This window comes from Mesoplodon densirostris, chromosome 16, assembly GCF_025265405.1.
Source record: "Mesoplodon densirostris isolate mMesDen1 chromosome 16, mMesDen1 primary haplotype, whole genome shotgun sequence".
Taxonomy (NCBI): Eukaryota; Metazoa; Chordata; class Mammalia; order Artiodactyla; family Ziphiidae; genus Mesoplodon; species Mesoplodon densirostris.
In genome coordinates, this window is record NC_082676.1 from 50976786 (window position 1) to 51116582 (window position 139797).

The 139797-nt window shown below is 40.5% G+C and overlaps 4 protein-coding genes and 1 long non-coding RNA gene across 16 annotated transcripts; 4 read left to right on the forward strand and 1 right to left on the reverse strand.

Annotated features, from left to right (window-relative positions):
* Positions 1–1198: 1198 nt before the first annotated feature.
* On the reverse strand, positions 1199–71951 carry REXO5 (RNA exonuclease 5). Of its 7 annotated transcripts, none has more exons than XM_060077906.1 (20): positions 71697–71951; positions 42519–42663; positions 37674–37783; positions 36576–36702; positions 35195–35291; positions 31857–32000; positions 29443–29531; positions 28150–28265; positions 26777–26915; positions 26540–26634; positions 25497–25599; positions 22759–22862; positions 21663–21783; positions 10871–10975; positions 10236–10373; positions 6720–6812; positions 5871–6087; positions 5443–5627; positions 4423–4541; positions 1199–1513 (listed from the first exon to the last, which is right to left on the reverse strand). In XM_060077906.1, the coding sequence occupies exons 2-20, from the start codon at positions 42657–42659 to the stop codon at positions 1432–1434; spliced, it is 2325 nt and encodes a 774-aa protein (XP_059933889.1). In that variant the 5' UTR covers positions 42660–42663; positions 71697–71951; the 3' UTR covers positions 1199–1431. The 7 variants fall into 7 exon arrangements, with proteins under 7 accessions (XP_059933889.1, XP_059933887.1, XP_059933888.1 ...); XM_060077904.1 differs by lacking the exon at positions 71697–71951 and adding an exon at positions 43058–43120; XM_060077905.1 differs by lacking the exon at positions 71697–71951 and adding an exon at positions 43077–43115.
* ERI2 (ERI1 exoribonuclease family member 2) lies at positions 43048–56582 on the forward strand. Of its 5 annotated transcripts, XM_060077912.1 has the most exons (10): positions 43061–43223; positions 45496–45563; positions 45650–45733; positions 46272–46399; positions 47062–47218; positions 48602–48702; positions 49171–49252; positions 54539–54627; positions 54843–54948; positions 55660–56581. In XM_060077912.1, the coding sequence occupies exons 1-10, from the start codon at positions 43201–43203 to the stop codon at positions 56172–56174; spliced, it is 1353 nt and encodes a 450-aa protein (XP_059933895.1). In that variant the 5' UTR covers positions 43061–43200; the 3' UTR covers positions 56175–56581. The 5 variants fall into 5 exon arrangements, with proteins under 5 accessions (XP_059933892.1, XP_059933891.1, XP_059933895.1 ...); XM_060077908.1 differs by having other exon boundaries at positions 43051–43223; positions 54843–56582; XM_060077909.1 differs by lacking the exon at positions 45496–45563 and having other exon boundaries at positions 43048–43223; positions 45650–45765; positions 54843–56582.
* On the forward strand, positions 71620–79474 carry THUMPD1 (THUMP domain containing 1). Its single transcript, XM_060077915.1, has 4 exons — positions 71620–71944; positions 73504–73678; positions 74664–74912; positions 75366–79474. Exons 1-4 carry the CDS (start codon positions 71714–71716, stop codon positions 75785–75787), a joined length of 1077 nt encoding a protein of 358 aa, XP_059933898.1. The 5' UTR covers positions 71620–71713; the 3' UTR covers positions 75788–79474.
* Positions 79475–82585: 3111 nt separating this feature from the next.
* Positions 82586–92498, forward strand: LOC132476368 (uncharacterized). The gene is made up of 3 exons (XR_009530133.1): positions 82586–82760; positions 82930–83088; positions 91678–92498. It is a non-coding gene; the product is annotated as an uncharacterized LOC132476368 (long non-coding RNA).
* A 5476-nt stretch (positions 92499–97974) lies between these two features.
* Positions 97975–135963, forward strand: LOC132503700 (acyl-coenzyme A synthetase ACSM1, mitochondrial-like). 2 transcript variants are annotated; one of them, XM_060120395.1, is made up of 13 exons: positions 97975–98181; positions 111576–111786; positions 114072–114279; positions 116058–116198; positions 116984–117143; positions 119063–119142; positions 121393–121516; positions 123680–123760; positions 124304–124405; positions 131722–131849; positions 132935–133034; positions 134093–134212; positions 135704–135963. In XM_060120395.1, the coding sequence occupies exons 1-13, from the start codon at positions 97990–97992 to the stop codon at positions 135788–135790; spliced, it is 1734 nt and encodes a 577-aa protein (XP_059976378.1). In that variant the 5' UTR covers positions 97975–97989; the 3' UTR covers positions 135791–135963. The 2 variants fall into 2 exon arrangements, with proteins under 2 accessions (XP_059976378.1, XP_059976377.1); XM_060120394.1 differs by having other exon boundaries at positions 98121–98181; positions 132935–133004.
* The last annotated feature ends 3834 nt before the right edge of the window (positions 135964–139797 follow it).

Genomic DNA, 139797 nt, shown 5'->3' on the forward strand with positions numbered 1-139797 from the left:
ATGAAAGCAATATATGATGACTTAAAAAAAAACAAACGGCCTATATACAGAAGAGCATTTGGTAAAATCGAATCTGCCAATCCCACTAGCCAGAGACAAATACTGTTCATATTTTGGTATATAGCCTTCCAGGTTTTGTTCCAAGGCTGTGCATATCTTTGTATAGTTTTTTCTGCTCAAACTATACAGATTATCCTGTAACTCTCCATGCTTTATACAACCTATAATATACTATAAATGCACAATCTTATCTTCACAACAATCCTATAAGATGTATACCATTATTTTGTACCAAGCACAGAGATGTTAAATAATTTACAGTAATTCAAGCTCACCTAACTAAAAAGTAGGAAAGCTGGAATTCAGAGTCTAGCAGTTTGGATCCAGAGGTCTACTGCTGCTTCTTGTAGATCTCTTTCACTAGAGATTTTATTTACACACACATGTGCATGCACACACACATAATTTTTAAAAATAGCTACCTAGAATTCCATTGAATAACCCCATGACATCTCCTCCATACATGTTTTTGAGGATATTACTCTAGGAGTGGAATTGCAGGGTCCCAGTGTAGACAGAAATTTAACAAGATTTTTTGTAATGATACATACTACATGCCAGATTAATTCATCTCTTCTGGAGGGCAGCTAATATCTCTATCAGTTTTGGAACTGTGTGTGCCTGTGCCCATGTCCTTTCCAACACAGAATGTTGACAATTTGAGAGTTGATAAAAAAAAAAAAGCAAAGGCTTTTACTGAAATTAAAGCTTCTAAGGGGGAGCCCTGGTGTGATGGAGGCACCTGTTGGTAAAGGGTAACACTGCAGTCTCACTCCGAAAGGAAGGAAGCATTCCTGAAAATTGAATTGAAAGGGGGCTTCCTGGATTGGTTAAAAGCTAAAAGAGTCAGTCTTCAACTTTGCTCTGGTGGACCTGCCAGATTCGCAGTCAGCCTATCTTTTTCCTTCAATGTTATAAAAGCCATTAATAGAAAACACTTTGCCTTACAGAAATTTGCTTCACAGATGTTACCACTTTGACAAACTACGTAATACCTGGGTTTTCTCCACAGAGAAGTCACTCCTCCTGGTTTCCTTACCTATATACGGTATACCATTTAATAGGAGTGCTACATGAAATAAGCACCTGCTGTAATACCTGCGTATAAACCCACTGACACAAAGAAAGTACAAACTGGTTTCCTCCCCTCACCTTGTCTTAAGATGAGGAATGTCTGAATTTTAGGCATTTATTGAAAATTTGTACATGTCATATAAATGGACTAGACTCCTTAAGCTGGTACAATGTTTCCACAAACTGTCTACTATATAGAGGTCTGGCAGCCTCTGGAGTGCCTGCAGCCTGACCAAATTCTCTGCCATTGCTCATGAGGGATTAAGAAATGTGGCACATGGAAAATGGTGGGCAGACTCACAAACACTTGTTTGGGGTGTTGCCTTCCTCTTCATCTTTTATTCCCATCAGTCCTAGGCCAGAGAGTGATCCATGAGTGCTGCAACAGATGAGGAGTAACGATAGTTTTTGTCGACAGGGTTGAATGAATAGTTATAGACTAAGAGGAAAAAGGTGGGTTTTTTGATAGGCGTATGTTCCATGGGGCAGGGGGCAGGCAGGTAGACAGCTTATGGAAAGCTGCCTGCTGAAAATGGTCCAATGGAAAGAATATTGACTAGTCCCAGATGCCTAGAATCAAATCATAGCTCTGCCACTTAACAGATGTGAGGCACATCTCAACTAAGGGTCAATGATCTCGAACTAAGACAGTTTCTTCAACTATAAAGAAATATTAAATATTTAAATTACTATCTCACAGGGCTTTTGTGAGGACTACAGACAATAATAGCTAACATGTTAACATATATGGAGCACCTACTGCATGTCAAGCAGTTAGGACTCTGTATGTGTTCTCATTTAATCCTCCAAACAGCTAGTGTACCTTATATAGATACTGATATAGATACAATTGTTACATCCACTTTTCAAATAAAAAAACAGGCTTATAGGCATGATATAACTTGCTCAAGTCACACAACCATTAAATGACAAAACCAGGTAATAATGGCAGTCTGTCATCAGAATCCTTTTAAACTGCTATTAGAATTTTGTTTGCTTTACTTAAAACACTTTTGTAGCACCTATCACGTGCCAGGCACTGTTTGAAAAACTTTACAAGACGTTAACTTTTAATAATGTATGTTGTAAAACACCTAGCACAGTGCTTAGAATTTAGGAGTCATCCGGTACATATTAGTTCCCTGCCACCATGTAGTGAATATTCTTGGAATTGGGTTAGAGCGCTGAGGTGCTCTCCAAGGCAAAGGAGGCAGAAATGAGCAAAGACAAACACAGAATCTGTCTCCACCTGATGTCTGAACTTAAGCTAACAAGCCACAGGCCTTTTGGCTATGGAGGACTGGAGCTCTAAGTGCTGGAGAGTGGCTCTGGACCTAGAGACCATCAGAATTCAAATATTAATTGTGCACTTACTAGCTGGGTGACCTTAGGCAAGTTGCTTAATCTGAGCCTTTTTCTCATCTTGTTAAATGGATATTCAACAACCTTAACCAAAACCGCATACAAAAGCACTTAGCAGTACTTGACACATTAAGGGTTTAATGAATTATGGCAATTATTAATATTTTCAGTATTAATTTTAGCAGTCGCCAGAAATATAAGGATTAAGAGCTGAGTCAGGCTCCCAGCACGAGGAAACCTTCTACTCTCCTTGCTACTCCTTCTTCCTGAGCCACTTTTACCCTTTCCCAAGTGTTATCTGCTGGCATCATGGAGAGAGGTGCACAGATGAGGCCCAGAGAAATCAGTCACACAGCAAGCTTATAGTCTGGGGAAATGCATGCTCCTGCTGCTGGGTTTGATCATTATGGCTATGGAAATCAGAGTGCAACTTTTAAAACAAAGGAGTAACAGCAGGTTTTGTTACTACAGGATTTGCTATTTCCAGAGTTTTCTCCTGACTTGTCAAACATGCCTTAGGACCTCTGCCTCAGTCAGAACCTAAGCCTTTTTTGCTCCCTGACCCAATGCTCCCTCCTCTAAGCCCTCATCCCCTGAGAACATCCCAGCTACTTCTGGAAGAAGAAAGCTTTGGCGCTCTCTTGGCTTAGTTTACCTACACAATGGGGAACTACACGCTAAGTATTCCACTAGGTACACGAAAACCCGTATTTTACCCCTACCTCCATACACTGGCTCTGAGAAGTTTTATCCAGGCAAGTTTGCCCCTCAGGGTCCAAGCTCTTAAACAAAAAGCTTTCTTTTTTCTTTCTTTGGCAATTTTTGGTCACTTTTAAACCTCTTGCTGTTAAGTCTACCCATAAGCCTGTTTGAAGTATATCAGTCTAAGATTTTTTTTTTTTTTTTTTTTTTTTGCTGTAAAACCTAGTACTTTTTTCTGTTTCTCAGGGACTGTAATTCTCTCAAGCTGCCCAGCAGGTAGCCTGTTTCACTAGTGGCCCTAATACATGTTACAAGAATTTTATGACAGGAAGTTAACTTCTGATCCAGGCTTCAAGGCCTGAGGCATTCATGTTTTGCCACCTGGGACCTTGGGCCTGTGAAAGAATCCTAGAATGTCAGAATTTTAAGGGACTTTAGAAATAATACAATCCAGTGATTTTCAAACTGTGCTTTTGTCAGAAAAAGCACTCTTTCCCCCTCTCTCTCCTCCCCCAGCATACACATTCATTCATATACCTACTCATCCATTTCAGAATTGCTCATCTTTATGCCTTAGTAAAGATTTAACATCAATTTTTCTTTTAAAGAAAGGGTTTTATAGTTTCAAGCATTTGAAAATTACTGATTTACTCCAAATCCCTCATTTTACCAAAGGGAAATTGAGATCCACAGTGGGAAAGTGGCCTGGCCACTACTTGTCAGCAGAGATAGGTGATACAGCTGTGACTGGACCCAGAGTCCTGCTCCAGTATTCCTCAGGCTTAGAAACAGAAAAACAAGCCCTATCTCTTAAAAGTTAACAGAAATGGTAAAGGGGGCAAGGACAGGGAAGGCAGGAACACACTCCTGATATGTGGCAAAGGTAGGTTATAGTCACATCTAAGCCTGGGCCTTGCCCTAGAACTTCTTGACCATGTTTACTCAAGTGCCTCTTGTTCCAGAGAGGCTGCAGGACCTAAGACCTCTGCCTTTAAACCGGGATGAGCTGTCTCCCTGAGGGACCACTAAGTGTAGTTGTAAGAGCAAATATGAGTAACATGGGGAGACAGTACCTCTCTCTTAGAGCTGTGAGAGTTAAGAGATGATTCATTTCAGTTTTCGTTTATGTGCCTGGACGTCAACAAAAGGCTTTTCTCCAAGAAAAGCTTAAGTCCAGAGAGTCCAGAGGTCAGAATCATGAAGGGGCAACCCTTCAGTCCTTACCTCTCAGTTCCTGGCAGCAGGATGAGGCAGAGGGTGCCTGAGCACAGGCTGTGGTAGAGCTTTCGTATCTTCCTGCCCCAGTGCCAGACTGCTATCTTTGGGTGGTCCACCTTCAGCATCTAGAATCAAAGCCCGGTGTTGACACTCAGTCAGAGTACCCACCGCTGACCTTTGGAGGGACTGCAACATTCCTCCTCAGGCTCCCGGGAAAGGCTCTGTACAAATCCTCAGTCTGAAGCCAGAGTCTATACTGCAGGGTTCCTTGTCCACTCCAGCATCCCCAGACCTCCAAGTCAGTTTAGGGTCCTGAGTTAGGGAAACCAAATCACTAAGGAGAGCTCTAGTCTGGCCTCTGTGACCTGGACAAGGTCACTCACCAGCTCTGGTGTCTATTTCTCATCTGCTAAGTGTGGGACATTAGACTACGGCAGGGCTTCCCAAACTTAAACCATTCACCTTCTATCTTCACCCTTCTGTTGCATATTCCCTAATGGTTTTCTTTATCAATTTCTTCCTTAGCTTCGTCTAAGTAATACTATACATGAAATCACACATTCAATGTGGTGGTTGCATACTTTAATGAATGTTAGAAAAACAAGTTCATAACAATAAAAGTGAAAAAAAGAGGTCCATCTATGACCACCAAAAATCATATTGTGTATGTATGTACTCAGGAAACCCTAGATCACTAAAGACTTGTCCAGCTCTCCAACTTCCTGTATTAACCTCGCAAAGTCCCTTGGAGAGACACCTGGAAAACCTGATTTTAGCAAGTTTGGAGGGGGCAAAAGTATAAGAGATCTTGGAGAAAGAAAGGTGTGTCCAGGGCTGGAAGACACTGGAGAGTGAAGTAAGACTAGTGGCAGGGCAGGAAAAAAAAGATTGAAGGCTTAAGTGTTACTTGAGCAGGACTATCCTGTCTAATTTCCATAAACATCAGAAGGCCAACCACCAGAGCCAGCAAACCAAGGTAGCTAGCTACCTTTCCCCGCTAACCCCAGGATACATTTAATCACTCACCTGCAAGGCCTCCTGCTCCGAGGGGGAAGGTATGACACGAAGCCCTGGGGGCCTTGATTCAGGAGGTAAGCCCCTGAGCCATAAATGGAGGTGCCTGGGGGTTAGGGCATGCCTGCCTTTCAGCTTCCAGTTCTTGCCTGTGAGAATGCCAAGGGCCCTCTGGGCATTGCCAAAAGTTTTGAATCCTGAAAACAAGAATACCCCCTTCAGTTATTAAGGACCAAAACAAAAACAAAAACAAAAACAAAAAAACCTGATCACCATCCAAGCTGGAGCCCATCCAGAGCCAGGGGAGAAGGACAAAATCAGATGTTGACCTGGTCCAGCCCAGGAGGGATTACTTGTTGAACATTTCCTTTCTCTGACCTCATGTTACCACCATCTCTAATCTCTTTCCCCAAGGCTATATTCGATGGCAATAGACTTACTCAAGAAACAGAATTTTTTCTGCTTTCCATTTTTAAGATCTTTAGGCAAGATCACAGCTTCCAGGCCCAGGAAGAGGCTGGACTGTTGCAACAGGTGTTCCTTGAAGGTTTCACTCACTCCAGACAGGTATATAGTACCTCGGTTCTCAGAATCTTGTTCCAGCTCATTCACAAGGGTGTCACAATCAAGGGTGAGCTCTGTCACAGGCCTCTGTACCTAACCAAGGAAAGATGGCATTAATGGTAGAAAAGTCACCACTTCAAACCCCAGGCCTGTTACATACTAGCAAATAGCTTAATTCTGCAGCTTCCTTATCTATACAAGGAACCTAATGATAACTGCCCCAAAGGACTATGGTAGAAACTTAATAGATAAATTAATACAAAATGTAAATACTTTTGTGTAAATAATACTCTCTTCCCTTTCCTTCTCTCCCCCACCAACTGCAATCAGTTCTCTGCCTTCTACACCAATGAAATTGTTTAATTGCATAAGAAACATCAAAATACCACTTGATTCCCCTGAAAGCTAAAGGGCAACCACAAAAAAAACCACCCTGAACAAACCATTTGGGGCCTAAGTAGTGATAAAGAGTACATGGAAGATGTAGCCCAGGCTGATTTTGACAAAAATGAAAAGATATCATGTCTTAGGTCACCACTATAAGAATGCCGGCCTTGGCTGAAGGCTTTCCATAACAGAAAATCTTGTGTCTTAAGCCTCTCGAGGGTGCTTGCCTAAGCTGTTATGTCTTAGGGCGCTGTAAATACAGGCTTGAGTAAATACAAGTATTGAAAATACAGGATTGAGTGAAGTGTACTACTTTATGCTTTCTCTGGCAACCCTACCTTGATGCAGGTACCTTCTACCAGGCTGCCATCCAAAGACTCTATGGCCAGCTGGGCACCTTCCAGGACTTCGTATTGTATACAGAGATGTGGCTGCAGAAAAATCAAGATTTCCTTACTTTTGCTTTCCAGGCTCAAACTGCCAGAGACGGGGCTAGGAACGGGGCCCACCTAAATTACAGTGGCCAGAGCCACGAGAATGGATGTTCTTGATGTGTTGGGCTAGACAGTGATCACAGACCATCAATTTTAAGTGGAATCATCATGGTTCAGGGCTTGGTTTCTCAGAAAATAATCTTGTCACTTAAAATTGAAGGCTTCTCTCCCTAGGTGGTATGGGGAAAGCACTAACAAATTCTTTACTACCCAACTTGCTGTTCACACCATTTATTATTATTATTATTATTATTATTTTTTGCGGTATGCGGGCCTCTCACTGTTGTGGCCTCTCCCGTTGCGGAGCACAGGCTCCAGATACGCAAGCTCAGTGGCCATGGCTCACGGGCCCAGCCGCTCCACGGCATGTGGGATCTTCCTGGACTGGGGCACGAACCCATGTCCCCTGAATTGGCAGGCAGACTCTCAACCACTGCGCCACCAGAGAAGCCCCCATACCATTTATTATTAATCACTAAAGTTACCGCTGCAAGTCACAGGTAGAGATTCCCATTTGCCTTATTAGCTTAATTTTAGACAAGCAGCTTTCCTACAAGCTTGGGGAGGTTAAGTTCTTCCACTGGATTTGCATCTTCAAATTGACTGCTTTTGCACTTGATTAACACCAGAGTATCTAAATCTATGTGACGGTCTGAGCCACAGCATCATCATGGAGATTAAAGTGCTCCCATAGAAAAGCTTCATCTTACTGGATTTGGCAATGATTTCCTGAATATGACACCAAAGGCACAGGCAACAAAAAAAATATGAGAAGTTAAACTTTATCAAAGTTAAAAGGTGTATCAGAGAACAACCATCAACAATGTCAAAAGGCAGCAGAAAGAATGGGAGAAAATATTTGCAAATCACGTATCTACTGAAGGATTCAGATATAAAATATATAGAGAACTCCAAAAACTCAACACAAGAAAATCAACCCAATTAAAAAATAGGCAAAGGACTTGCATAGACATTTCTCCAAAGAAGATATACCAATGGCCAATAAGCATACAAAGAAATGCTCAACATCACTAATCATTAGGGAGCTGCAAGTCAAAACCATGAGATACTATTAATACTTCACATCCATTAGGATGGCTACTATCTAAACAACCCCCCCCCAAACCAAAAACAACAACAAAAAAGCCAAGTGTCAGGGGAATTCCTGGCGGTCCAGTGGTTAGGACCCCCTAGCTTCCAATGCAGGGGGCACAGGTTTGTTCCCTGGTCGGGGAACTAAGATCCCACATGGGGCGCAGCCAAAAACAAAAACAAACAAACAACAAAAAAGACAAAAACAAAAGAAACCCAAGTGTCAGCTGGAATATGGAGAAGTTGGAACCCTTGGCATTGCGGGTGGGAATGTAAAATGGTATAGCTGCTATAGAAAACAGTATGGCAGTTCCTCAAAAAATGAAATGAATTATCATTTAACCCAGAAATTCCACATCTGTGTATATCACCCAAAAGAACTGAAATCAGGGACTCAAACAAATACTTGTACATCCATGTTCATTTCATAGTAGCATTATTCAGGATGGCTAAAACGTGGAAACAATCCAAATGTTCATCGATGGACGAATACATAAACAAAATGTGGTATAATCATACAATGGAATATAATTAAGCCTTGAAAAGAAATGAAATTCTGATACATACTACATCATGGGTGAAACCTGAAGACATTATGCTAAGTGAAATAAGCCAGACACAAAAGGACAAATATTGTAGGATTCCAATTATATGATATACATAGAGTAGTCAAATTTATAAGACAGGAAATACAATAGTAGTTAATAGGCCTGGGAGAAACGGGACTGGGGAGTTACTGTTTAAAGGGTACAGAGTTTCAGTATGGGATGATGAAAAAGTTCTAGAGAGAATGTACTTAATAACACTGAACTATATGTAAAAATGGTTTAAAAGGCAAATTTTATGTATACTTTACAAAAAGAAAGGAAAAAAGAAAAAAAGACAAGACGACTTACAGGAAGGAGTTACAGTCCCTTGAATACCCTTTCCAGTCCCTCAGTCTATGTTCCCAGGGATGATCTTTTTATTTCTGTTTTTACGTGTAGGAAAGACAATAAAAGATTTGGGGAAAGCACATTTTAAACATCTAGGATTCTGCAGTTAGATCACTTTGGAGACTTTAATTTTTGCTTCACTTTAATAGTTACTAAACCTAATAGTTATTAGTTATATTATTAGCTATTACACATAATAGTTTAATGCACCAGATTAATAGTTGCCTATATCGAAATTCTAAAGGTATAAAAAAATTTACAGTGAAAAGTCTTCCCCTAACCCCTGTTCCCAGTCACCTCCTCTCTCCCTGGAGGCCTTCACTGTTACCAGTTATTGTATATCATTCTACAGATATTCTGTTATAAGTTTTTATTTTCAATTCTTTTCATGGCTTCCTGTCTCATAGTGTTTATAATGTTGTTATTGCTTCATATAGTAACTTTAGTCTTTATCTGACTTCCTGCTATGACCATGAAGATAGAGGCTTACTCATTACATCCTTTTAAAAAGTATGAATTTTTTAAACTATATACAAGTATTATTTCTTAAAAAGTAAATATAATTAAACTCTTTATAGGGTTTTTATGTAAGTAACAAACTAATAAACAAAACTTACTCCAAGAGATTGGAGAGCTAACAGCAACAACAACAAAAAGTCCTACTCCTCTAGTACCTTAACCCAGCTATGAGCCTACTTTGGATTTAAGCCCTACAGACTTCCTGGCACATGGAAGCTACTGCTGTTTTTGAAAGGGCATTTTTTTTTTTTTTTTGCGGTATGCGGGCCTCTCACTGTTGTGGCCTCCCCCGTTGCGGAGCACAGGCTCCGGACGCGCAGGCTCCGGACGCGCAGGCCCAGCGGCCATGGCTCACGGGCCCAGCCGCTCCGCGGCATATGGGATCCTCCCAGACCGGGGCACGAACCCGTATCCCCTGCATCGGCAGGCGGACTCTCAACCACTTGCGCCACCAGGGAGGCCCTGAAAGGGCATTTTATCATTTAAAGCTGAAGTCACAAGCATGAAGCCCATAAACTACATTAAACCACTAGACATATTTTTTGTCTGGCCTACATAATATTTAAGAAAATTGGAGCCAACAACATGAAAATTGGCAGATTTCTCGATTCTCAAAAAAAAAAAATCAGAAGATCTGGCAATATGGGGCACACATGCTTATGGGTCAACACTGTTCCCATGAGACAGAGCATGTCTCACATTCCAGTTGGTGACAATCAAGCTCAAATCACTAATACTTGAAGGACCCTAGAAGGCATCTGAATTTCCCACACCAGATTAGAAGGTCAAAATCTAAGTTTTCTTGTCTCATTACCTGGTGGGTTTCAAGAATAAGAGTCACTGACCGGACTGGACCAAAACTCTTAAACAGCCTCTTCAGAGCAATAAGGTTACAGTATTTGCTAAATGGCCCAGCATAGACAGTTGACATCTCCATCCACTTGATCTTCATCTATAAGAAAAACAACAGAATATAGTAAGGAGGTGGATGTGGAAAGAGAATTAAGTCAAATCTAAAGAAATCATGAGTCAAAACATGGGATAATTCCTTTCAAGGAATTTCTTAACACAAACACCTGCCAAATGTACAAGGATTTGTATACAGGGATTTCATTGCATCATTATTTGGAATAGCAAAAATTTATAAAGTGCAAATGCTGAAAATAGGTATATCATACAATGGAAAACTATGCAGCACAAGGGAAATAAGATTATATAGTGTTATGAACAGATGGGTAAGATATACTGTTAAAGGAAAAAATAAAGTTGCAAAACAGTATATATAGTCTGATTCCCATTTTTATAAAAATGAAAATGGTAATATATTGATACATACAGAAAAAATTTAGAGAAGTATACAGTAAACTTAATGAAGTATGTATTACTTTCCTTAATGGGGGGAGATTATAACAGGTCAAATAAATCATCTAGCAGAACCCATTCACTTACTGTTTTGCTCATCTCCTCACTGAGGTTGGGTGGAAAGGGTTCAAAAGAGAACTGCACGATGCTGAAGGTAAACAGGGGGATTTCCACTCTAGCCTGCTCAAGAACCTGCAGAAAACAGCACAGCCTGGATGAAGCAGGAACCTAATAGTCTACTATGGCTCATGGAGGTGAGCCACAGTAATATAAACAATGGTTGTCTTTTTACCCATATTGAAAAGCAATATGAGGCTGACTTCAAGGTCCAGAAGAAAATGGTGACACCACACAGCCTTGTAGAAAAACCATATAATCAGGAAAGAGAATAAACAGAATCACATATGACCCAGATCTTTAGCATTACTAAGAAGCAGGCTACTACAATCTTCAAATTACCTCTAAGTAAAGAAACAAGTTAAATTCTGCAAGCCTGTGAATAAAGAGAGGGAGAAGAGATGCAAGAGACTCTGGGGGGTAAAAAAAATCAAGGGGCGTGGAAGACTTGGATGAAACAAACAAAATCAGCCACAGAAAGAAAGTACGACAAAATGCCAAAATAATGAACACAGGTCACAACTTTGATAGTTCAAGCACTTAACTACGAGGAAGAGACTTGACAGCCTCAGAGAAGCAGTGCTTCTGGGGAAGAATCAGATATACAGAGAAAAGGCAATACCCTGCTGGAGACACTGCAGTGAAGGAAAAGAAGGAAATAAAGAAATCAGGAGGGAAATTAAGGATCCTGCGGGGGGAAAAAAAATAAAACAAATACCAGTCCCTCCCAAGAGCATTATAAACTTATTTTTCCCAGCACATCTTTCTCAAAAAAAACCCCAACACTTTAAAAAAAGAAAAAGAGAGCATGACATCAGCAAGATAGAGTACAAGGAAGCTTTAAGCCCTCAGTTTTCCATAGACACCGAGTTAACACTATATAGACCAGAATACCTTTGCAACAACTCTAGAGACCAGTCGAGAAGTTACAGCACCCAGAAACAACAACAACAACAACCAGAAGGGACTCCAGCAAAAGGGAAAGGAAAATATGTAGTTTTGTGTACCCATCTGTCCCTTCCCCTATCTGACCCAGCAGGGCTCGACACAGAGGAAATTTCCCACACTGGGGATCTTCCCTCTGGACAGAAACAAGAGTGGACCATGCAGCCAATGTCATGGCTAGGCTGGGCACTGCCTGAGAGACTAGTTTCTGTCTCACCTGACTCAGAGCACTGACAGGACTGGCAGCCTTGTTTGGAAGCCACTGAAAACATATGCCAATCACCATAGCACATTAGAGCTGCAGTTACAAAGGCAGATGTCAGGAGGAGCAACAGATTGCAAGCTCTGAGGAGAAACAGGGACAAGCTGCTCAGGGAATATGAGACAACTAAAAGCACCTGCACAAGCTCAGAGAAGACACATCCTCAAAGTATGTTTGAGAGGTCCTGAAACCTCAGGCTGAGCTGATTAGTGAAAGTCTACCCTTCCACCATGCCAGGCACTAACAATTGGAGAGGTAGTTGACAAAAAAAAAAAAAAAAAGAACTAAAAGGGAACAAAGATAGACAGACAACTAATGGAATCGGAAAATTATGCATGAACAAAATGAGTATTTCATTAAAGAGACAGCAACTATAAAAAAGAATCAGACACACACTGCGGCGGTGGAGGAAATGGCAGTGGGGTGGAGCGGCCGGCCGAGCACGGGCCAGCAGGGCCACGGGCTGCCAGTGTGCAGTGCCACCAATCCGCCTGCCTGCCCCCTCCTCTTGGAGTGGTGGTGGGGAGGTGAGAAACAGCTATTATATGTTGTAAAATGGATGTCTCCTAAAAATTTCCTGAGAAGATGGTGGAGTAGAAGGACATGCACTCATGCCTCTTGCAAGAGCACCGTAATCACAACTAACTGCTGAACAATCATTGATAGGAAGACACTGGAACTCACCAAAAAAGATAACTCACGTCCAGTCCAAAGACAAAGGAGAAGGCACAATGAGATGGTAGGAGTGGCCCAATCACAATAAAATCAAATCCGATAACCGCTGGGTGGGTGACTCACAAAATGAAGAACAATTATACCACAGAAGCCCACCCATGGGAGTGAAGGTTCTGAGCCCCACGTCATGCTTCCTAACCTGGGGGTCTGGAAACAGGAGGAGGAATTCCCACAGAATTAGACTTTGAAGGCTGGCGGGATTTGACTGCAGGACTCTGACAGGACTGGGAGAAACAGAGACTCCACTCTTGGAGGGCACACACAAAGTAGTGTGTTCATCAGGACCCTGGGAAAGGAGCAGTGACCCCATAGGAGACTGAACCAGACCTACATGCTAGTGTTCGAGGGTCTCCTGCAGAGGCGAGGGGGTGACTGTGGCTCACCCCAGGGACAAGGACGCTGGCAGCAGAAGTTCTGGGAAGTACTCGTTGGCATTAGCCCTCCCAAGAGTCGGCCATTAACCCCACCAAAGAGTCTGTAGGTTCCAGTGCTAGGTTGCCTCAGGCCAAACAACCCACAGGGAGGGAACTCAGCCCCACCCATCAGCAGACAAGCAGATTAAAGTTTTACTGAACTCTGCCCACCAGAGCAACACCCAGCTCTACCCACCACCAGTCCCTCCCATCAGGAAGCTTGCACAAGCCTCTTAGATAGCCTCATCCACCAGAGGGCAGACAGCAGAAGCAAGAACTACAATCCTGCAGCCTGTGGAATGTAAACCACACTCACAGAAACAAAATGAAAAGGCAGAAGACTTTTTACCAGATGAAGGAACAAGATAAAACCCCAGAAAAACAACTAAATGAAGTGGAGATAGGCAACCTTCCAGAAAAAGAATTCAGAATAATGATAGTAAAGATGATCCAGGACCTTGGAAAAAGAATGGAGGCAAAGATCGAGTAGATGCAAGACGTGTTTAACAAAGACCTAGAAGAATGAAAGAACAAACACCTAGAAGAATGAAAGAACAAACAAACAGAGATGAACAATACAACAATTGAAATGAAAAATACAGTAGGGCTTCCCTGGTGGCGCAGTGGTTGAGAATCTGCCTGCCAATGCAGGGGACACGGGTTTGAGCCCTGGTCTGGGAAGAACCCACATGCCGCGGAGCAAGTAGGCCCGTGAGCCACAACTACTGAACCTGTGTGTCTGGAGCCTGTGCTCTGCAACAAGAGAGGCCGCGACAGTGAGAGGCCCGCGCACCGCGATGAAGAGTGGCCCCCACTTGCCGCAACTAGAGAAAGCCCTCGCACAGAAATGAAGACCCAACACAGCCAAAAATAAATAAATAAACAAATAAGTAAATTTATATATATATAAAAAAATACACTAGAAGGAATCAACAGCAGAACAACTGAGGCAGAAGAACAGATAAGTGACCTGGAAGACAGAAAGGTGGAATTCACTGCCGCAGAACAGAATAAAGGAAAAAAGAATGAAAAGAAATGAAGACAGCCTAAGAGACCTCTGGGACAACACTGAACGCACCAACATTAGCATTCTAGGGGTCCCAGAAGGAAAAGAGAGAGGGAAAGGACCTGAAAAAATATTTGAAGAGATTATAGTTGAAAACTTCCCTAACATGGGGAAGGAAATAGCCAGCCAAGTCCAGGAAGCACAGAGAGTCCCAAGCAGGATAAACCCAAGGAGAAATATGCCGAGACACGTAGTAATCAAATTGACAAAAATTAAAGACAAAGAAAAATTATTAAAAGCAACAAGGGAAAACCGACAAATAACATACAAAGGAATCCCCATAAGGTTAACAGCTGATTCCTTAGCAGAAACTCTACAAGCCAGAAGAGGGTGGCACAATATATTTAAAGTGATGAAAGGGAAGAACCTACAACCAAGATTGCTCTACCCAGCAAGGATCTCATTCAGATTGACGGAGAAATCAAAAGCTTTACAGACAAGCAAAAGCTAAAAGAATTCAGCACCACCAAGCCAGCTCTACAACAAATGCTAAAGGAACTTCTCTAAGTGGGAAACACAGAAGACAAGGACATACAAAAACAAACCCAAAATAATTAAGAAAATGGTAACAGGAACATATCGATAATTACCTTACATGTGAATGGATTAAATGCTCCAACCAAAAGACACAGGCTCACTGAATGGATACAAAAACAAGACCCATATATATGCTGTCTAAAGAGACCCACGTCAGACCTAGGGACACATACAGACTGAAAGTGAATGGATGGAAAAAGATATTCCATGCAAATGGGAATCAAAAGAAAGCTGGAGTAGCAATATTCGTATCAGACAAAATAGACTTTAAAGAATGTTACAAGAGACAAGAAAAGACACTACATAATAATCAAGGGATCAATCCAAGAAGAAGATATAACAATTATAAAATATATGCACCCAACATAGGAGCAACTCAATACATAGGGCAAATGCTAACAGCTATAAAAGAGGAAATCAACAGTAACACAATTAACAGTGGGGGACTTTAACACCTCACTTACACCAATGGACAGATCATCCAGACAGAAGATTAATAAGGAAACACAAGCTTTAAATGACACAATAGACCAGAAAGATTTAATTGATATTTATGGGACATTCTATCCGAAAACAGGAGATTACACTTTCTTCTCAAGTGCACACGGAACATTCCTCAGGATAGATCACATTTTGGGTCACAAATCAAGCCTTAGTAAATTTAAGAAAATTGAAATCATATCAAGCATCTTTTCTGAGCACAACGCTATGAGATTAGAAATAAATTATAGGGAAAAAAACATAAAAAACACAAACATGTGGAGGCTAAACAATACGTTACTAAATAACCAAGAGATCACTGAAGAAATCAAAGAGGAAATCAAGAAATACCTAGAAACAAATGACAACAAAAACACGATGATCCAAAACCTATGGGATGCTGCAAAAGCAGTTCTAAGAGGGAAGTTTATAGCAATAGAAGCCTACCTCAAGAAACAAGAAAAATCTCAAATAAACAATCTAACCTTACACCTAAAGGAACTAGAGAAAGAAGAACAAACAAAACCCAAAGTTAGTAGAGGGAAAGAAATTGTAAAGATCAGAGCAGAAATAAATGAAAGAGAAACAAAGAAAACAGTAGCAACGATCAATAAAACTAAAAGCTGGTTCTTTGAGAAGAAAAACAAAATTGATAAACCTTTAGCCAGACTCATCAAGGAAAAGAGGGAGAGGACTCAAATCAATAACATTAGTAAGGAAAAAGGAGAAGTTACAACTGACACCCCAGACATACAAAGCATCGTAAGAGACAACTGCAAGCAACTCTATGCCAATAAAATGGACAACCTGGAAGACATGGACAAATTCTTAGAAACGTGTAACCTTCCAAGACTGAACCAGGAAGAAACAGAAAAAATGAACAGACCAATCACAAGTAATGAAAGTGAAACTGTGATTAAAAATCTTCCAACAAACAAAAGTCCAGGACCAGATGGCTTCACAGGTGAATTCTATCAAATATTTAGAGAAGACCTATCCTTCTCAAACGCTTCCAAAGAACTGCAGAGGAAGGAACACTCCCAAACTCATTCTACGAGGCCAACCATCACCCTGATACCAAAACCAGACAAAGATACTACAAAAAAAGAAAATTACAGACCAATATCCCTGATGAATATAGATGCAAAAATCCTCAACAAAATACTAACAAACCGAATGCAGCAACACATTAAAAGGATCATACACCATGATCAAGTGGGATTTATCCCAGGGATGCAAGGATTCTTCAATATATGCAACCCAATCAATGAGATACAACATATTAACATATTGAAGAATGAAAACCATATGATCATCTCAATAGATGCAGAAAAAGCTTTTGACAAAATTCAACACCATTTATGATAAAAACTCTTCAGAAAGTGGGCACAGAGGGAACCTACCTCAACATAATAAAGGTCACATACAACAAACCCACAGCAAACATCTTTCTCAATGGTGAAAAACTGAAAGCATTTCCTCTAAGATCAGAAACAAGACAAGGATGTCCACTCTCGCCACTATTATTCAACATAGTTTTGGAAGTCCTAGCCACGGCGATCAGAGGAGAAAAAGAAATAAAAGGAATACAAATTGGAAAAGAAGACGTCAAACTGTCACTGTTTCTAGATGACATGACACTCTACATAGATAATCCTAAAGATGCCACCAGAAAACTAGTAGAGCTAATCAATGAATTTAGTAAAGTTGCAGGATACAAAATTAATGCACAGAAATCTCCTGCATTCCTATACACTAACAATGAAAAATCAGAAGAGAAATTAAGGAAACAATCCCATTCACCACTGCAACAAAAAGAATAAAATATCTTGGAATAAACCTACCTAGGGAGACAAAAGACCTGTATGCAGAAAACTATAAGACACTGATGAAAGAAATTAAAGATGATACCAACAAATGGAGAGATATACCATGTTCTTGCACTGGAGAAATCAATATTGTGAAAATGACTACACTACCCAAAACAATCTAGAGATTCAATGCAATCCCTATCAAATTACCAATGGTATTTTTTATGGAACTAGAACAAAAAATCTTAAAATTTGTACGGAGACACAAAAGATCCCGAATAGCCAAAGCAGTCTTGAGGGAAAAAAATGGAGCTGGAGGAATCAGACTCTGTGATTCAGACTATACTACAAAGCTACAGACATCGAGACAATATGGTAGTGGCACAAAAACAGAAATACAGGTCAATGGAACAGGATAGAAAGCCCAGAGATAAACCCATGCACCTATGGTGAACTAACCTATGGCAAAGGAGGCAAGGATATACAACGGAGAAAAGACAGTCTCTTCAATAAGTGGTGCTGGGAAAACTGGACAGCTACATGTAAAAGAATGAAATTAGAAAACTCCCTAACACCATACACAAAAATAAACTCAATATGAATTAGAGACCTAAATGTAAGACCAGACACTATAAAATTCTTAGAGGAAAACACAGGTAGAACACTCTGACATAAATCACAGCAAGATCTTTTTTGATCCACCTCCTAGAGTAATGGAAATAAAAACATAAATAAACAAATGGGACCTAATGAGACTTAAAAGCTTTTGCACAGCAAAGGAAACTAGAAACAGGATGAAAAGACAACCCTCAGGATGGGAGAAAATATTTGCAAACAAATCAATGGACAAAGGACTAATCTCCAAAATATATAAATAGCACATGCAGCTCAATATTAAAAAAACAAATAACTCAATCAAAAAATGGGCAGAAGAACTAAGTAGACATTTCTCCAAAGAAGACATACAGATGGCCAAGAGGCACATGAAAAGCTGCTCAACATCACTGATTATTAGAGAAATGCAAATCAAAACTACAATGAGTTTACCACCTCACACCGGTTAGAATGGGCATCATCAGAAAATCTACAAACAAATGCTGGAGAGGGTGTGGAGAAAAGGGAACCCTCTTGCACTGTTGGTGGGAATGTGAACTGATACAGCCACTATGGAGAACAGTATGGAGGTTCCTTAAAGAACTAAGAATAGAATTACCATATGACCCAGCAATCCAACTACTGGGCATATACCCAGAGAAAACCATAGTTCAAAAAGACACATGCAACCCAGTGTTCATTGCAGCACTCTTTACAATAGCCAGGTCATGGAAGCAAACTAAATGCCCATCAACAGACAAATGGATAAAGAAGATGTGGTACATATATACAATGGAATATTACTCAGCCATAAGAAGAAACGAAATTGGGTCATTTGTAGAGAGGTGGATGGACCTAGAGACTGTCATACAGAGTGAAGTAAGTCTGAAAGAGAAAAACAAGTATCATATATTAACGAATATATGTGGAATCTAGAAAAATGGTACAGATGAAGCAGTTTGCAAGGCAGAAATAGAGGCACAGGTGTAGAGAACAAATGTATGGACACCAAGGGGGAAAAGCAGGTGGTGGGGATGTGGTGGTGGGATGAATTGGGGGAGCTGGGGATTGACATATATACAATAATATGTATAAAATAGGTAACTTATATAAGAACCTGCTGTATAAAAAAATAAATAAAATAAAATTCAAAAAAAAAAAAAAGAACCAAACAAATTCTGCAGCTGAAAAACACATTAAGTGAGTTGGAAGATTCACTAAAGGGGTTCAACATCAGACTTGCTCAGGCAAACTTGAAAACAGATCTTTGAAGTCATTAAGTTAAAGCAAAAAAAAAAAAAAAAGAATGAAGAAAAGGAAACAGAGTCTAAGAGCCTTTGGGACACCATCTTTAGGACCAATTTACAAATTATAGGAGTCCCAGAAGAAGAGAGAAAGGAGCAGAGAACTTATTTGAAGAAATAATGGCTGAAAACCCTCCATATCTGAGGAAAGAAATGAACATACAAATTCAATAAGCTGAGAGATCTCCAAGAAAGATAAATCCAAAGAGACCCACACAAAGACACATTACAATCAAATTGTTAAAAGTCAAAATTAGAGAATCTTGGAAGCAGGAAGAGAAAAGCAAATCATCACATACAAGGAAGCTTTCATAGGATTATCAGTGGATTTCTTAACAGAAACCTTGCAGGCCAGAAGAGAGTGGCATGTTATATTCAAAGTGATAAAATAAAAAAACCATCAACCAAAAAAAGAAGACAAAAACAAAAAATAACCATCAACCAAGAAAACTGTATCCAGCAAAACTATGCTTCAAAAATGCAGGGGAAAAAAAAAGTTGAGAAAGTTTATTATCACTAGGCCTGCTCTTATAAGAAATGCTAAAGGGAGTCCTTCAAGATGAAAGGATACTAGACAACAACATGAAAAAGTTTTCCAGTTAAGGTAATACATGGACACATATAATAACCTGTATTAATGTAACTTTGGTGCCTAAATTCACTTTTAATTCTTATTCAGAACTTAAATGACAAAAACATGAAAAAAATAACTATATGCCTATGTTAATGGGCATATAACATATAAAGATGCAATCAATGATATCAGTAACAAAGGAGGGGGTGGAGCTTATAGGAGTACAGTTTTTGTATGCAATTAAACTGCTATCAGTTTAAAATGGAATGTTATAATTTTAAGATGTTTTATGTAACTGCAATGAAAATATCTATAGAACATACACAAAAGGAAATGAGAAGGGTATCAAAGCATGTCTCTACCAAAAAAAAAAAAAAAAAAGCAAAACTCAAAGGAAGACAGTAGAAAGGAGAGGAGGGACAAAAAGCTGTAAGACATACAGAAAACAACAAAATGGAAATAGTCCTTCCAATCTAGTGATTATTTTAAATAGCAAAATGTCAGCAAACTGAATTCAACAGCACATTAAAAGTATTATACACCATGACCAAGTGAGATATATTCCTGGAATGCAAGGATGGTTCAATGTATGAAAACAATTCCATGTAATATACCACATTAACAGAATGAAAGACAAAACCACATGATCAATGAACTGATGCAGAAAAAGCATTTGACAAGATTCAAACTCTTTCAAGATAAAAACACTCAACAAACTAGAAATAGAAGGAAACTATCCCAACATAATAAAGGCCATATATGAAAAGCCCACAGTTAACATCACACTCAAAGGTGAAAAGACTGAAAACTTTCTCTAAGATCAGGAACAAGGATGCCTGCTCCTGCCACTCTATTCAACACAGTATTGAGAGTTCTAACCAGAGTAATTAGGTAAGAAAAGGAAACAAAAGTCGTCCAAATTGGGGCCTCCCTGGTGGCGCAGTGGTTGAGAGTCCGCCTGCCGATGCAGGGGATACGGGTTCGTGCCCCGATCTGGGAGGATCCCATATGCCGCGGAGTGGCTGGGCCCGTGAGCCATGGCCGCTGGGCCTGCGCATCCGGAGCCTGTGCTCCGCAACGGGAGAGGCCACAACAGTGAGAGGCCCGCATACCGCAAAAAGAAAAAAAAAAAAAAAAAAAAAGTCGTCCAAATTGGAAAAGCTCTCTCTGTTCACGTAGGACATGTAGAAAACCCTAACAATTCTACAAAAGCAATGTCAGGACTAAACAATGAGTTCAGCAAATTTGAAAGATTCAAAATCAACACACAAAAAATCAGTTGTGTTTCTACACACTAACAATGAACGATCAAAAAAGGAAATTACGAAAAAAATCTCATGTACAATAGCATCAAAAAACAATAAGATACTTAGGAATAAACCAAACCAAGGAGGTGAAACACTTCTATGCTAAAAACTACAAAACAGGGCTTCCCTGGTGGCGCAGTGGTTGAGAGTCTGCCTGCCGATGCAGGGGACACAGGTTCATGCCCCGGTCTGGGAAGATCCCACATGCCGCGGAGCGGCTGGGCCCGTGAGCCATGGCCGCTGAGCCTGCGCATCCGGAGCCTGTGCTCCGCAATGGAAGAGGCCACAACAGTGAGAGGCCCGCATACCACAAAAAAAAAAAAAAAAAAAAAAAAAAAAAAAAAATATATATATATATATATATATATATATATATATATATATATATATATATATATAATATATATAGGAAAACCAAAAAAGATATAGTCAGGCTAAAAACCAAGATAAACATCTCCATGAACCAGAAAAAAGAACAGAAATTCAAAGTGGTGTGCAAGGGCAAAGCCACAGGCCTGCTGGAATCTGGAAACAGACACTGGCAGCTGACAGTTCTGTTCCTATGGGGTAATTGAGACTAAAAGTGCTCCACACAAAATTTGAGATAGAAGCCAGACTGGCTAATGGTAGCCAAGGTTGCTGATGAAAAAAAGCTTGATACTTGCATGGGTTGCAAAGGGTTACATTACCCTCTACTCTGAATGCAACCTTCAAAGAGATCCTGGGTCACTCACCTCTTTATTTGAAAAGCACTTAATAGTTTGACAGTTTTTGGAAGAAGAAAGTTCAGTAGCATCTGCCTCCTGAGTCAAGAAAAGGAGCTTCTGGCCCATTGAGTCCAAGCATTCTAAAACACTGTAAAGAAGGAGAAGAGATCAAGGTAGAAACAACAGTTTTCTCTAACCCAAGAATTACTTCTCTATACTTGCACTGTCTAACCTGGTAGCCATTAGCAATGTGTGGTTATTTAAATTAAAATTAAATAAAATAAAAATTCAGTTCCTTAATTGCACTAGTCACATGTACTATAAGGTCCACATGTATGGACCTTATTAGACAGCAGAGATATAGAACATTTCCACCATTACAGAAATCATATTGAACATTGTTGCTCTACATTTAGGGAGAGGAAGGATAAACAAAAAATATACTCAAAACTCTTTATCAAAATTTAGGCTAGATTCTAAGCATCTGATACATTTACTATGGTATGAAGACAAACCTCTTCTGAGTCTGTTTTTTTTTTTTTTTTTGCGGTATGTGGGCCTCTCACTGTTGCGGCCTCTCCCGCTGCGGAGCACAGGCTCCAGAGGCGCAGGCTCAGCAGCCACGGCCCACGGGCCCAACCGCTCCACGGCATGTGGGATCTTCCCAGACCGGGGCACGAACCCGTGTCCCCTGCATCGGCAGGCGAACTCTCAACCGCTGTGCCACCAGGGAAGCCCTGAGTCTGTTTTTTGTTTGTCTTTTTCCCAATCTGGGCAATACATCAAGGCTATAGCCGACTCTTCTAATCAAAATACTCACTAGTTTATCATCTCCCCTAATGCCACTTAGTTCAATGTATTCCAATGTCTTACTTTTTTTGTAAAATGAGTTATTTTAAGACCAATCAATAGATTCAGAAAATTAGAAAAACAGATGGTATTTAGGGCAGTAGGTGGTATTTTTCCATCCATGGTTTTTCTAATGCAAGAATGTTACTCATATTATTGGTAACCATTTCTCAATAGACTCAAAAAAGGAAAAAAATATTCCAGGTTTTGTTGTTAAATAAGAAACCAGATACTCCATCTGTCTTTGCAACTATTTAGAACTGAAAAATATTACCTTGTGTTTAGCCGCTGAACTACTTCTGCTGTATCTCTCGGCTCTAGGCCTGCTGCTTCTAGTTCTTGGTGACTAGCTAGTGCCTCCAGATTTAGTTCTGCAATCTGAAGGAAAATAAAGTGGTAAAATCATTTAATATCTTGCAAAGTATTTGAGGTTAAAAAAAAAAAAAAAGAAACCAACCAAACAAAAAATCACCCAAACCCCCCAAAAATCCAAGAAAAACCCACTCAAGCGGTGTTCTCTGTTTCTGTAGACAGTGACTTTGCTGTTGCCACGGTCCCAGGCTGGGTTCAATAGTTACCAGATGGTTTCTGCCTGCTTAGCCAAGAATGGCAATCTGTTACCAGCTGCTGATGTTGTGACATGAATATGGGAAAGGGCCAAGTAGGGCTAAGTGAAAAGCAATGGCAATTTTGGCTCATCATTCATTCCAAAGTCACCTAAAACTTACTTCTCTGCAAACATGCAACTTTTGGAAATTAGAAAAGAATGGCTTTCATGGCAATATGAAAAAAAGACTTTATTGGATTAACACAAAATCATGAAAAGTATTCTAGTTTATTCTCTTTCCATAAAGTGGGAGCCCACTTGGGAGTTCTGATGTGTAGAGATACAGATATTTTTTTTTCTTAGAATCATTTTAGATTTGCAGAAAAACTACAAAGACAGTACAGAGTTCCCACATATATCCAACTACCATTTTCAACTATTATTACCATCTTAATTAGTATGGTGTATTTGACTCAATTAATGAACCACTATTGATATGTTATTTTTTTTCTTTTTAAAATTTTTTATTGGAATATGGTTGATTTACAATATTGTGTTAGTTTCTACTGTACAGCAAAGTGAATCAGTTATACATATACATATATCCACTCTTTTTTAGATTCTTTTCTGGTATCTTATTATTAACTAAAGTCCATCCTTAATTCAGATTTCCTGAGATTTTACTCAAGTGAGATGCAATTTTTCCTGGAAATCAAGTGGCAGCATAATAGAATGCAACTGTTCTCAAAGTGTGGCTTGAGAACTCCTAGGGGTTCCAGAGACCCTTTCAGGGGGAAGTTTACAAGGTCCTGTCTTCTCCAACTATATAACACAACAGATTGGATGTAAAAGCAGATATGAGAGAGTCACTAGTCTCCTTAATAGGAGCTTAATAGCTAGACATTAAAGAGATTTGCAAAATATGTAAAACAATGATGCTCTTCCCATTAATTTTTTTGAAAATGTTTTTTTCCATAAAAATACATTTTTTATGTTAACATGTAATGATTTTTAAAAATATTTTCAACAAATTAGTAAATATAATTTTTCTCATATGTGATTTCTAATATGGTAAATGTTGATAGATATGACCCACAAAAACAAAAGCTCTTTGAGGATAAATGGGTCCTGAGACCAAGTTTTTAGAACCTCAGTGCAGTCGTTTAGAGCAGGGGTTGGCATATTACAGTCATTGGATCAAGTCCAGCCCAATGTCAGTTTTTTGTAAATAAAGTTTTACTGGCACACAGCTGTGTCCTTTTACTGACATACTGTTATAGCTGCTTTTGCACTACCAACAGCAAGTTGAGTAGCTGTGATAGAGACAGTATGGTCTGTAGAGCCTAAAATATTTACTGTTTGGCCTTTACAGAAAAGGTTTGCTAATTCCTCATGTAGAGCAAAGACAGGCTTTAGAATCTGACAGACCCTGTTTTGAATCCTGGTTCTGCCTCTAACTGTAGGACCCTCAATAAGTTATTAACCTTTCAAAACCTCTGAACGATCATATATATAATAATATCAATAGTTAACTTATAGGGTTGCTATAAGGATAAGATAACGTATATAAAGCATTTTAGAATAGTACACTTCGTAAGATCTCAGTGAATGTTGGCCATTATTCACATGCCGCATAAGATATTTTACAATGTCTTTCTATCACCATGACACAAAATACTGTTCTGGCTTTTTATTATTCTATATGGACTACCATTTATTTCATAATGGGGTCATGCTAGAAAATATCACACAATGGGACAATCTAACAGGTTAGAATGTGTTATAACACAGTCTGTCAGAAACTACATCCTCTTCAATGCCTCCTTTATGTGCTGTTCTAGTCCAGGCCCACTGAACTGCTTTTGAAACAATGATATGCTACTCACACCCCAAGAGAGCAAAAATCTATCTAGATTTTTATAATTATCACAAATATTAGCATCAGCTACAATGAATTAAAAGTGGCATGCGGGATCTTTAGTACCCTAACCAGGGATCAAACCTGTGTGCCCTGCAGTGGAAGTACAGAGTCTTCACCACTGGACCACCAGGGAAGTCCCTCAGCTACAATGATTAACACCACATTATTTATTATTATTAACACCACATTATGGTGCTTAATATATTCATGGCACTGTGCTAAGAGCTTTATACTACATAATGTCTCATTTACCCCCACCAGTATCCCAGAGAAGTGTGCTCCCATTTTATAGATCTAGAAACTAAAGTTGCTCAGAGAAATTGCCCTAGATATCATATAGCCAGACCTATTTAAAAACAAGGAAGTCCAACTTCAGAGACTACATATTTAACCACTACATGATGCTAGTGATACAGGTCTTAATTTCAAATACATATTCACCTTGAATTACACTGCCATTTTTGTAAAGAAAGGTAACACCAGGATATGGTGGTCTGTGACTCTGTTCTAGTCTCATAATTTTAAGGAAAGCAAAGGTACTAACCTTCTTTGGGCCATATTTGAGGAAATACCGAGCCAATTCAAGGGTTGTTCTAGCATCTTCTGTGGCATCATGACCAAACCTATCTGGACACTGTATATCCTTCCTGGAAAGTCAAGGTAAAATTGACATACCTGGGAGCATTTTTAATGATAGATCCTTTCATCCCAAATACTCTGGCTACATGTAGAATTTCAGCATTCTAGTAATTAGATTTGAGTCACAACAATCAAGATTCCTTTATTACTTAGTGCCAGGACCTGAGAGGTACTGAGGGTACAGAATGATCAGGAATGGCTTTGTTTACAGCAAGCATATCATCAAAGGCTACTCAATAAAAAGTCTCTGGTCCACTCCCCAGCCAACCCCTTGTCTCATTTTTTAGACGTAGCTGTTGTTTTAAAGTTACCTTCCAGAAATTTTCTATTATATACAAGTGTCTATTATATATTTTAAAATCCTTTGTTTTTTAAAATCTTAAAAAATACATATGTTTATGTCTATAGATATATCTAAATCTAATCTACATCAATCAATATCTCAGTATCTACGCATCTTGTTCTGCATCTCCATTTTATTCTCAGTAGCATCTTAGAGGTCCCCTTATTAGCACATAAAGATCTCATATTCAGTAACAAAGTATTAGTCACGCAGATAACCATAATTTATTTAACTAGTCCTGTAGAATATCTGAATTCCTTTGGGCTATTTTAAATCATACTGCAATGAATATCTTTGTACAATATGTGTTTGTACATGATACATTCAATATAGGAACGTTATTTCGAAATTTTGGGTAACTTTTCTGCCTTTTCTCTGTCCAGTTCTATCCATCAACCTTCAGCTATGAATGCAACTCCTTTTTGTATTCCCACAGTTTTTTCATTTCTGAGTCATACTTCTCTCTGAAGTTAGGATCTCAGAATTCATAATGTTTATAAACTAAGAGGGAAAGGAGAGAGGCTGAACGTTGCAATATGCATTAAATAAGATACTAACTATGTGCAGTCTATCAGGACAATATTATAATATGCAAACAAACCTACCCCAAAATAACTTTGGCTAAGAACTTGAGCTTAAATCTTCTGCCCTGCTCTCTGACATAAAGCAATGATGTATCAATAACATATGGATGTATCATCTGAGAAGGAAAGAGAATAGAATGAGTAGCATCCTATGCTGAAGGAAAAAACAGGTGGGTTGGGGGACAGAAGGTTTTAGATCTGAGATTAATGAAACAGGCACATATGCTAGAAAAACTAAGTCCTAAATCAGATACTCACTTTCAGTGCTCTGAGATCTAAGTCTAAGGAGTGGCCCACTAACACAGCGTTGGGAGGAAGCAGTGCTTTTAACTGTCTCTGTACATCTTTGAGTTTGGTTGTCACTGGGTTAAGAATCTCCTTTGTGATTCCTGAGAAACTTTCAATAAAAAAAGAGAAATGGACAGACCACGATATTAATAAGCTTTCCTCCCCCAAAAGTCATTTCAAAAAGAATATTTTAAAAAATTAATAAAAAATTAATAAATGCTCAGTGTAACAAGGTTGAAAATCAAATAACAAAGAAGAAATTAAAAACTGCCCATAATCCCACCACCCGGATATCATTTTTTACACTTTAGTAAATATTCTATCATATTTTTTGATACATATGTATTCATGTATATGTTTCATTTTTATAAAAATGTAATCATGGGACTTCCCTGGCGGTCCAGTGGTTAGGACTCCATGCTTTCACTGCCATGGGCCTGGGTTCAATTCCTGGTCAGGAAACTAAGATCCCGCAAGCCACATGGTACGGCCCAAAAAAAAGCAATCATAATGCCTATGCTACTTTATAATATGATCATAACATGTGCTATATATCATGAACAAGTTTTCACATCAATAAATCTATTTCAGCACATCCTTTTAAATGGTTAGAGTACTCCATTAGATAAATATAACATTCTAACCAACCCCCTACTTTCATTCATATTCCCATATTTCTGCAATAGTATGACAAATACCCTTATACATACAACTTTGTTACATACGATTGTTCCCTAAAAATATTGTCTAATTGTCATGTCTGCCAACAGCAGAGTCTATCACCATCACGCCTCTCTGTGCCTAAGTAAGCATGAATTGATAGGTGCAACTACAATGGTCAGGAATGGTAATGTTTCACTGGCTTTTCTTTGCCTAATACATTCTGAAATTACTTGCTAATCTTTGGAAAGACAGAGAAAATTTTTTGAGCTTCAAATTTCTTAGTTTTGTTTTGGTGTCTGAGGTCAAGGCAGATTAAGCTCTAAAATCATTTGACTGCCAGAAGATGATTTGCAGATTTTTCAGATGGGGTCTCATCAGAGAGCAAAGCTGTTTGGCAGTTGCTAGATAACGATTACAACTGTCAGATTCTATGACAAGGAAGATAATATTCTGGTTATACTTAGGTCACAGGAAGATTAGAGAGCAAGAAAGGTAAGCATTATACAGCGACATTGCGCAATTTCAGTATTAAAATTTCTAGTTGTGGCACCCCAGTCTTTTCTTTGATAATAAATAAGTAGATAATACCTAACTAAACAGAAGCTACAAGCTATTCCTGTTAAGTCTCATTCCACTCTAGTCTGACAGCTATAGCGAGCTGGAGGCAGGGTGAAAAATACCTGGTGAGGTAGTCCACAATCTTGTTGTCAGGTTTAACAAGTTCATCCATAACACAGCAGCCTCCTTCAGCAACCAATGAGATTCGTGTTAGTTCTCGCCCATTGGATGTCAGGCACTGAAAGACCAGGATGTAGATAGGCTGCTAAACTGTGGAAACTCTTGCTTCCTCTCATTATTCAAGACTACATCAACTGCCATCTACTCTAATCTACTCTGTGACAATGGCACAGCCTTTTGCTGACTAGAGAATCCAATATGAATGAAATTGAAGCTAAGCAGGCTGCTGAACATTACACTTAAAGTAACCAACACAGCACAATTTCTCTGGGAAGGATGTGCCCCAGAGGGACAGAAATAATAACATCAATTATAATTGTACTATTTACTGTGTACTACAACCCAGTATTATGCTAAGTACCACAAAAAATAATTTTTATTAGCACGTTCTATTATTTAATGCAATACTAAGCATTTTATATACCACCTCATAATAACCCCATGAAATAGCCTCTAATATTATCCCTGCTTCACAGAGGGAGAATTACGGAATCTGTCCAAGGTGACAGGCAAGGCCAGGATACACATCCTGATACGACAGACTCCAAATCCTTAGCTCTTAGCCACTCTGTTCAGTGTTGAGAAACTGTTACTTGAGTACTAAGTGAGAGGGGATACACTGCCTCTGAAAGGAGACTTACTAATTAGACAAAGTAAAACACAAGGGGAGCTTAAGCAGGAAAATCCTACTTCTGATCTTAAATGTGTAAAACTAAGCCAAACCAATAGTAATTCAGGTAAAGTCTTCAAGGCAATAATAACAAAACACTTGTTCAAAAGACAGAAACAATCAACTTCTAGTAATATTCAAAAATTAGATTAAATATATCAACTAGGGGCTTCCGTGGTGGCGCAGTGGTTGAGAGTCTGCCTGCCAATGCAGGGGACACGGATTCGTGCCCCGGTCCGGGAAGATCCCACATGCCGCGGCGCGGCTGGGCCCGTGAGCCATGGCCACTGAGCCTGCGCGTCCAGAGCCTGTGCTCCGCAACGGGAGAGGCCACAACAGTGAGAGGCCTGTGTACAGCAAAAAAAAAAAAAAAAAAAAAATCAACTAGTTAGAAAACTTATGTGATATTTATTTCTCATCCTGGAGCAAAGATCCAATTTTTCTAAAATGTGATTAAATGGGTCTACTTTCAGTTATTTAAACTGAATACTAGAAGTGAACGCACTCAAGAAAACTAGACCCTAGTTTGCAACACTCCAGCTGAAAAATCAAAAGTAGTACTTACCATTTCACAGTCAAGCCCAAAGAGAGGACTGTTGTCGGTTATAGAACCACAGCATTTTGTAGGCACAAAGTTTTCACAGTCAGGAAAACCTAGGAGGAAAAGGAATAAAATATTTGCCTTTAGAACTAGAAATGGTAAAAAGTACTCCTATATTTATCCAGGTGAAACTGAGATACCACATTTGTGGGGCACCTTCTCTATGTTAGACACTTGAAATATAAAATTAAATAAGCCAATTTCTGTCCTTAATTTTTTCTCCATCTACTCATTTTTACATTTTGGGAGAATAATGTAGGCTGCTGTTATTGGAGATACTAGGGCCTAGACTTCCTTGCAGTTACCAAGTAACAATTTTTTCCTCCTTATTAGAAATTATAATTAAATTGTGGCTAAATCCAAAGTCACTGGACCTTTCCCATGTAGGCACTAAGGAAGGATGAATAAAGTATGCAAATGACTGCATGTGGCATCTTTCTTTCCTAAATAAAACAAGAAAAAGTAGGAATGATATTCCACCATAGCAGAGATCTAAAAGGATTTCATGGTAGGCAGAATGTTTAACATTCACCATATGCACTCTTGTACTCAACTCTACCCTTAAAATTTCTCCAAGATCTCTCTTTAGAAACGTGCCTCATTTTCTGGAATCATAGCCTGAAAATTCCCTACAGAGGCTCAGATATAGGCTTAGGGTACCCCTTCCATTGTGTACCCTAAGTCAGTAACCAGGCACATTCAGCTCAGAGGCCCAAAAGTGTTTGAATCATTGAAGATTCCTACCTTCAGACAGAGGCTGAAACAGTAAAGGTAATACCTAGATCTTATTTGACAAGAAACTAAGGGGAGTATGAAAAGCTTTGACCAGTTTCTATGTCACAGTACCCTGAAATTTCCAACTGATTACAATTAAGAGAATCAAAATACAGTCTAGACCAGAAAGGAGTACCCCCAAATCCTGGAGACATTATACTTGCTGCCCTCCTTATCTATATTATTAGTACCAACAATAACAAAGAGTAACTTTTTTAAAGCACTATGTGCCCCATGCTAAGCTCGTTTTGTACATTAACTCAATTAATCCTCATGGCAATACTATGACATATGAACTATTAACTCCCCAAAGACAGCCCAATTAAGAAACGGACAAAGGATCTGAAAAAATATACAAATGGCCAATAAGCATATAAAAAGATGCTCAATATCATCAGCCATCAGAGAAATGCAAACCAAAATCACAATGAGATACTACTTCACACACACTAGGATGGGTATAATCAAAAAGGCAGAGCATAGCAAGTGTTGGTAAGGATGTGCAGAAATTGGAACCCTTATACATTGCTGGAGGGAATGCAAAATGGTGCAGCTGCTTTGTAAGACAGTCTGATAGTTCCTTAAAGGTTGAACATAGAGTTACCATAGGATCTAGCAGTTCTACTCCTAGGTATATACTCAAGAAAAATGAAAACATATGTCCACACAAAACCTTGTATCTGAATATTGAAAGTAGCATTATTCATAACAGCCCCAAAGTGGAAACAACCCAAATGTCATCAACTGATGACTGGATAAATAAAATGTATAACCATACATGGAATATCATTAGAATGAAAATAAATGAAGTAATGATACATGCTACAACATGGATGACCCTTGAAAATTTGATGCTAAGTGAAAGAAGCCAGTTACAAAAGACCACATATTGTATGATTCCATTTATATTCACAATAGGTAAATCTATTAACAGAAAGTAATTAGTAGTTGCCTAGGGCTAAAGGGCACTGGGGGGAAACGATAGTACAGGGTTTCTTTTGGGGTGATGAACATGTTCTAAATTGATTGTGGTGATGGTTGAAAAACTCTGTAAACATACTAGAAACTATTGAAATTGTATACTTTAAATGGCTGAACTGTATGGTAGGTTAATCATAACTCAATAGGGCTTTTTTTTTTAAGGAATTTTAACATGACTGCTGTGATTAAGAGGTAATAAATAAAAGAATGTTTATTAAATTCTTGCTACATAACGGACCAAGGCTCTGAGCCTAGACTTGTCCTATTTATTAAAGAAAATGGGGGTGGGATGGGTGGGAGGAGGATTAGAAGTACCAGAGAAGTGTTAAAGTTTTAAAGACATATTGACTTCTTTTCAACATACTAAGGAATGAAAGAAAAATGAAAAAGGAATAATTTTCCCACAATATTTAAGGTCATGTTCACGTACTACCTAAAATCAATAATGGTACACATCCTACACTTTAGGAGACATTGCACTGCAAGTATTTCCTCTTTAGTAGAAGATGGAATAAATCACTTGGAAAGCAGCCCATAAAAATGAACTTTCAATAGTAATATTTTTAAATAAACTGATAGATATTCTTCCATTGTTACCAACATCAGGTTAAATCTAAACCAACCTTGTAATGGAAAGTGGTATGTTTTCATTTCCTCCTTTGTGAGAAGGCATCTGGTCAAGCTTACTTTCTTAGAGCCATACTTTTTAACGATGGGGTCATTCTGCAGGTTGATGCGGACTTCTGTGCTGGAAGAAGGTAAAGACCCTGAAACAAGGACAATCGTACATATGTTAGAATCTGTGTTTAAGAGGCCTCAGAGGACATGTCCTTTTAATGTTGTATAGGGTAAGCATGATGAAGATCAAAAGATTTTTAAGACCCAGCCCCAACTTTAAAGGAGCTTGCACTCTCATACACTTATAAAGAACACAAAGAGAAAATAAGTCTCAAATGGGTTATAATAATAAAAGCTATAAAAGGGAAAGGGAGAATATACTGGCTGAGATGGTTAGAGATGGTTCAAGAGAAGAAAAGATTAGCTGAGTCTTAAAGAAAAGGCAGAATTCAGATATTTGGTGTATTAGACCAGTCCGTTACAGTGTCTGCCACTCCTAATAGCCCATTCTAGCTAAATCTACTGCACCCCTAACCACTTGCTCATGCACCAGCAGGGGTGCTGGTTCTTTAAGCAGGGCTGGTTACTGATTGGATTAAGAGTGGGGACTTGGCTAAAGAGGGAGCCATCTATAAAATGACCAGTGACTTGATATTCCTTGTCAAGACATGCTCAAAAGGGACAAGGGTAATTAGCTAAGCTGATCAGATCGCTTGCTTCCAGAACTGAACTAGGAAATAAAGAGAACACACCAGTTAGAACAGAAAACAAAGAAGCTAAGATGCCATGAAAGGGATGGAGAACAGCTCTTCACCAGAGGCACTTAGATTCTTGATGACTTTCTAGTCCACATGCATCCTTCAAATAATACCCTCTCACTTAAGGTGGCCTCAGTGAGTGCCTGGTCCTTGCAACCAAAAATGCCAAAGAATCAGAAGTAAGGAAAGAGGGCATCCCAGGTAAGATAGAAATGTACAAAGCAAACTTGGTATGGTAGTGACTAGACCAGTTGGGGAGAAAAAAAGGCCTCTGTAGAAGAGCAGTATAAGAAACAAGGTTGAAAGAGGAGGATAAGAGTAGACCACTGCGAATGCCAGACTCAAGAGTTTGAACTTTAGTCCATCATTCCATATATAAGATGGAGCAACAGAAAGTGCCTGAGAAGGGAAGTGGCATAACCAAACAGTACTTTAAGAAAGATCAACCTCAAAGATATGTGGAAAATGAAGTAGAGAGAGAAATGAGAAATGACTTTGCAATAATTCTGGCAAAAAAAAAAAAGAGTCTGGATTAAGATGATGGAGGGAGGAAAAAGGTTATAAGAAAGAAACATTACACAAGAAAAACTGGTAGAGGGACTTCCCTGTTGGCTCCTAATGCAGGGGGCGCGGGTTAAGACTGCGCTCCCAATGTAGGGGGCCTGGGTTCGATCCCTGGTCAGGGAACTAGATCCCACATGCATGCCTCAACTAAGAGTTCGCATGCCACAACTAAGGAGCTCCCAAGCCACAACTAAAGGAGCCCTCCTGCCGCAACTAAGGAGCTCACAAACCACAACTAAGACCCGGCGCAAACAAATAAATAAATATTTTTTTAAAAAAGGAAAAACTGGTAGAGCATAGTGACAGAGTAATTCAGTTCAGTCAACAAAATATTTACTGAGTACTTATATGCCTGGTATTGCTCTAGCCAGTAGATTCCCCAATGAACAAAATCAACTAAATTCTAGGTGAACTTAAATTCTAGTTGGGAAGATGGACAATAAAAAAACAAGTACATAATATAGCAGGTGAGGATAAGGACTATGGAGAAAAGTAAAGGCGAAAAAGGAGGAAAGGGAGTGCTGGGGCAGGAAAAGGGTTAATGTCATATATTTTATAATCAGGGAAGGTCTCTCTGATAAAGTAACATTTGGATAGATTCTTAATAGCAAAGGGAATGAGCCATGAAGATTGGGTATGGGGAACCAAAAGAAAAGTAATTCTAGAATTCAATACTGGTGGCTTAGAGAAAAACAGTACCAACAGAAAAGGGGATTTGAAGTTGGGAGTCTGTTATTCAGGGATGAGAAAAATGCTTTTATATATGCTATGATTGAGGGTACAGTGGAGTATCCAGGTAGCAACATCCAGCAGGCAGTTGAAAATGCAGGCCTGGAGTTTGGGATATCAAACCTAAAGACAGAGGAGTTATCCACAGAAGAGTGATGGATAAACTAGGGAAGAACAGATGAATATTTCAAAAGAGAACTGAAGAAAGATCAAAGTGTATGGACTATATCTTGGGGACTTCGATATTTATTTAGGTTGGGAAAATGAAGCAAAATCCTTAGGAGGACAGAGAAGTAGCTATAACCCTCTAGCTCCTCAATGCTTACAGGATAAAATCCTAAGTCCTTAGCATGGCATTTACAGCCTGCAAGACAAAGCTTTAACCTACCTCTAAGCCTCATCTCTCACCACTACCTGCCCTCTTATTCCATCTCCACCCCCTAATCATCCTCAACAATCTATATCCTTCGGTCACATCAATTTCTTTTTTCTGATTACATCCTTTCTTTTACAGCTCAATGTCTTTACCTGAGTTTTGAATCTCATAATGACTACTCTGTGATTCACTCAAAGATGTTTAAAATACAGTGGATGTCAAATTAAACAAAGCTGCAGGTCCGATATGGACATCTATTAGAAGGAAAGGGGAACAGTGGAAAGGTAGGAAGTTAGATGCTTTTGAGACAGAAGATAACAGGAAACACAGTCATGGAGGATATGGAAAGGAATCACTAGTTATCCCTCACCACTTTTTCATGTCCCCTCAGTGCAACTATTCAATAATTTAATTATTTCTGAACAAACCTACAAAAAGCATTATTGAACAATACTTACCTTACTATGTGCAATGAATGAACCGTTAAGGTCTATTCCATCACTCACCTCCTCTCCCCCCAAAAGAGAAGGTCAGCTATAACTTGCTAACAGGACACAACCCAGTTTGAAAAACACTGCTATCATGGATATTTATACTTTAGCTGGCCAGCATCCAAATCTGCCTATTCCCCCCTGTGAGTAGTATTAGTGAGTATCCCCTACATTAGTCAAAGGCAAGATCTTCCTTCCCGTGTGTACACTTGTGGGTACAAAGACCTAGTAACAGTTTGAGTCCAGTGTCAGTGATATCCAGGGAGCAGACTTAGCTATCTAACCTAACCAAATGATTTCTGAGGCATGAACCCTGGTTATGTTTCCTGCTATCTAATCCCCCTTGGTACTTACCCATTTTTTCCTTAAAACACACACACACACACACAAAATTGCTTTTCTGCTTAAGTTACTTATAGTCATACCTTCCATTCCTTTAGGCAGATCCCCAATTATTTGTTTCTTTTGCAGCCCAATGATATCAGCTAGGAAATCAGATGATGGGGGAGGCAAGCAGAACTTCTGAAAATACATAATAGGTTTTTACAAAAATGCTTGAAAACAGTTAAAATACTGTCAGACCTAGACTTTTATTGTCAGCTCAGTGCTATGAAAGATCTGGACCTTAATTGTTTGCACTGTAAAATGAGGACTGTTTCCTTAAATTGTAAAAGTGACTAAATAAGTGAAGCCACATTTATCCTACCACAGAAGTTTTCTTTGCTTCTCTAATTACACACTATACAAAAGAAACAAACATTACAAAAATGTATAACTTAGAAAAGCAAAGTTCCTTATATTTTTCAAAGCACTTTCATATCTATTACTTTAGTGGATAACATGCCAGGTGGATGACACAGAAAAGCAAAGAGATTGAGAGCTTAAGTCTCAGGCTCACCTGGGCTTCAATTCCAGCTGTAAATTCCACTTACTAGCTGTAACTTGGGTGCGTTACTCAGTTTACTTATGTATAAAATGGGAATAAAGAAGTATCTCTTGGGGCTTCCCTGGTGGTGCAGTGGTTGAGAGTCCGCCTGCCGATGCAGGGGACATGGGTTCGTGCCCCGGTCTGGGAAGATCCCACATGCCACGGAGCGGCTGGGCCCGTGAGCCATGGTCGCCGAGCCTGCGTGTCCGGAGCCTGTGCTCCGCAATGGGAGAGGCCACAACAGTGAGAGGCCCCAAGTATCTCTTATAGGACTATTTTAAGAATTAAAGATGATGCATACAGTATGATTAATATAGGGCCTAGCACATAGGTAGTGTTCAATAAGTGAAAGCAAAAAAGAAAATGGAGACCCAAGGGGGTTAGGTTAGGGCTCACCAATTCAAATGCTCTCAGGGGTAAATGTATGAAACAGTCTGATAAAGAATGGAGGAGGCTATGGTAAAATGGAGAGCACATGCCCTTTCTAAAGACAGCTGCTATTCAGCTCCAGGTACTGTTTTAAGGGAACCTAATCTTGTGATGTTGTCAAGAGAGGCCAAAAAATATAGATTTTATGTAAATTTTACAATTTTTGAAAACACCAAAGCCCAAATAAAATGTGACAATATCAACTACAATCTGGGAACTAAATTGCAATCTGGGATTAAGGGTTTTGCCTAGATTACCAAAGAAAAAAATGAGAGATAAATCTAATTTCAACAATCTAATCTCAGGTATCAAGCATAATCTTTTTAGCTTTCTACAACTTCTATTGCTTGTTCAATCAGGTTGCCAAGGAGCACAATTTGAGACATGTGCACTAATCTCTGAGTGTGAGGACCCGACTCAGGTCCGAATACAAAGTTTTCTTAACTTACGTGTCTGAATGCCTTTCGGAGAAACCCAAATTCCAAATAGAACCTGTAAAAGTGTAGCTGACTCATTCCCTGCAGTATAAAAACCACCACGCTGTTCAGGTGGTTTTGGTGAAAAAGCCGGCACCAGCTGTTGAAAAATCAAACCAACAAAGCTAAGACTGATACCGTCAAGTCAGTTACAGACATACAGAAGGGAAGTGTGAAAAAAGCACTGAGCAAGATACTGGAGTTTATCATCACTCACTGACTGCCTGGAAATGGAGAACAGTTACTACTGCACAGAATTCAAATAAAGATCTCTTGAGATAATTATTTATCCCATTCAAATCAAGTATAATACCAAGTGAAACACAACGCATTCAAATCCAAAATCCTATTAAGATTTGTTTTAAATTGGAACTAATTAAGCTCAGTTTACAAAGGCATATCTTCAAGGTCCAAGTCTGCTCTACAGTCCTTCCTAAGCCAGTAAAGTGACTGGTTTCCAGAAAGCCAGTTCAGATAAAATGACAGAGCAATGATAGTATCTGTTAAGGCAGAAGCGGGCTTTCGAGGTATGTAGCCACTCCACCTGCAGACTGAAGTGTACATATGAAAATCTCTCTACTGTGTATTGGTACATACAGAAATGCAATTTTCATTAGACATTTAATAATGGCACTGAGAATATCAGAATAGTAAAATTCTCTCTGCCCTTGATTTGTAAAAGAAGAAAAAAGATTGGGATTCTTAATACATGATCATGTTATTTCAATCAGGTCTCCACTGGAGGTTATAAACCAAAATACCTATAGCAGCCAGACAGATACTGTAAATAAGGGAGGCAGGCCAGGTGGGACACTGAAGTGTACATCTATAACAGGAGGCCACTATTCAGCTTCAACAAATTGTTGCCATAAGGACAGTTGCCAGAGTTTTTCGAAGAAGTAAAAAACATGGATATAAAGGGATTCCCAATTTAAATTGTTGGCAACTTTGTAAAAAAAAAATTTAGTAGGATATTCTGTGTGGCAAATAAAAAACGTCAGGTAGACATGGTCCTCTAGATACCAATATGAAACCTCAGGTCTATATCCACCATTTACGTACTTCTCATACCTAGGTTTAGGAACACTGGATTTGCCCAGAACTGCATACTTCAGCAATTCACATAGCTGGCCATGAGTTATTTCACGGTTTTCAGCAAATAAAATGGTTAAGCGGGCTTTCTGCAAAGATAAATCAGAGTATAACAAATTATGATTATAAAGAACATCAACAAAACATGGCAAATTTTTAAATATTCTAGTTTCTATTATTTTAGCATACTCTAAACATAAGGAGGGCTCTTCCTAATTAGAAGTGAAGGTCTAAAACAACAACCTGTGATATGACATTATTAATAGGATATTTAATAAACACTGATACAGAACCTTAATTATAGACACTTGGTTAAGTGCTAGGGATAGCAGGATGAATAAAACATGACTCATGCTCTCAAGAAGTCCATTCTACTACGGGGAAAAATGCAGAAACAGGTAATTCCAATATAATGTGGGTGCTACTATAAAGGTAAGGGAGCAAAAGAGGCTAACTAACTGCCTTGGGGATTGGAGAGTTTTGGAGATAGCATCACTGAGATGAAAATAATGGAGTTGAACCTTGAAAATAGTCAGCCAGGTGGGAGGAAACATTGTGTCTAAACACTTAGTTTGGTTTGGCTGGAGTTAAGACTACATGTTGCAGAGCAATAGAGATATGAGAGAAGAGAGAAGTGGGAGCCAGTTCATAGATGATCAATGTGGTCTAACCTAAGGAGTAAGACTTTAAGCCTCTCCTTAAAATAGCTTTGTACTTAGATATAGTTATTAAAGTAATTCATGCTTGTTAAAAAAAGTCAGATAATGGAGAAGGGTAAAACAGATAAAACACAACAGATAAGTGAAAATAAGTCACCTGTATTTGTACAATTCAAGTACAAGTAATACCACTTTCATTTTGGTCTGGAAGGCAGCAGAGTAATAGTGGTTACGAGCTCAAGCCCTGGAGTCACACTACCCGAGTTCAAATACCAAGCTCTACCATTTTTTTTTAAATTTAATTATTTGGCTGCGTCGGGTCTTAGTTGCAACATGCAGGATCTTCACTGCAGCATGCGGGATCTTTCATTGTGGCGCACGGGCTCAGTAGTTGCGGCACACAGGCTCTCTAGTTGTGGCGGACAGGCTCTAGAGTGAGCAGGCTCAGTAGCTGCAGTGTGTGGGCTTAGTTGCCCCACAGCATGTGCGATCTTAGTTCCCGGACCAGGTATCAAACCCATGTCCCTGCACTTGAGGGCGGATTCTTAACCACTGGACCACCAGGGAAATCCCCCAAAGCTCTACCATCTTAAGTGCCTTAAGATGTTAAGAGCTTAGGGACAAGTGCCTTGACCTCTCTAAGACTAAGGTTTTTTCATTTACAGAATAACTACAATTCTACCTCATGAGATTACTGGGAAGACCAATGAGGTACATTGTAAGTGCAATGTACTGAGGCCAGTGCCTGACATACCCTAAGATAAGTACTTAAACACCAGGTATTATTATTATTATTATTATTGCTATTTTCCCCTGTGACTGTTTAAAGCTAATGTTGAACACTTATTATTAGTCATTTACAGTTCTGATCACTTTATATCTATTAAATCATTTAATTCTTAAGTCTTCTCAAGTGGGCACTACTGTTATCCCCATTTTACAGATAAAGAAATGGAGGAACAGATAAGTGGCAGAACCAAGACTAGAATGCAAGCTACAGATAAAGAAATGGAGGAACAGGGGCTTCCCTGGTGGCACAGTGGTTAAGAATCCGCCTGCCAATGCAGGGGACACGGGTTCGAGCCCTGGTCCGGGAAGATCCCACGTGCCGTGGAGCAACTAAGCCCATGCACAACTACTGAGCCTGCGAACCACAACTACAGAGCCCGTGCACCTAGAGCCCATGCTCCGCAACAAGAGAAGCCACTGCAATGAGAAGCCTGCGCACCACAACGAAGAGTAGACCCCACTCGATGCAACTAGAGAAAGCCCGTGTGCAGCAATGAAGACCCAACGCAGCCAAAAATAAAACAAATAAAATAAATAATAAAAAATAAAATAAAATAAAAAGAAATGGAGGAACAGATAAGTGGCAGAACCAAGACTAGAATGCAGGCTGCAAAGCCCAAACTCTTTCATCTCTACTTTATACGTTTCCCAAGGGATTATACTTTACAGTGTTTTGTAACCAACTCCGGCCACCAAGAAAAAAAAAAAGAGAAAAAAAAAAATTGGGGCGTTCCCTAGCAGTCCAGTGGTTAGGACTAGGCGCTTTCACTGCCATGGCCCAGGTTCAATCCCTGGTCAGGGAACTGAGATCCCGCAAGCTGCGTAGCGTGGCCAAAAAAAAATAATAATCTGTAAATATCTTTCCATATCTGTTAAACATAACAAAAGTCAATTTTAATAATAGTCCACTCTTTAAATTTACTTAAAACTTATAATTTATTTGAAAAAATTCCCTATTGATGACACTGTTGTTGTTTTAAAAAATTATGAACAATATTATGATAAGCATCCTTGTACACCTATTTTTCTCAGGATAAATTCCTGGTCAAAATAAGCATGTATATCTTATATTCTGACAATATTGCTAACTCCTGAAAGAATATACCAATTTATATTTACCAAACAAAACTGTATGATATTGATAATGTATGAGTAAAGAATCTATATGGCAGTGAGTAATCATGGTTGCCGAACATGCGATGTCAGAGGCTGAGCAGGGTGAGGAGAGCATCCTATAGGGGAGAAAGCCCAGGACTAGGGGTAGGAACCCAGGATATATACGCAGGACAGTGGCCCAATGTGAAGTGTCAAAGCCTGAGCGGTATGAGGAGGGCATCCATGCAGTGGCAACTGGAGAGCAGTGAGGCTGGCATCAGATGTCAGAAATTGTTTACAGTAAGGAGGGCATCAATGCTGAGGGACAAAGAGAGCCGTCACCAAATTCAAAGCCTGAAAAGGGTGCGGGTGTCCATGTGAGAAGGGTGAGTGTAGTAGCTTGTCACAGCAGCAATGAAGGCATTCAGATTGGAGAGTGACCTGGTATAAGATACAGAATGACAAGGGCCCAAGCAGAGTAAGGAAGGTGTGAGGGTATGGGGCAATGGCAGCAATGGGAGACTGATCAAATATATTGAAGATAATGGGAGTCAGGTTTCTCACTGTTATATAAGGAAGTTATAAATATGAAAAGGGAGAAAACTAGAATGAACCCTGTGGAATTGGATTGAAAGTAGAGATATTGATATGAATTCACAGTTTTTCAATATGTATACAGAAAAATATTTAAATGTAAACATACGTGTGTGTATAAACATATACACACATATTTCCTAGCTCTCTTTTTGGGCGTAGTGACATACCAACAGCAATAAACACATCTAGCACCCAGATCTTGATTTCTAAATGTCACTCTCCACTAAAAAGAACTAGGTCTCCTGGAAGAAGTGGCCGATTCCAGGGCTGGGGCAGGGAAAGGACAGAAGAGTCTGGAACATCTTTTTGTGCCAGAAAAATAAGGAAATGCTCAAGCATGTTAAAGGGACACAGAAGCTAGCTTAATGGCCAAATCTGGGATATTTTGAGCAGCAAAATAAATACAGTAATGGATTATAACTCAATGAATAAAATAGATATCCACAAATTCATACTAATAAAAAAATGAATAAACTGCAAGTTTAATGAGGAAGCATCTCCCCACAAAATAACAGAGAAAAAGAGTAACTTTAGAGAAGTTTAGCACACACGTTCTTAATCAAGTTATCAAGGTTAACATCACCAGTAATGGGACAAATCAAACTTGTGTACAACCTGATAAAATACAAGAGAATAGAATATCACTTCTGTGATATTCCTGCCAAAGATGTATAATCTGAATCTAATTAATGAGGAAACAAACAAACCTAACTTCTACAAAATAACTGGTCCAGGATTCTTCAAAGGTAGTAATGTCACAAATGTCAAAGAAAAGACTGAACAGTTGTTTGGATTGAAGGAGACAAGACAACTAACTGCAACACGTGATCCTAGACTTGATCTTATTGCTAAAAAGGACATTTTTAGAACAACTGGAGAAACTTGAATGGGGTCTGAGTATTAGATGGTAGCAATATATCCATGTTATTTCCTGATTTTGATGGTTGCATTTTAGTTATGTAGATTGTTTGTAGGAAATACGTAAACACTAAAATATGGGTGGGGGGAGGCATTCTGTTAGCAACTACAGTACTTTCAAATGTTGGCTGGGGGGGTAGTTTTTGATACCGTCCTTGCAAATTTTCTTTAAGTTTGTTTCAAAATAAAGTGATGAGATTGTCAACTTCCTTCGACTTTCTACCACGTTAACCTTTAAAAAATTGCTTTGTCAATCGGATAGGCCAAAAAAAAAAGAAAAAGGAATCCCATTTAAAAAACGTTTCCATAGCACTAATTCCCTTCTATATAACTGATTTATCATTATCTATCGTTTATCTTCTTTCTCTCTCCACTAGAAAGGTAGTAGTGATCTGTTTATTCACTGATGTACCTCAAGTGCCTAGGAAGACAATAGAAATCTGATGACTAAAGGGATGAAAGGCATTATTTAGCTCTCAATAAATGTCAGAGATGATCATCTATCTTATTCCCCCATGGGAATGTAAACTGCACAAGTGCAGGGGATTTTGTGCTTTTATGCACTGGGATACTTCCAGAAGCTACAGCAATTCCTGGCATACAGAAGACTTCAATAAGTATCTGTTGAACGACCATTCTTCTCGTGTGCCAGGCACAATACCTGTTGTAAAGCGCCAATATCAGCCCTAAGGTATGTGGTACTGTATTACCATTTGGGAGCTCCAGACTGCCTCGGGCCGCCCACTCGGGATACCCCGTTGCTCACCTTGGTCTCGGGCTGATGCCTCTCCTCAAGATCCCAACGGTCTCTCAACACCTCAGACGCCCCGACCAGCTTATTCGGGACCCGCCTCCTCTTCCTGCCCTTCTTGGGGGTCCTCCCGGTCCTTTCCTTCTCCGGCTCCATGAGCCTGTGGAGAAAGATCGGTTAGAGATGAGAAAACCACGACGCCCAGATGGCCCGGGCCGTCTCCTGAGTGGGGAGCGCAAGGGCTTCGACAGCCTACAACCCTCCTCAGATCCTCTGCCTAATTCAGTTTACGAAGCGCTCCCCGCCCGCCGCGGAAAGGGAGGGTGCCAACGGTCTTCCCCGTTAACGCGGCGCAGAAAACCACGCCGCACCAAGCCAAACGGCTTTACAGTTGACGCCGGAGGCCGGATTCGATACGCTTCCCCAACCGCAAACGCGCCTCCGCCTGTTGGAAGAGAGGGAAAGGGGGCGCTGTCTAGCTGCTTCCCTGACAAAACCACTCCCCACGCCCCAGATTCCCCGAAGACGCCGAAGAGAAGCAGGGGGGACAGCACCGACAAGCACCGCCGCTGCCTCAGCCTTGGGCGGAGCCGACTGTGTAGCTACCTCCTCAGCGGCGCGCGGCGTTTGAAAGGGCCGGAAGTGGGAGTACAGCGACTTCCGGCAGTTGGGCTGGGAAGAGAAAGGAGCGTCGGGAATGGCGACCAAGAAGCTTGCACGGTACGCTAGGGGGCTCCGGGCGGCGCGGGGGTCGGTCCTGGTCCGGCGCTGGCGTCCGCGTCGGAGTTCGCATTGTCAGCCTCCGTCCTCTGCAGCTCGGGCGTCCCAACCTGTACTGGCCAGCCCAGGCTGAAAGGTCTCTGCCTGGACCTCAGTCTCGAGCCTCAGGCAGCCCTCTGCGCGAGCGTGGAAGGACCAAGGCTCTCGATTCTGTGCCCTTGAGCCGCAGTCTGCCTATACCAGGCCTCGGGAAACTATTAAGAACGACCCTGGAGGGCCGTTCGGAGGTCGCAGGGAGGCCCGACCGCACTCATCAAGCCGTTCACCCCACCACTTACTCGTGATCCGTTTAATTCACAATGTGAATCATTGTGGCCTTTTTCTTGATTCTTGGGCACGCTGTTCACGTTTGTGATTAATAGAAGCAGTATAATGCATTAGTGAATAGCATGGGTTTCACAGTTGGATGATCCTTGGTTCACAGAGTAAATATGTGTTTTCTGGCAAATTGCTGAGTTCGTTTTCTCATCCATTAAATATTGGTAGCAAAAGTGACTACTTTGTACAATTGTTGAGGATGAAAGGAGATCACCATCTTAGTTCAGTGCCTACTATGTAGTGAGCAGTCAGTAGGTGTTACCCATTATTCTCAACTCCCCATCACAGGTCAAACAAAAAACTAGAACAGGAGGTGTCTACCTAGTTAAACTCTACTTAGCACAGTAGTTTTGTCTCAGGGCACTTAGGACCTCAGTAAGCATGTAAGCAGTTAGGGTAGGGGTTTCCTGGAGAAAGAGAACCAGGCATGGCTTTCTTAACATAAGAGAAGCCATTTTTGGCCGAAGCCATTTTGTAATCTAAGCCTGGACACAATGATTGTCCTTGAAGAGGTCTCAGTAAGTAATGATCTTAAAGGAACAAAAGAATGCAGAAACAAACGACTGTTAGGCAAGAGAAGCAACAGTGGCAAAGATAATATATTAGTTGTAAAGACCGCTGGTTCTGGGAATTCCCTGGTGGTCCAGCGGTTAGGGCTTCACGCTTCCACTGCAGTGGGCACGGGTTCGAGCCCTATTTGAGTAACTAAGATCCTGCAAGACACGTGGTGCGGCCAAAGAAAAGACTCCTAGTTCTGTTTCAGTGGTAAAGATTAGCCTGAGGCGCTCAACCACCTTTTTGACCCTCTTGACGTGTATCAGCTAAAGCTTGGAATCTTTCATGAATATGCATGTACCCTTAGCTGAAAACTTCCCCAATTTTGCAGTTGGGAGAAACACTGCTTTGGAAAGGATCCCCGCTGTTCTACTTACTTGCTACAAGTAATAAATCCTTCCGTCTCCTGCTCTTTTTTAAAAAATTAATTTATTTTATTTTATTGTTTATTTTTGGCTGCGTTGGGTCTTCGTTGATGCACGAGGGCTTTCTCTAGTTTCAGAGAGTGATTGCTACTCTTCATTGCGGTGCGCAGGCTTCTCATTGCTGTGGCTTGCCTTTGTTGCGGGGCAGAGGCTCTAGGCGTGTGGGCTTCAGTAGTTGTGGCACATGGGCTCAGTAGTTGTGGCTCACCGGCTCTAGAGCACAGGCTCAGTAGTTGTGGCGCACGGGTTTAGTTGCTCCGCGGCATGTGGGATCTTCCCGGAGCAGGGTTCGAACCTGTGCCCCCTGCATTGGCAGGCGGATTCTTAACCACTGAGCCACCAGGGAAGACCCCGTTCTCCCACTCTTTGCCTTGGTTGTGTCTTTTGGCTTGACAGCCACCAAGACGGGAGCACAGTTTCCAGGTAACAAGCTCTTCCCTTTCTGTGGACTTAGCATGTTGCCCTTAAGGATCCTTTATCATATATTACCTTTCAGTAGTTTGCTATGGATATCTAGTTTCTTTACCCAGATATTTTAAGCTCCTAGAAGACTGGACCTGCCCTGTCTCCTCTCAGCTGTGCTGTACACATAGCAAGGGCTTGAAAAATGCAAAAGCAAAAATAACTTAGCTTTTCAATGCATCTTTAAAATCACTTGAGTTCCTCAGTATTACTGTAAAATAAGGGGAGCACAAAGAATTGGTCTAAGTTTGCAGATATGCACTTTGAGGCCCATGCAGGTAGAATGATTACTAAAGTCAAAAGAGTGCAAAGAACCAGTCTAGTTCAATTTCCTCTCAATCACAATACATTAATCCATTAATAATGAGGGTTATACCATCAGTTTGTTAGCTTATATAAGCAGGAGTATGAATGAGTTTGTTGAGCATACCTGGATTGTTTTACATTTTTAGGCAGCTTGGATTAATTAGGAGAAAGTCAATTGCACCGGCAAATGGAAATCTAGGAAGAAGCAAATCTAGTAAGTAGTGTGCTTCATTTCTTTATTTTCTGTAGCCTTGCATTTTTAACACTGGTAAAACATAAGGACACTCTGATCTTTTGCAGAGCAGTTGTTTGACTACTTAATTGTCATTGATTTTGAGTCGACTTGTTGGAATGATGGGAAACGCCACCATAGCCAGGAAATAAGTAAGTCTGAACTTGACTGCAAATGGCCAAAGGTAACACTAGATAAGTTACTTTAAAGTTTATAGATATAAAACAGTTAACAGTTAAAGAAAACAAAATGATCTATGAATTGGTAATTTACTATAAAATCTGACTTGACAAAAAAACCCAAAAACCTAATACCTAAATGTGTCAGCATATAAAATAATTGTTTTAGGATTATATACAAAATCTCAATTGCATAGAAACTGAAAAAAACATAATGCCTTTTCAAAAAGAAGTATGCTTCAATTTTCATATGGTCTTCATATTTAATTATGGAAATATATTCAAGAGTTTTAAGTAGATATACCTGTAACTTTAATAGTTTGACTTATTCTTTGTCATAACTTTAACCATTACATTACACTGCTTTGGTCATTTTAATATGCTTTTACTAAAACAATGATTGTTTAATAATGAATGCTATATGATGGTAATATATATTTAATTTAGAGTGATTGCAGCATTAATTTAACAATTGTATATTCAAGTGTCAATTGATGATTCTTTCACGTAGTTGAATTTCCAGCTATATTGCTAAACACATCAACTGGAGAGATTGAATCTGAGTTCCATGCTTATGTTCAGCCTCAGGAACATCCAATTCTTTCTGAATTTTGCATGGAACTAACAGGCATAAAGCAGGTATGCCCTTCTCTTTTCCTCACTTCTCTTCTCATCCTCCCACCCCAACGAAAAAAAAGCAGGCAAGATGCAGATATTAAAATTCAGAAATCAGTTTCAAAAAGAAAATAAAAGCTATATGCCATTTGGAATTAGATTTATTCACTGTTAGGAGAAATAATGTCCCCTCCAGAAGCCCATTGGAATCTTTAAAAATTAGAAAGAATTGGACTTCCCCATGGTTAAGACACTGTACTGGCGGTCCAGTGGTTAAGACTCTGTACTTCGAGGGCACAGGTTCGATCCCTGGTCAGGGAACTAAGATCCCACGTGGTGTGGCCAAAAAAAAAAAAAAAAAGAAAGAAAGAATAGTGTTATAAAGATGTATATCAATTTCCATATTTTATGGAAATTAAGTGACATCAAATTTCTGTCGATCGAGATATATTTATTGTACTTCTGTGTGATTTAGATTGATCAACTGAGTTTTTCTTACCTTGCCGAATTCTAACCATTATATTATTTCTCTCCCATGTGTTTTAACATCTTTTCACTAGATGAACTCTTTGCCAGTTAGAATTTCTTCTTCTTTGTTGTATATCCCCCCCCCCCACACTGCCTACTTATGTGCTCAATAATTATGGAATTCAGTTGTTGAACTCAGATTTTATGACTCTATTCAGGCTCAAGTTGATGAAGGAGTCCCTCTGAAGATTTGCTTATCTCAGTTCTGTAAATGGATTCAGAAGATTCAGCAACAGAAGAAAATTATTTTTGCTACTAGGGTTTCAGATATTTCTACTTCTGAAGTAAAATTATGTGCATTTGTTACTTGGTCAGGTAAAAAAAAAATTGTATCTATCAATCATAAATGAGTAGTGTTGCCACTGTGTAATTCTTTATCTCTGGTAGGAATTATACTTGTTAGCTTCCTGGGCCATGAAAAGAAATCTAAGTGTCTAGCAGATGTTAACCAAGAAAAGTAAATTTATTCATATTTAAAATTTTTTAAATGCCTTAAAAATTTAAGCCCTAACTTTAAAGAGTCTTTCTAGACTGCTCCTCTCTGTTCTCCTGAATCCAGGCAAAGACTGGTGAAAACTCTTAGCATGCTATTTTCTACAACTTTGAAAAAAAAAGAGCCTTATTCAACTCATAACCTTTGCTTTTATACTTTCACACTTCTAATGTAGACATCAAGGAAAAAATGGGCCATTTAAAGTAGACCTTTTCTATGCCCATGTTAGAGCATTCCCGTTAATAGCCATTGATAGCAGTGCTGTGCCACTGATAGCATAGCACCGATAGTCTTGGGTCTGTATGATCAGGCCACTCAAGATGGCTGTTCTCTTGTTCTCTGTACATCCCCTGATTGACCAGTCCCTGCTTTACTTACACCCTACTCACATGACTGACCTCCCCTCTTAATACATACTTGCCCCTGGCCCCAGCTAGTGATTGTTCTAATCTTTAGATCAGAATATCTCCACCATGATAGCTTATCAAAGGGGCATAAGGGCTTGCTCCTCAGCTGGTTTCCCTGGGAACTCATGAGCCAACCTGATGTCAGTTCCCCCTGTGACTGGTAACACTTAGCAGAAGACTGCTGCCATCTGCTTCACGTGGTGGAGTGTCGCTCCAAGACCTTGCTTCAGACATGTATGATCCCCCTGTTCAGTAAATCCTTGATGTCTGTGTCACTGATTCAGGTTCTTTATTCTATCTTGAGGTTGGGCAAGTACAGGGCTTGCAGGCCTGTGGGGTATAGCCCAAAAGGGTTCCTATAAGATGTTTGGTTTCTCAATTACATTAATATTTTCTAGAATGTTGAAAGCAGATCATCTTTTCCATCTAGGCCTTGTAATGTGACACCTTACTCTTCTTTCTGAAGTATCTGTGTTTTAGTGGGTTTTTAAGAAATCATTTTGAAACTTAGTTACCAACCTAATTTCTTAATAGTAAGTTATGAATAATTGTTAGATATTACCAGGACAATTAAATCTTACTCTTCTTTTATATATTATATAGTATGTTATATATACCATATGTAGTATATATTATATTTAAAATATAGTATACTATTATAATATATGCTTTCATATATTATTCTAAGTCCTGCTATTCTGTTTTATGTCATCTTTCACCATTTTATTTGTAAATGATAGCGTAAGTAAAAACTTCTGGCATCATTGACTTTGTTCTATTTTAATATACTTAATGCAGACTGGGACTTGGGGGTTTGCCTGGAGTATGAGTGTAAAAGAAAACAGTTGTTAAAACCTGTGTTCCTTAATTCTTGGATTGATCTCAGAGTAACTTACAAGGTAAGGGTCAAAGATGGGGGCATGTTCACTTTCTTTCTATTGAAAAATGATTAAACTTTATCCCACGCATGGGTATGAGTTTCTACAAACAAAATATTTTGTTTTGAAACATTCACATAAATACTTTTCTTAAAGTATATAGAACAACACAAAAATAAGCACATTCCAAATCTAATAGAATAAAAATTATGAGAAGTAAATGGTTAATACCTAGTCCCTAAGGGACCTCCCTGGTGGTCCAGTGGTTAAGACTCCACACTCCCAATGCAGGGGGCCCAGGTTCGATCCCTGGTCAGGGAGCTCGATCCCACATGCCACAACTAAAGATCCCACGTGCTGCAACAAAGATCCCACAACTAAGACCCTGCGCAGCCAAATAAATAAATATTTTTAAAAAAAACTTAAAAAAATACATAGCCTTTCAAATAGTAATCATTTTTTAAGACATATTGTCTTTTATTTGACTAGATTTTCTATAGGAGAAAACCAAAAGGACTAAGTGGTGCCCTGCAGGAAGTGGGAATAGAATTCTTGGGACGAGAACATTTCGGTTAGTATAATTTAAAATTTTATTATGTAAGTCATTCTATTTTTATACAGTCTTTCATTTGAACCTCATTTTTTGATGATGTCATTAACAAGGAATATCGTTCAGCCTGAAAAAAGCCCTAATCTATACAATTCAAATTGTCTCCAAGATTTTCAAATTACCACTTTCTTAAAATATTGTAAGATAAAGACTGTCATGTAGTGGCTTTCTACTTGCTGAAAAGAATTAGCCAAATCAAATGAAGATTATAAACAAATGCCCAAATAATACAGTGGACTAGGAAAAAAACTGAGCAAGACTATTAGATTACTCATAAAACATGGTCCCTACAGGATGTTGGTCATATATATATTTTTTAAATTTTAATTTTATTGGAATATAGTTGATTTACAATGGTGTGTTAGTTTCAGGTATACAGCAAAGTGATTCATATATACATATACATATATTCATTCTTTTTTAGATACTTTTCTCATATAGGTTATCACAGAATATTGAGTAGAGTTCCCTGTGCTATACAGTGGGTCCTTGTTGGTTATCTGTCTTATATATAGTAGTGTGTGTATGTTCATCCCAAGCTCCTGATTTATACCTCCCCGCAACGTTTCCCCTTTGGTAACCATAAGGTTTTTTCGATATCTGTAAGTCTGTTTCTATTTTGTAAATAAGTTCATTTGTATCTTTTTTTAAAAATTAGATTCCACATATGACCAGTATCATATGATATTTTGTATTTTTCTGTCTGACATACTTCACTTAGTATGATAATCTCTAGGTCCATCCATGTTGTTTCAAATGGTATTCTTTCATTCTTTTTTACGACTGAGTAATGTTCCACTGTATATATGTACCATGTCTTCTTTATGTATTCCTCTGTTGATGGACATTTAGGTTGCTTCCATGTCTTGGCTATTGTAAACAGTGCTGCACTGAACATTGAGGTGCATGTATCTTTTCAGATTATGGTTTTCTCTGGATATATGCCCAGGAGTAGGATTGCTGGATCATATGGTAGTTCTATTTTTAGTTTTTTAAGGAACCTCCATACTGTTCTCCATAGTGGTTGTACCAATTTACATTGCCACCAACAGTGTAGGAGGGTTCCCTCTTCTCCACACCTTCTCCAGCATTTATTGTTTGTAGACTGTTTGATGATGGCCATTCTTACCAGTGTGAGATGATACCTCACTGTAGTTTTGACTTGCATTTCTCTGATAATTAGTGATGTTGAACATTTTTTCATGTGCTTTTTGGCCATCTGTATGTCTTCCTTGGAGAAATGTCTATTTTGGTCTTCTGCCTATTTTTCATTTGGGTTGTTTGGGGGTTTTTTGACATAGAGCTGCTTGAGCTGTTCATGTATTTTGGAGATTAATCCCTTGTAGGTCACTTTGTTTGCAAATACTTTCTCCAATTCTGTGGGTTGTCTTTTTGTTTTGTTTATGGTTTCCTTTGCTGTGCAAAAGCTTTTGAGTTTAATTAGGTCCCAATTGTTTATTTTTGTTTTTATTTTCATTAGGAGGCAGGTCAAAAAAAAATATTGCTGCAATTTATGTCAAAGAGTGTTCTGCCTAGGTTTTCCTCTGTTTTATAGTATCCAGCCTTGCATTTAGATCTTTGATCCATTTTGAGTTTATTTTTGTATACGGTGTTAGAGAATGTTCTAGTTTCATTCTTTTACATGTAGCTGTCCAGTTTTCCCAGCACCACTTATTGAACAGACTGTCTTTTCTCCATTGTATATTTTTGCCTCCTTTGTCATAGATTAATTGACCATAGATGTGTGAATTTATTTCTGGGCTTTCTATCCTGTTCCATTGATCTATATATCTGCTTTGGTGCCAGTGTAATACTGTTTTGATTACTGTAGCTTTGTAGTATGGTCTGAAGTCAGGGAGCTTGATTCCTCCAGCTCCCTTTTTCTTTCTCAAGATTGCTTTGGCTATTCAGGGTCTTTTGTGTTTCCATACAAATTAAAATTTTTGTTCTAATTCTGTGAAAAATGCCATTGATAATTTGGTAGGGATTGCATTGAAACTGTAGCTTGCTTTAGGTAATATAGTCATTTTGACAATACTGATTCTTCCAATCCAAGAACACAGTATATCTTTCCATCTGTTTGTGTCGTCTTTGATTTCCTTCATCAGTATCTTATAGTTTTCTGAGTACAGGTCTTTTGTCACCTTGGGTAGCTTTATTCCTAGGTATTTTGTTCTTTTTGATGCAATGGTAAATGGTATTGTTTCCTTAATTTCTCTTTCTGATCTTTCGTTGTTAGTGTATAGGAATGTAAGAGATTTCTGTGCATTAATTTTGTAGCCTGCATCTTAACCAAATTCATTGATGAGCTCTAGTAGTTTTCTGGTAGCATTTTTAGAATTTTCTATGCATAATATCACATCATCTGCAAACAGTGTCAGTTTTACTTCTTCTTTTCCAATTTGGATTCCTTTTATTTCTTTTTCTTCTCTGATTGCTGTGGCTAGGACTTCCAAAAGTGTGTTGAATAGAAGTGGTGAGAGTGGACAGCCTTGCCTTGTTCCTGATCTTAGAGGGAATGCTTTCAGCTTTTCACCATTGAGAATGATGTTAGCTGTGAGTTTGTCATATATGGCCTTTATTATGTTCAGGTAATTTCCCTCTATTCCCACTTTCTGCAGAGCTTTTATTATAATGGATGTTGAATTTTGTCAAAAGCTTTTTCCGCATCTATTGAGATGATCCTATAGGGTTATTTTTTTTAACTTTTTATTTTATATTGGAGTATAGTTGATTAACAATGTTGTGTTAGTTTCAGGTGTACAGCAAAGTGATTCAGTTATACATACACATGTGTCTATTCTCTTTCATATCCTTTTCCCATTTAGGTTGTTACATAATACTGAGCAGAGTTCCCTGTGCTATGCAGTAGGTCCTTTTTGGTTATCCTTTTTAAATGTAGCAGTGTGTACATGCCAATTCCAAACTCCCTAACTATCCCTCTCCCCACTCACCCCTGCCAATCATGTTTGTTCTCTTAAGTCTGTGAGTCTGTTTCTGTTTTGTAAATAAGTTCATTTAGTATCATTTTTTTAGATTCCACATATAAGTGATATTTGATAATCATCTTTGTCTGACTTACTTCACTCAGTATGACAATCTCTAGGTCCATCTATGTTGCTGCAAATGGCATTATTTCATTCTTTTTAATGGCTGAGTAATATTCCATTGTATATATGTACCACATTTTCTTTATCCATTCTTTTGTTGATGGACATTTAGGTTGCTTCCATGTTTTGGAAACAACACTGAACATTGGGGTGCATGTATCCTTTCAGACCATGTTTTTCTCCATATACCTGCCAGGAGTGGGATTTCACGATCATATGGTAGCTCTATTTTTAGGTTTTTAAGGAACCTCCATACTGTTTTCCACAGTGGCTGCACCAATTTACATTCCCACCAACAGTGTAGGAGGGTTCCCTTCTCTCCACACCCTCTCCAGCATTTATTGTTTGTGGATTTTTTGATGATAGCCATTCTAACTGGTGTGAGGTGATATCTCATCGTAGTTTTGATTTGCATTTCTCTCTTAATTAGCGATGTTGAACATCTTTTCATGTGCCTCTTAGCCATCTGTATGTTTTCTTTGGGGAAATGTCTATTTAGGTCTTCTGCCCCTTTTTTGATTGGGTTGTTTGTTTTGCTGATATTAAGCCACATGAGCTGTTTGTAAATTTTGGAGACTAATCCCTTCTCAGTCACATCGTTGACAAATATTTTCTCCTAATCTGTGGGTTGTCTTTTCATTTCGTTTATGGTTTCCTTTGCTGTGAAAAAGCTTTGGAGTTTAATTAGGTCCCATTTGTTTATTTTTGTTTTTATCTCCATCATTCTGGGAGACAGATCAAAAAAGATATTGCTGCGATTTATGTCAAAGAGTGTTCTGCCTATGTTTTCCTCTTAACAGTTTGATAGTGTCCAGTCTCACATTTAGGCCTTTAATCTATTTTGAGTTTATTTTTGTGTATGGTGTTAAAGAATGATACTAGAGACAAATGAAAACAAAAGCACAACGATACAAAACCTATAGAATGCAGCAAAAGCAGTTCTAAGAGGGAAGTTTATAGCAATACAATCTTACCTCAGGAACCTAAAGCAACTAGAGAAAGAAGAACAAACAAAACCTAAACTTAGTAGAAGGAAAGAAATTGTAAAGATCAGAGCAGAAATAAGTGAAATAGAGACGAAGAAAACAATAGCAAAGATCAGTGAAACTAAAAGCTAGTTCTCTGAGAAGATAGACAAAATTGATAAACATTTAGCCAGATTCATCAAGAAAAAAAGGGAGAGGACTCAAATCAATAAAATTAGAAATGAAAAAGGAGAACTTACAACTGACACCACAGAAATACAAAGGATCATAAGAGACTAGCAACTGTATGCCGATAAAATGGACAACCTGTAAAAAATGGCCAAATTCTTAGGAAGGTACAACTTCCCAAGACTGAACCAGGAAGAAATAGAAAATACGAGCAGACCAATCACAAGTAATGAAATTGAAACTGTGATTTAAAAACTCCCAACAAACAAAAGTCCAGGACTAGATGGCTTCACAGGTAAATTCTATCAAACATTTAGAGAAGAGCTAACACCTATCTTTCTGAAACTGTTCCAAAAAATTGCAGAGGAAGGAAAACTCCCAAACTCATTCTGTGAGGCCACCATCACCCTGATACCAAAACCAGACAAAGATACCACAAAAAAAGAAAATTACAGGCGAGTACCAGTGATGAATACCTGCTCGTGGGTCTCCTATGGGTGACTGCTATTCACACACTCCCAAGACAGTGGTGGCAGGGCTTGGCGCCTGCTCTCGGGTCTTATATGGGCAGGTGGTCTCTACGCATTCCCGGGACAGCAGGGGCAGGTTTGGTGGCTTCTTGTGGATTTCCTAGGGGTGAGGGCTATCCGCACACTCCTGGGAGACAAAAGGGGCTGGGCCTGGCATCTGCTTGTAGGTCTCCTATGGGCAGCCACTCTCCGTGCACTCCCAGGACACTGTGTGCAGGACTCGGTCATATATTTTCGAACTAACAAAATTTCACCTCCTCCTCTGTAAATGTGGGAAATCTTTCATTGGTAAGGCTGCCACAGCTTTCTACAAGACCATTTTTCATGATTAAAATTAGTAGATGATCAGAAAACCAACAGTATGTTCCAATTTCTGCTTAAGTGGTGGTATTTTTTGCTATATTTCTTTACACTGGTACCACTAAATTCAATGTTTGATATCTCTTTCCTCAGGGTTGGATGATTCTAGGAATACTGCCCTTCTTGCTTGGAAAATGATCAGGGATGGTTGCTTAATGAAAATTACAAGGTCCTTGAACAAGGTTAGTGGTGTCTTACCTCTTTATTCTGTTATTTCAAACTCCAGAAGTAATCATAGGCAAGTTGAAATGTAGATGTCATGTATGATGACATTTATAAATCAATCATTTATAAATCAATCAATGATGACATTTTTCTTTTTTGTCATACAATGTGTACTAAAGAAATTATGAATGCAGAATGTCTAAAGCTGTTGGATTTGTCTGTGAAATCATAGGTTCCCACTAAGAGGAATCCTAACATTTTCACCAGAAATTTGAATATGGATCAAGTTGAAGAAATAACAGCCTGCAACAGTAGCATTCATGATCCCAGCGTATATGGTAGGGAGCCTAAAAATACAATAAAATCCTACAAGAAAGTGCAAATGAAGTCAGTTGGTGTGAATTTTCCTATAAAGGTACAGCAAGATCATTTACAACTAAAGGACAATGTAAAAGCAGGCTGTCAGAATGTCAAAAGCTGTTTATCTCTTTTTAATACTAAGTCGTGGACCTCTCTGGGGCAGTTACAGTCTTCCAGTTTGAATACACCTATGCAGAAGCAAAACCAACATCTTGCATTTAATACCAATTCTGAGTCTTCAACAGTTGGTTCAGAATTGATACTTGTTTCAACTACCATTTCATCTGTTAATAATGTTTCTGATATGGAAATGAGTTCTGCTCTTGACAGTTTACCAATGTTGGCTGATTGGGAGGATGTAGCTTTACTGCCATCATCTCAACTTGAGCAGAATATATATTGTATGCCTCCCATTAGTGACTCAAACTTAGACACTTCATTTAATTCTGGAGAAAGATTAATGGTTTTAGAAAGATCTGAAATGTTAAGTCAAGAAAACTTTGGAGGCACAGAAGGAACTCCTCAAAAATCTGATACCTCTAAGTCTATTGTATATAAGAGTCCACATACTACTATTTATAATATAAAAGAAGCCAAAGATCCAGGTTCAGATGCTTTTGACTTTAAGTTACCTGAATGTAAATCAAGTAGCTTCAACAGTGTTAATGCCAATATGTCTCATCCTTTAGTTTTGGGGAAACATCCTCTTCATTTAGGTGCTGCTAAGAGGAATCCATCCAGTCCCCTACCTTTCCCACCAGCAAAAAAACAGACCTTCACTATTCATGAAGAAAAGCCTACATCATCTAATGGCTCCCCAGGGGGAAGTTCTTCCAGGAAGGTTCTCCCTTCTATCTTAACTTGTGCAGTTAATGTACAAGATCCTTGGAAGGGTGGGAAAATAACACCTCCTTTATGCAAGTGTGGCCGAAGATCTAAGAGACTTGTTGCTTCTAATAATGGACCGAACCATGGAAAAGTCTTCTATTGTTGTCCTATTGGGAAGTACCAAGAAAAGAGAAAATGTTGTGGTTATTTCAAATGGGAACAAACACTTCAAAAGGAGACAGCCAACAGCATAGTTCTGTCTCATTCCCCAGGGGGACTCACTTTTAACTCTCCAGAAACAAGCCGTATTTGTAACAGAAATGTAGATTTTTCTACTAAAAATTCATTGAGACTCAGACCTTCAATGAGGAGTTGACTTTTTTTACATGTAAACTATGTTTTTACCTCAATGTGACTTTTACTGCAGTAAAGAGAAAAAAATTTGTATAGGGCTACAAGTTGTGAGGACATAGTGTATCTGAGCTCTGTAAGCTACACTGGGGCTATTCAACACATTCTCTCTCTCTCTCTCACACACACACACACACACACTGAAAATAGAAAAAAGAATTTCACAGGCTTCTAATTTCATTCACCATTTATCTAATTTATCTTTTGTTCATGTATGAATCCTTATTGCCCCTTGAATTCCCACATAATGAGTATTCTGATAATGTCTTACACTGTTTTATTTATATTTCACATATTAACCCGTGCCAAATTTATCATACTTTTTTGAAGAGCCACAAATGAAATACTTGGTAAACTGTATTTATTAGATTAAATATAATAAGCAGCAATACTAGTATATGATATCCTTGTTTCTTTTTTTTTTTTTTTTTTTTTTTTTTTTTTTTTTTTTTTTTTTTTTTTTTTTTGCGGTATGCGGGCCTCTCACTGTTGTGGCCTCCCCCGCTGCGGAGCACAGGCTCCGGACGCACAGGCTCCGGACGCGCAGGCCCAGCGGCCACGGCTCACGGGCCCAGCCGCTCCGCGGCATATGGGATCCTCCCAGACCGGGGCACGAACCCGTATCCCCTGCATCGGCAGGCGGACTCTCAACCACTTGCGCCACCAGGGAGGCCCCCTTGTTTCTTTTTATTGAATTATAATTGCCATGTGATATTATATTGGTTTCAGGTGTGCAACATATCATATCCTTCTTTTACAGTTAGACCTTGAAACAAATTTTAAACTATTTTTAATTGTTTGAATAAAAATGTGACCAATAAAAATCACTAGACTGTTTTCAGGTAGATACTTTTGTACTTTGAGAATTATGATAATCTAATATTTTAAGTTTTTCTAAAAACTTTTATAACTTGTTTAGTTTTATTTCAACCCTTGAAAATTGGTTCTGACTTGTATGTCAACATATCAGAAGAATTATTCAACTAAGATTTGAAATCCAACACGTCAGAGATTTGGTTCAGAAACGCTTCTATACTATATGTTTAAAAATTCCTCGGCAGCTGATGGTATTCTATTTATATTACCAAATTATAAGAACATTGACACTAATGCAGAGGAATTTACTGAATATTTTATTTCAGAATTCAGCCTATGATGTTATAACCACAAGATATTTTAAATCAATTAGTTTATAAGCATACTGTTACATTTTAAAGTCACCTTTTCATAATCTTGTGGTTTTACAGAGCCTTATTTTATAGATACCATGATAAGTAATGAATTTAAATTGTTTCCCATTCTTTCTTCCTCAGTTCATTTCTTTTTATCTTCCCACTAATAGTCTTTGGCAGCTCTTGAATAAATTCTACCTGTACATATCAAGGGAAGAAAATTAGCCCAGAAGTTTTCATCTTTAGACAAAGTCAATTATATAAAAGTTCTATTATGAACCCTAGGTGAAAGAATCAGGACACCCATTGGGGTGGGTTTTTGGTAACAACCAAAAAAGGGAGAGGGGTATTGTTGAGGATATTTTTCTTGATATTTCTTCAACTCCAACTCAAATGCCTTCATATCTACCTTCAAAGGAGGGCCCTGTATGGGCACCTTCCAGAGCTGACAAGACTCTTGAGGGATTTTCTGATAAACTGCTAAGTTGTTCCCTTAAACAGCCAAGGGAAAACTAAAATTAAAATTAATGAAAAACTTTGCCAAATTTTAGTAAATATCAGAGCTACACTCTCCACTTTAAACACCACTCAGAACCTGCAGATGGGATCCTGGAAAAACTGGCAGAAGCCGGCCAAGGTTGAGAATTCTTATCAGAGTAAGTTCTTTTGAATCTGTCTGTAGTGCCCAATTAAGAGAGGGAAATAAAATTTCATGCTGTTCCTTCCCTTCCAAATCCAGACCAATTGGTTATTAATCCTTTCTCTTCAAAGGATAACTATTGCTTTCTTGCTTGTCTAGTTTTATGTCCTAAAAGCTTGGCTTGGCTTTTTGCCTACCTGGGACATGCAGGTGGTTGGTTCTTTCTTTTGGCTATCTTTGAGAGTGACTCTAGCTCTTGTGAAGATAATATATTTTGCACCCTCCTTGGGGACACCTCTTGAGTCAAATTGTTACCGAATTAAACTTGGGTCTGCTCGTCCATGCGCATTAAAGTCAATCTACTGACACTAGGTTGTGGTGAAGGAAAGTGCAGCGCTTACTGCAGGGTGCCAAGCATGGAGTCCAGGACATAGGGAGGGTGGGAGGGAGGGAGACGCAAGAGGGAAGAGATATGGGAACATATGTATATGTATAACTGATTCACTTTGTTATAAAGCAGAAACTAACACACCATCGTAAATCAATTATACTCCAATAAAGATGTAAAAAAAAAAAAAAAAAAGTCCAGGACAGTTAGTGCTCAAAAAGCCTGAACTCTCCAATGGGTTTCAGGAAAGCATTTTTAAAGGCCTGGTGAGGGAGGGAAGTCACAGAGTATGTAATCAGCTTGTGCACAATTCTCTTATTGGTTGATGGTGAGGTAATAGGGCAGTGTCACAGGGGTTAACATTATCAATCTTTATGCTCCAGTATGCCTGCTGGCTATGTGCTCATGGTCATCAAGTATTTAATGTCTTCCATTTGGTGGGGGTTTTAGCATCTGTAAAACAACTCAGGAAATGTGCATCAGACACTGTTATCTAGGTACTTCAGAGAGGAGCTAAAGCAGAGGGTATGGGGAAAACGTCTGTCCTGGGAAGGCCCCATAGGGTCCTACTCGGTGACACAAGAAGTTGTTCAATATTGTCAGAAGTATTCACTGCTTGTCCCAGCTGAAATCTGACATAACTTCATAATGAGAAATTTGGCCAAATTGGAAGCTGATATTCAGAGCCTGATAGAAAAAAAATTTTAGACATTCTCTTCTAAGCTAAATGTACCCAGAAGGAAAGAAAAACATTCTAACATAAGTGGATGGTTATGTCAATCCGTAAGTAGGCTACAACCCAGTTCTTTGAGGAATTGAGAGCAACTGTTGAAACTGAGCAGGACCCTGTGGGGCTCCTGGGCACAAAAGTCTTTGTGTGTCTCCCATTTATTGATGAATGAAATAGTCTTCAGCCTCCATGACCTTCCCTGAGTTCCAAAGGGCAGGTTCAAACAGTTGCCAATCAGGGAAGGGAGGGGATGCAGAGACAAGGGTGGAGCAGTCAAGAAACAATAGTGCAGCAGCCTTGGGGCAGGGTCCTGGTTCCCCCTCAAGGGATACACATAAGAATATCTTTGAGCTCTTCTGCAGATACTGAAACCCCCACCAGGTGAAAGAAGTTAACTGTATGCTGCCCACAAGCACATAGACCCAAGACCAGTTGGAAACAGAAGGTCGATGATGCTGACTCCCAATTGCCTCACCACCAACCAGTCAGAAGAATGTCCATGAGCTGATCATGCCCTCCTGTATGAACCATTACTATAAAACAACTCAGTATACCCTCCAGGTCGGGACACACAATTTTGAGGGCATTAGCCTGCTGTGGCCCCCATTTGCCTGGCAAAGCAATAAAGCTATTCTTTTCTACTTTACCTAAAACTCTGTCTCTGAGATTTAATTCGGTACCGGGGTACAGAGGCTGGATTTGGCATCACTGTCCTTACCTCACAAATCCTTGAAAAACTAGAAATACAGCCTAGTGCAGTTCAAATTCACCTATTCCTTTTACCAATCCCCAAACATCTCCTATTTATCTCAGAAGACATAAATTATTGGCCTTAGGAAACCAAAGTCCTTCTTGGAGGAACTTGCATTCCTTCACCATGCCTCTGAGATATAAATGTTAAAGTATAAACTTCAGGGAGGTAATTCTTATCAGAAAAACAAAAACAAAAACAAAACACGAAAGGGAAAAGGTCATTTGAAATTTAGGCAAATGTTAGATTATAATCCTGTTGATTGTCTTTGAGGTTTTCTTTTATACTTGCAAATTGGACTGGATTCTTATTTATTTTTTTTGGCCGTGCGGCTTGTGGGATCTTAGTTCCCTGACCAGGGATCGAACCCGGGCCACTGCAATGAAAACACCAAGTCCTAACCACTGCCAGGGAGTTCCCTGGACTGGATTCTAAATCCTTCCAGTTTCCTGAAATCTGGCTACAACTCTCCAAACCAACGTTTCCAGTTTTCTCCCACCCTTCTGATTTGGAGTTAGTAAGAACAAAGTAAATCTCCTTGGAAGGAGGTCCTCCTCACTATCCAGGTGGCAGCCAAACTTCAGGGACTAGAACCTTGGATGTACATCTCACAGCTAAAGAAGGCTCTACCCTGACATCTGATCCTGTAAAAGCGCTGGAGAATGCCAAATCAAATTGACTAGGAAGATAAGTAGCTGACATCAAGGTAGACTGCTTCCTTCCAAGATGCCAGATCAAGACTTGATACTTTAACTAAACATGAAACCCTCTCTTTTTCTGTTTCTTCCTTTGACCTGGAAAGATGACACCATTGATTGTATCTCCCAGGCCTTTGTTAAGGGGGAGGGTGTGTGTGTAACTTCTCAGACTGCTGGATTTGTCATAAAAAACTCCTATCTGCCCAGGGTGCCAAAGACCCCCAGTGCATTTCCCTGTCTCTGGTTAACTACTGCAAACTTGGGGAATTTTGCAGCGAGGATCTTAACAAAGAAAGGAATATAAAGTAAGGGTAACCCGAATAAAACTGCCTGTGTGGCCTACAGACCCTTATACAGATTCAAACGGAAATAACCAGGAGGCATTCATGATTCAAAATTAGCTCCCTTTGACAGACCCCTACTCCCTAGTTAGGAGTAGATGCAAATGAGGAACCTCTCCTTAACTCTTGAAAATACTGCAGAATTAACTGCTTTAGCAATAGCTATCCAACAAAAATCCTTAGACTCTGGCCAAAGTTGTTCTTGATAATAGGTTAGCCCTTGATTGCCTTTTAGCTGAACAAGGAAGTGTCTGTGTTGTGGCCAACACCACATACTGCACCTACATGAAAGGTTGAAGTTCTGGGAAGGTTCTGGGAAGGGTGAAATTCAGTTCCATAAGACCACTGAAGTAAGCCACTTGGCTTAAAAAGACGACTCCTTCAGAGTCTTTTTTTGACTTATTTGATTTTGATTGGTTTGGTTCTTGGGGACCATGGCTCCAAAGTACACTCCAAACATTGGGAATTATCCTGCTTATAATAATCATAACTATCTCCCTGGAGCATTGTAGTCTCTCAAAAGCTTACAACATTCTCCAGGAATGTAATTCTAACTGGTCAATATGGAATTTTCTGGTCAGCATCAATGAAGTAATCCTTTCCGTCCCCCAAAGAAAGATGAAGCAGTCTGCCACGTAGACCCCTTTGTCCCCCACAGATAAATCTGAAATAATCTTTTTTGTTTGACTTCCTTGTCTTGCCTTTAAAAACCTTTCCCTCTGTGTAGTTCTTTGGAGCTCCTCTCTACTTGCGAGACTGGATGCTTTTCAACTTATGGATTGTTCAGTAAAGCCACTTAGAGCTTTAAAATTTACCTGGTTGAATTTTTGTTTACACCTACATCCCTTATTTTATAGGGATCGCTGTTTTCTCTGGGAAAACACTTGAGTCTTTTTCTAAGATTATTTGAAACGAGATCTTCTGGAGGATTCTGACTTAAGCTATTGGATCATTCTTATACCCACCTGTCTTAAGAAAAACCTGAATAAATAAATGTACTTCCCAGCCAAGACCAGGCTTTTGAGAGATTCTTTTAACATACCCCCTTTTCCATCATAAGACAACAACAACAAGGAAAATGGGATTAGTGTTGGAATCATCTCTTACATGGAATGGAACAGAATTACCATTTCTTGAATGTTTTTTGTATCTCATATAGCAGCTCTGTAAGGTAAGTAGAACTATACCCATTTTTTTTTAAATATGAGGAAATTATTTGAGTAGAGATCAAATAACCTTAAAATAAGTCATACAACTTGAAAGTGACTCTGTTGGAAGGGTCATATCCTTCTACTTTAATGTCAAGTTGTTTGATTACACCTAGAAGCAACTTGACTGGAGCAAAGATTTTGATAATGAACATGTCAAAATAGCCCTTAAGCTGCCTACCCATAAAGTTCCCAAGAGAATGGGAAAGGGGAAAAGGGCAAGGTGACATAACTGATATGTGATTAGACCCCATCTTTCCATTTTTATTCTTCCCAATATACCCTGCCCCCTACATATACAAACGCAGAGGGAAAATGGCAGGCCTTCTCTGAGCTCCACTGAGCTTTTCCATCACTTGCAGAGAGCTGGGTGTGTGTGTGTGTTTTGTGGAATTGGCATAATTAAGTCAAAAGTGGAAAAAAGTTACCTGGAACATTCTCTCACTCTCTCCTGATTTCCTGTCGCACCAGCCAAGGTTGACTAAATCTTTCTCAACATGTAAAAGAGTCTGAAGTTATGAATATTTCCCCAAAATAATTTAAGCAACAATAACAAAGAAATCCTTCAAAAATAAAAATATTTTCATAAATGGTTCTACAGGAAAAAGAACAAAGTTTATAGTACTGTCTCAACCATTTTGTAATCTACTTCCAGATAGAAGTCTATTTCATATACATTTTGTAAGGAGGGAGTAAAAGGCATGATGTGGTGTTTTGGCAAGAAAACAGAGGCCTGGGCCACCAGGCCAGGATTTCCCTATGAGTCTACTGAAAAAACAACAGAACTGGGCTTTCTACTCAGGTCAGACTTCAAAACCCATGTTCTCTTCATTTTGTTATGAGGCCTGTTCTTTCAATTTATCAGAAGGACAGTGTTATAATCACTATGGACAATAAGACTCTAACAAAAATAGTAAAGACATTCTGAACAAACTTTAAATTCCCAGTATATTAGTTAAAGTGTGCTAGGCTATGCTGCAGAAACAAACCCAAAACTCAGAGGCTTAAGTCTAATGCAGAAGTTCCTGGTTGATGTGCTTTCCTGGGCAGCTCCCCTCCACAAAGTAGTCATAATCCTTATATTCACAGGTTTCACTCTCCCCTAGGCCTCATAAGAGTCCTGAATTGGATCCTCTAAAATCAGCAAGTTGGCAAGCAGGAGAATGAGAGCCAGAGCAAGGGAACATCAGAAAGAAGAGTGCATTTGTGAAGGATCTCATAAGAATTTAGGCCTAGAGGCATGAATCGCTTCCACCCACATTTCACCACCCTTACAGGGGGCTGAGAAATTAGTCTAGCTGTAGACCCAAGGAGGAAAGAAATACTTTTGTGAATATCCACATCAAGTAAATGGCACTTTATTTTAACTTGTAAAAAGAATACATGCATGTGGCCAAAAACAAAATAAAAAATACAGAATGACATAAAAAAGTAGTCAATGTATTGCAAAACGGGGTGTGTGTGTGTAGGGAGTGGGAGGGAGATACATATATATAAGTGTGTAAATTTCTGTATATATATATCTATATAAAAATTACATATATATGTAACTGTAGTTTTTCAAATGAGTCTTAACTCAAAACTTTATTTTCCCCCCAATTTCTGTTTTCCCCCTTGGTATTCAATATCCATTTTCCATCACTTAATGATTTCTTGGAGGGGGGCTTGAGTTCAAGATGGCAGAATAGAAGGTCATGGGCTCACCCCTTCTTACCGCAACACCAAAATCACAACTAACTGCTGAACAACCATCAACAGAAAAATGCTGGAACCTACCAAAAAAGATACCCTACAGCCAAAGACAAGGAAGAAGCCACAACAAGATAGTAGGAGGGGTGCAATCACGATAAAATCAAATCCCATACCTGCCAGGTGGGAGACCCATGGACTGGAGAGCAATTGTACCATGGAGGCCCTCCCACAGGAGTGAAAGTCCTGAGCCCCACATCAGACTTCCCAGCCTGGGGGTCTGGTAACAGGAGGAGGACCCCCCAGAGAATCTGGCTTTGAAAGCCAGTGGGGTGTGATCACAGGAAATACACAGGACTGGGGGAAACAGAGACTCCACTCCTGGAGGGCACACACAAGGTCCTGTGTGCACCAGAACCCAGGAGAAAAATAGGAGTGACCTCAAAAGAGACTGGGCCAGACCTACCTGCTAGTACTAGAGGGTCTTCTGTGGAGGAAGGGGGCGGCTGTGGCACATGGCAGGGACAAAGACACTGACAGCAGCAGTTCTGGGGAGTACATATTGGTGTGAGCCCTCTCAGAGGCTGCCATCAGCCCCAGCAAACAGCCTGTAGGCTCCAGTGCTGGGTCGCCTCAGGCCAAACAACCAATAGGGTGGGAACACAGCCCCACCCATCAGCAGACAGGTGGTTTAAAGTTTTCCTGAGCACAGCCCTGCCCACCAGAGGGACAAGACCCAGCAACACCCACCAGTGGAGTCCCTCCCATAAGGAAGCCTGAACAGGCCTATGGGAAAGCCTCGCCCACCAGAGGGCAGACAGGAGAAGCAAGAAGAACTACAATCCTGCAGCCTGTGGAACGGAAACCACAATCACAGAAAGTTAGACAAAATGAGACGGCAGAGGAATATGTCCCAGATGAAGGAACAAGATAAAACCCCCGAAGAACAACTAAGTGAAGTGGAGATAGGCAATCTGCTAGAAGAATAATTCAGAATAATGATAGTGAAGATGATCCAAGACCTTGGGAAAAGAATGGAGGCAAGGATCAAGAAGATGCAAGCAATGTTTAACAAAGACCTAGAAGAACTAAAGAACAAACAAACAGAGATGAACAATACAATAACTAAAATGAAAAATTCACTAGAAGGAATCAGTAGCAGAGTGACTGAGGCAGAAGAATGGATAAGTGAACTGGAAGACAGAATTGTGGAAATCACTGCTACAGAACAGAATAAAGAAAAAAAGAATGAAAAGAAATGAAGACAGTTTAAGAGCCCTCTGGGACAACATTAAATGCATCAACATTCGCATTATAGAGGTCCCAGAAGGAGAGAGAGGAAGGACCTGAAAAAATATTTGAAGAGATAATAGCTGAAAACTTCCCTAACATGGGAAAGGAAACAGTCACCCAAGTCCAGGAAGCACAGAGAGGCCCAGGCAGGATAAACCCAAGGAGGAACATGCCAAGTCACACAGTAATCAAACTGACAAAAATGAAAGACTTCTTGGGATGGTCCTACAACTTTCAAATCATTTTCAGTTATTAAAAGTTTGTCCACTCAAAATTTAAAGCTCAGACTCCATGTACATTGTACCTGCTCCCCTCTCCCCAGCATAGACTTGCTCTGTGCTTCTGGGGACCTGCAGTGGACATGAGGGCTGGCCACTCTTTCTGCTGCTCCTCCCACTATCGTGCCTGGAATAGAGACAAATGGTCTTTTCTATCTCCCAGACACATTTTCCCCCCTCCCAATTCTAAACACTAGATCCTCTGTTTTGGAGGGTAAGGAAAAAAGATTAGGGTAAGAGGAGTTACCATGACAGTGTGACTTTAATCCTTTGTCTGTTGGGTCTACTTGTTTAAGCCCAGGTACTTTCTGGGAGTCTACTTGACACAGATCCTCACACATCTTTAGAACACCCTATCTTGGGTGGCAGTCCTCTTCTCTGTTGTCCCTCCCCATTCTCTCACTCTCTGTACCCTGCCATCTGCCTCTACTTCCCATTCTGACTCATTTTCTCACTTAGCCAGAAGGAAGGGGACATCAACCCAGGATATGATGCCAGTCTCTTTTTCTTCCAGGCACCTTTAACCGTTATGAGAGATTCCCTTGATGCCCCTCGCTGCACAGGGGGTGAAATCACTCTTAGGAGCATTGACTAAAGTGGAAATTAGAAGCAGGAAAGGGGGTGAAAGCATTCTCTACTCTCCTGTCCCCAGGCTTCTGATGTAAACTGGGAAGCAGAGTGGTATGGGGATAGCAGGGCTAATTGAGCCAACTTTTTCCAAACTTAGAGAGACATGCCTTAGACTTTGTTGACAGTTCTTTTTATACTGGAAAGGGCAGAGACAGTGCCTCTTAATTCTTAGCTTTGAGTTTTAGTTGAGAAATGTGGAGAACAACAGAACTCTTACTAAGCATCATTTTGAGAGATATATATGTATATGATATATACATATATGTATACATATACATATATAGGATTGACACATACACATATGTATGTATGTGTACATATATGCACATATATATTTCCTTTTAAAACATGAATTGGTTCATACTACACATACCTTACTTTGATTTTTACCCCAGTTTCCAATGTATCTTGTAAATCTTTCCATATTAACACACTTAGATATAATAAGGTACCTCTCAGGTCCTGGGAATCAGTAAATGGTGACTGGAGATACTTCAAGGCCAACTGACCAACTCAAAAAGCCTGGGCCTTAAACTCAATTCTGGTTTGATAAAAATTACCCTCATCAAACCTTCCAATTAGCAACAGCTACAACAAAACAGCAGCAGCTAACATTTATTGAATATTTTTATCTGAGACTGGCATGAATTATTCAATACTCACAATGACCTATAAGGTATATATTATAGCTATTCTCATTTTACAGATGAGGAACACGAAGTTCAGAGCAGTTAACTTTCCCAAGGTCATAAGGCTAGCAAAGTAGTGGAGTTAGTATTTAAACCCAAGACTGTTGGATATTCAAAGTGTGTTCCCAATCAGTTTGTCTCTCTGTTCATCTGTACACTGAATGCTGTATTCTAATTGACTTCCCTTCAATTTTTAAAAAAAATATATTTATTTATTTGACTGTGCCAGTTCTTAGTTGTGGCATGTGGGATCTTCGTTGTGGCATGTAGGCTCTTTAGTTGCAGCACGTGGGATCTTTAGTTGCAGCATGCAGGATCTAATTGCCTGACCAGGGATTGAACCCAGGCCCTCTGCATTGGGAGCATGGAGTCAACTGCTGGACCACCAAGGAAGTTCCAACTTCCAATTTTTAATTTAAATACAAATTATTCAAACTGAGTACTCATGTAGATCATTTTTATTTGGCCTCATCTGTGCTAAAAGATCCTCTATACCTGAGTTACCCTGGGCTCTTAAATATTGGGTTGGCCAAAAAGTTCGTTCAGGTTTTTCTGTAACATTTTACTTTGGCCAACCCAATACATACTATACCTACTCTGAATTTATACTTCTTGCATTAGTGTATTATTCAAGACTAGTGTTATGCATTGGTGGAATGTGCAGCTCATAGTATGATTTGAATTGCAAATGGAAACATTTCTAAGTTATAAAACTGCCTGAGATTCTACCATTAGGGCTTCATTCTTAGGAGCATTGATTGAAGTGGAAGTAAGGGGCTTCCCTGGTGGTGCAGTGGTTAAGAATCTGCCTGCCGGCTCTATTTACAATAGCCAGGACTTGGAAGCAACCTAAGTGTCCATCAACAGATGAATGGATGAAGAAGATGTGGCACATATATACAATGGAATATTACTCAGCCATAAAAAGAAACGAAATTGAGTTATTTGTAGTGAGGTGCATGGACCTAGAGTCTGTCATACAGAGTGAAGTAAGTCAGAAAGAGAAAAACAAATACCATATGCTAACACATACATATGGAATCTAAGGGGGAAAAAAAGGTCATGAAGAACCTAGGGGCAAGATGGGAATAAAGACACAGACCTACGACAGAATGGACTTGAGGATATGGGGAGGGGGAAGGGTAAGCTGGGACAAAGTGAGAGAGTGGCATGGACATATATACACTACCAAACGTAAAACAGATAGCTAGTGGGAAGCATTTTCATAGCACAGGGAGATCAGCTCGGTGCTTTGTGACCACCTAGAGGGGTGGGATAGGGAGGGTGAGAGGGAGGGAGATGCAAGAGGGAAGAGATTTGGGAACATATGTATATGTATAACTGATACGCTTTGTTATAAAGCAGAAACTAACACACCATTGTAAAGCAATTATACTCCAATAAAGATGTTAAAAAAAAAAAGAATCTGCCTGCCAATGCAGGGGACACGGGTTCAAGCCCTGGTCCGGGAAGATCCCACATACCACGGAGCAACTAAGCCTGTGTGCCACAACTACTGAGACTGTGCTCTAGAACCTGTGAGCCACAACTACTGAGCCCACGTACCACAACTACTGAGCCTGTGCTCCACAACAGGAGAGGCCACCACAATGAGAAGCACCACGTACCTCAGCCAGGAGTAGCCCCCTCTCGCTGCAACTAGAGAGAGCCCGTGTGCAGCAACTAAGACCCAACGCAGCCAAAAATAAAAATAAATTAAATAATAAAGTGGAAGTAAGAAGCAGGAGGGGGATCTAGAAATACTCAAAGAAGTAGAACTAAATAATAAAACAACTAAATTTAAATGTAGATTATTCAACAAAATCTCAAATGAGTAGGGAGAAAGTACCCATGAAACGTCAGGAAAAGTTTTAAGAAGAAAGATTCATACATGTATAGGGTATAAAATTGGAGAAGAAAATTGGAGAAAAAAGGATTTATTCACTTTTGCCTTCAAGAACCTAGGTCCACAAAATGCAAAATTTGCCTTAGAGAAGCATACCTGTCAAAATTGAGACTCCAGCAATGGTGGGATGAAGCAAACTTGGGGAGGCCAGGATCAGGAGTTTTGAACACCCAGTAGGGCTGAGTGAAGAGGCACATAGGAGCAAAGAGCCAGGCCAAATGTGGTTCTCCAGGGATAGACCCAAGTTCACATGCGTTCAAATTTAGGTTCCAGCCTGTGGGATGAGTCTGTTGGACATCTTTCTTAAGTAGCTTGCAGGTGTGATGAAAGTGCAAGTGTGACACAAGCGCTGTCAGCTAAGGAGACAAATCCAGTGAAACACCTGGGGTGTCATTCATTCAAATATTGGCAGGAGCCAATTGGCAGAGGTAAGGGCATGCAGGTGTTATGTATTTTATTTTACTTTGCACTACTTTATTTTTTGATTTATTTCCCTTCTAGCTCCTTTTCTAAAAGGATTAAATTTAACTTTCAATAAGTTACACATACAAAAGAACCATTGAAATAAGAGATTAAGAGATAAATAATGAATTTAGGAGACTGGATTGGGGAATGGATACTAGTGCCAAAAAAAAAAAAATCTAGGCTTCGATGAGCCACAACTGTTTTCAAGTCCACATTGGTTGAACAGTAACTATGAGCTTAGCACTTGTCATGCCTGACCTTAATGACTTTTCCCAGTAACCCATGATGTGGGTATTATCATTTCCATTAAATTTTTTTTCCATTAAAGTCAATGAAGAAACTTGACTTAGGTAACTTGCTCGGACTCCCACAGCCTGGGCATGGCAGAACTGGGATTTGAACTTGATTTGACTTTAGAATTTGGGCTCTTAAATCTTACATGATGCCAACTCTGAAGGTGGCAGGTGTTGAGCAATCAAGTCAGGAGGATACTGGGGTTCAATATCAGAACATCTATTATCTGAAGATGCTGGATATCAAGAGAATAAGGCAGGAAACCCTGGATGGATAGCGAGGTCAGAACCTGAAGGGTATCTAAGAGTGTTGTGTTCAGGGCCAGAACGGATTCTGTACTGAACATACAAGTATAAGTTAAATGGTAGTAACTTTGAAGGTTAGGAAGATAAAGCAAAAGGAAATTTAGAATGTCTTACACCAACCCCTCACTTGTTGGACTGTAAGCCCTCCTGAATATGTGAAGCAAATAGGTTAGTTAGAATAAAAGGCAAATTCCTCAGAGCACCATTATACACTCCACAAGATGTCAAGTGCCACTTTCTACAATGTTAACATTTCTTCTTTAAAAAACACAAATACAGGAGCCAGAAGAGGGGTTTACAAGCCACATCATAGAGCCCTTAGTGCCCAGTGATAGATATTAGTCCACTGACCATGATTGGTGCCCTAAGGAGGTAAAAGTTCACATAAGCAGAAACTGTGTACAATTGTGTTTCCAGCATTGCCAAGGAAATCTCTCTCTAAATGAAATAATGATGTCATAGTCATGAAGAAAAAAATGAAAAAGAATAAAGAAGAAAAATCAAGAATAAACACAGGCTGAGTTATTTAGAGCTGGATTAAGGGCCTAGTTCAGGAGAAAGTGGAAGTGTCATGTGAAGTTGCCACGGGATGAGGGGGAAATTTATATAATTCTGATATCTAGACTGGGGGTTGGAAGTTTGCATATTTTTCTCACCTAATAGGGTTTCTCCCAACATAGCAAACGTGAAATACAACAGAGTTTGGTTTTCAAGTTTGCCTCCTGATTCAGCCTCCAGCATGTAGGACTCAAATATGCTTAGGGGTCAAACTATGTATCTTAACTTTTATCTGTATGCTAACTTCTAAGATCCTAACGACAGAGGGTAGTGTATGGGCAACTGAAATTCACCTAGTGAAAGAGAGGTTCTGGGGGAGACCAATGCCGTTTTCCAGCTTCTCTAACATGGTTTAATGGGATCAGGACTGGGGTGTACTTTCCCTTTCAACAGCGTGAGTCTTAACCTTTTTTGTTTATTGAACACTTTTTGGGTGGAATTCAATTCAAAAACATTTTCGAGCACCTACTATGGGCAAGGCACTATGCTAGGCACTGAGGCTGAAAAGAAAAAAGTTTTCCAGCCAGCTCTCTCTATGCCTCCTGACACCACAGCAAGGCCAGTGTGACAAGACTGCCTTTCACAAGCAACTCAGGACCTCCAGAAATATATGCTATGCAATCTCCACAGATGACACTCTGAAAAGTAAAGGCGGAAGCAAAGATGAAAGAAAAAATGAGATGGTGATAAGATTTTTGGATATAATGGTAAATCTGGGGTTAGAATCAAAGATTATTGACTCTCAGGTCAGTGCCCCTTTTGCAGGTTACCTCCTCTAGGATTTGTAGTAACTGAAATCTGGCAACAACTTTGTACCTGAGGAGTAGTTGGGGCTGAGTGTGGGGAGCACTTACTCCTCCTGAACACATTCTTCAAGACTGGCATCTTTTCAACGATTTTTAAAAGAAAATATATTAACATGATAGTTGCTGAGACTAGGGATAAAACCCCAGAGAAAAGCAGTGTGACAAACCACCATTCTTGGTTGTAAGTCATATAGAAACATATTCTGGCAAATTTAGGCTGAAAAGGAATTTATTGGGAGCTTTTGGAAAGCTGACAGAATTATAGGGTAGGCTGGGGGAACAGGTGCCAAGGATGGTTGCGGAATCTAGGAGGCTTGAACCGGCATCAACGTTCTGGAAAGTGCCACTACCGCCACTTTTGGGATGGCTGCAAAGCCGCCTCCACCTGCGGCAGGCAGGCCACTTCTCTAGGGAAACACCTTTTTCCGGCAGTGAGGTGAAAGCGAGTGCCTGTCAATTCTGGCGAGGGTCGGGCCTCACGCCACCTCTCCGCAGCCTGCCGCCCATCGGCTTTAGGACCCGGCGGAACCGGAAATGAGGCTTGGAGGCGGGACTAGGGGAGGTCATCGCGCACACCTGACGTAATCAGCCCGCGCCCGCAGAAGTGAGGGCGCGAGGGCCGTGGAGAAGCACGTTTCTTACTTGCCTCAGCTCTCACGTACCATGGCGTCCCCCGTCCAGCAGTCTCCTCAGCCTGGCGGCGGGAAGCGCAAAGGCAAGGCTCAGTACGTGCAGGCCAAACGGGCTCGGCGCTGCGATGGCGGCGGGCCCCGGCAGCTGGAGCCCGGGCTACAGGGCATTCTCATCACCTGTAACATGAACGAGCGCAAGTGCGTGGAGGAGGCCTACAGCCTGCTCAACGAATACGGCGACGACATGTATGGTCCAGAAAAGGTACCGGCCCCGGGGAGGGCGGGCCAGCAGGCCTTTGAGGGAGGAGGGAAGGGTGGCAGGCCGGCTACCTGTATACGCATGCGCGAGGTTGGCCGCTTGAGTGGCGGTGAGGGGGCGTGTCCTCGCCTCTGTGTCCTCCCCGCCCCCCCGCAAGGTCTCGGCTCCCGACCCCAACCCGGTCTTGTGCTTAAATGCTTGCACTTTGGCCTTTTTTCCCCCCATCATTAATCACGGTTGCTCCCATGTATAGATTGCTTCCTGCGGTTCAGGCGTTGTTTCTGAAGCTCTTTCAGAAACATTTACTTCTCATCGTAGCTTTGTGAAGTGTTGCTCACCGGGATACTGAGGTTGAAGTAGGTTAGGTACTAGCTGGTCCAAGTTCACAAGGGCACACTTCATTCGTCCTTAAGGTTTTTGCCATATCTTACCACCATTTGAACATTATGGTTGTAGTAATGTGTTTGTCCTAAGCAATAACATCTCTAAAATAGTGTTTTTAGTACTTACTAGTGCTAGTTACTTCTCAAATGCATATAAAAATACATTTCAAAAAGTAAGAACTTTTTGAAACAATACCGTATAAAGTCTCATTGTCCCATTTTGGAAATAATTATATTATTGGCTTAGGATTTGGACCAATACACACATGTACACCCCAAGGAATTAAATGGAGGAGCATAGTACAGAGGGCATTTAAATTCAGGTACTGTCATTTACTAGCTCAGGGGATGGGCATGTTATTAATCCTGCTGAGCTAGGTAAAAAAGAGAATAATGATAGGACTTCAGAAGTTTGGCTAAAAAAATTGCATATGGGGCTTCCCTGGTGGCGCAGTGATTGAGAGTCCTCCTGCCGACGCGGGTTCGGGGACGCGGGTGTGTGCCCCGGTCCGGGAAGATCCCACATGCCGCGGAGCGGCTGGGCCCGTGAGCCATGGCCACTGAGCTTGCGCATCCGGAGCCTGTGCTCCGCAACGGGAGAGGCCACAACAGTGAGAGGCCCACGTACCGAAAAAAAAAAAAAAAATTGCATATGTACATAAAATAACATCCTGGTATACAATAATATCTCCATAAATGTGTAAAATTACCATTAGTGCCTGATTGGCAGTCTCATTAGTGGAGCAGAGTGGGCAGCACGTGCATGTCTTGTCTACACCGACAGCTTGAGCAAGTTCTTGAACGATTTCAGTAGAACAGGAGTAAGGATTTTTAACTTCATAACTATTTGGTTCAATCTCATGAAAGGAGAGTGTCATATCAGGTGCAATCACATCTATTGATAGGATTAAGGTCCACCCTGAAATGATTCATCTGATGAGCACATTTCCCTCTGCCCCAGACTGTCAAGATGCTTTAGAAAACATTTTCAAATGATATGTACCACAGTCTGAGAGAAATTCCTTCTTCCTCCACATTTTGGAGGGAATGGTGTCTGAATAAAAAGCTTTATTGTCAATATTGAATCATCTGCCACTGGGGTTTTCACATGAGTAGTTAATTAAGAGCTTTTAACATAAGCTGTTGTGGCATTTCTGCTCATTAGTTTTATGCAAACAGTTTGCAGACAAGGATCAGCAACCCTCTGGAAGTGAGGCAGAAGATGATGATGTGGAGGCTGCCTTGAAGAAAGAAGTTGGTGACATTAAGGCATCTACAGAGATGAGGCTGAGAAGATTCCAGTCAGTGGAGAGTGGAGCAAATAATGTAGTCTTCATCAGGACACTTGGGATAGGTGTGTCTGACTAATACATTTTAAGATTATTGATCCTGTAATATCTGGACACCTGTCTCCGAGAACACTGCCTACAGAATGGCTTCATGGGCATGGCTCAGTTAATCATTTGATTGCATCCTCTCTACACTGTGTTAGCACTAGGCATATGGAGAGGTAGAATGGGGTGGTGGACATAGGGCTTAGGAGTGGAAACCTGGCTTTGCCACTTTATCTGTATGTAGCTTTAGGCAAAACAAGAATACACGGTTCTGTCTAAAAGGAGCAGCTGCTACTCAACCCCAGGCAGTTTGGAATGGCTCCAGCCATTTGGGAATGTAGTCTTAGGGGAGCCAGATCTTCTGATTTTTCAAAAGAAGTTGGAAATATGGAGAAGTTTCTAGGTTTTTAAATGTAGCTAACTACTTTAAAAATATTGAAAGCACTCAGCAGCCCAAAACAGACTCGTATATAGTCAGAATGCCTCCTGAATACTACATTATGATCTTGTGCATTCATGGCTCTGGGGCTCCTCTGAGGTCTGAAATCTAGACTTCTGTACAAACTTAGCTAATGGATTGATTAAATCTTTTTAAGTGACTTGCAGATTTTTGTTTTGTTTTTGTAAAAAAGCATGTACTATTTAATGTTTATTACTTCGATAGTTGCTGATACAGGAAAACAACAGCATGGTGTTGCCATCAGATAAATTAGACATCACAAATAAGTTAACTCCAGTGTCTTCAAAAACAATTGTTTTTGATAAAAGCAGAGTTAAAAGATGAGATACAGTATTAATACAGAGTAGGCACCAAAGAAATATTAATTGGGAAAAATGGTTGGTTAAACTTGTTTAAAATTCATTATGATGATTTTTTTCTACTCTACTGTCAATTTATGTCATTGCCAATGAAAATTCATTTTAGAGAGTTTGAAGAGTTTAAAATGTCTGAGAACTTTTAAACTTACCTGTTTGTTCTGTGCTGATTTTTTCTTTTTATTTTAGAACCTGAGAAATTGGTGCATCATATTCTCCAAGATATATACAAAACCAAGAAGAAGAAGACTCGGGTTATTCTACGAATGTTACCCATCTCAGGCACATGCAAGGCTTTCTTAGAAGATATGAAAAAATATGCAGAAACATTTTTGGAACCCTGGTTTAAAGCTCCAAACAAAGGGACATTTCAGATTGTATATAAATCTCGAAATAACAGTCACATGAATAGAGAAGAAGTTATCAAAGAATTGGCAGGTATGTTTCTCTTAGTGATTTTACATAGGTGTGCCACGGTAAATACTTGTTCATAAGATTTTTTTTTTTTTGAGATTTAAGGCTTACATTTTTGAGTGCAGAACAAGTATATTAAAATGCCCTTAAATAATATCAAACCTAACTTTTCAGTATGTTGGGTATGAGATTTTTTTGGTAGTTAGATACTAAAGTCTTTTCCAAATCAAGATTGAATTTTCTTTGGGGAAAAAAGTGCTCTTGTTAAATGTCTCAGGATTTTATTTGTATTTATTTATTGAAAGCATTCAGGGAATTTGATGGAAGTCCATGTAGAAGAGTGGAATTTGATGAGTGGACTAGTATATACATATTGTTTTAACAAATTCTAAATAGGAGGAGATGAAAGATTGTTTTTGTATCTGCTAAGCTTAAAGGTATCCTTCTTAACCTGTTTTCCTGTTATTTTTGTTACAGGAATAGTAGGCAGCCTCAATTCGGAAAATAAAGTAGATCTTACCAATCCACAGTACACAGTGGTAGTAGAAATCATTAAAGCTGTCTGTTGCCTGAGTGTTGTGAAAGATTACACGTTGTTCAGAAAATACAATCTCCAGGAGGTGGTGAAGAGTGCCAAGGACTCGTCACAGCTTAACCCAAAGCAGGCAGCGCTAACAGGAAATGGGAAAGAAGCTAAATTGGAATCTGGTGACAAATCAAATCAAAAGGACGCAGCAGAAGAAAAAAATAACCAGCAGGTGGTACCAGAGGATAGTGAGGAACTGGGTCAGACAGAACCAATATCTGAGACACCTGTGGTGAGTGAGGGGGCCGCTAAACCTGAACTTGCAAGTCAAGTCACAGAAGGATCTGAGTCACATGGAAATGACCTCTCATAGGAAAAAAAATCGTTTGGTGTTGGAGGTGGATTTCTCAACTGCGGTTCTGTGAGATGTTGCTGGGATTCTATGTAAAATTGTTACTAAAAATATTGTTTTTGAGTTGGTGTGCTGCATAATGCTGTACTCAAAATAACTGAGCAGCCCCGTTAATAGTTTTGTTAGAGATCTTCCAGCCCTATATAGCAGTGTGCATTTGGTTGAGCTAGAAGAGCCTATGGATAAATTGGTGAACACTACTGCACAGAGCGGAGGATGGCGGGAGGATGATGTTGGCCTCTCCCTCTTGATTACCTTCCCCACTCCCCCGCTTCTGCACTGCCAGCTGACTTATGGGAGTGAGCAAGCTCTGTGAAATCGAAACTCAGAGGGAAATTTTCATTCTAAGGAAGGAATTTTTGCATTTTGCAATTCAGCTGTCCCCTGCCACTTTGTTGTAAACATTGCAAAAACATGGGCCATATAGGTTAGAAGTGTATTGTTTTGTGAAGTTTTTGTACCTTTTGTGATTTTCTTGTTTAGTTTTTATGCCCCGCGCGCCTTTTTCTTTGGCTGCTCCGCGAGGCATGTGGGATCTTCGTTCGACAACCAGGGATCGAACCCGCGCTCCCTGCAGTGGAAGCTATGCCCATTTTTATGTTTTCATAACATTTGTTACAACCAAATCTGACGGTGCAGTGCTGCAATTTTTGGAGGCAAGGTGTGAGATAGAAGTGTTCATTCTAGGCATACAATTAGATATTTCTGATGAGGTTAGTTATGAAGAGTTAGTCTTCTGAGTTATTACAGTATACTAGTGCAGCAAGGCACGCAAATTCTTTACAATGTAAGCTACTTTACAATGTAAATGGACTTATTATTCAAGCTGTTCCATTCCATATCCTTTGTGAAATGCAACTTACAAACCGAACATTTGCTTCAGCAGTTGTAACTATAAATCATAGCTCCCTGACAAAGACGATTATTTTAATGGCTTTGGAATATCAAGACAGTAAAGCTTTTGTTCGAAAAATCACGTTCAGTGAAAAGGTTTAAGAAGCAAATTATGTAGTAGCAGAACTTTTTCCAGGAAAGAAAAATTCACATAGTCGGTAAGAATCTAACAGTAACAACATTAAAATGCTAGGTCAAGAAGCAGTACAAGAAATTGAAAAGACTTTTCTCTCAATATAATAAATTGACTTATGTCACATGATACTAAAGAGGTTTTGTTTAAAAGCAGCAGCAGTTGCTGATGAATCAACAGATTTCATGAATATTTGTCATGCTGTTGCATTTGTAAGATTTGTAAATTAGAAGGAAATTCAAGGAAACTTTCCCCTGCTAGGAGCCTCCCAAAACAATGGTCAGTTTAAATTTAATAGGTCTTCATATCTGAAAAACAGCAGTCTGTCATCTGTACTCCTGGTGCCCCATCAGTGGCTGGCTCCATGGAAAGTTTTGCCTCATTTTAGTAAAAGAAAATCCTGACGTTGATGTTACAGCACGCTGCTTTCTTCACAGAGAAGTGCTGATACTAAAAACTTGGAGATGAAATGAAGAAAGTTTTAAACAATGCTGCAAAAATGGTTAACTTAATTAAAGATCCATTTGATGCAAGAATGTTTAAAAAAAAAAACAAACTAAAACCTGAACAAAGAGCACATAAATCTCCTACATAAAGAAATCCAGTACTTATCAGAGGAAGAGTTCTCCACGGGATATTTGAGTTGAAAGGTGAATTACCAGTAAATTATAAGTACAATAAAATACTAGGCCAGATTTTGCTAAATGCTTTGAAGATGAAGAATGGCTACAGAAACTAGGCTATTTAGGAGACATTTTTCTCATTGCAAGAACAAATGAACAGTTTTCTGAAAGGGCCTGGAGAAAAATGTTTTTTCTTAAAAGTGACAGGAGTCTTAGATTAAAAGAAACTGACGCTTTGGAATAATTACGTTGCATAAGGCACTCTTGAAATGTTTCCACAGCCACTTGGGTTTGAGAATGAAGAAAGCAACAAGTCTCAGGTCTTATTTAAACTCCTCTTGCAGAACTGCAAAACCAAATTAAATAACATTTCCCCTCCTTTTCCCAACACTGGTATGTGACTGGATGAGGTACCCTTTCGCAAAATCTCAGCCTGGGATTTTTTCACTGAGAGAAGAGGAAGAACTCAGAGTCCTATTCTGACAGTTCTGGATTTCTGTGAAACAAGAGTATCTTTCAGCTTAGTGCTCACACTCATATACATTGAGGATCCCCTTAATTTGACAGTTTTTTCAAGGGTTCCTCCAGGGTAAAACGGAAAAAAGATGGGAGAGACAGACACCAAAGAGGGCTGCAAAATTAAATGTCCGGATTGAGAATACTAAAGGGTCGTGAAATTAGCTTTTGGAGTTGGATTTTATTAAGTTTTAACAAGTTCGGAAGTATTGTAAGTGTTAAGTCTTCCTGCACCAATGGCTATGTTTGTTTATTGGCTATTGAACACGGAAATATATTTTTATCCTCCTAGCTAGTGGTCCTGCTGGTAAAACGAAGGATTTGGGAAGAGCAAAGAGAATAGAAAGGGCCTTGCTGATGCAGATGAGGCTGGAACTTCCTTATATATCTTTAGATATTTAGAATGTTAACTCTTTAAAAGTTGAAGTTATTTTGAAAGGATGATAGGAGCATTGTAACTATCATTGGGGGAACACGGATGATAGGATTTTGGTGCCTTCATCAGACTTTTTCCAAGACAAAGATACTTTTATTTTGATAGTACAAGACTCTGGGAATAAAATTTGCTGTATGCTTACAGAAGGTACAAGCCTGTGGAACTGGGTTCCTTTTATTTTGTGAAAGCTGCTACTCTACAGAAAGATTTTGATTTAGTAGTTTGTTTTTAATCCTCTTTTGTATTTTTATCAATATTTGGTAAGACCTTAGTGTGACAAAAGCTATTCTTCCCCAAATGTAGTACGGTGTTCTGTTGGAATCTGAATTCAGTCATTGAAAGATTTGTTTTCAGGTTTACTAACTGTTTATTTTCACTGACATCTGAGCATGTTATTCTATAAATGATAAGATTCCAGGGTGGGAATTGAGTGCTTTTTTTCCTTTTAATTTTTATTTTAAAAAATTATGTCAGTTAAACTCCACTTCAGTGTTGTGGTTTAGTAAAACTTGTTTTGCTCTGTGGAGGAAAGAGTGTTAAATTTGATATTTTAAAACATGTTTCCCGGGCTTCCCTGGTGGCACAGTGGTTGAGAGTCCGTCTGCCGATGCAGGGGACGCGGGTTCATGCCCCGGTCCAGGAAGATCCCACATTCCGCGGAGCGGCTGGTCCCGTGAGCTATGGCCGCTGGGCCTGCGCGTCCGGAGCCTGTGCTCCGCGGCGGGAGAGGCCACAATAGTGAGAGGCCCGCGTACCGCAAAACAAACAAACAAACAAAAATTCCTTGCTGGGACTTCCCTGCCAGTCCACTGGTTGGGATTCCACGCTTCCATTGCTGGGGGCGCGGGTTTGGTCCCTGGTGGGGGAACTAGAATCCTGCAAGCCGCATGGTGCGGCCAAAAAAAAAAAAAACATGTTTCCCTTTAGTTAAACATGGTTTCTAAATGTTATTTTTACTTGTATTTTGCTTTTGGTATGGCCAGATATTCAGCTTGTTTTTCAGTTTCTGATTTCAGAAAAATCAAAATAAATTTGTTCCTTAAAGACTGGTGTTCTCTATCTCTCCTTTTTCTTTCTGCCTCTTAGTAAATCTCTTGCTTTATTGTCATAAAGTAGATATATCATAAAAGATGTTTTTATGTCAAATGATGTATCAAAAGTCATGTACATTGTCCAAAAAGTAAAGATACAAAAATTTATTAATTGCTCTTGAATAACTAAAAACTCTTAAGCGTTTTGTATCTTATTCAAGCATTAGATATTTTACAGTGAGTTTGCTTCAGAATGTATAGTACAGTACTTAATTAAGTTCACTAATTGGCTTTTGAATTCTTTGCATTCCTCACTTTTAACAGTAATATTTTAATTCACCTTAAAGAATTAGGGCTTCCCTGGTGGCGCAGTGGTTGAGAGTCTGCCTGCTCGATGCAGGGGACACAGGTTCGTGCCCCGGTCCGGGAAGATCCCACATGCCGCGGAGCGGCTGGGCCCGTGAGCCTGCGCGTCGGAGCCTGTGCTCTGCAACGGGAGAGGCCACAACAGTGAGAGGCCCGCGTACCCAAAAAAAAAAAAAAAAAAAAGAATTAGTAGCATATAAAGATTTTAAGCAGAAGAAATTCTGTCTTGAGCATTTCTGTTAGAATAGTTCTAATCTTTATTTTGAATTAATCATGTAGTAGATAAATTCATTGTGTATTGTGCTTTTCTAATTATTATTTGACCCCTGCTATTTTAAACACTACAAGTTGTTGTTTGGTCATCGTAATAATTTTCTTCCCAAATAATTTTAGATTTTTACTTATTTATTTTTTGGCAAAGTGCAAAACAAAAATTCAGTTGAATTTTTCAACTAGAAAAAATCTTAAGCATTTTAAGTAGTCACTGAATTATCAGGAAGCAAGGACTAGAAGAAAGCAGCCCTGTTAACTACTTAATACCACAGTGTTCTTGTTAGGCTATGTTCAACCCCATTCGTGGTCTCTTAAAACGTTGTGTTTGATTTTCCCAGTGATCGTCTTTGGGAGTTCTTTAACAAATTCCAGCTAATCAACAGAATAACATATTATGAGACACTTGATTCCATTTTTACTCTACCAACTGTCAGTATAATAGGGGAGAGCTTTCATGAAACTCTGGCATTGAGTTTCAGGGTCTGGGTGTTGTCTTAAGCTAATTGGATGCCTTGGTCACCAGAAACTGTTCCATTTATATATAAAGATGACAGTGGAGCTCCATCATACTGGTTTTTAGTGCAAATTCACCTGTATGCTTTTTTTTTTTTGCAGTACGCGGGCCTCTCACTGTTGTGGCCTCTCCCGTTGCAGAGCACAGGCTCTGGACGCGCAGGCTCAGCAGCCATGGCTCACGGGCCCAGGCGCTCCACGGCATGTGGGATCTTCCCGGACCGGGGCACGAAGCCGTGTCCCCCTGCATCGGCAGGCGGACTCTCAACCACTGCGCCACCAGGGAAGCCCTCCAATCACATTTTTATATGCAACAGATAGGAGGTTTCTTTCTTCAGTTGTCAACTCCACATCCATCCCTGCTGCTTTCTTCATTGATTCCACCATTTTGTTGTATCGCTCAGCCTGCTTGGGCAGCTTTGCTTGGTGCACCGCATCCTCCCAATCATCCATAGCGGCGGTGGCTCCCGCAGGGTCTGCGGGCCTTCGATGGAAGGGGATAGCTTCTCCGACACTCTCCCACAATTTTTTTAATTTTGTTTGATTGTTTCCTTGGCTTTTCCTTGTTTTTTTCACGCCCCTCTTCACTAGAAGGGAGCTCTTTGGGTAGGGACATTTTGTCAATTACCATTTACTTCCCAGAACCAAAATAAGGTCTGGAACATATATGGTCAATGAGCGAATGCATGAATGAGTGAACACGGGGACGTGTATTCATTTTGTTACTCTCAGTGAAACATTTGTACCAGTGATTCCTAAACAATTGTGGGTCACATTTTCCTTGAGCGTAGTGTGCACATAAACACATGCGACTGTGCTGCAGACAGCATCAAATGCTCTATTTTCCCTATGAAAAATTGCACCTCAACCCATTAGCCTTAAATTGTCCAGGCTTCTTAGGCCAGAACATATGCATACGTTTAAATGCTTTTGGGAAAAGGTGTGTGTGAAGTCGACTCAGCCAGGAGAATACTTTTAACCCTGAAAAACAAAGGAAGCCTTTCCACTGCTCCTTGAGGGAGCCTACAGACTGGTTGAGACCCACAACCAAAATTATTTTAGAATAAGGTCCATACTGCTCTCTCTGGCACCAGCAACACGCACCAGGGTATTGGGTTGCTATCCTCATGCCCACTGCCAATCTGGGGATGGTAGGTGGTCAGTTTGAAACATCACAGCCTTCTCTTATGTCAAAGCAGAAAATTCTTGCTTCACCAAGTCTTCCTCTGGTTGTGAAGTGATGGAAGTTACTATTTGAAGGTAATAAAATTGGTAACTTGTGGGACTGAAGGAAGTTATTTCATCCATCTGCCATCTCTAAAGCACTTTTCATGGAAAACATCAGCCAAGGATACACGCAGTAAGTTAACAACAGGTATGCAGCTTCCTCTAGGTTTGCATTCTGACCCTGTCATGTGTCTGTCACCAAATGGCAACTTTTAAAATAAGCTCTCACGATCAAGATGGTGATGCTAGAGAAATTGTCTAGTATAAACTGAATTTCATGTTTAAAAATGACCAGAAATGCTTTTTTAAAAATGAAGATGAAAGTGAAATGGAAAACTAGTGTAAAGAATGTGAAAATTTGGTTTCACTGAAATATTTTCATGGTTAAACACAATCATATGCCGTTTAGCATGTGTAAGTAGTAGTCTGTGTTTATGCGGCCAGTGCTTACAGCAGTAAAAATTATGCAAATACATGCATAAATTCTACGTTTCATTCAACACTCAAAAAACCCAAAGATTTCTTTGTTTTCCAGCCCCTGTGGGTAAGACACGGCCCGATAGAGGAAAGTCTTGGCTGGAGCGGTGCGCCAGCTGAGTGACCACCTCGCTGAGAATTTCCCAGGACGTTCCCAGAACGGCCAGGAGGGGGCGCGCGGTCACGGCTAACGGGCACGGGGCGGTTTCCCTCCATGCAGTGCGCAGCGAAGGCCGGCAGGGGGCGGGCGCACGCGTCTTCGACCAAAGGCGCCTCAGGGCAGGGCGGGCCGGGTTCCCGCCCCACGGCCTAGGGCGCTGCATCCGCAGTGAGAACCGCAGCTCCCTTTCCAAACGTTCCGTGTCTGAGGGAGCGACTGCGGAGGCTCTGGACCAGCCGCCGTGCGTAGGAAGCTTCCTCAGCTGGCTGAGCGCTGAGCGGGGAGGTTTGTGCGGCTTCCCCGGGACGCTTGCGTTTTCTGGGCTGTTCCCGGTGTTTTATTTACTTTCTTTAAGAATGTTTGAACAAGGCTTATTGACTGAAGTATCCGTTGGTTGAGGGCTTGACGACTCTAAATCAGAGCTGCAGTGGCTTGTTTCCTTGTTTCTGTACAGATTCGAGGATGTTTCTGGGGAGAAATCCCAGCACGGGCTCAGAGGAAGTGGAGATTCCCTTCAGTGGGACGTGAACACACTCAATACTCAGTATCAGGACCTTCGAGGAGAATGAGCTGGGGACCCGCCTTCCGAGTCATGTTGGAACCAGAACTCCAGGTAAAAAGCGAAAACTCACTCCAGTGCATACATGGTTTCACTAATTTTTAATGGCTCAAGTTTTCCAACAACAGCGTTGAAGTAGCTGAAAACTATGGAGAACCTGACATGTAAGTGTAATAAAACTTACGTTATTTTAAACTTAAATATTTAGTATATACCCAAAGCAGAATTCATTATAATTTTACTTTACTGTCTTTATTAAAACCAAGGTCACTAATAATGTTTTAAGAATATACTTGTTAGCTTGTCTCCTTTTCAGTTGAGAGACTTGCTGTGTTTTATAATTTCTCATGATCTATGACGATCTTAAATAATTTTGAATGATTTCAGCTTACTAAAGCCTCATTCACAGGACCCCACTGTTACTTATTGTTAATTAAATGATCACGCCCACATTACAATTGGTTAATATGGCACTAAGCAAAATCTGTGCATCAGTTTTAGAAGCAGCAGCATGATGGTGTTTTTAAATATGTGAACATTGATGCTTACCTTCATACATTTCCAATTTCTATGTTTTTCTTTTTTGCATATTTTCTTTTTTTTGTTAAATTTATTTATTTATATTTATTTTTGGCTGCGTTGGGTCTTCATTGCAGCGCGCGGACTTCTCATTATAGTGGCTTCTCTTGTTGTGGAGCATGGGTTCTAGGCATATGGGCTTCGGTAGCTGTGGCTCACAGGCTCTAGAGCGCAGGCTCAGTAGTTGTGGCACACGGGCTTAGTTGCTCCTAAGCATGTGGGATCTTCCTGGACCAGGGCTCGAACCCGTGTTCCCTGCATTGGCAGGCGAATTCTTAACCACTGCGCCACCGGGGAAGTCCCTCTTTTTTGCGTATTTTCTAATTCAGATATTATATTCATATGTCTTCCTACATTTTACATTCATCACCCATACATTCAAGGCTTGTTTCATTTGCTGTAAGAAAGGAGATAGGCCTTGTACTGAGCATGTGGCTTTATTTAATATCAGAATTGGTTTTTATATATCTTTATTAACTTTCAGCTGAGTTGAAAATATCATCCTGTAATGACAAGTTACATATATAATCTAATCTCATTGCATCAGGATGATTTGATTTCATCATAGTGTATTTCTTCATTTGATATTTTATGTGTATGTACTTATTGAATATATGTATATTAGACATGAGACTATCCCACCAGTTCATCGAATTTGAAAAAGGAGAGGTATTTTTTCTTCTTATATTCTCAATATTTTCCAGGTCTAACCTAACTTCCTAGTGGCATTTAAAATTCCTTTTGAATTTTATTACATAAATAAGGGCCATATCTCCATCCATCATTAGCTCTATGGTTAGGTGTATCAACAGTATAATAACCTATAATTCCTCTTAACTCAGAAACATTCTGAGCTTTCAGTATATTCTTATGATCTCCTAAGAAGTAAATTAGTTATTGCATGAAAATTATCAAAATCTAAGTCACTTAGATAAAATATTCTTTTATTCTTTGAATTGATTTTATCACTTGCTGGAAAACATCATCTAGTAAATTATGAGTTTGAATAATTCTTTTAAACCCTTCTGTTTTAGAAAAGACCATGGTGAAACACTGTATCTTTGGGGTAATCAATTCTGTTTATGTTCTATCAATGAGCCAAAGATGGCTCTGGTGTATTGGCGGGCTGGTACCCCCCGTTAGCTCAAAAGCCTCCTGGTGCTAAACTCAAATTTTTATACATTGAGTTTTTTAAAACATAGCCTCAGTAAGAGAGTCTTAGTCATTTACGTTGTTCCTGATTTTCATATCCCGTGAAACTGTGCCCAACATCTGCTAATTGTAGGTAAGTTCAACCCTGTAGCTCTGCAAGACCCCAAGCTACTGCTGCCCTTCTGAGTGCTCTGAGACTCCCAGCCTGGGTGCGCAGGGACCTAATTTAGGCACGTCAGCTTCCTCTCCAGTTCCCCTCTTCCGGGAGAGATGCCTGGTCGCCTTCTGCTTCTGGGTAGTAGCCATTGGAAGGTCTCCTGCTGTGATGGACTTGTCTTCACGCAAACCTTGTCAGAGTTGCCCACATGCAGCTTGTTGCATGCTACTGCCACCTCATGGTCACTTCTTCTCCTTCAGCCTGAAACCCCTCAAACTCACTGTACATTCTGCCAGTCTTTGAACATCTCTTTGAATTGGAAATATTTGATTATGTTTGTTACTGCTGAAAGGTATTCATGGGAACAAAATAAAAACAAGGATTATTCAGAACAACTGAGCCAGTCACAATGAATCACTTGGCTATTTGTTCCTTTTTTGAAAATGTTCAGCCATGGTGTGAAATACACTCTCTAAAATCTCAGTGTTGTCTACCATCCATGGTGACCAACTTTACAGAGACGCTTCAAAACCAGAAAACCACATAATTGTATAATACACAATATAATGTTGTATGCATATATGTATGTATGTATTATTATTATTATTATTTTTTTTTTGCGGTACGTGGGCCTCTCACTGTTGTGGCCTCTCCCGTTGTGGAGCACAGGCTCCGGACGCGCAGGCTCAGCGGCCATGGCTCACGGGCCCAGCCGCTCCGCGGCATGAACCCGTGTCCCCTGCATCGGCAGGCGGACTCTCAACCACTGCGCCACCAGGGAAGCCCCTATATATGTATTATTTTAACATAAAATAGGTAAAATGGATGTTTCTGTGAATTATATGTTATTGTGTAGTACTTGATCTAATGTATACATAATGGCAGCATAAATGCTAGTATTTAAATAAAACAAGGGTACAATAAGAGTAGTGTCAATTACTAGTTACTAACTAATAGTAGGAGTAAATATTCAGTCATATGTAAAAAGAGAAAACAATGATTATTAAAAACTTACTTTTATAATAGATTTATTTTTAAAATTTAAATTAAATAAAAAAAATTTTTTTTGGCCGCACCACATGGCATGTGGGATCTTAGTTCCCTGATCAGGGATCAAACCTGTGCCCCCTGCAGTGGAAGCGTGGAGTCCTAACCACTGGACTGTCAGGGAATTCCCTATAACAGGTTTAGATTTGCGAAAAAAAAAAATATTGTGAAGATAGTATTGAGAGTTTCCACATGCCTAAGACTCAGTTCGCCCTAATTGTGAATGTCATAACACTTGGTACATTGTCACAATTAATATCCAGAATTGATACAATATTATTAACTAAAGTCCACATTTTACTTAGATTTGCTTGGGTGGGTTTTAACTTTTTCTGTTCCAGGACCCAGCCCAGCTGGCACATTGTATTTAGTCATCATGTCTCCTTAGGCTCCACTTGGCTGTGACAGTTTCTCAGACTTGGCATATTTTTCATAATCTGGAAAGTTTTGAGGAGTATTGTTCATGTATTTTGTATAACAGTCCTAGTTTGTATATATCTTACGATATTTCAGATGTTTAGACTGGGGTTATTAGTTTTCTGGGGCAAGGAGGGGTGAAGATCAGGAGGCAAAATGTCATTCTTATCACTTCATCTCTAGGATGTTTACTTTCGAGATGACTTGTTGGTGTCGCCTTTAATCACCTGGCTGAGGCAGTGTTAGGCAGGTTTCTCCTCTGTCCATAGTGTACCTTCTCTTTGATTAAATCACTATATGCACATCATAAGGAGTGGGAAGTTATGTGTCTTGTCTTTGAGGACTGAGTATCTATGTAATTGTGCCGATTTTTTCTATATGGAAAACGTTTATTTCTCTCCATATGGACTCCTTGAAATTTCTTTTATGTTTTCAAGAATAGTGCAGTACTTCTTTATATGTTTTCTTGCTCAAATAGTTCCAGCTTTAGCCATTGGGTTCTCTTTCAGGTAGCTCCAGTGTCCTGCTTGTGCACCCCATCTTTGTTTTTTGTTGTTTTGTTTGTTGGTTTTTGAGAACTACCTTACTTCCTGGCACTAGGGAAAGTTGCTGTGCACTCACTTTGCATATCCTGCTTCAGTCTTAGTATCAGCCAGGTCTTCAAAGTGCCCTTGTTTCTCCTTTTGGAGAATGGTATTTAAAACCTAAATCAGGGAGTTCAGTGTGCTCATCACTACTAAGGTGTTCTTGATTCTTCGCCATCTCAGCAGACAGTGCAAAGAAGAGTGTGTCTATATACTAATCTATGTATATACACGTCACAACCACTATCTGTATGGAACAAGTTTAATACCTATGATGGCAAACATGAATTCATACAGATGACTCCACCTGTGACCTATTACTGTATGGATGATTCTAGCCTTTTCCATATAAGAGGGTGTGGAGACAAGGGAACCCTCTTACACTGTTGGTGGGAATTTAAACTGATACAGCCACTATGGAGAGCAGTATGGTAGTTCCTTAAAAAACTACAAATAGAACTACCATATGACCCAGCAATCCCACTCCTGGGCATACACTCAGAGAAAACCATTATTCAAAATGATACACGCACCCCAATATTCATTGCAGCACTATTTACAATAGCCAGGACATGGAAGCAACCTAAATGTCCATCGACAGAGGAATGGGTAAAGAAGATGTGGTACATGTATACAATGGAATATTACTCAGCCATAAACAGTGATGAAATTGTGTCATTTGCAGAGACGTGGATGGACCTAGAGACTGTCATACAAATTGAAGTTAGTCAGAAAGAGAAAAACAAATACTGTATATTAACACATATATGTGGAATCTAGAAAAATGGTATAGATGATCTTATTTGCAAAACAGAAATAGAGACACAGATGTAGAGAACAAATGTATGGATACCAAGGAGGAAATGGGGGGCCTGGGATGAATTGGGAGATTGGAATTCACATACATACACTACTATTTATAAAACAGATAACTAATAAGAACCTATAGTATAGCACAGGGAACTTTACTCAGTGGTCTGTGGTGACCTAAATGGGAAGGAAATCCAGAAAAGAGGGGATATATGTATATGTATGGCTGATTCACTTTGCTGTACAGCAGAAACAGACACAGCAGTGTAAAGCAACTATACTCCAATAAAAATAAATAAATAAAAGTTTAATTTGAAAAATGAACCAAATTACATTTGCAGTATAAAGCCAAAAAGTGGGGATTGGTCAAGCCTTACCCTGAGCTTTCAGTTCAAGGAGAGAGATATTTAGGATTTCCCAGGTATCTCGTCTTGTCCATATAATTTCTTATATGCCCTTCATTCTTACGGAACCTGCAGTTTTATGGGGAAAGAAACTTGAATGCATATAATACAACAGTAAACTCACTGAGAACATAGTGAAAAGATGCCTAGTTCCTTTGTTCTCCATTTCTTCATGCTTAAGTGTCTACAAAGAGTCTTGTCATTCAGGGCAGGTCTAAAATATATTAATAGAAAATTTGAGGTAAATTTCACAGTAAAAATAAGTTTGACTCCGTAAGTCATGCATACAGTGAATGGTAGACCCACAAACAGTGTTTCTTGGGCAGCTTTCAAGGGGCAAAAATCCTAGCTTTCAAATGAGGTAACTTTGTATCTTCCCCAAATTCTACTTTAAAGACTTGATTTTACCGTACATTTACTTAGATCTTTCTAACTAGCTCTATGAGAGAAATTTGATGCACATTTTTTTTTTCCAGTGAAAGAAAACTATCTTCTGAGTCATGCATGTAGTGAATTCTTTTTTTTTTTTGCAGTACACGGACCTCTCACTGTTGTGGCCTCTCCCGTTGCGGAGCACAGGCTCCGGACGTGCAGACTCAGCGGCCATGGCTCACGGGCCCAGCCGCTCCGTGGCATGTGGGATCTTCCCGGACCGGGGCACGAACCCGTGTCCCCTGCATCGGCAGGTGGACTCTCAACCACTGCGCCACCAGGGAAGCCCATGTAGTGAATTCTTTAACAGAGTTGTAGCACTAGGTTTTCTAAGTCTCCGTTGACCTGAAAAAGCCTCACTTTTCAGCTGGGAAAATCTGTACCTTCTTTTCTGGTTAGAGGGAAAGTCTTGTTTCTCCATTAGATAAATAGTTGTTTGCGGTAAGCTGCTTAAAAATAATTGTATGGTTTTTCTGGAAAGCTTTTTTACTCAGAGTTTCATGCATACAGTGAATGTTAGGCCCAGAACACCAGTGTTTCCAAGATGGCTTTGAAGCTCAAAATCTTAGCTTTCAAACCAGGTAAGGATGTATCTTCCCCAGTTTTGCATTAAAGATTTGACTGAACCATATATTTATGTAGATGTTTCTTATAAGCTACTTACTTAGCTTTTAGAGAAATAATCCATGGCATTTTTGGAGTTATAACCCTCAAAAATTGTTTGTTTAAATTGAGGATTCCCTTTATCTTGAAAAAGTCACCCCAAATATGTAAATTTCAATTTGAAAATCACATGTGTTCAAAGTCTCTGTCTCTTGTCAATTTTGTGGCATCTTTGTAGTTTCTTGGGAACTCTGTAGAATGTTGCAAAGTTTTTTTGTTTGTTTTTTTTTTTGTTGCAGAGTTTTTAAGGACAGGGGGCTTAGAAGTGAGGGTGAGAAGGGCAACTGGGATGGGAAAGAAAATAGGAGAACTTCAAATTATCTGTACTTTTTATTCATTCTTTAAAATTATTTTTGATATTTGTATGATGCACATAAATACATATGTATAATTTATAAATAAATAAACATGTATTAGGGGAGTGAGTTAAAAATATTTTACTGAGGGGTGTATATATTTAGTCGGGATACCACTACCTTAGGGAATCACTGCACTGCTGAATGACTTTATTAACTTGAGAATAATATATTATAACTTGAAAACAAAACAAATGAACACACAAACAAAACAGAAACAGACTGATAGATACAGAGAACAAACTGGTGGTTGCCAGAGGGGATGAGTGTTGGTGAGGGATGAAAAAAACAGGTGAACAGAATTATAGGTACAAACTTCCAGATATAAAATAAATAAGTCACAGGGATGTAATGTACAGATAGGAGATGTAGTCAAAATATTGTAACAACTTTGGTGATTATGTTAACTGGTCTTATTATGTTGATCATTTTATCATTTTTTTCATCTTATCATTTTTTAAAATTAATAATTTATTTACTTGGCTGCGTTGGGTCTTCGTTGCTGCGCGTGGGCTTTCTCTAGATGCGGCGAGCAGGAGCTACTCTTTGTTGCGGTGCGCAGGCTTCTCATCGCAGTGGCTTCTTGTTGCAGAGCACGGGCTCTAGGCACGCGGGCTCAGTATTTGTGACTTGCAGGCTCTAGAGCACAGGCTCAGTAGTTGTAGAACATGGGCTTAGTTGCTCTGCGGCATGTGGGATCTTCCCGGCTCAGGGTTCGAACCTGTGTCCCCTGCATTGGCAGGTGGATTCTTAACCACTGCACCACCGGGGAAATCCTGATTGCTTAATAATGTATAAAAATATCAGTTCACTGTTGTAAACCTGAAACTAATACAATATTGTGTGTTAATTACAAATCAATAATAAAATAAAATAAAATATCCACCAGAATGTGAATATACTGTGATATACTCATCTCCCGGAGTCCACTAAAATTCACCAGAGTTTTATGTTTGTCCTAGTCAAGAAACATAGTCTGCTAATCAAATAGCAACACTTTTTACGAATCTGGATTTATCACTGTTGAAGGGAATATCATTTTTTTTTTTTTTTTTTTTTTCTTTTTGCGGTATGTGGGCCTCTCACTGTTGTGGCCTCTCCCGTTGCGGAGCACAGGCTCCGGATGCGCAGGCCCAGCGGCCATGGCTCACGGGCCCAGCCGCTCCGCGGCATATGGGATCCTCCCAGACCGGGGCACGAACCCGTATCCCCTGCATCGGCAGGCGGACTCCTAACCACTGCGCCACCAGGGAGGCCCGGGAATATCATTTTTAACTGACACATTCCAAAATTTTTTTTTGTATTTGAAGATTATTTATTTACATCTTTATTGCTTTGCAATGTTGTGTTAGTTTCTGATGTACAACAAAGTGAATCAGCTATATGTATACATATATCCCCATATCCCCTCCCTCTTGAGCCTCCTTCCCACCCTCCCCAAAATTTTAAATCTAGCAGATTGATCATTCTGACACTTTAAGTGTTACCTTTATCCTATAGTGAGAATGATTTTGATCACATCTCCTTACTCAATGCCCATCGTATGATCTCTTTACCTTCTCCAGGCTCTGGAATGAGTGATGTTGGGAACCCATACTTTTAGGGAAAATCTATGACTTACTTACCCAAAGTACAGAATCTACCTTTCTTCCCTTCACTCCATCTCCTTCTCCATTTGGCTTGTATATAGAAATCACAATATTAAGCCAGTACCTTTCAGATTGACTTACTGTAACTACAGGCATACTCATTTTATTGTTTCACTTTATTGTGCTTCACAGATATTGTGGTTTTTACAAATTGATGGGTTTGGGCAACCCTGCGTTGTTAGATGATGGTTAGCATTTTTTAGAAATAAAGTATTTTTAAATTAAGGTATGTACTTTTTGAAGGATCTTTTGCTACTGCACACAATAGATTACAGTATAGTGTAAGCATAACTTTTATATGCGCTGGGAAACTGAGAAAATTTTTTTATATACACTAGGAAACTGAAAAAAATTTGTGAGACTCACTTTATTGCAATATTCGCTTTATTGCAGTGGTCTGGAACTGAACCTGCAATATCTCAAAGATGTGCCTGCACAAGGAAATCACGGACTCTTGTTTTTTCATGATGAGATAAAAATAGACTACCTCATCCTTCCTGTCTTTGTCTAGTTAAAGCCTTTAAGATGCCCCAGTAACCTTCAGAACCAAGAAGTAATGATTGTCAAGTCCCTGTGACCCAGTATATGTTGTGCATAACGTCCCTGGAAATCATTAGCTCTAGAGAATCCACAGACTAACTAATTTGTGTATGTGTTCATGGCATAAGTTGCCCCTGGATTGCTGCAATTATCTGTAGATAGAAGGAGGGACTTAGCCTGAAAAAGGATAGTCACCTCACTTGCATTCAATATTATTTCAACATCAGGTTTAAGTTGTGAAATGTCAGAGGGGGTGGTCATTATATCACATGATAAAAAGTTTAGACTTTATCTGGACAGTAATGAGCTCAGTGAACAATTTATTTCTAAATGATTACCTTGGTAACCGAGTGGTAAATGTATTAAAGGAGAATTTGAGAAATGCTTAGAAGAAGAATTCCTTCTTCTTGGAACCTGGTAACTTAGTGACTAAGTAAGGCAGATAGGGTTAAGGGCAAGGAGGCACAGAAGTATGATGTCTAGGTGTTTGATTAAGTAAACTGGGAGAGGTGGTTGTAAGACTCGGAGAGGAATAAGTTTGGAGGCAGGAACACAGAATTCAACTGTGGTCATGTTAATTTATCTACGCTGTCTATGAAATACTGAGGTTAGTGTATATTTAGTAATCAGCTGGATAGTTAAGTTTGAACTCTGGGGGAAGTAAAGATTTTTAATGTGGTTAGGAAATTATTGAGAGAGAAAGAGGGAATAAATGGAATGAGAGAAACTGTTGGGTGTGCATGAGTCCTTGGAGAGCAACAATTCTTTAATAGAATAAAGAGGAAGAGAATCCTATAATCAATATTGAGAAAGAAGACTCAGAAAAGGCAGGATGTGATAACGGAAAGGTAGAAGAGAGCAATGAAAGGGCTGATTAACATTGCTGTTTAATTTTAGCTACCCTTAATTAAAACTTCAGTCCACCAAAAGAGCCAGTCTGCCTACAAAAGGAGAGAGAGAGGGGAGGAGTGAGCAGGGCGGGGGCATTTGCTCAGAAGAGCAGGTATATTTTCAGACTCTAAGATCCAGCTTTTTGATGGAGTCATCACTTTTTTCAGTCATTCTTCTCTACTCACCCATGGGCACCATTCTATCGTCCACGTCCCTCCAGGGCCCAGGTACTCTGAAAAGAAGAGGGTCCTGGGAGAAGAGAAACCGAGACCCCTGGGGCTGTGAGCGGGATATAGAGCCTGTCTGTCCCACAATGGGTTTGGGAGCTCCAGATGTCCCAGCAAGCCCCGCAGAAGGTATGAGAGGATGTGATATCTGAAACGGGTAATGCAGAAAGGGCCCTGCAGAGGGCTGGGCTGATAGAATCTCTGCCATGTTTTGATGCTACTATCTCCCCACACAGTTACCAGGACAGTTGAGTCAGGAGAGGATTATAGAGAACTCATACCAGCTCTTAAATGCCCCAGACCAGAAGTGACTTGTGTCACTTCCACCTGCAGTTCCTTGTCCAAAAGTGGAATTCAATAGCCTCACCCTGACTACAGAAGAAGCTTGGACATAAGGGAGACGTGCACATGGAATCTTTAGAGAATTCTACTGTCTCTGAGGCACAAAGGGATAATAAACTCGCTCAGTGTCCCAGAGCTGGTAACAGATAAAAGCTAGACTGAAACCCAGGCTGCCCAGCCCCAGAGCCTGTCTTCTTGACCACAATGCTGATATTACATTTCCACACTGGAGATCTACTGAGATCCAGAGGGCACCTTGTGCACTGTTCCTCTGTCCTCATTCTTTTCTCAAAAGTGGCTGCCTCTTCTTCTTGAGTAACAGGGTGTTTTGTACTTCATAATCTTTAGCTTACTATGGCCAGTCAACGAGCCCTGCCTTCTTGCTCCTCTTCATAAAATAAGAGTCTATCCTGAGCAAGGATTCACCGTGAATGCATCGGCCAGAAGGAGCAAGACCCACCCCTCAGAAGCCAGGCTTACCCCTCAGCCCTAGCAGGGGTGTTCTAGCTGTCTCCAGCAGTCTTTGGTGGTGGCTTTGAGCAGAGGTAATTTTCTCCCTGGTTCAAAGGAGGTTGGGAGGCAAAAGGGGCTGGGAAAGTTGCACCAGGATACTAGACATCCCCCATCCCCTTACAACTCCCCAACAAGGCTCTAGAAGAAAACGAACAGTACAAGCCACTATTTGTGACAATCTGGACTTATCCAGTGCAACATCAATGTCAACCCAGTGTCTACATGCCTGGCTGGGCCAGGCACGCTGCAGACTTTACCTTGTGCGAACCTTTCAAAGATCCCGTGGGACAAATCTTATTAACAACCACCCACTCCTCCACTTTTCAGATGAGAAGACAAAAGTTCGAAGAGGTAAATGGCTTGCCATGGGCCATCTTATAAGTGTCTGTGCCAGCATTTAAGCTCAAGACTTCGGGATTCCAAAGACCCCGCATCTTGCCAGTACACCACACTGCTTCTCTTAGAATCCCGCGTTAGTAAAAACAGCCAACGTTGATTATGCCAAGCACTGTGCTATGTACGTTTCATGAATTATTTCATCTAATACTAACAATAACAACAACAAAGAGCAACTGTAGGAAATAGGTGTCACCGTTAGCACTCCCATCTCATAGATACGGAAACTGAAGTGTAGAAAAAGGAGGTCCATGAAAGTCAAAGAGAGCGTAAGCGGCAGACCTAACGCTTAAACCCAAATCTCTCTGCCTCGGATCACAGGCTTTAACTACTAGGCAACGCTGCCACCTGGAGACCTGGGACTGGGAGAGGGGAGCAGGTTAGCTACAGAGAACTTGTGAAAGTGCTCCATTTGGCTTTATCTGTTCATTCACACTGCAAGGCCTCCCTACCATAATTGGAGATTACGTTATATAGTTTTTCTAACTGATTTTCTCTCCATGAGGGCTTGTGATTGTTTTCTGACCTGTTATACGTGAGCATCTCCTCCCCCTTGTGAATTATTCAATTCCTGCCAAGTTCTCCAGCCCAGCTGTGGCCAGGAACCAAGTTCTGTTGTGTGCACAGAGACAACTGAACTTCTGATCAGAGAGAACTGAACCGCAAAGTCCCCATCCAAGAGCTAACCCCAGTGTTTCCTAAACAGTACCAGGTAAGATGGAGGTGAATGACAGCTTCTTTGGCGGGGGGCGGGGGGGGTGTTGTGTTTATATGTGTGTGTTTATCTGCCACAGGGCAGTAAAGTATATACTCAACTTAAAATCTGAAGACCCAATTTCAAATTCTGGCAGTGCCACTTATAGACCTTGAGCATGTCTCTTAACTTCTCTGACACTTCTTTTCCTTTACTGCAAAATGAGGATGGTGATATCGAGAGAGAGGACTGAATGGGAATATACATGTGATATGCCTAGCACCGTGGCTGGCACATGGGTGATTGACTTAATGTTAGACAGCTCTGAATGTGGTGGGCTGTGGGAGGAGGGTACCGAGAGGGGTAGAAAAGACCCAGAAGTTAGACACTGGAAAGAAAACTCCATTATGCAGAAGTTTGTTCACAGTATATAAGGTGAATGCCTTTTATAAAAAATATCTTTTTAATATCTAACATGGAAGGGGTTGGCCTCAGAATTTTCTGGGAGTTAGAGGCACCTCAACATGTATTGAGCCCTTATTCTGTGTCAGACTCAGTGCTGGCATAGTGATTTATATTGACTATTGTGCTAATCCTTGTGGAAGCCAGATAGTGGGTATTACTACTATGCCCTCAAGTTTGGAGACATGAATGGTGGTCAAGATCACTCAGCTGGTACCCAGTGGAGCCAAAACTGGCTCTGTAACTCTAGGATCCCCTATAACACGCTAAGGATGTTGCCTCATAAAATAAACAGCTTTTCAGTCCAAATGCTTGTGAAATCAAAGCTCTGTTGCAAGAACTCATCAAGGCACTGTGTACCAGTCATATGGGATTAGAGTCCATCTGATGACCTCGTTTTAACTTAATTACCTCTTTAAAGATTCTATCTCCAAATACAATCACATTCTGAGGTACTGAGGGTTAGCACTTCAACATACGAATTTTGAGGGGACACAATTCAGCCCATAATAAAGGATTAATTAATTTCCTCATTATTTCTCTTGGTGTTGTTTTGGTTTTTAGCCACTTATTAAGGGGTTGTTTGCACTGTCCTTGAGTATTTTAAGGACAATCCTACAGTGATGTAAACACCTGTGTATAAAAATAGAAACTGAGTCTGCTTTCTTGCTCTCCATGAGCTCATGCCTGTGGAGAGAGGTATGTGTTGGAAAAAATAGCAGGAAAAGCAGGTTTTAGAACTAGCTCTGCTACTAAACTTGCCTTGAAACCTTGGGGAAATCCCTGTCCCTCTTGGGATGTTGGCCTAGAATGGGGGTTTTAAGCTCAAATGTCGACAAGAGCTGGATAGGTACAGTAAGTGCAGAAGCAAGTAGCTGTAACAACATAGGGAGTAGTGGAAACCCTGTTGAATTGGACAACATTCCATTTAATTTTCAGCTCCAACCAGTTGGTGCCAGGTTGAAATAAAGGCCCAGTGTTGCCAGGCCTTCTGAGTTTTTAAGAGAAATCTTCAACTCACATCTTAAATGAAATGTCCCAAATTTTAAATATTGGCAATTCAAATTTTTTCCTCCAAAGGATGAGGGTCAAACGTCTGGGCCAGCTGATTATCTTAGGGTCTTTCTTCCCTTAAGTGCTCTGATAAAGCAAAAGACAGTACGATTGATTGACAGGCACTAAAAAGGAAGGGGACATACTTTAGTTCATGTGGTCTAAGGATCCACACAGACAAGGAAACTCTAAGGGATGAAGTTTTCACATATCTGTCCTGTTTTCTGCAGACAGTAACAGAGTTCTGAGGGCAACATCAAAATTAATTGGGGTTAGGTTATTAGGAGTCTAAACAGGTTGAAAATAAATTGAGTCAAGTTTTATTGATCTTTTATGGGTCTATTGTCAAACAGTATTATCTTATTGCTGAAACGGGGAGGAGGCTTAATTGTTTGCCATGATGAAGTGCTTGAACCTCAGAGCTATTTGTGAAGTGGCTTTCTTCTCGTAGAACAGAAGTTCTTGCTTAAGCCAATTTTCACAATCAAACTTCAAGAAGCATCCTAATAAATGAGCGTTCTGCTCCCATGTGAGAAGCATTTGTTGGGATCTGGAGTGGCAAAGAAACTTTATTTCATAGGTCAAGTGAGGGATCGGTAATAGCTACCTGGAATGCTGTCCTGGGGAAAACCCCGAGGCCAGATCCCAGTCCAGTAAGGAAGCTGTTGTGATATTAGCCTCCTCTGTCCTGAGTGTGGTGGTGCATATTTGTCAATATTCTTAGAGTCTCAAGTGACAGAAACCCAGTCTCAGGCAGGAAAAACTGTTGGCTCATAGAATTCAGGACAGGATATTACCAAGAGAGGGGCAGAGATGCAGACGGGCCTCAGGAACAATAGTTCTGAGCCAGAGACTTGCATGCCTCTGAGATACTCTCTGCCCCTTATTTCCATGTCTCTGAAATCTTCCATATTTTCTTCACTCAGGCAGAGAAGTTATCTTCACATGACAGAAATGATAGCCACTGACAGTTTCCAAAGTGTGCATTTCATGGCTTCCACCAAGGAGAGACTGCCTTATATACCCTTTGGTAACAAGCACACACACACAAGTTTTGGAGAGGCATTATGATTAGCCCAGTTTGGATTTAAAAATCATGGGAAATGACTGCTCAGCTCTGGACCACTCAACTTTGAACAGGGGGTGGAATCATCTAAGAATATGTTAGTTTCCATGAGAACCATACATTTGGGCTCGGTGGGAAGAGAGGTCTCTAGAGCAAGGATAACATGAGGTACAGGACTTTCAAAATGCTGAGTTTCTACCAGAAAGGGGATGACCACATGGCTGCAAAAAAAGAGAAGGAGAAGACCCTCAGAAATATGTGCCAACCTTATCTGGTAGCTATAGCCCCATCCCATCATATTTTGCCTCATCTGGGAAGAGAATCCCCACCTAAATCGGTAAGTTGTGCCTTCCAAATTCCAGTGAGCTGAAACAAAGTTATCACTCTAGCAGTTAACCAGGAAAGTGCCTTCATTTTGTGGAAGAAATTCCTGCTCCGATGACCAACCTATTTAGCCATCTCCTCCCAAGGCAGGTGGTGGCCTGAGAATTCTGTGCCTGCTTCCTGAGGACTGCTCCACCATGCAACGGCTGATGAAGTTCCGGGTCCTCTGGGGCATCCACAAATCCCGCTTTGGCTTCCACCTTGCCCCTCAGCAGCTGCGCTGCCTGTCTTTTTCGGGAGCTGGAGCCCCAAGATGGAATGACTATGATACACCTGAGGAATTTAACTTTGCAAGTGATGTACTGGACTACTGGACTCAAATGGAGAAGGTAAGGAGACACCCATGATGGGGGGTGAGAACAGGATTGACCTCTTGCTCCTAGTAGGTTGAGGGGCACAGAACTAAGAATGGCTTCTGGCTAAGCTTACAAGTATCATGAAAAGCTTATGTTTTGGGCTTCAATTCTCAGCCTGGACACTTAGTCAATTCTCTGAGCCCCAGTGGTTTTATCCATGAAATGGGGATAATCTCATTTAAGAAACAAGACAGCAGGTGAAAGTATCTGGTACACAGTCAGGTAATTGTGACCAAGTGTCAAGTTCTAATCACAGGTCAGCAAGTTGATGTTGGTCTGAATTCTCACCTTCAGCTACTGGAACTGTGAGTCTAACTAGAATTCATCTCATCACACTTGGGCTTGACTTCAGGCTACACTGAGAGGGAGGGTACAGGCAACCTGACTGTGCACATGAACATCTGACCATGTAACAAAATCATGTGATCTATCTTCCTATGAGGATGGCAAGTACATCTGGAGTCTTCCCTATCAACTACCTACTTGAGCGTGTGGCTTTAGGGTGTGTCCAGAGAAACCTGTCCCTGTGGTCTCTGCAGAAAAATACACGTCCTTGGTTTGTCTTTTACCAAGAGACAGACCAAGAGAGGAGCAGTGGTGACACTAGGAGTTGGGGTAGACAGTGGGTGGTGTTCCAGCTACTAAGTCCCAGCTGGTAATGTCCACATTGTGAAAACCCACTCAACACTGTCTTTGTACAGAAGAAAGAATTCACCTGAGATGGAGTCAGAGAGTTGATGTATTTTTAATTTCCCATGAACATACATTCATATGTTAATACTCAAAGCTTACATGCCTTTCATAGGGACTTTTTTTCCTACCTCCATCTTTTTCCTTTTTCTGAATTTTCCTACTAACTCCAAGGAAAATAGAGCCCTCAGTTATGAAGAACCTTTTTTTAATGTGCCATATCAAGCACTTTGCCCTTATTATTCTGATTAGATGGACACTTTAATTATCCCCATTTTCCAGCTGAGGAAACTGAGGTTCCAAGGGTTCAAATAACCTACAGAATTCACATACCTAATAAGTGAAGGAGCAGGATTTGGGTTCAGGCTGTCTGATTCTATAATCCACTATTTAACCTGGTCTCACAATCTGATGATGTCTAAACATCTCTGCCTTCAGTCTACAAACTGACTTTCATCACTGCCCAGACCAAAACTCTGGTTAGACCTTTTGAATCATGAGAAATGGCTGGAGAGGCCATCATTTTTTTTCTGCATTTATCTTCATAAAGTCCTTATTAGTTCACATATCAACCCCTGGAGATTATCACCCTGTAAATATTTGCCCAGGGAATGCCCCGTATTTGTTGGGTCATTGTCAATTCCTACATATCTCCAAACTTCTCCTACCCCCAGCATCTCCACCCCATTTACATTCATTCTCACAACAGTTCTGATCTGTCTGTTTCTACTTTTCCAACTGCCTTGATCATGATCAGTGTCTCTCTAGTGATGTATGGTGTCTGACACCTAGCAATCCCTCAGTACACCTTTGTGGAATACATTAATTTTGAAACTTGCCTTATGAGCACTGTAGGGATTGATGTTGCTCCCATGGAAGACCTTCTAGAGGGCATGCCACCATAGTCCACTCTGGCTTTCTGGGCCTCCCCTTACAACTTAAGAAGCATCATTCAGAAATTGATCCGTAGCCTAATCAACAACACAATCCAAACCATAACAAATAGAATTTATTTTGACTCAATTTTCAACACGTTTTACTTATTAAAAATGTTAAGTTAGAAATCCAACATTTTAATGTAATTTCTTTTTTAGCATAAGCCAGGCAACATAGGTTCAGGGTGGAAAATATAGTCACTCATTCAGGCCACCAATTTATAACCCCTGACTATCCTTGGGAATTAAACCCTATATTACTCTAGGCTCCAAGGATACTGCACTCCAACTGATTCATGGAGCAGCCTCTCAAATCTATTCATGAGAGGTCACGTTCATGTCCAATATCATTCATTCTGTCTCTTTGATACTACATTCATTCATTCAGTTGGGATTTAATGAGTACCTAACATGTGCCAAACACTATTCTAGATAAGATAGGGATAGAAAACTAAACAACGTACAATGCTCCATCTTTCCTTTTCTGATAGTGATTCTCCACTTCATGTCTCAGGAGAGATGAGTACAGCATCTGTGACATTGACTTCTGTTTGGGCAAAAATCATGACAGAAGCAAATTCTTCTTACCACCTTCTGATGTGATTTAGTAATAAATATTGCTCAGTAAGTATAGTGAAATATCTATTAACCACAGAGCTTAAGAAAGCAACAGCTGAATGTCATTGCCACATAATGTCTGGCTCTTTGTCCTATAATATTTTCCCAAAGAAATTAATTTAAGTGATGACAAATTTTCTAAATTTCTTAATATACAATAGTCATGTTTGCCTACATTTTTTTTTCTGAACCAATAAGTCTGTGTTTCATGGCTCTTGAATTTATTTCTATGTGCCAGTCCCCACACAGCAAGGAAAGAAGAATGCTTTTATAGAGAGGAAAAGGAAGTTGGGAGGGCTATCATAAACAAAGAGTCCATGGCTTAAGCTGAGTCCTTGCCAGGAAATAAGAAGATTCTTTCTTCTTCCTTTTGGGCTCTGCTATCATTACAGCATGTGAGAGTTTCCCTGGCTGGTCTCCTAACTATTTAATTGAGGTTCTGTTTATTAATTTTTTTTAACAACACAAAACATTCATTCCTATATGGCAGCAATCAGTAGAGCTGAATGGTTGTTGCCTCCTTGGGAGATGCATGGCTCTCCAGTTTACCCCTGAGGAACCTGGCCAACTTACCTCATTTGTTACTTGCTTGGTCTCTACAGGCTCTGAGTTTGCAACCTCTGGAATAAAAACAAGATTATCTCAACTTATCTAAATATTAATGGCGTAATACACGTTATTTCCAATTTAAACAATAAAAAAAGTTTTAACATCCAGAACTTTAATCTGCTTTGGTAAATTTGTTAAAGGTCTGTGTATCAATCAGTTAGTTAATCCATGTGAAACTGATACTTCATGACTGTGTTTCCTAGTTTGACATATTATACTACACAGTGATCATTTGATGAGGCTGTAAGGATTATACTCATTTCTTATCAATGACAATTTACAGAAGGATAACATGGCACTTACCATTTTAAATTATATTTAAACCACATTCTTTGTAAGTTAAATTACAATCAATCTGACATGTAACCATATTTAAAATAAATAGTTTGGGAATAATCTACATACAGAAAATTTAATTACTGCCAAGTTTAGAAAAATAAATCATAAGTTTTACCTAAAGAGATAAGTCTGATCTTATCTTTAGATTTTTTATTGAAGTATGTTGACTTACAATATTATATTAGTTTCAGGTGTACAACATAGGTGATTTAATACTTTTATACATTACAAAATGATCACCATAATAAAGCTAGTTACTACCTGTCACCATAAAAACTATTGCTTTTTATGTTATTGACTATATTCTCTATGCTATACATTACATCCCTGTGACTCATTTATTTTATAGCTAAAACTTTGTGCCTCTTAATCCCCTTCAAGTATTTCATTTCTCCCCACTCTGGCAACTACCAGTTTGTTTTCTGTATCTATGAGTCTCTTTATGTTTTGTTATTTTTTGTTCATTTACTTGTATATTTTAGATTCCATATGTAAGTGAAATCATATGGTATTTGCTTTTTCTGTCTGACTATCACAAGACCCACTAGTTCCATCTATTTTGTCACAGTTGTCAAGATTTCATTACTTTTTTATGGCTGAGTAATATTCCACATATGTGGAATGAATATATATATAAAATCCATTCATCTATGGATGGGCACTTAGGTGGGTCCCATATTTTGGCTATTGTTAATAGTGTTGCAATGCATATATCTTTTCAAATTAGTGTTTTTGTTTTCTTCAGATAAACACTCAGAAATGGAATTGCTGGATTGCATAGTAGTTCTTTTTAATTTTTTGAGGAACCTCCATACTGTTTTCCATAGTGACTGCACCAATTTACATTCCCACCAACAGTGCATGAGGGTTCCCTTTTCTCCACATCCTTGCCAACACTTGATATTTGTTGTCTTTTCAATAATAGCCATTCTGACAGGTGTGGGTTGATATTTCATTGTGGTTTCGATTTGCATTTCCTTGATGATTACTGATGTAGAGCATCTTTTTATCTATCTATTGTCCATCTGTATGCCTTCTTTGGAAAAATGTCTATTCAGGTCCTCTGCCCATTTTTTAATCGAGTTGTTTGCTTTTTTGCCCTTGAGTTGTATGAGCTCTTTATATACTTTGGATATTAACCCTTTTCAGATATATCTTTGGCAAATATCTTTTCCCATTCAGTAGACTGCCTATATGTTTTGTTAAAGGCTTCTTTCACTGTGCAAAAGGTTTTTATTTTGATGTAGTCCCATTTGTTTACTTTTGCTTTTGTTGCCCTTAGCCTAAGGATACAGATTCAAATAAATACTACTTAGATCAGTGTCAAAGACCATACTGCTCTATGTTTTCTTCTGGGAATTTTATAGTTTTTAGGCCTTATATTTAAGTCTTAGTTCTATGCTGAGTTTATTTTTGTATATAGCGTGAGATTCTGTTGCACATAGCTGTCCAGTTTTCCAAAACCATTAATTGAAAAGATTGTCTTTTCTGCATTGTATAGTCTTAACTTTTTTGCTGTAGTTTAATTGACCAAGTAAGTGTGGGTTTGTTTCTGGACTCTATTCTGTTACATTGATTTTGTCTGTGTTTGTGCCAGTGCTATATTGTTTTGATTACTATAGCTTTGTAGTATAGTTTGAAATCAGGGAGCATGATGCTTCCAGCTTTGTTTTTTTTTCTCAAGATAGTTTTGACTAATTGGGGTCTTACCGTGTAAATTTTAGAATTATTTTTTCAAGTTCTGTGAAAAATGTCATTGATGTTTTGATAGGAATTGCATTAAATCTATAGATTTCCCTCAGAGTCTGGTCATTTTAACAATGTTAATTTTTCCAATCCATGTTTTTGTTGTCATCAGTTTCTTTCATCAGTGTGTCAGTTTTCGGGATACAAGCTTTTTACCTCTTTGGTTAGAATTATTCCTAGGTGTTTTATTCTTTTTGATGCAATTGTAAATGGGATTGTTTTCTTAATTTTTCTTTCTGATACTTAATTGTTAGTGTATAGAAATGCAACAGAACCCATACAGTTCAAACCTGTGTTGTTCAAGGGTCAACTGTATTTGCTTTATGTATTAGGTGCTCTTATGTTGGCTGCATATATATTTACAATTGTTATATCTTCTTGTAGGCTTGATTCCTTTATCATTATGAAATGTCCTTCTTTGTCTCCTGTTACTCTCTTTGTTTTTTTTTTATCTTTATTTTTAAATTTTTATTTTATTTATTTTAGGCTGTGTTGTGTCTTCGTTGCTGCACACGAGCTTTCTCTAGTTGTGGCGAGTGGGAGCTACTATTCATTGCGGTGCGCGGGCTTCTCATTGTGGTGTCTTCTCTTGTTGTGGAGCAAGGGCTCTAGGCATGTGGGCTTCAGTATTTGTGGTGCGTAGGCTCAGTAGTTGCGGCTCACGGGCTTTAGAGTGCAGGCTCAGTAGTTGTGGTGCCCGGGCTTAGTTGCTCCGTGGCATGTGGGATCTTCCAGCACCAGGGCTCAAACCTGTGTCCGCTGGACTGGCAGGCAGATTCTTAACCACTGTGCCACCAGGGAAGCCCCGCTCTTTGTTTTAAAGTCTATTTTGTCTGATATATGTATTGTCTTGCCAGCTTTTTTTTTTTACTTCCATTTATATGGAATACTTTTTTCCATCCCCCAACTTTTTCAGTCTGTGTGTGACTTTAGATCTGAAGTGAGCCTCTTGTAGGCAGAATATAATGGGTCTTGTTTTTTTTTAATCCATTTAGCTACTCTATGTCTTGATTGGAATACTAATCCATTTATATTTAAAGTAATTATTGCTAAGTATGTAGTTATTGCCATTTTGTTGTTTTCTGATTGTTTTTGTAGTTCCTTTTTTGTTCCTTTCTTCTTTTTTTCCTCTCTTCCCTTGTGATTTGATGACCATGTTTAGTATTATGCTTGAATTTCTTTCACTTTTCAGTGTGTGTACCTATTATAGGGTTTTGGTTTGTGGTTATCATGACATATATATATATATATATATATATATTTTTTTTTTTTTTTAAGTTGATGATCTCTTAAGGTCAAATGCATTCTAACCACCCTACATTTTTACTGTTCCTCCCCATGTTTGTTTTTTTTTTTTTTTTTGCGGTATGTGGGCCTCTCACTGTTGTGGCCTCCCCCGTTGCGGAGCACAGGCTCCGGACGCGCAGGCTCAGCGGCCATGGCTCACGGGCCCAGCCGCTCCGCGGCATATGGGATCCTCCCAGACCGGGGCACGAACCCGTATCCCCTGCATCGGCAGGCGGACTCTCAACCACTTGCGCCACCAGGGAGGCCCATGTTTGTTGTTTTTGATGACATATTTTACATATTTTTCTTTTGCATATCCATTAACTACTTATTGTGGGTATAGATGATTTTATTACTTTTGCTTTTTAACATTCCTACATAAGCGGTTCCTTATCTTGGAGAAGTGGCCTCATGTAGGAGATGTCCTATGGACCCAGCAGCACACTCCCCTCTGGTTACCAGAGTTATATGCTCTAGGGTTGAATGCTCTAGGGTTCCCTCCTCTATGGGCTATGTGAGCCCTTCTGTTGTGGCATGGCCAACTACCATGGGTGCACTGGTAGTCAAGGCTGGCCCCCAGACTGGTTGGCTGACATTTCCTGTCTCATGTAGTGGTTGCCAGCCTGTGGCCAGGGATGGTTCCTGATGTGGCTGGCCATGTGGCCTGGGATGTTCCAGGGCTGACCTTGGCCCACTGATGGATGAAGCTGGATCCTGGGATAGCTGGCCATGGGGACTGGGGCACCTGGAGCTGGGGTTGGCCCACCAATGATTGGGGTCATCTTTAGATTTAATTTAACCCTGAAATTCCTTATTATTCCTTCTTTATATTGCAGTGTTGTTGTTTTTTTATTTATTCATTCAATACATATTTAACAAACATTTACCATGTACCAGGTACTCTTCTAAGTGCTTTGATAAAGAATTTAAAAGTTATCACTAGTTTTTTGTTGTTGTTTTATTGAGATATAATTGAAATATAATTATCACTGTTTTCCTAAAAAAACAAAACCCAGCAGTTTTTCAGGTCAAACTCTTAATACACTAGCATGCATATCAAAATATTTAGACATAAATTCTGGGGTTTTCATTGCAGAAAAGCTTTTGGTAATGGATTTAACTTTTTTTTTAATAGATAGGCGGTTTTAAGATTTCTATTCATCAACTTTGGAAAGTTAACTTTTTTTAGCAATTTGTTTATTTCATTCAAAATGTCATAAAGTTATTTTTTGACATAAAGTTATTAATATTTTCATTATTGCTATTTTAATGTCTGTAAGATTTATAACAATGTACACTTTTTTATTCTTGATATTTTTAATATGTTTATTCTGTTTTTTCTTGATAACTCTTCCTAAGAGTTAACCAATTTTTTTTTTTTTTTTTTTTCTTTTTGCGGTATGTGGGCCTCTCACTGTTGTGGCCTCTCCCGTTGCGGAGCACAGGCTCCGGATGCGCAGGCCCAGCGGCCATGGCTCACGGGCCCAGCCGCTCCGCAGCATATGGGATCCTCCCAGACCGGGGCACGAACCCGTATCCCCTGCATTGGCAGGCGGACTCCCAACCACTTGCGCCACCAGGGAGGCCCCAAGAGTTAACCAATTTTATAAATCTTTCCAAAACCAGTTTTGGTTTTACTGATATTCTCTCTTGTGTATTTGCTCTCCATTTGATTGATGCCTACTATTATCTTTATTATTTCTTTCCTTGTACATTCCTTTGACTTAATTTGCTATTCTTTTTCCAGCTTCTTGAGATGGAAGTTTATGTCCTTACTTTTAAGCCTTCCTTCTTTTGCAATATCTGCATTAAAAGTATAAATTTCCCACTAAGCACTCCTTTTAGGTACATTATACAGATTTTGATATGTCATATTTTATTATCATTAAGTTCAAAATATTTTTTATTTGTCTTTTGATTCTTCTCTGGCCCATAGATTACATAGAAATGTATCGGTTAGTTTCCTGATAGTTGAGGTGGGTTTCTCATTGTCTTCTTGTTAATGACTTCTAGCTTAATTCCACTGTGGTCAAAAAGTATACTCTGACTTTTGAAATTTCTGGAGGTTAGTAAACATTCCACATGCAATGGAAGAGAATGTGAGTTATATCATTGTTGGGGAAAGTGTTTTATCTATGTCAATTAGGATTTAAATTCTATGAAATCTATCATATTCTATCATTAATTTACAGAAATTATAGAAATTCTACTTGTATTTCATTTTAATTAAAAATGAAGCAAGCCCTTTCTGTAGGCAATAAATTCTTATGTGTTTTAACATTCAGAAAGAATCATCTCAATCATCAATCACATGATTAATTGATCTACTTTCCCATTTTCCTTCTTTGAAGTATATTTTAACTAGAGATTAACAAGGAGTAGCTATGTAGGTTTTTATTTATTTAAATCAACTGTTTTGATCTATAATTTACCTAGAATACAATTCACACATTTTATGTGAAAGTTTACTAAGTTTTAGAACATTTCTACCACCTCAAAAATTTCCTTTTGTCCTTTCCTAGTCAATACCCCCCCCATCCCCACCCTGAGCCCTAGGTAGACACTAATTTGCTGTCACTAGCCATTATATTTCTCTTTCCTAGGGTTTCATAGAAATGGAATAATATAAGATGCACTCTTTTGTGTCTGGTTTCTTTTACTCAGGATGTTTTTGAGATTCATTCATACTGTTTTGTGTATTACTTCTTCATTCCTTTTTATTGCTGAGTTAGTGTTTTATTTTTTAGATCTATTTCTCAATTTCCATTGGCTTCAAACTTCACTGCATAAAATTTTAAATCTCATATCCAGTTTAAAGGTTGTGTTTTATCTTCTTGAAAACATGCTATCCTAATATTACATTATCAGATTAATTCTGAGCCCCCCAAACCGTAAATCCTTAAGCAATATCTTCTTCAAGTTGCAAGAGTTAAGAGTCTAAACTTTTGTCTGAATTAAAACAATTGTTTTTACCTTGATACCCCAAACTTTCTGTCATTTTGTAAACTCATACAGAAATATTATATAATCTGTTCCCCTTATATAGACAGTGCACAACTAGTCATTTATACTTGCTAACATTCCTTAATCTGTTGAATATTTTTTTTCATAACACTGATTTTTCCATAGATATGAATATATGTATATACATATATCTGTGTGTGTGTATGTATGTATATATGTATATAAGTTTTATCTCAGGTGAGACACACTCTTTTGTTCCAGTCATATGAGGCAAAGATGGTAGGATCATGTTTGCACATATGTGGGAAATAATTTCTGGAAGATTATACACCAAACAGTTATCAGTGTTGACCTCAGGGAGTGACAATGTGATAAGAAATTTGAAAAAATTTTTCTGTTCATAAGAAATTTTTCTGTTAGTAAGATTGTGCGTTGCCTGAACTTTTACTCTGAACATGCTTTGTTGGGGGAATTAAGAAACTTAAAAATATTGTTTTACTTGGGGAAAATAAAAGACTTGATTTAAACAAGAAAATGGAGCTTCCCTGGTGGCGCAGTGGTTGAGAGTCCATCTGCTGATGCAGAGGACACGAGTTTGTGCCCCTGTCTGGGAAGATCCCACGTGCCATGGAGTGGCTAGTCCTGTGAGCCATGGCCGCTGAGCCTGCGCGTCTGGAGCCTGTGCTCCACAACGGGAGAGGCCACAACAGTGAGAGGCCCGCATACTGCAAAAAAAAAAAAAAACCAAACAAGAAAATGAAAATTGTCCATAAACATTTAAAACTGTTTACATACATTTGTATATGTATGTCTTGTTCACCATTGTATCCTTTTGGTCTAAGAACACTGCCTAAGAAATAATGAGAACTTAGCAAATATATATTGAATGAATGAATGGATACTATTATATAAGTTTGGATTTAATGTAAATGTGGTTTTGCTTTTCTAAATTGATATTGTATTATAAGATTTTTATTGCAAAAATATTCTGAAAGTTTTTTTTATTGCTTTTATCATATTCCATCACATGGAAGTAACAATTCTGTCGACAGCATATAGTTGAATTCTGGGTTTTTTATCCACTTTGCCAATCTAGTTCTTTTGATTGGGGAATTTCATTCACTTACCTTTAAAGCAATTACTGATAAACTTACTAAAAAAAAAAAGATGACTTACTATAGCCATATTGTTAATTGATTGCTTGATGTCACAGCTTCTGTGTCCTTCAGTTCATCCCTTACTGCCTTCCTCTGTATTTAGTTGATTTTTTGTAATGATATGTTTTGATTTTCTTTTCGTTTCCTTTTGGGAATATTCTGTAGATAATTTCTTTGTGATTACCATGGGGATTACATATAACACTGCAAATTATAACACTTCATTTAAAACTAATAGCAACTTAACTTCGTTCACATACAAAACCCTACTGTTTTCCAGTTCCCTTGCACCTTCCTATATTATGTTATAGATTTCACAAACTATATCTTTAAATATTGTCTACCCATTAACATAGATTTTTTTTTTTTTTTTTTTTTTTTGCGGTACACGGACCTCTCACTCTTGTGGCCTCTCCTGTTGTGGAGCACAGGCTCTGGATGCGCAGGCTCAGTGGCCATGGCTCACGGGCCCAGCCACTCCACGGCATGTGGGATTTTCCCGGACCGGGGCACGAACCCGTGTCCCCTGCATCGGCAGGCGGACTCTTAACCACTGCACCACCAGGGAAGGGAAACCCTATAATTATTTTTTATGCTTTTGTGGTTTCCATACAGTGAAAGAATGAAAAGTGAAGTTATGAACCAAAATTATAAAAATACTGTTTTTATATTTGTCTTTATCTATCTTTATTAAAGAACTTTATACTTTTATATTTAAGTTACTCTCTAATGTCCTTTCATTTCAACTTGAACTCCTTTTAGCATTTCTTGTAGGGAAAGTCTAAGGATAATGAACTCCCTCAGTGTTGCTGTTTTTTTAATCTGAGAATGTCCTAATTTCTCCATTTTTAAAAAACTTTTTAATTTATATTGGAGTATAGCTGATTAACAATGTTGTGATAATTTCATGTGCACAGTGAAGCAACTCAGCCATACATGTTCTCCCTCATTTTTGATGGACAATTTTGCTAGATATAGAATTTTTGGTTGACAGTTTTTTCTTCCTTATCACTTTAAATATATAATCTCACTGCCTTCTGGTCTTCAATCCACTGCTAATCTTATTAAGAATTTCACCTGATGAGTCACTTTTCTCTTGCTGCTTTTAAGATGCTCTTTTTGTCTTTGTCTTCTGTAGTTTGATTGTAATGTCTCTCTGTGGGTGTCTGGGTTTTCCTACTTGGAGTTCATTGAGCCTCTTGTATTTGTCTCTCCATGCGTTTCCTCAAATTTGAGAAGTTTTTAGCCATTATTACTTCAGATAAGTTCTATGCTCCATTTTCTCTCTTTCTTCTCCTTCTGATATTCCCATAATGTGTATATTGGTCTCTTTGATTGTGCCCCATAAGTTTCTTAGTCTCTGTTCATTTTTCTTCTTGTATTTTTCTTTTTGCTCTTCTGACTCAATAATTTTAGATGACTTGTCTTCAAGTGTACTGATTCTTTTTTCTGCCTACTCAAGTCTGCTGTTGAGTCCCTTTGTGAAGTTTTCAATTCAGTTATTGCATTTCTCAGGTCCAGAATTTCTGTTAGGTTCTTTTTATAATTTGTATCTCTTTGTTGATATTCTCATTTTGTGCATATATTATTTTCCTGATTTGCTTTAGTTCTTTGTGTTTTCCTTTAGCTCTTTCAGTGTATTTAAGACAGTCATTTAAAAATCTTTGTCTAGTAACTGAAGCCTATGTCTCTTTAGGCTCAGTTTCTGGAGATTCATGTTGTTACTTTGAATAGGCTGCTTCTCTTTTTCTTTGTAGACCTTGTGATCTCTTGTTAAGAATTGGATATTTTTACAAAATAGCCTCCTCTCTCAGTCTTTGCAGCCTGGCTCCATGCAGGGGAATATCTTCAATAATCTGCTCAGTACAAAGACTTAAGGTCTTCTCTGGCATGTGTCTTTCCTGGTCCTGTGCATGTGCTTTTTTTTTTTTTTTTTTTTTTCTAGTTTTGCCTGCTCTTTCACATTTTAACTTTCTTAAAAGTCTGCTTCTTCTGGGGGACTTAAATGTTCTATTTTTTCTTTGTCTGTAGTCTCTAATCCCTAGGTAACCACGGGTCTACAGTTTCCACACACTGTGACACCTGCCACTGTTTTCAGATACCTCCAATATGCCATCATAACCTTCTGAGCTCCAAGTCAGTCAAGACAGAACCCAGTGCCTAAGGCCTCCTCCAGACAAGCCAGAACGTTACAAACAAGTTTCAATCTTTTTCATCTATCCTAGGGGAGGGGCTGGGAATTGGGTGGCTTCCTCTGACTACACTGTACCCCATCAGAGAGCGGGTGGTGCAAGAATAAGCAAAAACACCACAAAATTTCTTACCATTTTGGTTATGACTTTTTATTGTTTTCGCATTTGTTGGTTGCTGTGGATTTGTGACTCTTTTCTAAATTCCTACAAGGCCATCTTAGTCTATTGTTGTTTAATTGATGTTTTTGTGAGGGGGAAAAAGGCCCTGGAGCTTCCAAAACTGACTTCGTACGCCTCTTGAGGTACCTTAATTTAAAAAATAATTTCCCCAAATATTCAGGAAATAAATTATCTTCTTTTATCTTGTTGTAATAATAATAATAATAGGAATTTTATTGAGCACCTACTATATACCAGGCACTGTTATACACACTTGACCTTTTAAAATAATTAATTCGAATTTTACTACATTCTAGGTAGTATTATTATACCCTTTTCATAGGTGAGAAAACTGAGGCACAGAGAGTAACCTACTGTCCATGTGGAACTAAGACAGACACATGGGGAATAAAATTGTAAGTCTTCAATAAGTAACATGAAGGCTCTTCATGGTTTTATGTGACTTAAGAGGAGGGGGTTACAGTAGACCAGAAGAATTTGGCTGGATCATACCTCTCCCCAAGTTCTCTTGGCGCTATAAATGCTTTAAAATGGGATCTCAGACCTTGAGCTACACTCACAGTGGAATGTGACTGTGGTAGTGGATTGGCCAAATTAGTGCCCCTTTCCTTTGAAGCAGGAAATAACATGTAGTGTACGATCCTAACCAGGAAGGCAAGAGAGGTCCAAACCCAGCCCTGTGGTGGGTGAATAATCAAGGGGATGAAGTGAAATGGAGTTTCAGAGAGATGACAGACTTAACCCGTCGTGCAGCCAACGTCTTCACACAGACCTGTGGCCTCCAGGAGGGAGACCATCTAGCCTTGATTCTGCCTCGAGTGCCTGAGTGGTGGCTGGTGATCGTGGGCTGCATCCGAACAGGTCAGTGACCCAAGCAGACATTTGGGCTCACCTAGAGCCAGTTTGTCCTGAAATATTAGGTGCTTTCTCTTTCCCCCAGTTTTTCTTCTTCACAGTCTTTCTTTTTCTCAGACTCACTCAAATATTATTTTACTCCTTCTCATCCACTCTCTCCCTTATACTCACACCCTCTCAATCATAATGTCATAATTCTCTCTCTCTCTGTCTCAGACGCACACACACACACACACACACACACTTTCTCTTACACGGTCTCGGACATTCTTGCTTCTTTATAAGATTCATCGATTGTTAACGTTTTGCCATATTCGAGCCCTCTCTCCCAGTGAGTCATTTAAGAATCAGTTGCAGACACTGTGACACCCAGAAACACCACATAAACACTGGAGCATGCATCTGCTAAGATCCAAGACATTTCCTTTACATAAGCACAGTAGAGTTATCACACAAGAAGTTTAACACTGATGCAATAGAGTTACCTGATATACATCCATCGTCAAAATTCCTCAATTGTCCCAATAATGTCCTTTATAGCATTTATTTGCTTTAAATCAAAAATCCAATGCATTGCATTTAGTTGTTATATCTCCCCCGTCTCCTTTAATCTAGAATGTTTCACTACGTTCTACACTGTCTATAGGACGATGACAATTTTGAAGCATCTAAGCCAATTGTTTTGCAGAAGGCCCATCAAAATTTGTATTTCTGACTCCTTCTTCATGATTATCTTCAGGTTAGACATTTTTAGCCCAGGTACTAGAAGGGCAATATTGTGTCTTCCTTGGTGCATCACATTGGGCATATATAAAGTTGGTTTGCCCTACTATTACTGATATTGTTTTATCACTTTAGAAAGGTAGTATCCACCTTTGTAAAGGTACCTTTTCCTTTTGTAGTTAGTAAGTAATCTGTCATGTAATATTTATGGGACTGTGTGAATATCCTGTTCCCCAACTGTCTTTCACCTTATGGTTTTGAGAATCCACTGATGATTCTTGACTGAATTGAATATTTTAATGGTGGTCTTTTATTAGGATTTTCTACTTATATCATTCCCTCTACATTTATTAGTTGGCATTCTTCTATAGAGATTTTCCTTTCCCTTTTAATTGCTTATTTATGCATTAATCTATATAATCAGTATGAGACTCATGGATTCTTTTTTGAGTCACTTCAGTTGTTGTATAATGCATGCTCATACAACAAAATGTCATGCTCTTGCTCACATATTCTCTGTCTCATGTTTTCTCACGAATAGTTGATTAATCCATCAAGATCAAGAATTAACAGCAGTGGCTGAGGGAGTATAGAGAAGCCATGCCATCTGTATAGTGAAGAGATGGTCCATGAGAAACCCAAGACATGAGTTGAGACCTCTGGGATAAGAAGAATTAAAGAGGAGTAGAAGCAAAGGACGAAAATTCCAAGAATGGTCACAGCACGTGGAAATGCTTAGAGTCAGGAGTAGCCTATACAAAGAATGGTCTTCTTGAAATAGAGAATAGAGTTGTGCGAGAGAAAGATGGAGAGTGAGCAGTGCCCTCAAAGTCAGGATGGGGAGTGTGGTGTTTTCCTGGAGAGACGGTCCAGGTGTTAGTGAAGAGAAGAAATGTGGAGAGGAAAATGTCAGTGCTCTGTGGAACTAAGCGGGCTAATAATACGGAAGGTGGGTAGTTGGAAGATTCAGGACAGGGCATTTGGTGGAGAAATTAGAATACAATAGGGGCACACAAAGACTTGAGCTAATTGTTGGTGATGGAAGACGGAAGGAAAAGTAGAAAAGTTCAAAGGACATTGTAATTAACTTTGGGTATGACGAACGAAGGAAAGAGAGGAAATGCAAGATGACACAAGGAACGATGACAAGAGATGACAAGAGATTCACGGTGACAGAGAAGGAAGTAGAGGAGGAAAATGGGGGCAGGGAGGCAGTGTCAGGGACACTGTCCTACTTGTATCTTTCCCAGATCCTGTGTAAATTTGTATAAAGAAGGACTCACCTGTCTACTGGCTGGATCCATTTAGAGTAGAAATTATTAGGGCAGGCTTTTCAAATTTTAATGTGCATAGAAGTCCCTTGGAGATCTTGTTAAAATGCAGACTCTGATTCAGTAAGTTTGGGGTGGGGTGTGAGATTCTGTGTCCTAGGCAGTGTTGATGCTGTGGACCATCCTTTGCATGCCAAGAAGTTAGGGGATTTCTATGCATATAAACCAGGTCTGACAGCCAAGGTTGTGAGGCTGTGAAAGAGATACCAGAATAAGCCGTTTCTTTCTCATCCCTAGGGATCGTCTTCATGCCAGGGACCACCCAGATGAAGGCCAAGGACATTCTCTACCGACTACAAGTGTCTAAAGCCAAGGGCATCGTGACCACAGATACCCTTGCCCCAGAGGTGGATTCTGTCGCTTCTGAGTGTCCTGCTCTGAAAACCAAGCTCCTGGTGTCTGACCACAGCCGTAAAGGGTGGCTGGACTTCCGATCACTGATTAAGTGAGTTTCTGGTCTGATGAATGTGCTTTCTGAGGAATGGCAGGAGAAAGCCACTCACTGTCAAGTGCTGGTAGAGAAGAAGCCAGTGGGAGGAAGCTCACCAGGTCTGAGCTTCTCTTCACAGCTGTGTCACTGATTTGCCGTGCAACCTTGGGCTAGTTCCTTCTCCTCTCTTGGCTGCAGTTGTTTTATGTATAAAATGAGGAAATTGAACTCCTATGGCTCTCTCACTAAAATATAATCATCCCCGTGCAAAGGAGATGTGTAAAGTCAGAGGGTTATTGTGTTGCATTTTCCTTGTAGGTGGGGAATCTGAATATTATTTTTACGTAAATAATTAGCAATTAAAGAAGTTGAACAAAAGGCTAAGATGAATTTTTAAGGTGAAACTTGAGACTGAGAAGAAAATGACAGGCAGCTTTGGGAACAAACACTTTCCATGTCCCAGGGGGTGGGTGTCGAAAGGGACACCTTGAAGGAAAAGTTAGGGAAGTGCTGAAGGTAAGAAAGACCCCTCCACCTCCAAAACTCTGATTCTGCAAGCCTTCAGGCATTTTTCATATCACACACAAACCATGCTGGATTTGTTTTCTTGAAGTACTTCCACAGTGTTTAAAGCTCTTTACTTCAACCCCCAAGGGCAAATATTACAGTGAAATCACATCGTATGCTAGATTCTGAAGTCAGAGAATTAGATTAAAAGAGCTTAAACAAAGAATACTCATTAAAACTCGCCTCAATTGTCCAGACTCAGTATGGTCTCATTTCTCCACAAGAGCCAGTGCTCCCTCCAGCACTGGGATTACGTGCAGCCTCTCTGACTGAGTACTATAGGAAGCTTGCATTTACAATTGTAATAGGCCCAAGAAAGAGACTCTCAGCCAAGGAGAAGCTCCCCAAGGACCAAGCAGACGGAGGGAGCTACGGATTCTACCTTCTACCTGTAGCTCATGCTAGGGCAGATGTACATATATATATTCCTTACACTCTCATTCTCCCTAGCTTTCTGTTTCCCACCCCTCAACACCAAGTTTATGAGGTTACATTCCCGTGTAGCTAGTCTGTGTAAAATACAGGGTTAGCAGTGTGAGTAAAAGCATAGTATATGGATCACACTATCTGAGTTTGAATCCTGGCTCTGCAACTTGCTGGCTATATGTCTTCAGGTTAGTTTCTTAACTTCTCTGAGCCTCAGTTTCCTCATCTACAAAATGGGCATAAAAGCAGTACTTACCTTTTAGGGTTGCTCTGAAGATAGAATGAGTTCTTATTTGTAAATCATTTACAGCATTGTCTGGAATCATTGGCAATACTATTTCAATGTTTATTAAATTAAAAATAATACATCATATTTCCCCCACTTTTTTTTTTTTTTTTTTTTTTTTTTTTTTTGCAGTACGCGGGCCTCTCACTGCTGTGGCCTCTCCCGTTGCGGAGCACAGGCTCCGGACGCTCAGGTCCAGTGGCCATGGCTCATGGGCCCAGCCGCTCCGCGGCATGTGGGATCTTCCTGGACCGGGGCACGAACCCGTGTCCCCTGCATTGGCAGGCGGACTGTCAACCACTGCGCCACCAGGGAAGCCCTCCCCCACTTTTTAAAATGAAGAAATCTCAGTCCACATATCCAAGTCACCCATAAACTTTGTTTGGTGCCTAATACTGGGAGTTGCAAACCCCAGTTTTCTGACTCCAAGCCTCATATTGTTTCTTTTGCTTCCCCAGAGGATGGAAAAGCAGGAAACATGACTTCTGTCCTTTTGTGTTGAATCCCTTTGCAGGTCAGAATCCCCAGTTCACACCTGTATTAAGTCAAAGACCCTGCACCCAATGGCCATCTTCTTCACCAGTGGGAGCACAGGCTTCCCCAAGATGGCAAAGCACAGCCATGGACTTGCTTTGCGATCCTTCTTCCCTTCAAGGTAGGAGAGAGGGCACCAGCTTAGGAGCTGGGCCACAGATCTGGGGTGAAGTGTGTATGTATATGTGTATGTGCTGGGAAAAGATCTCCTGGTGGAATTGACCCCATGCTGTTTATCCTTTCTGCTCTCTTTGGTTCAGACCCCTAAGGGTGTGAGAAGTATAGACTATGTATGAGTGTTTGCTGACAGAGGCATCTGAATGACAAAGGAGGCACATTTGGGTCCTGCCTGAGCACCTTCACAGGAGGCATGGAGGAGATGTGGGTGGAAACAGCAGGCATTCTGCAAATCACAGAAATGACAAGCCCCTGTGTCCCTGTCAGTAGTTCCACGGTTTGGTGGGGAAAGATAAAATGCTCCAGCAATGTAACCTTACGTGACAGGTCCTCTCCTCTCCTTGATTGTGGACAAATTCGGCATAGAGTTTCCCAGTCATGAACTGTTAGGGAAAAATAATACCTGGAACTAAGCCACACCAGGCCACTGCCCTAACCTGGAACAAACATAGAGGCTGAAGCTGGGTTAACCATTTAATCAGTTTTAAACGAAACTCTTCTCCCTTCTCCCCGTCCCCCAACTAGTAATATTAAAACCAGACCATGTTCTATATCTTTGTACCTTATTAACCAGACCAGGGGGACAGAGAAGGCCTTTCGTAGATAGTTGTTATCTGTGCTAATGATAACAACTGCGTAGCAAAATCCTGGAGGAATGGGGGTGGAGAGAAGGGAAGGATAGTATAGTAGTCAGAATAGTATCTGAGGCTAACTGTATTTTGGAGTTAGCAGGAAATTACTGCAGCTGAAGACGTCTGATGTCCTCTGGTGCCTGGCAGACACAGGCTGGATTCTGGCTTTCCTGGAGTCCTTGCTTGAACCATGGACAGCGGGGTCTACAGTCTTTGTCCATCATCTGCCCCAGTTTGACCCCAAGGTCATTGTGCAGGTAAGAAGACGAAGCTTTCGATATCAACAAACTCCCAGAAAAAATTCATTTCGAGTTGAAAACCTGGATCCAACTGAGAAATTACTTAATTTAGCAAAGAAGCCTCTTAGCATAATATAACCCTGGCTCTGGGTTTCTCAAATGTGAAGGACTGAATCAATCATTGTATCAGAATTACATCAAGATGTAACTTTGAAGAAAACACATATTCCAAACCTTTCCCTAGACCTATGGATCAGACTTTGTGGACCTGGGAACCAGAATATAGATTTTGAGAAATGAAAGCAAACAGAACAAGCTCAGGTCTCCTGATCTTGGATCCTGGCTCTACCAGGGCCAGGTAGCTGGTGTGTGAATGTTGTATTTGTGTGGCCACTCAATTTAATGACGTAATTAGAAGCAAAGGCGTTGGAATATGACAGATCTAGTTTCGTATCCCATAATTGACATTTATTAGTGGTTTGCTTACCACTCTGAGCTTCAGTTTCCTTATCTGTAAAATGAGAGTCTTAATGGTTACTATCTCCACAAAATTGTTGGTAATATTAATGAGATGACATAGGAAAGGTGTGTAAAGTGCTTAGCCCTGAAACTAGCACAGAGAGAACACTCAGTAAGTGGTAGCAGTTGCTGTTATGCATACACCATGGTAATAACAGGTCACCTGCGTGAACTCCTTCAACGTATTTCTCTTCACTTAAAAATTGTCTTTGTGTCTCCGCTCACTCCCCTGCTTTCTATCTCAGAGGCAGACCTGCCCCTTCACCTCTCAGCGTCCAACTCCCTCCCGACACCTGCGGCCGATCCTGCTCTTTTCCCTGCCCTTCTGTTTGGAGCCCCTCTCTATTAATCTTTAACTCATTAAACCTTTTCTGCTGTATTTTCAATCTCTCACTTTTCATTGACTCGACTCCCTCAGTCCATAAACGTATTCAAAGCTCCTCCTCCTAAGGACACCTGCCCTTCACCCTGGTACACCTCGGACCAGCCCCGCCTCTCCTCCCTTAAGGTCAGATTGCTCCACAGAACATTCTCCACTTGCTACAGCTACCGCCTCTTCCCCAGCTCAGCCCTGAGCGCTGTAGTCACCCAAGGCTCTGCCCTCAACTTTCCCTCCCCTCTGAGCAGCTTCCTTTACTTCCATTTCTCCAGCAGGTACATCCACTCAGGTGGCTCTCAAAACTGTCCAGTCTTCTCTCTCCAGGCTAGTTCCCCCTGTTTTTCTACTGGTTGGTTAAGTTCATCTGATCATCCCTCCAACACCTGAAACTGTACCTCTCACTTCTCATTCCCTGCCCCTATGTCAATATCTGCCTCTCCATCATTATTTTCTGCCTGCATCCTGCCAGTCTCTGAGGCATAGAACTGCACAAACCACAATGAATCCACCTCTCTCCTTCCCCCACCAGATCTAATTCTCCTTCCCCTACAAGGGGTGTCCCCAAACTCTCAGTGTATTTTAAGCTTGAATTATTTCAAAGAATTGAGTCTACAAATTTACCCCAAACCCTGCATTTGAAAGTTTAATTGTTTAATTGACTTTACAATTATTACTTTCATGAATTTTTAAAAATAAACTTTTTAAATAACTTGGTTTCAGTCTCTCCTATTAAAGATGGGAGATAGTAACTAAAACGCAAAATGTTACCTTAAAAATTTACTATTCAAAGTCACAAAACGAAACTTTCCCTTCATTCCCTCCCTACCCATCCCCTCAACTTAGAGTTTCTTGTGTTGTGCCAATAGTATCTGACACATGCCATGTACGGAATTCATGCTCAATTTAGGTATACTGAAAGAATTAACAGATGAGTAAATGGGCTCTTCTAGAGGAGAGGTCAGAGTTAAAATGCTAATAACAAATCTGTATTTTAAATCTTAATTGTAAAAATAATTTTTTTTCTCTCCTAACTCTCTAGACTTTATTCAAATACCCTATTACCCAATGCTTTGCTGCGCCCTCTGTATTTCGAATGATTCTGCAGCAGAATTTCACCAGGTATGGTAGAAGTGGCTGTGGTTGTTAACAGGAATCTTCGGGTAGGATTTTAAGTAATCTGATGCACTGTGGTCTGACTGATTTTAGTTATGGTTCTTTGAGGATACTGTGTGTGTGTGTGTGTGGGGTAAATATTGGTGGTGATATTTAGCAGCTAGTCTAATTGGTTCTTTAAACAGGATTCAGAGAACCAAATGAAACACTGAGTGAGCCTTGCATCATTGTGGGTTTTTACTTTTATAAACATTTTGTTGTGAAATAAGCATACAGAAAACTATATAAGATATGCATTTACAGATTAATGAATTGTCCAAAATAAAACACTTATGCAACCGCTCACCCAAGGCACAAAGATAGAACATGGCCAGTGGCTCCAGAGACCTCCTCATGCCTCTCCATCTCCACTAAAGGAATCCACTATATTAGCTTTTATGGTGTTCATTTCCTTATTTTCCCTCATAGCTTACATAAGAAATATCCCTAGACAAATTACTTTACTTGCTTTTGAACTTCATGTAATCGTACATTATTCCGTAATATCTGGCTTCTTTTTTCAACATTATGTTTCTAAGAAGTGTCCGTGTTGTTAAATAATACTGGAGTTAATTTTCATTGCTGTATAACATTACATTTTATGAAAGTAGCACATTTTTAATCAGTTCTATTATTGGGCATTTGGGTAGTTTTCAGTTTGGGACTATTGATGATTAATGCTGCATTGAATTTTTGAACATGTACATAAATATGTAAACACACATTGCTGTAGATCTTCTCTGGGAGAGGAATTGCTTGGTCATACTGACATTGCACCCTACTACCTTATTTTCCAAAGTATTGAACCAAGGTATGCTCCCCCTAGCAGGGCTGGAGAATTCCCATTGTTCCACATCTTTGGCAATATTTGTTTTTGTCAAAGTTTTAATTTTTGCCAATCTGATGGGTATGTAGTATCACACTGTAATTTTGATTTTGCATTTCCCCATGTTTGTGGATTAATTTTTAGCTCACCTGAACTCTGCTCTTTGAATCTTATGGTTGTTTATGTATCTTTTAGTGACTCTGAAATTGAAATGGCTACTTCAAAATCAGAGCTAACATGTTTTAGACATATAAGACTTAAAATATCAAGGAGTTCAATTTATGAAGATAACTGAAATACAGCTTGATTTTATTCATGAACCCTCAATCTGACAGAATTATGTTTCCAACTGTATATCAAAGCTCATATAACAGCTACTTGTTGCAACGTTCTTGAGATGGTGGATAAACCCCATAAAAATTCAACCAGGGCATGAATATTGACTCTATTGGAGACTCTGCCCATTTTATGTACTTTGGATAAAGCTCAAGAAGAATGAGGAACATACCCTCAATGAAGCCAGCCCTCCTGTCCGTCACTACAGGCTCTGTATATACGAGGAGAGGGTATAAAGGGATTCTGCCACCTCCCTCATCCCTATGAGCTGGCTCAGCTCAGCCCCGTGCAAGGTGGTACTAAGACCCCAATCACTTCTACCCATTTCCTTCAGGGAATCCATCATTATTTTGTGATGGTTTTTGTATTACTTATGGAAATCTTCATGGGGAAAATAGATGAGAGTATTTACATCGCACAACGTACCTGGCAAACTACTGCAAATGTTCACAGCAGACTCTTCTGTTCTCTCCCAAATTCCTACTCTCAGGGCTGTTACCTGTGATCCTTCTTCTCTTTACTTACATGAACCCTGGTCTTCCTTGATGTCCCGAGCAATTCATTTCCAACCCCTAATTTGCATTCTCCAGCCAGAAACACAAAAGGCCTTCAGTTCACATAAGCCCACTCTTCCCAGAAGGCGGTAGAGTTCTATTACCATCCTAGCATATCCTTGGGGTCTTATCCCTCAGCCCTTATGGTTTATAAAAATAACCCTCTTAGCCACATAGAATGCTTAGAATGTGTTCCAAGCACACTTTTTTCCCTCTTGTTACATCAACATCCATATTCAATCCTGACCTCCCTGATTTAACCCATTAGCCTCACCACCACCACCACCACCTACCCCTGCCAGATGAGTTAACAGTTACCAACAGGAAATGACTTCCACTTGGACTTGACCATCAGTAAAATGCCCAGAAGGCAAGTAAGGAAGCAAAGAAGCAGAAGGATGAACGATCCAGATGACAATGCTCTGCGCTCTCCCTGGGCCTGGGGCAGAGCGCCCAAGCCCAGTCTGCGGGGGCTCTGTTGACACCTTGCCTTCCACTCAGCCTCAGGTTCCCCACCCTGGAGCACTGCTGTACTGGTGGGGAGGCCCTGCTGCCCGAGGAGCAAGAGCTGTGGAGAAGACAGACAGGCATTCTGCTCTACCAGGCCTACGGACAGTCAGAAACGGTAGGTGAATGGTCCCTGTTGGCCAGTCAGGATGTGCTCGTCCACTGAGCCCAGCAGATGAGCTGAATCCTGCTATGAGTGTGTGCAGAGGCCCCACTGTGCACACAGCATTGCTCAAAGCCAAGGGGAGGCTCCAGAGCTCTAGGCTCATTTGTCCCAAATAAATTTGCAGAAAAGACAATTGCAGCTCATCAACTTGTCAAAAGACCAATGTGCTGAAAAGTATTGGACAAACTTAGTAAGGGGTCTAAGGACATGGTGCCACTGTACTTGTGATAATTAGTTTAAGGGAACCCAGGAGGGGTACTGGCATAGAAGGTATTCTCCGGGAACATGGAAGCCACCACTGCAAGTCCTGTCCACTTCACCGTCCCTTCCTAGGCAGCAACCACAGGAGCAGGCAGGAGCTAGCCCCGAAAGTTCACTAGTTCATTTCTGGGTGTTTATGAGGAGAGCACACAGCTTTGATTGTGAGACACTAGCAGGAGGAGAGATCTTCTATATACACGCCACACACACACACACACACACACACAGTGTGATCCCAAAGAGGATCACTGACCAGTCAGGTGGGCAGGGCATTCAAAGTATAACACATGACTTGAATCTGAAGGACTTTATGCATGATAGCGTGGGCAGGTATTTACTTCTAACACATTTTCAATGCATTTCCGATGCTGGGCAGAGCCACTTTCCCCTACTTCCCTATCATCCCTTTAGCTGACAGAGGGATGACTGTCATCTCAGGGCCTGTAGCAAAATAGCTGTTTTAGTCCCAATTGACATACTTTTCTGACATTACTTTGCAAATAAATAAATAATTAGTTACTGGGTCTGCTTCCGGGATTGAGAAATGTTAAGACTCTAGGACTGTCCTTGCTGGTTCAGTTTGCATTCAGACAGGGAGGGTGAGGTTAGAACTACATGCTACACCCATGACACTAGTCCCTTTGCATCAACTATTTGTAACAACAGAATACTCTCCGATACCCGCATGGTGCTTTATTTCTCCAAACATTTTCACACCTATCCACTCATCTCTGCAACATTTTCCACGTGCCTGGAGTGTGAGCAGTGACATTGCAGAGGGGAAAGTACTTCCTCTCTCAGGAGCTCAGACCCCAGTTCAGATCTCAGCCTTGCCAGTTATAGGCTTCAAGACTATCAGCATATCACTGAATCTTGCAGAGTCTAGCTTCCCCATCTCCAAAATGGAAATATAATGCCAATCTTGCCAGGTTATGATAAGGTAAATGAAAGAAAGTATACAAAACTCTGGGCACAGTGTCCAACCCCTATTGCAGTTATGGTTGTCACTGTTGTTTTTAGGTAGGTATTGTGTTTAGATGCTGGGGGTGCAGAGACGGATGGGACAATCTCTATTCTCTGAATGCTCATTATCCACTGAGGGAAACAGACAAGCAGCAATACGAGTGTGGGGAAAAATACCACAGAAAGAGAATCTCCCAACTTCCTTTTATTAGGGACTGAAAGATAGCTAGTAGTAGTTGTTTATTGAATACTTGGTGTGTACCTGGCACACACTCACAAGCACTCTAAGGGATAATGTTATAATTACCCCCCTTTGACAGAGGAGGAGATCAAGGGGGATTACTTGGTACATAGCTAGTGAGTGGTGGAGTCAGGATTCAAACCTTGGTCTCTCTGTGTGTAAAGCGCTTAACTTTAGGAAGAATGATAATTTCGAGAACCATAAAGAAGGAATAAGGTTCATCAGGAAGACACAGGGTGTAGGGGAACAACGTGAACAATCTGAATAATCTCAGCACAGCTCTGAGAAGCAGTTGAGGCAGCTACAAGTAAATGGTTGTTAAATATACTCATGGCCCTCCTCGCGAAATGGACACATGTCTGGCATACAGTGGGCACTCCACACCCTACATTACATGCCCACAGCCCTGGGCTCCCTCCTCTGCTTCTTCTTGGCCTCTCCCACTGGACTCTGTAGCCCCAGCACCGGGCTCAGGCCCAGTCCAGGTCAGGTGCAGTGAATGTCTGCTGACTAGAGTGGGGTCAATGCCTTCTAGCTTCTCCATGAGGGCTCTTTGCACAGCATCAAATGACATCTGTGAGCAAGGATGCTGTGTTTTTGTGATCAGCCTGGACGCTTTGCCAACCCCCGTTCTCTTCTTTTGTGAACAGGGAATAAGTTGTGGCACTCTCCGGGAGATGAAGATCAAGCCGGGTTCCATGGGGAAGGCCATCCCACCCTACGACATTCAGGTCTGGTGGTAAAGACATTGGCAGAGAGCAGTTAGTGCTCAGCTAGGGTTGGACCATTGTGTGACACGAGGTGACAGAACAAGTCTTGCCTCCTGGTTGCCCTTCCTCTTCTCCGCCTACTTTTCCTCCAGTTTCCTGGGGAGGTTTCAGTTGAGACCTGCAATGTCCTGGGCATGAGTGCAGCTTGCCAGGACAGCCAGAGGCCTCATGCACCGAGCCTGGAAAAGAGTATTTGCAGTAGCACAGGCGGCTCTCTCCACTGCTGGTACTTTTAGTTTTTCCTGATCCGTGTTTTCTATCTTGAAGACACATTTGTGATGTCTATATATGCATGAAACACATAGACCCATGGCTTGGGTTTCACCATTTGTTGATTTCAAAGACTTTTGACCGTTTTATTCTATTTTCTGACAGGGCTCCTCTACCACAACCCCCTCCCCCAATAACCCCCACTGTGTCACATGAATGAGCCAGGCAGTGTCTGGGTGGGGCCGGAGTGTTGGGGGTCCCTGCAGGGTGGGGTTCACAGGTCTCTTGCTCCAGATCATTGATGACAAGGGCAACATCCTGCCGCCCCACACTGAAGGAAACATTGGCATCAGGATCAAGCCCACCAGGCCCATAGGCGTCTTCATGTACTATGAGGTAAGGACACACCATCTGCCCCCATGCGGCCCAAGATTATTTGCAGGGAGCTGTGTAGGTGGTAAGGGACTGGACTCAACTCTGCATCCTGAGGCTTCTTCCTTCTTCCTTTATTCACTCCAAGTCAATGAAACCTGTTCTAATTAATCTCAAAGCTCATAGTGTGTTCGCACATCCCTTTCTGTCATAAGCCATCTGGCACTTACGGGCTGACTGATGGGGTAGAAAACAGCCTGGCTTCAGAACCACCAGACTTGGGGTCTAGTGATCTCTTGTGGTTAAGAATGCTGGCTTTGGGCCTCCCTGGTGGCGCAAGTGGTTGAGAGTCCGCCTGCCGATGCAGGGGATACGGGTTCGTGCCCCGGTCTGGGAGGATCCCATATGCTGCGGAGCGGCTGGGCCCGTGAGCCATGGCCGCTGAGCCTGCACGTCCGGAGCCTGCGCGTCCGGAGCCTGTGCTCCGTAACGGGGGAGGCCACAACAGTGAGAGGCCCGCATACCACAAAAAAAAAAAAAAAAAAAAAAAAAAAAAAAAGAATGCTGGCTTTGACTGGGTTCACATCATACCACCCCACTTACCAACAGGGTGCAAACAAATCTATTAATCTCGCTGAGCCTCCAGGGGGGCTATTATCCCCACTTTAAAGAGGAAGGAACTGAAGATTGGAAGCTTTACATGTCTTTCCCATGTCAAATAAATGGCAGGCTAGGATTCAAAGTGGTGTGTTTTGGAGCCCAAACTCTAAATGAGAAATCCAGGGACTACAGAAACCTACAATAGAGTATAAAGAAACCTGCTGTAACTCTTCATCAGACAAACCCTAGCTAGCAGTGGCCACTAAGAGGAAATCCTCAGCTTCCAAGATGGACTGTAGAAGGGTAGATAGGCCCTGAAATTGACCTCAGACTCCATCTCCTTTCTACAAAGTCACAGCCACTGGTGTCAGTGTTGTGCTCACACTATGGTCTTGGGTGGGTGGGTGGGGTCCAGTCCCTCTGTGGTACTATTGTCCAGAAGCAATCATGCAAGCATTAGCCTTAATTCTCAGTAGCACAGTTTAAAGGTTGGATAAAAGGGAAAATGAACACAGACTAACATGTATAGATCAGCAGCTCTTAATAGTGCCTGCACGTTAGAATCATTTGAGGGAATTTTTTTTTAAATACTTGGATGCAACCACAGAGATTCTGGTTAAACTGAACTGGGGTGGCCCAAAGCCATGACTTAAAAAAAATTGTACATAACATATTTTATTTTGCAAAGATGTCTTCACATATGGCCACACTGATTTCCTTCATTTCACATGTTCCCATGGCAATGAGACATTTCACTCTTCCATTGAGATTTGTTGGCTTATATTCTGTTCTTTTATTTTCTTTTTATTGAGGCATATATATATATATATATATATATATATAATAAAATTTATCCTTTTCATCATTCCTGAGCATACAGTTCAGTAGCACTGAGTTAAATTTCCAGTATTGTACAACCATCACCACTATGCATCTGCAGAAAATTTTCACCATCCCCAGAAGGAATTCTGTTCCCATTAAACAATAGCTGCCTAGTCCCCATCTCCCCAGCATTTGGTAACCTCTAATGGTACTTTTTGTCTTTAAGAACTTGCCTATTTTAGTTACCTCATATAAGTGGAATCATACATTTGCCCTTTTGTGTCTGGCTTATTTCACTTAGCACAATGTTTTTAAGGTTCATCCATGTTTTAGCAAGCTGTCATCTTTTTGAGACTGAATAATATTCCATTGTATGTATATACTAAGTTTTGATGAACATTTGGGTTGTTTCCACCTTTTGGCCTTTGTGAATAATGCTGCTATGAACACTGATTGTGCAAGTAACTGTTTGGGTCCCTGCTTCCCTTCTTTTGGTTATATACCCAGAAATGGAATTGCTAGATCATATGGTAATTCTGTTTAACTTTTTGAGGAATTGCCATACATATTTTCCACATGCACAAGGGTTTTCATTTCCTCATATCCTTACATACACTTGCTATTTTCAGTTTATTTTTAATAATGGCCATTCTAATGGGTTTGAAGTGGTAACCCATTGTGGTTTTGATTGACATTTCTTTAATGACTAGCATCTTTTCATGTTCTTATTGGCCATTTGTATATCTTCAGAGAATTGTCTATTCAAGTTCTTTACCCATTTTTAATTGGGTTGTTCCTTTTTCTGTTGTTGTTTCTAAGTTGTAAGAGCTCTTTATGTAGGCTGGATATTAATACCTTATCAGATATGCAAATTATATGCTTTGCAAATATTTTCTCCCATTCAGTGGGTTTTCTTTTCACTTTCTTGATAGTTTCCTATGACATACAAAGTTTTTAAATTTGGTGAAGAACATTTTATCTATTCAATATTTTTCTTTTATTTCTTGTGCTTTTGGTGTCATATTCAATAAATCATTGTGAAATCCAAGGCAAGATTTTCCTCTGTGTTTTCTTCCAAGAGTTTCATAAGCTCAGCTCTTACATTTAAGTTTTTGATCCATTTTGAATTAATTTTTGTGTATGATATAAGGTAACTTCATTCTTTTGCATGTGGACATCCAAGGTTCCAAGCACCATTTGTTAAAAAGACTGTCTTTCCCACTGAATGGTCTTGGCACCGTTGCCTAAAATCAATTGACAGTATATGTGAGGGTTACTTTTTGGGTTCTCTATGCTATTCCAGTGGTCTGTATGTCTCTTTTTATGAATGTATCACATTGTTTTGATTGCTATAGCTTTGAAGTAAGTTTCTGAAATCAGGAGTGTAAGTCCTCCAACTTTTCTCCTTTCTAAAGGTTGTGTTTGCACTTTGGGATCCCTTGAGATTTTATGTGAATTTTCGGATGGGTTTTTCTATGTCTGCAAAAAACACCATTGAAATTTTGATAGGGATTGCACTGAATCTGTAGATAATGTTGGGCAGCATTGTCACCTTAATATTGTCTCAAATCAATGAATATGGGATGCTTTTCCATTTATTTTTGTCTTCTTTCTCTTTTTCAGCAGTGATTTTTAATCTTCAGTGTACAAGTCTTTCACCTTCTATACTAAATTTATCCTTAGTATTGTATTCTTATTGATGTTTTCTTAATTTCCTCTTTGGATTGTTAATTGTTAAAATATAGAACTGCACCTTAAATTTTGTGCATCGATTTTCTTTTCTATAACTTTGCTGAATTCCTTTATGAGCTCTAACAATTTGTGTGTGTGAGAGAAAGTTTTTTAGGGTTTTGTACATGTAAGATCATGTTATCTGTGAACAGATCTAGTTTTAATTCTGTTTCATTTTGGTGCCTCATTTCTTTTTCTTGCCTAATTGATCTGGGTAAACTTCCAATACTTTGCTGAGTAGAAATGGTGAGATCAGGCTCTCCTGTCTTGTTCCTGATCTTAAGAGAAAATCTTTTAGTCTTTCACCAGTGAGAATGATGTTGGCTATGCTTTTTTTAAAAATGTATGGCCTTTGTCATGTTGAGGATTTTCCTTCTATTCCTAGTTTATTAAATAAACTGAGTTTTTTTTTTTTATCATGGAAGGATACTGAATTTTGTTAAATGCTTTCTCTGCACCTGTTGAATAGATATGGGGCCCCCGAGACCCCAGTTTCGTTCTATTAGCATGGTTCATTACATTGATTGATTTTCATATGTTGAACCAGGAATAAATCCCAGTTAGACATGGTATATAATCCTTTTAATATGTTGCTGAATTCTGTTTGCTAGCATTTTGCTGAGAATTTTGCTCCAGTTATTCATAAGGGTCTGTAGTATTCTTTTCTTTTTTTTTTTTTTTTTTTTTGGCGGTACACGGGCCTCTCACTGTTGTGGCCTCTCCCATTGCGGAGCACAAGCTCCGGACACGCAGGGTCAGCGGCCATGGCTCATGGGCCTAGCTGCTCTGCGGCATGTGGGATCTTCCCGGACCGGGGCATGAACCCGTGTCCCCTGTATCGGCAGGCGGACTCTCAACCACTGTGCCACCAGGGAAGGCGTCAGCTAATGTTTTGGCAGAGATTTTCTTGAGTGCCAAGAGGTCAAACAAACAAAAATACCAATAACAACAAAAAGGAGAGAACAACCAATGTACAAGTTAGGTCTGTGCTGGGGTACTCCTTCACCACTTAGCTAGGCTTGCTCTGAGCTGAGAGATCAGTCTGAGGTGAAAGCTTAAGGTCTTCTTAGGACTCTTGTGAGCACATGTCTTGCTCAGGTACGTACATGGTTTTCTAAATACTGCCATGTGCACAGCTGTCTTGAACACCCTAATTTCCCGAAAGAATCTCACCCCAGCTTCTCCTCCAGACCTTGATGATCTATTGTATATCTCCATCAATAATTTCTTATCTCAGGCATCTTTTAGTTTTGTAGTCTTCCAGGTAGCTTCTATGAACGGTGCCTATTGCTTTTCCCTCTTATATTCTGAGTTACACGAACTGGGTGCCTTGCACCAGTCCTCCAATTAGCCCGAGATAGGTTACAACAGGTGTGTACAATAATTTGCAAATGAGATCTTCTCTCTCTGGTTGGAGCAGGGGGACTGGAAACTGGGCTGCCATCTGCTCAAGACTAAAACTGCCATGTAGGAGAAAGGCTGGAGCAAGGGTGAATAAAGTGTCACAAAACTTTCGACCATTTTCAAGAAGGCTTTTTCTTGATTGGGTATTTATAAGGTTGTTTTAAGCCTTTGACTCTTTCCCAGACGTCGTACATAGTCAATTCAACTTCTTGTACTTTTTTGTGGTTTTTGGGGGGAAATGAGACCTTAAGTCTTCCTCATATGCCATGTTTTTTTGACATCACCCACCAGTAGCACTTTTTAAAAGTAGTCAAGGTGAAGAACTCACTTTGGTGCCTCTGTAGACTCTGACCCTCTCTGTGTGGTAGATGTGATACTATTCTCCTACCGTTCAGGAGCTCTTCAATGGCTCTGAGAACCTACTTCCAAGAAGTTCAGGTCCAGAGAGACAAAGGAATTCCTTCCCTGGGTGTGGGAGTCCCATCTGCAAGGTTCCAATCTTTGACCCTACCTCAGATGATTGACATCAAGAAATTTCATTTCCTTCAGAGAAGACCTGTCCACAGGGACGTGTCAGGTCAACTGTATCACAGTACACTGAGATGGACAGCAGTTCAAATGGTACATGAATTGGCGGTGGGACTTTTTCTGTACCCTTTGATGTGGTGTCTCCTAAATTTCAGTCATTCAAGTCCACATCAACTATTTTTTGCCATATCCATGCACCATCTATATTATTAATTACATTATTTTTCACTTTAAATCAAATTATTCCTTTAAAGCATTTGTTTAAAAAAGAATTTGATCTGGTATCTCAAGTGGAAAACAGTATCTCTTGCCAGAAACAGGAGGCAATTATAACCATAACTATAATACACACAAAACATTTTCTTAAATTCTAGCTAACTTCTATTTTCACTAAAAGTCCTGAAATGGTGTAATAACTCTAAATGGAAAGTTACCTTTAAAACTGTCTAAAAATAAAAAATTAAAGGCAAAAAATGCTCTGAAACGGAAACTTATCTTACTCTTGGTAGTTCCAGAGCTTTTAAAAATATGTCTGAGGATCTCAATATAACCAATTGGACGGGACTCTAAAAAAAGGATGCAATTTAATGTTTAAAGATTTTTTTCCTGAAACCTCTTAAAATTATTCCATGTTCCAGAAGAAGAAAAATCCCAACACAGTGCTTAGTGGTCACATGCATAGGCTGTAAATTCAAACGCCAACCCTCCCACTGCCCAGCTGAGTGACTTTGAGGGAGTTATTGTGCCTCCTTGAACATCAGTTTCCTCTTCTGTAAAATGGGCTAAAAAATGCCAGCCTCACACAAATCTGTAAGGTTCACAGCAGCTTTATGCATAATAGTTAAAAATGAAACTACGCAGGTGCCGTTCAGTGGGTGAATGGTTGATGTGTGTCTCATCCGAAACGTGAGATACTGTTCAGCAATAAATATGATCAAACTATTGATGAACACATTAGTGTGGATGGACCCCCAGAGAATGATACTGAGTTTAAAAAAAGAGCCACTCCCAAAGGTTATATACTATATAATTCCATTTATGTGACATTATTAAAATGAGAAAATTATAAAAATGGAGAATAGGTTGGTCATTGCCAAGGGGTTAGTCTTGGGAAGGGAGGAGGAAGAAGGGAGAGGAGAGAGGTGGATGTGGATATAAAAGCAACGTGAGGGATCCTGTTGATGATGGGACTGTTCTGTACCTTGATGGTGGTGGAAGATACATGGACTTACACATGTGATAAAATGGCATAGAACAAGATACACTCACACGCACACATGAGTACAAGTAAAAAACTGGGGAAACCTGATTAAGATTGGTGGATGGTATCAATGTCAATATCCTGGTTATGATATTGAGCTATATTTTTGCAAGATGTTATTATTGGGAGAAACTAGGTAAAGGGTACATGAGGTCTCTCTGTATTATTTCTTATAACTGCATGCAAATATACAATTATCTTAAAAGTTTAATGAAGAATACCAGCTTCATAGGCTTTCTGTGAGGCTCAAATGAGGTAATATTTTGGGAAGAAAATTCATTCAGCAAACATTTATTGACCCTTCCCATCTGTCCAGCCCCTGTGTAAATGCAGAGCTTATAACAGTGAAGAAAAGAGAGTTATGCTCTAGCGGAAATTTTATTTTACTGGAGTGGCACACAAAAGTGAGCTGTTATGTTTAAAAATTGTTCTGGAGACATCCCTGGTAGTGCAGTGGTTGAGAGTCCTCCTGCCAATCAGTTCAAACCCTGGTACAGGAAGATCCCTCATGCCGCGGAGCAGCTAAGCCTGTGTCCCACAACTACTGAGCCTGCACTCTAGAGCCCGTAAGCCACAACTACTGAGCCCACGTGCCGCAACTACTGAAGCTCGCACACCTAGAGCCCGTGCTCCGCAACAAGAGAAGCTGCTGCAATGAGAAGCCCGCGCACCGCAATGAAGAGTAGCCCCGCTCGCCGCAACTAGAGAAAGCCCGCGTGCAGCAACGAAGACCCAACACAGCCAAAAATAAATAAATAAATGAATGAAATGAAAAAAATTGTTCTTAAAATTGGTAGAACATTGTTCACTAATTGACCAGTAGCATGCATTGAGTGCTTGCATGTAATGAAAGTAGACTCAGAGAGATTCTAAAAATTTCCCAGGTGCCAGGTAGAGCTAGAAGCGGGATTCAAACCCAGATCCGAGCCCATTGCTGTAGCTCATCATCTCTAAACTCACTGTTTTTGACACAGGAGTGTTGTTCTCTTTGCAGAGTAACCCAGTGAAGACAGCCGAAGTGGAGTGTGGGGACTTTTACAACAGTGGGGACAGAGCGACTATTGATGCAGAGGGCTACTTCTGGTTCCTGGGGAGGGCCGATGATGTCATCAATGCCTCCGGGTAGGTGTGGCTGATGCTGAGCAGAAGGTACCACCCTCACGAGCCTGGTGGGAGGTAGCATGCCCAGACATTCCTTCATGCCTTGGTGAGGGACTCTCAGCCTAACTCTGAACCAAAGTAAGACATCATGCAAGTTAAAGGCACTGGGAAGGAAAACTTTACTTTGGTCCCTATTTGTTGAGGGACCTTATTCTGTGTGCCCCTCTGATGAACCACATGTCACAGAAACACATAACTACACAACAATAATAAAATTCACCTTTATGGAATACGTACTATGTGACCATACTCTCTGTAGAGCTTTGTATGACCACCTCCCAATGCTGTAAGGTAGATGTGATTATGCCCATTTTATATTATTTTAATTTTTTTTGGTGGGGGAGGGGGTGGGTGTAGACCTGACAGTGCGTGGCATGCAGGATCTTAGTTCCCCGACCGGGGATTGAACCCGTGCTCCCTACAGTGGGAGCACGTAGCCCTAACCACTGGGCCCCCAGGGAATTCCCATGATTACGCCCATTTTACATGAGGAAATGGAGTCGGTGACCAGTGAAAAACGTTGCCTGAAGTTTCAAAGACAGTACAGGGTGCAGGCCAGATTTGAATGAAGGCGGTCTGACTCGAAGTCTGTTGTTCCTAACTCTTACATGATTTATAAAGAACAAAAATGACACGTTACACTAGAATCATAAGTTTTCTTGGGAATTTCAGGAAAATTGAGTTTGTTGTTTTTAATTTCTAAAACAAATGCTGGTATAGTGAGGAACAGGGTGTAAAATCTGTATAAATGTTTAAGCTAAGGAGTTTTCATGCCAGGGGAAGCTGCTTGAGCTTGAGCCAAGCCCCAGAGCTCTGGGAGGATGAAGCATTCACCTCCTCTCTCACCTGGGGAGCACCTGAGCCTTGTATTTCTTAGCATGGAACATTCAGGACTTCACATTTCAGTCCCATTACACAGGGCTCTGGCGCCCCGTGACAGATACCCTCCGTGCCAAGGGAAGATGTGTCTCTCCCAAAGATGCGATCTGAGGGCCTGGGTCACCGTCGCCCGGGAATTGGCTCAGAAGGAACCATTGGTCCTGCAGGTACCGCATTGGGCCGGCAGAAGTGGAGAACGCCCTGGCAGAGCACCCAGCGGTGGCTGAGTCCGCTGTGGTGAGCAGCCCGGACCCGATTCGAGGGGAGGTGAGGGTCGGGACGTGGAGGTCATCGTGGCTGGGTGTGGGGCTGGGAGGGCAGGTGAGGGGAACACTTCCAGGCCATACCTACCCAGCCTTGGACCTAGGGTGAAGGGAGGGCATGCTTGGTGTGCATATGTGACTTACACGATGTGGTCAGCAGGGGGCACTGTGGCCTCATCTGTGACTGAAACGATGCTGATTGTGAATGCTGCTGCTGCTGCCATCTAGTAGTTAATCAGCTCTTACTGGGTGTCAGCTCATTTATCCCTCACAGAACACAATGAATTAAGGACTCTTCTTATACCTTTTTGCAGAGAAGGAAACAGAGGCATAAAGAGGTTAAACAACTTGCCTGGATGACAAGCTAATAAGTGGTGGGAAATTGAGCACTCTGGCTCCAGAGCAGGCATCCTTGACTCAACAAGTGTTTATTGAACACGTTCTATGTACAATCCCTGTGTAGTTAGATGAGGACATAAATAATAATAGGAAACTAATAAATTACCAACATTTATTAAATGCCCTCAAGGTCTTAACTATTATTAAACGACCACAGAACTCTGCCTACAATAATAGTGAAAATGGTGATGATAACAATGACAGGAATACAAATACGTTTAAACTGGCTTCACGTTTTATGTGTATTATCTCATGGATTCTTTACATAAACCTGATGAGGAACGAACCTGTCCTCTCCCCATTTCGCAGAGGAGATCGAGATTAAGATAGGTTAAGTAATGTTCCAAGGCAAAGAGTGGAAATTGGAAGTATTGGGATTTGAACCTGGGATTTCCAAAGGCTCTACTGTCAGTTTGTTTTCCCATTAATTTAGTAAGCATTTACTCTTTATTTTTAAATTTTTATTTATTTATTTATTGGCCACGCAGTGTAGCATGGCACGCGGGATCTTAGTTCCCTGTCTAGGGATGGAACCCGCGGCCCCTGTGGTGGGAGCGTGGAGTCTTAACCACTGGACCTCCAGGGAAGTCCCAAGCATTTACTCCTTAAACTATAATTTGGTTGTCACTTGCTCTGAGCCTCCATTCTGGTTCTTCACCGCAGGTAGTGAAGGCTTTCATTGTCCTGACCCCAAACTTCCTGTCCCATGATCGAGACCAGCTCACCAAGGAGCTGCAACAGCATGTGAAGTCAGTGACAGCCCCGTACAAGTACCCAAGGAAGGTGAGTGAGAGCAGACGGTTGGGGTCTGGTCCCTGTGAGTGGTTCTGGGGGCTCCACCGCCTCAAGTCTCATACAGTGTCTGGGGTGAAGCCTAAGTAGCCAAGAGCACTAATATTTTTCTCTGCAGAAGAAGCATTTCAGCTTAGGGGTGTGAGGGAGCCCACTGAATCGGATGGAACCTCGATCCTGTGTCAGAAACTCATCCATTGCTGGAGTGTCAACCTAAAGAAAAATATCAGACAACTGCCCAAAGATATCCAAGAAGGTTATTTATAATCTTTCAAAATTTGAAAAAGACACCCAAACCAGCAACTTCCAAACTATTAAAAAACATTATTTGTCATGAGAAATACATTCTATATTGCAACCCAATACACATATACATACATAACAAAAAAGAACAAAATGATATTACCCTAACAACGTGTAATACATTCTGATATTTTTTGTTCAACTTCATTTGTTTTAAATGCTGTGCACAGCCTATAAAACTGTGCAGCAATAGAGAAATGATGAAATTACTCATGGAATTTAATATTATTCTGTAATTTAAACTGATGATGCAGATTTTTAACATAAAATATCACAATAATATATTATTGAGATTAAAAAAGCAGGCTAAGAAATAACGTATGTAGTGCTATCTGATATGTTTAAAAACAAGTTGAAATTTCCTTCTTTTGTAGTAATACTTTGCTGCATTGTGTGAATGTTTACAATCAGTACATATTATAAAGCTATATAGCTAACGTTTATTGAGCATTTACTGTGTGTACCAGGCCCTGGACTCAAGGCTTTACATGCATTATTATTTCATTTAATCCTCTCCACAACCTGAGATAATCATCCCAGTCTACAGAGAGGAAACGGAGGCTTAGAGACTCAAAGTAAATTGCCTGAGATTACAGTAAATAGAAGCTGGATTCAACCCCATGTGTATCTGACAACAGAGTTCATGCTGCTAACATTAGGCTCTGATGCTTTATCGAGAGTAGAAGAGAGGATGCGTACCAGTCAGGAAGGGCTACATGTTACTGTGGGTAACAAACAGTCCCAAAGTTGCAGTGGATTATAACAAGGACGGTGGCTTTCTTGCTCACGCCACTTGTCCACCATAGCTTTCCCGGAGCCTTTGCTCCACATCTGCTCATCCTGGGACCAGGATAAAGGAGCAGCCACCACGTAGGTACCTCCCAGAGAACTAGAAGAGATGGACAGAGGGGGTGGCCTGTCTCACTGACTCCCAAGTTTTCTGTTAGAGGTGGCACACTTCACTCCTACTCATATTTCACTGGTCAAAGTACATCAAAGGGCTGCATCCAACTTCAGGAGGTCAGAGGAGAATCTGACATAAATGGTGGACCCCATTAAGGCCCCCACATGGCGCCAGCCTGTCTGGGGGACTGTGAGAGGGCAAAGGAGGAGAGCTGAGGGTTGATAGAAAATGACGGCGTGACTTGGTCAGAATGTGTTTGCTTTATCCTCAACCAGGTGGAGTTTGTCTCAGAGCTGCCCAAAACCATCACTGGCAAGATAAAAAGAAGTGAACTCCGGAAGAAGGAGTTTGGTCAGATGTAATTGGCAATAAACTCAGAAACCACTGTGTGATGTTGGCCAAATGCCTGGCGGCCTCAGTTTCCTCACGATGGTGAGGGTGAGGAGAGGAACGCTGAGAGGGTTGACTTGAAAGAGAGCCAGGAGTGTCAACATTCCAGCATTTTTGTTCTTTTAAATTAATATCAATCACTATCCTTCCTCCAAGTTCCCCGTTCCTTTCAGATTGCCCAGCTGAGCGCTCAGAATGGGGCTGAAGCAAATTAAATACTGACTCAGCATCCACAGTGAGTCTGTTGTGCATTTATTCTGCGAAAGATCCAGTGCTAAATGCTGTCCCTCCTAATTCCCCCAACCCCCATCAGAGATTGCCCCAGGGCCTGATTCTCCCTCCTGGTTCCAGAGACTCTGTGACCCAGTCAACGACCAGGACATAGAGGTCTCGGAGGAACAGTCCATGTGGCCCCCGGGGTCTGCTCCTGCCTGGCTTGCCTCTGCCCACCTGGGGGTGAGGCGGGAGGCAGGGCATCGTGGTGTCTGGGGAATGGAGAAGAGGGGAGGGCAGCCCAGCTTGGTGACGACACTCGCCTGCCACACCATCCCTCACCTGCCCCCTCCAGTGGACCCACTGCCTCTCCTCCCACCAATAATGCTGCTGCTGTTGTTGCTTGCAGGTCCCAGCCTGGACCAGTGCAGGTGAGTGAGGGCCCTGCCCTCTGGGGGCCCAGGAATCCTGCAGGACTCCTCCAGCCCTTCCCAGGGACCCAGGAGCTTTGTTCCCCAGCCCCTCCCCAGGGGCCCGCAGTCCTCCCCAGACACCTCTCCTTATACTGTGTAATCCCCTCTGCCATCTGGAGCCCTCTGACCCTCCTGGCGTGTGGTCCTGTGAACTAACCCTTCACTCCATCCATCCTTCCAGCCTGAGATGGAACCACTAGAGGCTGGAAGGAGCAGAGGCAGAAGAGGCTGAGCCTGGGGGTGAGAGAAGCGCATATTGTCTCCTTCTCACCCATTCCTGGGGGGTCACCGAGAGGGAGACCCCTCTGCAGCTGTCCTCTTCTGAGGTGCACAGATAAACACACTCACAGGGTAATATACAGATATCACAAACACAGAGATGCACAGGCAAAGAATCACCCCCAGCCTCACCTGGGGACTCAGGTGTTGGGCTCATGCACAGCTCACACATAGACCAATGCAGGCAAGGACACCCTGGGAGGAACACACACACACACACACATACACACACAAATACACATACTCAGGGCCATGTGAGACAACCCTCCAGAGCAGACCCACACACACCCCAAGGGGGTACACACACACACACACACACACACACATGTAGGCAGAGACATAGACACAGAACACTGCCACATACAGGCACAAAAAGAAGACAAACAGATACAATCAAGAGCACCCTAAGGGACAGCAACTTCACACACAGCACACTCACACACATATAAAACACAGAACTCCATGGACCCATATGCTCTGAGACACAGACACACACATGGATTTGCAAAACCAACGTACACTCATTCAGTGACAAAGGTGCAGACACAAATGCATACAGAGAAAACAGAGAGACACTCAGTGACTCAGTGCTGTGCAGTGGGAAATTCACATTCACAGTCGAGATGCTCACAGACACAGAAACTCAGACACACAGGTTCATACATGCAGACTTATACAATCACAGTCACACACACACACATACTCCCAGACAGGTCTGGCACTCCAGTGGATACCTCCACAGGCAGTCGGGGTGAATAGACTCTGGCAATGAGGTAGAAGGTAGACAGGCTCCAGGCTGAGCAGCTGGAGCTTGTCTCCTGCTGACATTTCAAGGAAAAGATAAAGGCAGGAGCAGAGAGAAGCTCAGCTCTGCCTGAGTAAAAAGATAAGACTACCATATTTTTCATTCTTGAGGTCAAGGAGACCTCCTGGACTACACATGCACAAAAAGGTTCCTCAGGGGTCAAAAAATGGAGGGGGCGCTAGCCCATAATATGTCCTGCCAACCTCTCAGAGACTCTCAGGCTGGAATCTATCGTGGCTAAAAGATGCATGTGCACATTGGATAGGACCCTGAGTCAGACCAAATATGGGCACAAAGCAAGATGAATCAAGGTGATTGGCTAGAGGGAACCCGGAATACTGCCCCCATATAAGCAATTTCAGCCACCCCAAAAGCATGACTCTCTCTCTAGGCCCATCCGTGTGTCTTTCCGCGTGTACTTTTCTTCTAAAAAACGCTTTATCTGCTTCACTACCTTTTGTCTCTTTGCTGAATTCTTTCTTCAAAGAAGACCAGGACTGAGGTCCTGTTTCAAGCCCATTGGCCCTCGTGGTCTAGTGGCTGGGATTCAGCACTTTCACCGCCACAGCCTGGGTTTGATTCCCGGTCAGGGAACTGAGATCCTGCTTCAAGCCGCCACACCCTCGAGATCAGCATGACCTACCCCACCTAGGCTGTCATGGAAGGGGGTGTTTTCCTGGCTCCGAACCCAGTGCTAAGCACCTGTCCCATTGAGGGCCTTCCAGAGGGCTGTGCTTATGCTCTGAGATGCCAGAGAATGGCCAGGGTAGGGTGGCTCTGGGGAAGGGGCACAGGGTAGGGACTGGGCTATGACAGCGTGCACTTAACATGGGGGTGTTGCATGGGGCCTAGCAGATCCCAAGGTCAAAAGAGGGAAAAAAGTGAGCCTCCCCAGGACCCACGCTGTGTGTCAGAGTGGGCTGTGCCCCCTCCCACAATAGCAACAGTGACAGTAAAGACATCAGCAGGACCATTGTATGATAATATTATCATCACCACAGCAATGACTGACCATCAGCCCGAGGTGGAGGAGAGAGGTGTGACCATGGCCGCCTGGTTTGCTTCATCTTCTGAGCAGGGCTGACCGTGAGCAAAGTTGGACGGCAGGCAATGATTCTCTCTGGCCCCTTCTCTTTCTGGAGGCTCCAGCTCCAGCTTCTTCCTCTCCCAACATTCCCCCGACTCCCACCCAGAACCAAGTCCCTCCTGACCCTCTTCTCAGCCTGGGTACAACACCTCTCCCTGACTCCCCATCTGTGCAATGGGGATAGAGATGGTATGGGCCATAAGAAGATGCCTGCAAAGTACAGTGCTTAGCACAGGCTGGTAACAGGAGGGGCCTTTAAAGGCTTCACAGCTTCTAAGGTGCCAGTTCTGGGAGGACAGTCGCCCCTGGGAGATGATGAAGCTGATGGGCACAGGCGCTCAGCACATGGCCTCCCTTGGTCCTCATGACAGTCTTTGGACACAGGACTGGACATTTCCATTTTAGGGAGGAGACCCACCCAGGGTCACACCGCTGGTAAGCAGCACAGCTGGGTCTCAAGCCCAAGGCTCCTGACCCTGCCTTCAGGGGCCACGGAGGGCTCCTCCCCTGGATGGGAGGCTGAACCCGCTTTGGGGATGCTTCGTCTGCTGCACGAATGGTCTCACCCTTTCCAGGCCCCTTAACTCTGTTCACTTCTCCTTCTTTCCCTCATCCCTGCTTGAGTTGTAACCAGGGTGACCCTGGCACCGTTCATGGAAGTCCCCAGTCCCTTACAGGCTGCGTCTGCCTCCCATTCACTTCGGGGCTAGTCTGACTTCCATTCCTTCTGTGCCTAGTCTGTCTTTTTATAACCACACAGCCCAAATGTGGGACTCTGTAGGCAGGCAACTGCATCTAAACAGATTTCAACACTATTGTTTTGTTATCCCTGTTTTTTGTTTTGCTTTTTTTAAAATCATTTCTTTGTATTTATGGTAAAAGACATTGATTTTCCATTATAACAGTAATAGAATGTTTCCTGTTTACAATAAGTTTCCATAATAATAAAATCTATGGGGTTTAAAGCAATGATTTTAAAGCTGTCATGGGCCTGAATGAGCTGGGAGACCACTGTGTCAATCACACATAAAAGTACCTTTAGGAAGTTCACCTCAGGACAGGGCCCAGAATAGACCATCACCAGTGGGGTTTGTCTAACCACCTGGGTCCCTGGGCCCCAGC

Bases quoted from the DNA above. Each gene is read 5' to 3' on its own strand.
- REXO5 (XM_060077906.1), bottom strand. From the start codon at position 42,659: ATGGAGCCGGAGAAGGAAAGGACCGGGAGGACCCCCAAGAAGGGCAGG. The intron at 26,916-28,149 runs GTATTTTTCACC...TTTTATTGAAAG, and splicing joins ATTGTGGACTACCTCACCAG to TTTCTCAGGAATCACAAAGG. The intron at 6,088-6,719 runs GTAGGGTTGCCA...TTCCTTGGTTAG, and splicing joins TAGAAGGTACCTGCATCAAG to GTACAGAGGCCTGTGACAGA.
- THUMPD1 (XM_060077915.1), top strand. From the start codon at position 71,714: ATGGCGTCCCCCGTCCAGCAGTCTCCTCAGCCTGGCGGCGGGAAGCGC. The intron at 71,945-73,503 runs GTACCGGCCCCG...TTATGCAAACAG, and splicing joins ACATGTATGGTCCAGAAAAG to TTTGCAGACAAGGATCAGCA. The intron at 73,679-74,663 runs GTGTGTCTGACT...TTTTTATTTTAG, and splicing joins CATCAGGACACTTGGGATAG to AACCTGAGAAATTGGTGCAT.
- LOC132503700 (XM_060120395.1), top strand. From the start codon at position 97,990: ATGCAACGGCTGATGAAGTTCCGGGTCCTCTGGGGCATCCACAAATCC. The intron at 111,787-114,071 runs GTCAGTGACCCA...TCTCATCCCTAG, and splicing joins CGTGGGCTGCATCCGAACAG to GGATCGTCTTCATGCCAGGG. The intron at 114,280-116,057 runs GTGAGTTTCTGG...ATCCCTTTGCAG, and splicing joins GACTTCCGATCACTGATTAA to GTCAGAATCCCCAGTTCACA.
- ERI2 (XM_060077908.1), top strand. From the start codon at position 43,201: ATGGCGACCAAGAAGCTTGCACG. The intron at 45,564-45,649 runs GTAAGTAGTGTG...GATCTTTTGCAG, and splicing joins TCTAGGAAGAAGCAAATCTA to AGCAGTTGTTTGACTACTTA. The intron at 48,703-49,170 runs GTAAGGGTCAAA...TTATTTGACTAG, and splicing joins ATCTCAGAGTAACTTACAAG to ATTTTCTATAGGAGAAAACC.